Consider the following 142447-nt stretch of genomic DNA (forward strand, 5'->3'; position numbering starts at 1 on the left):
CATTTGGCGATGATAAAATGCGCAAGTGCTTCCTAGTAGTACCCCGACCTACCCCATGCCCTACTTAGTGTCCTAGGCTCGGTTATAACCGGAACAAGGACGTTAAGCCCATCAATCAGGTGGCCGATTAACGTACAAACCAAGTGACACAGGAAGCAACAAGCAGACGCATTTTTCACTAAGGTGCATTCACAATGAATCAATTTTATGGTAAATTAGAACGTATCGTGTTTAAAAGTGACCATTTACTAATATAAGATAATGTATTTGTAATAATCAGCTTAAAATTAAGAACATGCCAAGGAAAATATATTGTTCAACCTATAAATCTTCACTTCACTAGAAAAAACAAGAGTATTTAGGGCCGTTTTGGTCATTTTGATCCATTGCTTGGTAACGTGTTAACTTGTGTCTTCCTCATCACGTGAAAGTGCTCGTATTCTTATGTAAAATAAAGTATTTTCTAAATGTCTGCCCAATTTGAAATTAAAATCAACAATGTATGAAATGTAAAAGAAAGTATATCATTCAACAGATAAAACTTCGCTTCACTGCAATATAATACGTCTCTGATTCAATATCACTTGGTGAACTATGAACAATTACTGATGTTTTTGTTAGTGAATACGATAACTTAAGACTAGAACATTATTTCAAGTTTGTCTTTGTGATAAGGTCAACCTGATGGTGTTGAATAAATGGATAAGATTTGGGGTAGTTTGATTTCTAAGTTCAATTGTGTTGATACATACCTCAGCTGTTACAGGCCTCCGACAGGGACTCTATACTATAAAAGTAACTTATTGCTGCAGCACTGCTACAAACCACAGCTAGGGGCCTCAGACAGGGACACTCAGAGGTAACAGTAATTACAGCTAGGGGCCTCGGACAGGGGCTCAGTGGGAACTGAATAGTTATATACAATGTGAAAGTAACTTATTGCTGTAGCACTGCTTCAAACCACAGCTAGGGGCCTCAGACAGGGACACTCAGAGGTAACAGTAACTACAGCTAGGGGCCTCAGACAGGAAATCTCAGAGGTAACAGTAACTACAGCTAGGGGACTCGGACAGGGACACTCAGAGGTTACAGTAACTACAGCTAGGGGACTCCGAAAGGGACTCTCAGAGGTAACAGTAATTACAGCTAGGGGCCTCAGACAGGGAAATCTCAGAGGTAACAGTAACTACAGCTAGGGGCCTCGAACAGGAACTCTCAGAGGTAACAGTAACTACAGCTAGGGGCCTCAGACAGGGACACTCAGAGGTAACAGTAACTACAGCTAGGGGCCTCCGACAGAGATATTCAGAGGTAACAGTAACTACAGCTAGGGGACTCAGACAGGGACACCCAGAGGTAACAGTAACTACAGCTAGGGACCTCAGACAGGAACTCTCAGAGGTAACAGTAATTACAGCTAGGGGCCTCAGACAGGGACACTCAGAGGTAACAGTAATTACAGCTAGGGGTCTCAGATAGGGACACTCAGAGGTAACAGTAACTACAGCTAGGGGACTCAGACAGGGACACTCAAAGCTAACAGTAATTACAGCTAGGGCCTCAGACAGGAACTCTCAGAGGTAACAGTAACTACAGCTAGGGGCCTCAGACAGGGACACTCAGAGGTAACAGTAACTACAGCTACGGGCCTCCGACAGGGATATTCAGAGGTAACAGTAACTACAGCTAGGGGCCTCATACAGGGACACTCAGAGGTAACAGTAACTACAGCTAGGGGCCTCAGACAGGGACACTCAGAGGTAACAGTAATTACAGCTAGGGGCCTCAGACAGGAACTCTCAGAGGTAACAGTAACTACAGCTAGGGGCCTCATTCAGGGACACTCAAAGGTAACATTAACTACAGCTAGGGGCCTCAGACAGGGATACTCAGAGGTAACAGTAACTACAGCTAGGGGCCTCCGACAGGGATATTCAGAGGTAACAGTAACTACAGCTAGGGGACTCAGACAGGGACACTCAGAGGTAACAGTAACTACAGCTAGGGGCCTCAGACAGGGACACTCTGAGAGTTAACAGTAACTACAGCTAGGGGCCTCAGACAGGAACTCTCAGAGGTAACAGTAACTACAGCTAGGGGCCTCAGACAGGAACTCTCAGAGGTTACAGTAACTACAGCTAGGGGCCTCAGACAGGGACACTCAGATGTAACAGTAACTACAGCTAGGGGCCTCAGACAGGAACTCTCAGAGGTAACAGTAACTACAGCTAGGGGCCTCAGACAGGGACACTCAGAGGTAACAGTAATTACAGCTATGGGTCTCAGATAGGGACACTCAGAGGTAACAGTAACTACAGCTAGGGGCCTCAGACAGGACACTCAGAGGTAACAGTAACTACAGCTAGGGGCCTCAGACAGGGACACTCAGAGGTAACAGTAACTACAGCTAGGGGCCTCAGACAGGAACTCTCAGAGGTAACAGTAATTACAGCTAGGGGCCTCAGACAGGGACACTCAGAGGTAACAGTAATTACAGCTAGGGGTCTCAGATAGGGACACTCAGAGGTAACAGTAACTACAGCTAGGGGACTCAGACAGGGACACTCAAAGCTAACAGTAATTACAGCTAGGGGCCTCAGACAGGAACTCTCAGAGGTAACAGTAACTACAGCTTGGGGCCTCAGACAGGAACTCTCAGAGGTAACAGTAACTACAGCTAGGGGCCTCAGACAGGGACACTCAGAGGTAACAGTAACTACAGCTAGGGGCTTCAGACAGGGACACCCAGAGGTAACAGTAACTACAGCTAGGGGACTCAGACAGGGACACCCAGAGGTAACAGTAACTACAGCTAGGGGACTCAGACAGGGACACTCAGAGGAAACAGTAACTACAGCTAGGGGCCTCAGACAGGAACTCTCAGAGGTAACAGTAATGACAGCTAGGGGCCTCAGACAGGGACACTCAGAGGTAACAGTAATTACAGCTAGTGGTCTCAGATAGGGACACTCAGAGGTAACAGTAATTACAGCTAGGGGCCTCAGACAGGGACACTCAAAGGTAACAGTAACTACAGCTAGGGGCCTCAGACAGGAACTCTCAGAGGTAACAGTAATTACAGCTAGGGGCCTCAGACAGGAACTCTCAGAGGTAACAGTAATGACAGCTAGGGGCCTCAGACAGGGACACTCAGAGGTAACAGTAATTACAGCTAGTGGTCTCAGATAGGGACACTCAGAGGAAACAGTAACTACAGCTAGGGGCCTCAGACAGGGAACTCTCAGAGGTAACAGTAATGACAGCTAGGGGCCTCAGACAGGGACACTCAGAGGTAACAGTAACTACAGCTAGGGGCCTCAGACAGGGACACTCAGAGGTAACAGTAACTACAGCTAGGGGCCTCATACAGGGACACTCAGAGGTAACAGTAACTACAGCTAGGGGCCTCAGACAGGGACACTCAGAGGTAACAGTAATTACAGCTAGGGGCCTCAGACAGGAACTCTGAGAGGTAACAGTAACTACAGCTAGGGGCCTCAGACAGGGACACTCAAAGGTAACATTAACTACAGCTAGGGGCCTCAGACAGGGACACTCAGAGGTAACAGTAACTACAGCTAGGGGGCTCCGACAGGGATATTTAGAGGTAAAAGTAACTACAGCTAGGGGCCTCAGACAGGGACACTCAGAGGTAACAGTAACTACAGCTAGGGACCTCCGACAGGGATATTCAGAGGTAACAGTAACTACAGCTAGTGGCCTCAGACAGGGACACTCAGATGTAACAGTAACTACAGCTAGGGGCCTCAGACAGGAACTCTCAGAGGTAACAGTAACTACAGCTAGGGGCGTCAGACAGGAACTCTCAGAGGTAACAGTAATTACAGCTAGGGGCCTCAGACAGGGACACTCAGAGGTAACAGTAATTACAGCTAGGGACCTCCGACAGGGATATTCAGAGGTAACAGTAATTACAGCTAGGGGCCTCAGACAGGGACTCTCAGAGGTAACAGTAACTACAGCTAGGGGCCTCAGACCGGAACTCTCAGAGGTAACAATAACTACAGCTAGGGGCCTCATACAGGAACTCTCAGAGGTAACAGTAACTACAGCTAGGGGCCTCAGACAGGGACACTCAGAGGTAACAGTAATTATAGCTAGGGGCCTCCGACAGGGATATTCAGAGGTAACAGTAACTACAGCTAGGGGACTCAGACAGGGACACCCAGAGGTAACAGTAACTACAGCTAGGGGACTCAGACAGGGACACTCAGAGGAAACAGTAACTACAGCTAGGGGCCTCAGACAGGAACTCTCAGAGGTAACAGTAATGACAGCTAGGGGCCTCAGACAAGGACACTCAGGGGTAACAGTAATTACAGCTAGTGGTCTCAGATAGGGACACTCAGAGGTAACAGTAATTCCAGCTAGGGGACTCATACAGGGACACTCAGAGGTAACAGTAACTACAGCTAGGGGCCTCAGACAGGGACACTCAGAGGTAACAGTAACTACAGCTAGGGGCCTCATTCAGGGACACTCAAAGGTAACATTAACTACAGCTAAGGGCCTCAGACAGGGACACTCAGAGGTAACAGTAACTACAGCTAGGGGCCTCCGACAGGGATATTTAGAGGTAAAAGTAACTACAGCTAGGGGCCTCAGACAGGGACACCCTGATGTAACAGTAACCACAGCTAGGGGACTCGGACAGGGACACTCAGAGGTAACAGTAACTACACCTAGGGGCCTCAGACAGGGACACTCAGAGGTAACAGTACCTACAGCTAGGGGCCTCAGACAGGGACACTCAGAGGTAACCATAACTACAGCTAGGGGCCTCAAACAGGAACTCTCAGAGGTAACAGTAACTACAGCTAGGGGTCTCAGACAGGGACACTCAAAGGTAACAGTAATTACAGCTAGGGGACTCAGACAGGAACTCTCAGAGGTAACAGTAGCTACAGCTAGGGGCCTCAGACAGGGACTCTCAGAGGTAACAGTAACTACAGCTAGGGACCTCCGACAGGGATATTCAGAGGTAACAGTAACTACAGCTAGGGGCCTCAGACAGGGACTCTCAGAGGTAACAGTAACTACAGCTAGGGGCCTCAGACAGGAACTCTCAGAGGTAACAGTAACTACAGCTAGGGGCCTCAGACAGGAACTCTCAGAGGTAACAGTAACTACAGCTAGGGGCCTCAGACAGGGACACTCAGAGGTAACAGTAATTATAGCTAGGGGCCTCCGACAGGGATATTCAGAGGTAACAGTAACTACAGCTAGGGGACTCAGACAGGGACACCCAGAGGTAACAGTAACTACAGCTAGGGGACTCAGACAGGGACACTCAGAGGTAACAGTAACTACAGCTAGGGGCCTCAGACAGAAAATCTCAGAGGTAACAGTAACTACAGCTAGGGGCCTCAGACAGGGACACTCAGAGGTAACAGTAACTACAGCTACGGGCCTCCGACAGGGATATTCAGAGGTAACAGTAACTACAGCTAGGGGCCTCAGACAGGAACTCTCAGAGGTAACAGTAACTACAGCTAGGGGCCTCAGACAGGAACTCTCAGAGGTAACAGTAACTACAGCTAGGGGCCTCAGACAGGGACACTCAGAGGTAACAGTAATTATAGCTAGGGGCCTCCGACAGGGATATTCAGAGGTAACAGTAATGACAGCTAGGGGCCTCAGACAGGGACACTCAGAGGTAACAGTAACTACAGCTAGGGACCTCAGACAGGGACACTCAGAGGTAACAGTAACTACAGCTAGGGGCCTCAGACAGGGACACTCAGAGGTAACAGTAACTACAGCTAGGGACCTCCGACAGGGATATTCAGAGGTAACAGTAACTACAGCTAGGGGCCTCAGACAGGGACTCTCAGAGGTAACAGTAACTACAGCTAGGGGCCTCAGACAGGAACTCTCAGAGGTAACAGTAACTACAGCTAGGGGCCTCAGACAGGGAACTCTCAGAGGTAACAGTAACTACAGCTAGGGGCCTCAGACAGGGACACTCAGAGGTAACAGTAATTATAGCTAGGGGCCTCCGACAGGGACACTCAGAGGTAACAGTAACTACAGCTAGGGGCCTCAGACAGGGACACTCAGAGGTAACAGTAACTACAGCTAGGGGACTCAGACAGGGACACTCAGAGGTAACAGTAACTACAGCTAGGGGCCTCAGACAGGGACACTCAGAGGTAACAGTAACTACAGCTAGGGGCCTCAGACAGGGACACTCAGAGGTAACAGTAACTACAGCTAGGGACCTCAGACAGGGATATTCAGAGGTAACAGTAACTACAGCTAGGGGCCTCAGACAGGGACTCTCAGAGGTAACAGTAACTACAGCTAGGGGCCTCAGACAGGAACTCTCAGAGGTAACAGTAACTACAGCTAGGGGCCTCAGACAGGAACTCTCAGAGGTAACAGTAACTACAGCTAGGGGCCTCAGACAGGGACACTCAGAGGTAACAGTAATTACAGCTAGGGGCCTCCGACAGGGATATTCAGAGGTAACAGTAACTACAGCTAGGGGACTCAGACAGGGACACCCAGAGGTAACAGTAACCACAGCTAGGGGACTCGGACAGGGACACTCAGAGGTAACAGTAACTACAGCTAGGGGCCTCAGACAGGGACACTCAGAGGTAACAGTAACTACAGCTAGGGGCCTCAGACAGGGACACTCAGAGGTAACAGTAACTACAGCTACGGGCCTCCGACAGGGATATTCAGAGGTAACAGTAACTACAGCTAGGGGCCTCATACAGGGACACTCAGAGGTAACAGTAACTACAGCTAGGGGCCTCAGACAGGGACACTCAGAGGTAACAGTAATTACAGCTAGGGGCCTCAGACAGGAACTCTCAGAGGTAACAGTAACTACAGCTAGGGGACTCATTCAGGGACACTCAAAGGTAACATTAACTACAGCTAGGGGCCTCAGACAGGGACACTCAGAGGTAACAGTAACTACAGCTAGGGGCCTCCGACAGGGATATTTAGAGGTAAAAGTAACTACAGCTAGGGGCCTCAGACAGGGACACTCAGAGGTAACAGTAACTACAGCTAGGGGCCTCAGACAGGGACACTCAGAGGTAACAGTAACTACAACTACGGGCCTCCGACAGGGATATTCAGAGGTAACAGTAACTACAGCTAGGGGCCTCAGACAGGGACACTTAGAGGTAACAGTAACTACAGCTAGGGGCCTCAGGCAGGGACACTGAGAGGTAACAGTAACTACAGGTAGGGGCCTCAGACAGGGACACTCAGAGGTAACAGTAACTACAGCTAGTCTTGTTTTAAATGCAGAACAGAAATTACCAGATCAGGTGAACGTTTCAAAGTAACATCACTGCTTACACCAGCATGCGATAGATTTTAACAGAATCACAAAAACAGATACATACTTGGCAGAGATGGTAAAGATTGTACATGGACAAATGTACGTCAGACAAAAATAAAAAAATCCCCAATATCAATTTGGTATTAGTAAATATCGATGACTGAGCTTAAAACTGTATTAAGTATTTGTTATGTCAGCCTCGTTAGTGAATCTAGGGACATCACAAAACTGTGTTATAAATACTTTATATGTTAGACTCGTCAGTGTTATACAATACTGTATATGTTAGACTCGTCAGTGTTATACAATACTGTATATGTTAGACTCGTCAGTGTTATACAATACCGTATATGTTAGACTCGTCAGTGTTATACAATACTGTATATGTTAGACTCGTCAGTGATGCTAGTGACATCCTACCGCTGTCATGTCAAGTCAGTGATCCTGTGACGTCAGGGTCCGTATCAGTCACTACTGATGATCCATATTATCTAACACCTGATTATAGTATTACTCGAGTCTTCACTGCAAATATATACAAAAATAAACAGCTTGCCTAGCTGTGTCTATGTGATGTATATCAAGTACCAACTATCGATACAGTAAGAATATAACACAATGATTGCTCAGTTTCTCTCAATAATCCTTACTGCAAATATACCTTAACAGAGAACTATATATCAAGAACGAACAAATATCTTATACGAGTAACTGAGCGCTGCATGACCAAACTAAACCTTCCCTATCTGGCGGTAAACCAGGATATCAAATAACATATTAAAACAGGGTTTAACTTATCAGTGATCACTACAAAAGTATTAAGAGTTCAATACGAATTGACCGAGTGAGCACTCACTTCCACTGAGTATCGGTAAGACCCTCAATTCCGTGGGAACTCCAATTCCTTGGTGCTTCCGCTATTGCGGAATTCTCGCATTTTAGAATCTAAGAAATCGGATCGTTGGCAACTTTGTGGTGTTGGAGACTTTTGAAACTTGCTGAACTTCGGAACATTTGGACTCTTAGGCCTTTGTACTGGACTTTTAAACGGAAATGAACTAGGTAATGACCTGGTTAGTAAGATACTTCACAAGGATTTGGTTTGTTTTGTTTTTGTTTAACGTCCTATTAACAGCCAGTGTCATTTAAGGATGTGCCAGGTTTTGGAGGTGGAGGAAAGCCGGAGTACCCGGTGAAAAACCAACGGCCTACATTCAGTACCTGGCAACTGCCCCACGTAGGTTTCGAATTTGCAACCCAGAGGTGGAGGGCTAGTGATACAGTGTCGGGACACCTTAACCACTCGGCCACCGCGGCCCCCTTCACAAGGAGACCGATGTTTACAGTTATGATAATAGATAAAGTTATATGTATATTTTTATTGGATCCTAATGGAAGAGAAAAAGCCTTGTTCATTTGTTTGGTTTTTGTAGACTTTGGTGAAGCTTTGCCTTGAAAACAGACTAGATGTACATGTATATGTAGCTGAAATATTCGGCCTGACAACGAGGAGTGGGATTAAGTAAATAATAACTTGAGTCAAAAAGTAACAAATACATTAAGAATCGTAATAAATGATGTCCAGAAGAGGGATAGGAACCTGAAGAGAATGTATAAACTGGAGTGGGAGTCTACTCTTGACAGAAGATGTACACTCGGTGTCTTCCAGTCTAGTCAACATTTGAGATTTTAGGTGAGAAATAGGAAGAGGAAAATGTTGGCCAAAGTGGAATAGATGTGTTTTATTAAAACAACACAGGTACTTACTATCAAAACACTGAGAGCTCATGCAGGTAGATACAGGTGAACTCAGAAGAGAATTAAGCCTTCGCATTTTGAACATTTTCTAATATGTTCTATTTCATTAACCAGTTACAAATAATTCATAAATAATTTAGTTATCACAGTTATGAAGACTTGGATACATAGCATTTAAAACATATGATAACATCAATCTAAAGTACCACATTTATATTGTATCTATAATATTTATTCATCAATATTATCATTTATGTATTAAATGCATGTAAAAATATGTAGTTCATATTACAAGTTATTTTCAGTCAAACATAATTTAAGACGTCACCATGTTATTTAAAACATTTACCATTATAAAAAAAATTACTTCCTATATCACAATTTGATGAATATCATTTTATGTTTTATACATTTAATAAACATTATTATCAAATCTTGACACAATCTTACACATCCCCAGCACTCTCTATTGGCCCATCTTGTCGTAATGGAATACTTGTAGCCAGCATTTGATAGATATGTCCCCCTTCTTCCGTTCTCCAGAAAATCCACCTGTATATATACATTGGCCATAGCTAACTGTGAATACATTTGAAATTAACTAAATATAGGTAAGTGACGTCTTTTTACCTGAAACTTACTTGGTTGTCACTCAGGTATGACCACGCCTGGCCAAAGTGTGAAAATAGAAATGTTGGCCGGCGTGGGATAGTGTTTAATCAGAATGTTGGCTAGACTGGAATAAACCGTACACTCTTAGGCGGAGTGTTTGATATAATAGACAATAGATATTGCTTCTAATAGCAGAGAAAACGAGGCATTATTTGAGATACAGGCGATCGTTATTTAGAAATTATTGCACATATAGAAACGAAGATGGTGTGTCGACTGAGAAACAAAAGGCCGCTCGGTACTCTGTCACCGATTCTGTCCAAGGAGCTGTCGTAAAAGACTTACTGAACCCCAGTACTAACTTCTGACGCCAGTTATGGTTTCCATCCCCGGAAGGCTATGTTATGGCCAAACCAGTTATTTTACGAATACCGACATTTTTAGCACACAGCGGGCTGCTCTCGCGTAGCCTTGCTATCAAAAGGAGTTTCGATAAGCTGTGCGTGATTAGGACGGGTGTTCAATGTGTGTGTTGTCTGATAGCCCCATCGTCTTAAGCAAGACCCGCTCATTACGACAAAAATCATGCACGCTTGTATGTCTGCATAAAGTTCCGACCAAAAGTACCGCTGTCGTACTTTCGCTATGATTTTGCTAGCACCAAGTTGCGCGCCCGAGCGTTTGTGATGTAGACCTAAAGTGTTTCTTCTCTCCATCACCAGCACAACGATCTTTTTACATACATTTGTACGTACACCACACAATAGGTGTTTTGGCTTAGGTTTGTCCTGTCGGTGTCCAAGTTATACCTGGCAAGTGTTGGTGCATAGATAGCAGTTTCCACTGTTTCCGTAAACACTTTGTAACACAGTAGTTGTCTGCGGCTATATCATGATAGGACTGTTTCTCAACCAGTTCTGTTCACCTCAACACTGGTTCAATGTCTTTGATCTCTTGCTAACACTGCCGCATTGATCGTATATTTCAATATCGCTAGTATCGGATGTGCATTTGAAGGTAGAAGCCACGTTCTTCTAGTTGATCGTCCAGCCACATTGTTTACATGGGTATCTGCTCAACGCACCCGGGTTCCCATTGAGGGCGATGCTCCACTTTAATACCATACTGACTGATCACCTCCATCCCCCCTGGCGGGCTCATTTCTTGGTCTTTAAAGTTGGTCAGTCATCCGAGAGATTTGTGGTCAGTCCTAACTACGAGAGTTCGCCCATATAAGTAATGCCTGTCCTCCTTCTGTCGTTATAGTCCAACTGTGATCATGTTTGTCCTCATCAACGAATTCAGATAGCTGATATGAGTACTCACATTACTCCGGTGTGCTAGAAAATCGGAGCGCGGAGAAGTCAAAAAATATCAGAGAATCAGAAGAGCTGATGCTCGGGTTTCCTGATATTGCCTTGCTTAATGCAACAATAAACTGCGCGTGATCGGGACGGGTGTTCAATTTATGTTAACTAAGATTCTGCTCGACTGTTCTATTGATAATTTGACTGACCTTGGTCCGCTTGACCAAAGGAACACTGCGAACGAGATCACGATACTGTTTTCGTTATATGACGGTCATCTAAACAGTACCTTTTATATTTCTGCCAGATACGCCAATAATTTTAGCTCGCCTGAGTATTCGTCTCAAGTGCACTATTCCTATTTGGCATCATCCGTCGCACGTCTTCCCAGAGACTTATATAACTAGTTATATATAGATCTCTGGTCTTCCGTAAACTTTTCTTAACAGATATTGATGAAAATTGCTAGGAATGACTCGTTACAGGTCCTGACCAAATATTGGTATGCTTCAAGTGAAAAGAACATTAAAGATGGCTACCTTGACCGCCATCTTAAATTTTTTAGAAGACGGTCACCACAGCAATCATCACTCGACGAGCACCGAAAAATACATGTACATACATTTTGGCTTGTGGACAAGTTAGCTAAGGACTGAAGCATTATTTAGAATTGATCATTTTTGTGATAAGGTCCACCTCCTTGATTTCTAATTAATCTAATGTACTTTTGTAAATATGTCAATTAGTATGATTTTGGTATTATAAATTGCTGTTAGGGGCCTCAGACAGGGACTCATTAGGGTAACTGTGATTAACTACACCGTATATGTCACAGCACTGCTAGGGGCCTTAGACAGGGACTCTCAAGTGTAACTGAGTAACTTCACTGTTTATATTGCGGCATGTCTAGGAGCCTCAGACAGGGTCTCTCAAGGGTAAATATGATTAATTACACTCTAGGGGCCTCAGACAGGGACTCACAAGGGTAACGGTGATTAACTACACTCTAGGGGCCTCAGACAGGGACTCACAAGGGTAACTGATTAACTACATTATATATGTTGCAGCACTGCTAGGGGCCTCAGACAGGGACTCACAAGGGCAACTGATTAACTACATTCTATATGTTGCAGCACTGCTAGGGGCCTTAGACAGGGACTCTCAAGTGTAACTGAGTAACTTCACTGTTTATATTGCGGCATGTCTAGGGGCTTCAGACAGGGACTCCCAAGGGTAACTGTGATTAACTACACTCTAGGGCCTCAGACAGGGACTCGCAAGGGTAAATATGATTAACTACACTCTAGGGGCCTTAGACAGGGACTCTCAAGTGTAACTGAGTAACTTCACTGTATATATTGCGGCATGTCTAGGGGCTTCAGACAGGGACTCCCAAGGGTAACTGTGATTAACTACACTCTAGGGGCCTCAGACAGGCACTCGCAAGGGTAAATATGATTAACTACACTCTAGGGGCCTTAAACAGGGACTCTCAAGTGTAACTGAGTAACTTCACTGTATATATTGCGGCATGTCTAGGGGCTTCAGACAGGGACTCCCAAGGATAACTTTGATTAATTACACTCTAGGGGCCTCAGACAGGGACTCGCAACGGTAAATATGATTAAATATACTCTAGGGGCCTCAGCCAGGGACTCTCAAGGGTAACTGTGATTAATTACACTGTATATAATGAAGCGATGTTAGGGGCCTCCGACAGGGACTCTCAAGGGTAACTGTGATCAATTACACTGTATATAATGCAGCGATGTAAGGGGCCTCAGACAGGGAATCTCAGCTGTATGTCTCACATAGGCAAACCTTTAGCAAAAGTGACACAGACATGATAAATTTCAAATTCATAGGCACTATGATATATCAACTAAATTGACTTTCAACCTTAGACAAGAAGTATATCAATTATTATTGCTATACAAATTATGTAATTGAATATAATTCATGCTCTACTCTGACTTGTCACCTTTGTTGACCTTTATGTATATATTGACCTTTAGCGTATTTCAAAGTATTTCAAGATATGGAAATAAAACGTTGTTTGCAAACTGTATGAACCCGCGCAGCGGATTCTTACAAACAGTTTTTATTTAAGCATTGATGTCATTTTTTTTACTTTCATCGGGGTATGAAACAAATTTTGTTTGCAAACTGTATGAATCCGCGTAGCAAATTTTGTTTGCAAACTGTATGAATCCGCGTAGCGGATTCTTACAGAAGTTTGCCATCAAAATTTGTTTCATACCCCGATGAAACTAAAAAAATTGACATCAACGCCTATCATTAATTTTTGAAAATGATTTTCTAATTTAAAACATGTTTTATGTACAATTTTACTGGTTTTAAATGGGATTCTTTTTCTCAAATCAATACGCAACGTCAATTGTCGTATTGTGACGTCACATTTTTCGCGCCATTCTCGGAATTTCTTTAATAGAAGAATGAAAAGAATTTTTCGACCAATCACATTTGAGTATTTACCATGAAAACAAAGAAAAATTAATTATACTCATATGAAACTAAAACAAATATTGTCACTTATGCTTAAAATTTATTCTGAAGCCATATTCTAAATTCAAATTACGTTTTCTGTACAGTTTTAGTTATTTAGTAAGGTATTCTATTGAACAAATCAATACACACATCCAAGGTCGTATTGTGACGTTATGTTTATACATGTTTTTAAAGAGGTATGGAAAGAAAAACTCAACCATTCAGAAAGCTACAAGCATACAATAACAGAACCATGGACATGCACATTTTACTGTCAACACAAACATGGACGAGTACATGTTATTGTCAACACAGACATGGACGAGTACATGTTATTGTCAACACAAACATGGACGAGTACATGTTATTGTCAACACAAACATGGACGAGTACATGTTAATGTCAACACAAACATGGACGAGTACATGTTATTGTCAACACAAACATGGACGAGTACATGTTATTGTCAACACAAACATGGACGAGTACATGTTATTGTCAACACAAACATGGACGAGTACATGTTATTGTCAACACAAACATGGACGAGTACATGTTAATGTCAACACAAACATGGACGAGTACATGTTATTGTCAACACAAACATGGACGAGTACATGTTATTGTCAACACAGACATGGACGAGTTCATGTTATTGTCAACACAAACATGGACGAGTACATTTTACTGTCAACACAAACATGGACGAGTACATGTTAATGTTAACACAAACATGGACGAGTACATGTCATTGTCAACACATACATGGACGAGTTCATGTTATTGTCAACACAGACATGGACGAGTACATTGTACTGTCAACGCAAACATGTCAACGTATGCGAAGGTGTAAATATTTTACTCACGTACCCATTTCACTCATTTCTATATACAACGTGTACTCTATGATAACGATTTGATAAAAAGATAAACCTTGATTTTTACATTTAGTGTTATGGCGATGATTTAATATATATATATATACATAGATATATACATACAATGTACAATAAAACTTAATACCAACGTTCAGTTGGGGCCTATTTCCTCGTGGTTATAATATTAGGGAGGCTCCAAGAGACGCCTGTGTACGAGATGGGCCTACTGATCGATTGTACAGACAGCCAATGAGATGGTTATACAGTACATGGGAGGATTTTGAAATGAAATAGCTATGGTAATATATTCAACGATGATGTAGAATGTTTGTTGTTATCAGAAACAACTTGCCAACATGCAAACTAACTCTTATTTACATTACAGCACGTTCTTTCGCGTGGAGTTTACGAACTTTAAAGGTACAGGGTTTGCATAACATAATTTGCCCCCTGGTAATTCTAACTTAGAAAGCAAACTGGAACATTAGTTAATTGGAGGCAGCACCAATACTTGAGGGAAAGACAACTATTAATCACTAACGACAATAAAGGTCAAAGTGTTTCTAGGGCCGGGAAACCTGATTGGTAGAATATACGGAGGTCTATATTTTGAGGTAACGCAGACAACAGATGGCGCTACAGGCGTGCTTTGGGCGGTACCATGGTGTGTTAACTTTATAGGATATTCTCAATAACATAAGTATCAATATTGAATCAAGTTTTGTGAGGATTCTTTTTAATACACAGTGGAACAGTGATGGCTTTGACATTATAGTGTGAACAGCGATATCACATTAATGACAGTGGTGACATTATAATGTGAACAGTGATGGCTTTGACATTATAGTGTGAACAGCGATATCACATTAATGACAGTGGTGACATTATAATGTGATCAGTGATGGCTTTGACAATATAATGTGAACAGTGATTGTTATGACAATATAATGTGAACAGTGATGGCTATGACAATATAATGTGAACAGTGATTGCTATGACAATATAATGTGAACAGTGATTGCTATGACAATATAATGTGAACAGTGATTGCTATGACAATATAATGTGAACAGTGATTGCTATGACAATATAATGTGAACAGTGATTGCTATGACATTATAATGTGAACAGTGATGGCTATGACATAATGGCGCCAATAATTAACTACTCCGAACGGAATGGATAATATATTATTAAATCACTAATTAATGTATTAACAGACTATTCATATGAACTATATTTCATTTTTTAATGTAATATCGTAATATTTCAGTATTAGGATTCACAGAAATGGAATGGGTATGTTTTATGTCAAGGTACGTGCGTATAACCTTGTAGCTATGGACGACTGAATGAAACATGAACAAATAGAGAGGTATTTTATTATAATGCCTGTTGATATTTGGCAGATTGGTACAGCACTCGGATATGAAACAAAAAGCTCTCATGATTAATTGACGTCGTTTACTACGGTACATTTGGAGAAGATAAACTTTCGACACTAAGGTATACATATGTATCTGGCCGCCAGTATTTGTGCCCTTTATGGTTCCTGTTTTTGTGAATCACTAGCTACATCTCTCTGTAATAGATTGAACATTTCATTGGTGGTAGCATCTCGCTGTTCTTCGGTACATGGCTAGTTCCACTTTTGAATGCCAAAGTCCAGCTTTTCTCTTTGAAGTGTTTGTGAACCCTGATGACGTACGCCCTTCCTCTCGGATTCAGTACTGGAATTCTAGGCCGGCAACTTCCGCTGATGCATCAAAGTGATTACATGCGTCCAGGAAAATTCAGATCAAGTCCAACATTTTATAAAGTCAGGTTTTCTGTGGACGTCATTAAATATAGCTGAGTGGAACGTCAACAAAGATACAGAACGGTGGGAATAATTCTGTTTAAATCATATAATTCAAATTCCGGACAAGTCACCAAGATGAGGTGCATGACGATCATTCGAGCACTTCTCGTGCGAGTGTTATTTGCCGCTCATGGTGTGATTGCAATATGGCGACTGTTCATGGTCATTAGGAAGTCCTGGTGTTGGTACCTAACTGGAGCACTGGGCGGACTGTTGATAGAAACTATCATCACTCTCACAAAGAAAAGAGGCAAAGAGTGGAAATGGTATGTATTATATATTTATATTAGTATAGGTATAATTGGTATGGTATTTTATACGTATACATATACTGTATATCACGTCTTATATGGACAACCCGGTATAAGGACAGGATGATATATTAATGTCGTTTGACCAGAATAACAAATTATAAACATTTAAACATAGTTACGGTTATACAAAAACACAAAAGCATGAAGTTACAGTTGTAAAGATGTACAATAGTATAATGGAAACACCATCGGATCGGCTAGAATGAATGAACCTTAAGGCGTTAAACATAAGTTTATGGTTGTACAGATATTTTAGCGTTAAACATGTTTATGGTTGTACAGATATTTTGGCGTTAAACATGTTTATGGTGTAGTACAGATATTTTGGCGTTAAACATGTTTATGATGTAGTGCAGATATTTTGGCGTTAAACATGTTCATGGTAGTAGAGATATTCTGGCGTTAAACATGTTTATGGCAGTACAGATATTTTGGCGTTAAACGTGTTTATGGTAGTAGATATATTATGGCGTTAAACATAAGTTTATGGCAGTACAGATATTATAGCGTTAAACATGTTCATGTTAGTAGAGATATTATGACGTTAAACATGTTTATGGCAGTACAGATATCATGGCGTTAAACATGTTTATGGTGTAGTACAGATATTTTGGCGTTAAACATGTTCATGTTAGTAGAGATATGGCGTTAAACATGTTTATGGTGTAGTACAGATATTTTGGCGTTAAACATGTTCATGTTAGTAGAGATATGGCGTTAAACATGTTTATGGCAGTACAGATATTTTGGCGTTAAACATGTTCATGGTAGTAGAGATATTATGGCGTTAAACATGTTTATGGCAGTACAGATATTTTTGCTTTAAACATGTTTATGGTAGTAGAGATATTATGGCGTTAAACATGTTCATGGTAGTACAGATATTATTGCGTTTAAACATGTGTATGGTAGTAGAGATATTAAGGCGTTACCCATGTTTATGGTAGTAGAGATATTAAGGCGTTACACATGTTTATGGTAGTAGAGATAGCACTTCACAATGAATAACTGTAAAACATGTTTCTAGATTAACGGCAATTGCAATGTCGGTTACTATGTTAGTTTCAAATGTCATGCCATATTATTCCAATTTGCTTGTAATTAGCATGTTTTCTTTTATTGTTGTTTTTTTTTTTTTTATAATTTACAAATTCCAGTAAGTTGTGTAAAAAATGGCGTCAAATTTTGCGCATGAGTAAAAATCAAACATGGCCGTCTGAGACAAATGAGCGTTAAACTCGGCCAATGTGATATATGCTATAATCTGTAATGAAACGTATATGAGTCTCTACTTGTGATAAATGTCACTTTGTCGACATAGTTTATATCTAACTAAACGGTAGTCATTTTGATGTCGGTATGCTTAGTTAATATCACAATATAATAATTTAGTCGTAAAAATCTCAAGATACAGAAAGTCATCTTAAATGTTATGTTGATAACTAAATTCGATATTTTGCATTATGTAACAACTTATCGTAATACAGTGCAACTTCCAAAAACCGATCACCTCCCGAAAAGGTTCCACAAGAATACAAGCAGAGCTATAAAGCCAAATTTTCGCTGGTAAATTTACATGTGGCCTGAGTCAATGTTATTCCCGGATTCGGAGCGGTCAAAATGGATCACTTCTCCAAACTGAAACCTCTCGGAACCGGCAAAATATTCAAAACCGTGCATGATCGATTTAGAGAAGTTCCACTCTACTATAATCGTATAAATAAAATGTTCCTAATGTTCACTGTACCCAACTATTATCCAACTAAACGTCATTGTTCGTTAAATGATATTTGAATCATGTGACCTCTAATGCATATAAACGTACGCGTGTCCGTATGACTACACCTGTGTTAGGTGTTAAGTCGCATTGTCGCGTTACCATAACATGCCTTTTAGAGATAATTATTACAACAAGTCGTGTCCTTTTGTTTTGTTAAGGCGATTTTTAACACAATGTGTGACGATATGTTGAAATAATGTATGCTTAAACTACCAATCATACTGGATCGTTGGTAATAACTTATCTTGATATGCAGTAAACGTAGGGTTAGTTAAAACTGTATAATTAAAGTCGTGGTACGTTAACGCGACTACATATAACAGACGGTCGAAATATGCCACTCTTTATGTTTCGTATTAGGCCAATGACTACTGGTTTGTCCCTTAGTAACGAAATGATAAGCCTGCTATATAAGATACTATTGGGAAACGATTGCCGTTAGGTTCTTTATACGTTTCGTATGTTTTTTCCATTGTTATCGGTCGATAACCCCCTAATAATTGTTTACCATTGTGTAAATTATTATGATCAATAGGAACACACAATAAGAAGTTACTTCGATATCTAGATCTGTCTTCTTCCATCCATTCTTCTTTTTTTTTCTTTATAAATAAGTATATTGTGTCGCTATCATAATCTTTGTAAAATATATTAGTGGGGAGGGCTTTTACATGTCCAATCCTGTTTAAACGATGAAATGCATTCTATTCAAGTGACATGTGTATCATTTTAGATTTTCACGCATGAGTCAAATGTTGTTGTTATGTAACAGTGCTTCATGTATTCATCGCATGAAAATGTATACTATTTTCTAACGATAAACATACATGAAGCTGAATACATTTTTTCCATATATTGTTTTCTTTTCTTTTTGCTTTAAGGACATATGCAAGTCCATAATTTGAACAATACTGCAAATCTTATATATTGAATACTCACTGTCAGAATACACTAATATCGTGGATACCATCCACATAATCAGGTGTTAACGACACAAAGCCGAGTGCTGCTGTGATTTCTTATAAACAAAATATGTTGTCGGGAATGGGTGCGATATGCCCTGGATCAAACAGTGTTTATGTTTTGGTAGAGCCGTATCTTTGTACAAATACTAGGATTGGTGTTTAATAACCCACCCGATGAGATTCCTTTGAAGACACGAGTTATCGCTATACTCGGCGTCTCCGGGATTTTCATTCAAGTAACAGCCTTCCAAAATATTATAACAGTGGAAAACTCTGAAATAGCCTCTCAACTATCATATAAAGTTAACAATGAGTTAAGGAATTCTACAATGATTGTAGCGATCATCGTCCATCTCATATAAAACCGAAATGAAATGAATCTCCTTTTTTACATACATGTATTAGCATATTTACACTGGATATCTATCTATTTTGGTCACCCCCTCACCCCCTTACCCCCTCACCCCTCACCCCCTAACCCCCTCACCCCTCACCCCCTAACCCCCTCACCCCTCTCTCACCCCCTCACCCCCTCCACCCCTCACCCCTCTCACTCCCCTCTTACGTACACTAACAATAAGATGAACCCATGTCCAAAGTAAGATGAACCGAAATCCTCCCAGGTAAAATGAAGCCATGTCCCAAGTAAGATAAACCATGAACCATGTAACTTTAATCCATGTACGAAGTAAGATGAACCCATACACCAAGTAAGATAGAAATATAAATGTATCCTGAACTTACGATGGCTATGAACGGACATCATTTGAAAAATACTATTGCGTGTCCTTGGTACGAGATATTACAATATACAACAGTGTGCTTACATGTTTTATCAACAAGAACATACTGTGAATGTACAAAGATTTACCAGCAAGAGCATAATGTAGATGTACAAAGGTTTATCAACAAGAGCGTAGTGTATACGTAGGTGTACACCATTCCCAGCCGAGTTATTCCCGTAAATTTCATAGAACTTGTCGTAAGAACTGATTATGAAAAGAGTCATCCAAATTATATGTATAGTCCATGACCTCCAACTTGTAAATTAATGCGGCTTAACGGGTTCATAAGGTAGTTAGATAAAATATAGACAATATATCAAAACAGAATGCACAATCGCAAATCTTAATTATATTGGGTATTGGACATGTCCTTCAAATTAAACGCTGCTTTTTGTCGTTACATTATTACACAGCTATAGTAAATCCTGACTGAACAGACAATCATTCGATTACAGCAGGCATGTTAGATGTAGGGAAATATCGTCAAAATGAAGTGAATAATTATATTTGAGGGTTTGTAATACTAAACAACTTTAAAATCTAACACAAGGTTTATGTATGAACACGGTATTACTGTACGAATATTTAGTTTGCATTCAGTGACAGCAGTATCAAACAAATGAGTATAAATTCCATCGTACACAGAAGTGACGACAGTTCAATTTAGGGATATTTAATCAATAATTAAATGTAACTGTTGTGTGTGTTTGAACTTTCTACTCAGTCCATAATTGTAAGAAATTTTTGCACATCCTCTACTCCGAAACATTGCAGCCATTATTTTGTAGTTTCTCATGCATACAATGATGCGGGTGTAGTTTACCTCAGGTTTTTAATTGAATACGAATAAAGTCTGTTACTTAACGCTATCCGAATAGTTTTTCCTTCTCCAAAAGCGACTTTAAGCAGGTGTCTTTCTGATATCATTATCACATCGACGTCATTTTCCTTCGTTTCAAGTCCATTTTAAATAAGTATCTTACACCATGAACAGTCATCCTGTCAAACGTTCGCAGGCAATAATATTTCGTTCCCACGTAATATTTCGTTCGAACGCAATGTTATTTTGTTCATACGCAATAATATTTCGTTCGAACGCGATGATATTTTTTATATGATGCCACCGTGTGAATCAGAATCGCTATCGGCACAAATACTTTAAACGTTTATTACCAATTTTCGCATTCACTCGTGGATGTTGCCCCAGCAAGTGCAGTATTTCCACGTTATTTAGATGTTTGCATCTTTCAACGATCAATGTATATACAGTAAATGTACCCCAGCTGACACACAGGAGTGCAAGTTATGTCGCAAATGTAACAGTGCATGTAATTCGATAGGCCACGTGTCGGTAATGTGACAAGACTGGCCATTGCTCACAATCTATACTGGACCTTAGACGGGCGCCCCTTGGGTGGACACTGAATAATCGATACAGAATGTCGTGGTTTAATGGTGTCCTGCTGATTATATACAGGGATTGACAGCGTATCATATGGATAACAGCTTTCAAAATCCCCGTCAACGAGGACAACATGCACCCGGTGACGTTCATAACATTATTAATGGAATGCTGTTGTGATAAAGATAGGCTAATAAAACACCGAATTAATATAGATACCATTCAAAGTTAATATATATTTATATGTTGTACGTGTTTATTCGTACATAGTCAATACAGAACTATAGGCACTATATAATACGGCACAGTGGCTCGACACCACGTGGTTTGGTTTATTCTCCTTTCTCACACGTTTGAAATGAAAATACTAAAGTAAAAAAACATACTTAGAATACTTAGCACTAGACATTGACTGATTAACAATTCAATGAGACACACAAATATTTGATAGTAATTATTAGTTCATGGTAGTTGTTTACAAGTCTACAAGGAATATCTAGTACTAGGCAATTGATGATAGATTACTAATGAATTCAAAAAAGCATACGCAGCTAATAAAACCATCGTAATTACAGTTGGTACATGTTCTGGTACTTAATGACATATAACAGTTGTACTGAATGATCTACACAGGGATTACTCCACATGGGGAAGAGTGGATGATATGTCGGAGTACTGGATCATATCAATGGTACCTTCAGTTTGTTAGAGGGCTGTTTTTGCATCGTTTGACTGTTGGTCTGAGTTGCCCTCCGGAAGCGTGTTGGATGATCTCAAGTGACAGCGCTCCACCTTTTCCTACAGTTTGTTGTGCCATCCTTAAGATGGGGTTGGTTGTCCTTGGGCCCCCGGTTTCACAGTTGTTCCAGATGTGTTGGTTGTCCTGGGACCCCGGTTTTATAGTTGCTCCAGAGTTGTTGGTTGTCCTGGGACCCCCAGTCTCATAGTGGTTCCAGAGTTGTTGGTTTACCTGGAACCCCCAGTCTCATAGTGGTTCCAGAGTTGTTGGTTGTATTCTATCCACTGTGTGACGATGTGATCCGTGAAGCCAGCAGTGTCCTGTGGAACATCGGCATCTTCTAGGTCCTCCAGTGTGTTGAACCAGACAACTCCCACGGGGTCCAATGGAACAAGGGGCAGTACAGCGACTCACTCTGCCAGTAACATGACGTCGTCACTGTTAATTAGTATCTAGAGAAATACCAGCGATATCTATGATAATTTAGTAGTTATGATTAATCAAAATCTTCCAAAATAATCGGCTTGTATGATTTTGTTTCACAGTTTAACCATATTTAATCATTTTATTTGAATTTCCTGTCGTAGTTGTAACGTGAAAAAAAAAATATATACTTTTTTGTACCATATAGCTGTCTTCTGATAACCTAGCTGATAAAACTGGTATATGATTTGAAAAAAAAATCAAAATGTGATAAAATGAGACGAATTCAAAGTTTGTGTAAAATATAGGTAAAACTAACCCCCAACAGTTTTAACAATTCAACATAGCCCTTTGAATAACTCTTTAACTAGAGGAGTTAGGTGAGGGAATCACTGTATCGATTGAGGAGTTAGGTGTAGGTTCCCAGAGGGAATCATTGAACATAACTAGAGGAGTTAGGTGTAGGTTCCCCGAGGGAATAACTGTATCGATTGAGGAGTTAGGTGTAGGTTCTGAGGGAATCATTGAACATAACTAGAGGAGTTAGGTGTAGGTTCTGAGGGAATCATTGAACATAACTAGATGAGTTAGGTGTAGGTTCCCCGAGGGAATAACTGTATCGATTGAGGAGTTAGGTGTAGGTTCCCAGGGGAATCATTGAACATAACTAGAGGAGTTAGGTGTAGGTTCCCCGAGGGAATAACTGTATCGATTGAGGAGTTAGGTGTAGGTTCCCAGGGGAATCATTGAACATAACTAGAGGAGTTAGGTGTAGGTTCTGAGGGAATCATTGAACATAACTAGATGAGTTAGGTGTAGGTTCCCCGAGGGAATAACTGTATCGATTGAGGAGTTAGGTGTAGGTTCCCAGGGGAATCATTGAACATAACTAGAGGAGTTAGGTGTAGGTTCCCCGAGGGAATAACTGTATCGATTGAGGAGTTAGGTGTAGGTTCTGAGGGAATCATTGAACATAACTAGAGGAGTTAGGTGTAGGTTCTGAGGGAATCATTGAACATAACTAGAGGAGTTAGGTGTAGGTTCCCCGAGGGAATAACTGTATCGATTGAGGAATTAGGTGTAGGTTCCCCGAGGGAATCACTGTATCGATTGAGGAGTTAGGTGTAGGTTCCCGGAGGGAATCACTGTATCGATTGAGGAGTTAGGTGTAGGTTCTCTGAGGGAATCACTGTATAAAGAGGGGAGTTAGGTGTAGGTTCCCCGAGGGAATAACTGTATCGATTAAGGAGTTAGGTGTAGGTTCCCCGAGGGAATCACTGTATCGATTGAGGAGTTAGGTGTAAGTTCTGAGGGAATCATTGAACATAACTAGAGGAGTTAGGTGTAGGTTTCCCGAGGGAATAACTGTAAATTTAAAAGGAATTAGGTGTTGTGTCCTCGAATGAATCACGGTATCAATTGAGGAGTTAGGTGTAGATTCCCTGAGGGAATCACTGAACACAACTAGAGGAGTTAGGTGTAGGTTCCCCGAGGGAATCACTTTATCAATTGAGGAGTTAGGTGTCGGTTCCCTGAGGGATTCCTTATATAACTACAGGGGTTAGGTATAGGTTCCTTGAGGGAATCGCTATAAATAAGGATAAATGTAAGAACTGTAGGGATTCACTGTTTAAGTTCATTAAGGAAAACCCTTTAAGGTCTATTACTATATTATAGAGATCTTTGTATAATTGGGAGCAAACTGTATTTGATATATATTGCACTTTATAATGCACATGATGTGAACAAGGTAGTGCACTAGACTAGAAATTGTGGTGCTCTGCACTACAATGTGAACTCAAGTGCACTACATTGTTAACTCCAGTGCATTACGATTTGTATGTAATGAAGCGAATCACATTCACAGGTTCAAAGCATTTTTTCTGGTTCAATTTAGAACAAATGTGTTTTTCTAGCCGTTGCCTTAGCGCCAAATATTAGTCATACTTATTTACATGTACAAGATTGATCAATTTTGTCATCTCATTGTTTTGCGCTTTTTCTTGTCGCATAGGCCGACGCGTGTCTCGTTGCAAGTAATCCGGAAGCGAATTACAATTACTAGGTTTCTCGAAGGTTATCATCCAGAGACAATATTATCCTTCTGCGATTGTTGATGTTGATTAAGACAGCAACGTATCAATATATACCTTCTTTATATGTGTGTAGTTCGGGTATAAAGTGATATCACAGACCTCTACCTGATGTTGTTACTATCTTAGAGCTATCCCTATATAACTATCGGGAATCGCAGCAATCATTGTTCTCGTGAACTCGCGCTTCCCCTATTATTGACTTCATATCATTTCCTCTTTTTATGACCAGTAGTTAGACTAAGACCACGTCACCTGTAAAATAGGTCTCTGCTTGAAATGTGTTTTATCTCTCAACATAAATATGCTCGACTTACTGCCACGTCGTATATGGAGAAACATCTCCATTGATAAATATAGACAAGGCTTTGTGAAATTCAGGGTTCCGATAATTTGACAGCGAGCATCATAAATTTTAACAGCAATTGTGTACACCACATTGAGAAGTAATTAAGGCGTTAGTAAAGCGCGCCATTAACCCGTAGTACACAAATCCACACATTTGCCGTAGAATGTTTGACAGGCCTGACGTTTTTACTGTGAGTTATTTGTCTGTTAGAGGAAACGTTTTTCCCCGTGGTGAAATTTACCGCTGGGGATATGTTATATACAGGATACGTACTGAAGTAAGGGTGGGAAATTATCTACAAGATACGTACTGGAGTAAGGGTGGGAAATTATCTACAATATAGTACTGGAGTAAGGGTGGGAAATTATCTACAATATAGTACTGGGGTAAGGGTGGGAAATTATCTACAAGATACGTACTGGAGTAAGGGTGGGAAATTATCTACAAGATACGTACTGGAGTAAGGGTGGGAAATTATCTACTATATACGTACTGGAGTAAGGGTGATAAATTATCTACAAGATACGTACTTGAGTAAGGATGGGAAATTATCTACAAGATACTTACTGGAGTAAGGGTGGGAAATTATCTACAATATACGTACTGGAGTAAGGGTGGGAAATTATCTACAAGATACTTACTGGAGTAAGGGTGGGAAATTATCTACAATATACGTACTGGGGTAAGGGTGGGAAATTATCTACAATATACGTACTGGAGTAAGGGTGGGAAATTATATACAAGATAGTACTGAAGTAAGGGTGGGAAATTATCTACAAGATAGTACTGGAGTAAGGGTGGGAAATTATCTACAATATACGTACTGGAGTAAGGGTGGGAAATTATCTACAAGATAGTACTGGAGTAAGGGTGGGAAATTATCTACAATATACGTACTGGAGTAAGGGTGGGAAATTATCTACAAGATACGTACTGGAGTAAGGGTGGGAAATTATCTACAAGATAGTACTGGAGTAAGGGTGGGAAATTATCTACAATATACGTACTGGAGTAAGGGTGGGAAATTATCTACAAGATAGTACTGGAGTAAGGGTGGGAAATTATCTACAAGATACTTACTGGAGTAAGGGTGGGAAATTATATACAAGATACGTACTGGGGTAAGAGTGGGAAATTATATACAAGATAGTACTGAAGTAAGGGTGGGAAATTATCTACAAGATACTTACTGGAGTAAGGGTGGGAAATTATATACAAGATACGTACTGGGGTAAGAGTGGGAAATTATATACAAGATAGTACTGGAGTAAGGGTGGGAAATTATCTACAAGATAGTACTGGAGTAAGGGTGGGAAATTATCTACAATATACGTACTGGAGTAAGGGTGGGAAATTATCTACAATATACGTACTGGGGTAAGGGTGGGAAATTATATACAAGATACGTACTGGAGTAAGGGTGGGAAATTATCTATAAGATACGTACTGGAGTAAGGGTGGGAAATTATCTGCAATATACGTACTGGAGTAAGGGTGGGAAATTATCTACAATATACGTACTGGAGTAAGGGTTGGAAATTATCTACAATATACGTACTGGAGTAAGGGTGGGAAATTATCTACAAGATACGTACTGGAGTAAGGGTGGGAAATTATCTACAAGATACGTACTGGAGTAAGGGTGGGAAATTATCTACAAGATACGTACTGGAGTAAGGGTGGGAAATTATCTACAAGATACTTACTGGAGTAAGGGTGGGAAATTATATACAAGATACGTACTGGGGTAAGAGTGGGAAATTATATACAAGATAGTACTGAAGTAAGGGTGGGAAATTATCTACAAGATACGTACTGGAGTAAGGGTGGGAAATTATCTACAAGATAGTACTGGAGTAAGGGTGGGAAATTATCTACAATATACGTACTGGAGTAAGGGTGGGAAATTATATACAAGATAGTACTGAAGTAAGGGTGGGAAATTATCTATAAGATACGTACTGGAGTAAGGGTGGGAAATTATCTGCAATATACGTACTGGAGTAAGGGTGGGAAATTATCTACAAGATACTTACTGGAGTAAGGGTGGGAAATTATATACAAGATACGTACTGGGGTAAGAGTGGGAAATTATCTACAAGATACGTACTGGAGTAAGGGTGGGAAATTATCTATAAGATACGTACTGGAGTAAGGGTGGGAAATTATCTGCAATATACGTACTGGAGTAAGGGTGGGAAATTATCTACAAGATACGTACTGGAGTAAGGGTTGGAAATTATCTACAATATACGTACTGGAGTAAGGGTGATAAATTATCTACAAGATACGTACTGGAGTAAGGGTGGGAAATTATCTACAAGATACTTACTGGAGTAAGGGTGGGAAATTATCTACAATATACGTACTGGAGTAAGAGTGGGAAATTATATACAGGATACGTACTGAAGTAAGGGTGGGAAATTATCTACAAGATACGTACTGGAGTAAGGGTGGGAAATTATCTACAAGATAGTACTGGAGTAAGGGTGGGAAATTATCTACAAGATAGTACTGGAGTAAGGGTGGGAAATTATCTACAAGATACGTACTGGAGTAAGGGTGGGAAATTATCTACAATATACGTACTGGAGTAAGGGTGGGAAATTATCTACAAGATACGTACTGGAGTAAGGGTGATAAATTATCTACAAGATACGTACTGGAGTAAGGGTGGGAAATTATCTACAAGATACGTACTGGAGTAAGGGTGATAAATTATCTACAAGATACGTACTGGAGTAAGGGTGGGAAATTATCTACAAGATACGTACTGGAGTAAGGGTGATAAATTATCTACAAGATACGTACTGGGGTAAGGGTGGGAAATTATCTACAAGATATGTACTGGAGTAAGGGTGAGAAATTATCTACAAGATACGTACTGGAGTAAGGGTGGGAAATTATCTACAATATACGTACTGGAGTAAGAGTGGGAAATTATATACAGGATACGTACTGAAGTAAGGGTGGGAAATTATCTACAAGATAGTACTGGAGTAAGGGTGGGAAATTATCTACAATATACGTACTGGAGTAAGAGTGGGAAATTATATACAGGATACGTACTGAAGTAAGGGTGGGAAATTATCTACAAGATACGTACTGGAGTAAGGGTGGGAAATTATCTACAATATACGTACTGGAGTAAGGGTGGGAAATTATCTACAAGATACGTACTGGAGTAAGGGTGGGAAATTATCTACAAGATACTTACTGGAGTAAGGGTGGGAAATTATCTACAATATACGTACTGGAGTAAGAGTGGGAAATTATCTACAAGATACGTACTGGAGTAAGGGTGGGAAATTATCTACAAGATACGTACTGGAGTAAGGGTGGGAAATTATCTACAAGATACGTACTGGAGTAAGGGTGGGAAATTATCTACAAGATAGTACTGGAGTAAGGGTGGGAAATTATCTACAAGATACGTACTGGAGTAAGGGTGGGAAATTATCTACAAGATACGTACTGGAGTAAGGGTGGGAAATTATCTACAAGATAGTACTGGAGTAAGGGTGGGAAATTATCTACAATATACGTACTGGAGTAAGAGTGGGAAATTATCTACAAGATACGTACTGGAGTAAGGGTGGGAAATTATCTACAAGATACGTACTGGAGTAAGGGTGGGAAATTATCTACAAGATAGTACTGGAGTAAGGGTGGGAAATTATCTACAAGATACGTACTGGAGTAAGGGTGGGAAATTATCTACAAGATAGTACTGGAGTAAGGGTGGGAAATTATCTACAAGATACGTACTGGAGTAAGGGTGGGAAATTATCTACAAGATAGTACTGGAGTAAGGGTGGGAAATTATCTACAAGATACGTACTGGAGTAAGGGTGGGAAATTATCTACAAGATAGTACTGGAGTAAGGGTGGGAAATTATCTACAAGATATATGAAAACATAAAGGTTTCCGACACTGTTTGGTGTCGTCAAAAGTTTGGTAGTGACAAAACAAATCTAGCATGACCAATACCTACTCTACATATACGGATGTATGGGATCATTTTTTTTTTATCCCGAAGCACTAATCTAATTCCTTATAGATGTCCTCCTCTGTCCGTATAACCCCTCAAGATCACTGTCCTCAGTAAAAATTACACTGTTGGCCAGCCATTCTGTCATTAATAACATGGACCGAACAGACCAATCACTTTCATTTATTGTTTTCTTCTTCTTTCAAAGTTCAAATAAACAATGTTAAACTTGTTTTTTCCCAAAACCTTTTATAATTATCTAATACAACAAATACTTTTACGCACATTCTGATTGGTTGACTACATATAGAATTATATAAATTGCACTTTCTTCTTTCTCACTCCATCGCGTACCGATAGAGATTAGGCTTACTGTGATCTACGTATTTTTCAAGATGATATCAACTCTAGTAATAAAATCTGGACAGTGGGAGGAGAGGGAATATGCTTTTGGATTGCAACATCAATGTGGGATTTAATTATTGTTTATGTAAGTTAAAGTATCTCATTTATCCGTGAATGTAAGCTACGTATTAAGTCATATCTGACTTATTTTGTCTGCACCAAAAACTTTGCGACACCAAACAGTGTCGGAAACCTCTACGTTTTCAAATAATACTGCACAGGGGCGTAGCTGAAGCGTTATTTAAGCATTGAACTGTTACCTAATGGTAGTATTCAGTACCATTACTACAATTTGGTTTACTAACGACATACAGAATGTTGATACTGATGTGTAAACATGGTGGTAAAAATAAGGCGAGAGCCGTACACAGTAGCGTTCTGTAGTGGGGCCCACGTTCAGTTCATCACCACCGAGAAAACGTTCGAAATTCGTTTAAATAAGTGTTACACGTGTATCCGTGTATTGCAGTGTGGTCGATGCACGTGCGATTTGCAGACACCATTCAGTGCACGCGCCATCATGCTGAGACACGATTCTGGAGATTACCATCGTTTTCTTTAAACGTAGCTTGGCAAATTCTTTCAACAGTATAATCGCCAAAAGATGAGAAGAAAAGATGGGGTTTGTTTTCTTAACCGTTTTTACATCAGCTCCGTACATCGTTCAGATGGTTTAGAGTCGTCAAACCCCTACTACACACTTCCACGTAGCTTCATCTAAACAAAATTGTATACGGAAATCGAAGATCATTTTTCATATTCTGTGAGGAAAACTTTTTAAAACTTTCTCGATACGATAACTATCCTCCTCCTATACTCCATATTTCATTTCGAGATGAGCGAAATATTAAAAATCCATAGTTATTCGGATAGCCTCACAATGTGTATATGATATGAACGTTTTTGATAAACGCTATGTAAGATATACACGTTTTCTAATTGTACATATCACATTACATTGCACCAATTGGTAATTTAAGTCAATTAGGGCCAAAATATCTGACGTAAGATGTGTGATGCTAGATGTACGTGCTGTAAGATGTACGTGATGTAAGATGTACGTGATGTAATATGTATGTGATGTAAGATGTACGTGCTGTAAGATGTACGTGATGTAATTTGTCCGTGATGTAATATGTACGTGATGTAATATGTACGTGCTGTAAGTTGTACGTGATGTAAGTTGTACGTGATGTAAGATGTACGTGATGTAAGACGTGGTGATGTAAGATGTACGTGATGTAATATGTATGTGATGTAAGACGTGGTGCTGTAAGATGTACGTGATGTAATTTGTCCGTGATGTAATATGTACGTGATGTAAGATGTACGCGATGTAAGATGTACGTGATGTAATATGTATGTGATGTAAGACGTGGTGATGTAAGATGTACGTGATGTAAGATGTACGTGATGTAATTTGTCCGTGATGTAATATGTACGTGATGTAATATGTATGTGATGTAAGATGTATGTGATGTAAGACGTGGTGATGTAAGATGTACGTGATGTTATTTGTCTGTGATGTAAGACGTGGTGATGTAAGATGTACGCGATGTTATTTGTCCGTGATGTAATATGTACGTGATGTAAGATGTACGTGATGTAATATGTACGTGATGTAAGATGTACGTGATGTAATATGTACGTGATGTAATATGTACGTGATGTAATATGTACGTGATGTAATATGTACGTGATGTCATATGTACGTGATGTAATATGTATGTGATGTAAGACGTGGTGATGTAAGATGTACGCGATGTAATTTGTCCGTGATGTAATATGTACGTGATGTAAGATGTACGTGATGTAAGATGTACGTGATGTAATATGTACGTGATGTAATATGTACGTGATGTAAGATGTACGTGATGTAAGATGTACGTGATGTAATATGAACGTGCTGTAACATGTACGTGATGTAAGATGTACGTGATGTAATATGTACGTGATGTAAGATGTACGTAATGTAATATGTACGTGATGTAATATGTACGTGATGTAAGATGTACGTGATGTAATATGTACGTGATGTAATATGTACGTGATGTAATATGTACGTAATGTAATATGTACGTGATGTAATATGTACGTGATGTAATATGTACGTGATGTAATATGTACGTGATGTAATATGTACGTGATGTAATATGTACGTGATGTAAGATGTACGTGATGTAATATGTACGTGATGTAATATGTACCTGATGTAAGATGTACGTGATGTAAGATGTACGTGATGTAATATGTACGTGATGTAATATGTACGTGATGTAATATGTACGTGATGTAACATGTACGTGATGTAAGATGTACGTGATGTAATATGTACGTGATGTAAGATGTACGTAATGTAATATGTACGTGATGTAATATGAACGTGATGTAACATGTACGTGATGTAATATGAACGTGATGTAATATGAACGTGATGTAACATGTACGTGATGTAATATGTACGTGATGTAAGATGTACGTGATGTAAGATGTTCATGATATAACATGTACGTGATGTAAGATGTACGTGATGTAACATGTATGTGATGTTACATGCCGTTACGTAAAATGTACGTTAAGTTCAAACACGTGTTCCAAGTTCTCCGCGAGTATACACGCACTATATAATGCATCCTTGCGCTATGTGTTCTCTTTAATCTTATGCGGTTATCTCGTTTGAGAAATTTGAATATCGGTGTTTTATATTTAGAAAAATCTTTAATACACATCCACTTAAGCAAACACATGCTGCATATCAGACAGATTCCTTATCGTTTATGTTACAATTTTTTACCTGAAATATTTACTTAAAATGCTTTATGATTTGCGTTTGAACAATGACCGTCGATAACTCGTGGCGATCGAGAAACAAGTACATATATGTATTTAGACTATAATATTGTTATCGCCCCTATGCTATTTGATCATCGTCGCTTGTCTTGAAATATCAAAATCACACATTAATCTTGTTTTTCAGATTCTAGTCTCGAAAATGACCCACAAAAGAAAGCAAACGTATTGAATGCCCCAGCGGAGCGGACATGCATGTAAATGAAACATTTTGTAATAATCGACGATTTTTAGACCTTGTCCCCCCAAAGCCATTGCACAAAGCAAGATAAAATGTTTCCTCATATTTATCGGTAAGTCTTGTATGTTACATTTGTTATGTCTGAACATTGTACATGTCATCCAACCTTACCTGATAATGAATCATATCAAGTACAATCGGGGAATAGCTTTGATTTTCATGATCGATCTGCACACGAAACACAATGATTTACCGATAGATAAAGGGAAACAGTTTATCCATTTTATGTCTTGATCAGCGGCTTTGTAGGCACAAGGAGGACTTTATCATCGGCAGTTATTACAAAATGTTTCATTTGTCTTTTCTTGGGCCCGTTTAATCACAGGGAAATTTGTTTTCTTTCGCGGGTCATTTTCTCAACTACAATTTGTAGTATCTGAATAAAAAGGTTAATGATGTAGAGCTGTATATCGTATTATTCAGTGTTCATGTAAGGTAAAATCATGTATTCGATATGCATTAATATATATGTACTTTGTATAGCAGTCCGGTACGTTACCGATGTAATTGTACGCGGATACTTACAGCGTGGATATTTATAACTACAACTGTATTTTTATGTAGAAGTATGAATAGTATTTATAAAAAAATTGTGGTTGTAACATGGACAAGTAAAATTAAAAGACGTCATTTCGTCCACGTTAGCAGGAACGCATTCTTGTTTTAATTTAATTGCTGATGTGTATCAACAAAGCAATGGTTTAGTGTTAAGATTGCTATTCACGATGTCATACAAAGTTAAAAACTATGATATAGATGTCACTCTCCTCTGACGCCATTGTTGACTATCGACTGGGAGAACAACAGCCCGACGTTGGAATACTTGCTGGTGACGTTCCATTTACCCATGTGAGCACTGTTATACAGAGGAACTGCTATTTAAGATGTTAAAAAATGACGTTCAAACACCCAAATTAACGTTCCCGGGACACCGTCTGGGGAACACAACCCATGACCATGATTTATCCTCCAGATTTATCAGGGTAACCACCCGACGGCTGGTTGCTAAAGACCCAATATTCGCGGATGATAATTTATGAATTACTTTGCGATGGCATTGTTACTGTGATGAAGTGATCTTATGAAACTCTAAATTATTTCTTATTATCATTTCTTATGATTATGTTTTCGACTGTTCTAATACAGCAAGTAAAACACATGTCTAAAATGTTATGTATGATTTTTTTGATAAATGTGTACGAAAACATAAAAGCTTATGCTGGTGTTGTTAACTTTGCTTTCTTTTTAAATGTTATTAACTGATAAAGTAAGGTAGGATGGATGGTAATAACGTTATGAATCGTAATGGAAACCTTCCTATTTGATAACAAAACTGCCTCCAGTCTGTTTCTGTTTTACATATCCCCCTTTTTAACGTTCCTATAAAAATAAAGACTTCAACATTAAACGACTTAAACTAAAATGATGAGGAGGAGTCGATGCGCTTGACGATGTTACATGTTCCTATTAATGGTGGACTATGCGGGTGCACCTGTTAAGGACGAATTGAAGATAGAACATGCTGATAACACTATGGTGTGGTTAATGCACGATAGTTTCACTGTCTGATAGGAACCCAAACTAATGTAATAATTTGTATAAACAACCCTCCAGCTATTTCACATACCTAGAGCAGGAGCCTCATTCAAATAGCATTGGTTTGATGAATGATGGTGTGGCTTTTTGAAATCCATTTCTTTCTTTGATGATTAAAGAATGAATGTTACTTAAAACTACACTCGAGCTTTATTTGGGAAGGGATTCAAGCAGACATTGGTAAAATCGACAGACATATCATGGGGAGACGAACGACGAACCACACATATGTTACATTAACCATAAACAAGCAACTGTTTATTTACATATTAGGTTACCCTTATACCTTTGGTAGAAGCCAGAAAGACGATTATATGTATCCGGAAATATTAAATGGACATTGTTGACATAAAAATTAAACTGCGACAACCGATATTAAATAAATGTAACCGAGACTTACAAACTTTATTACCCAATTGGAAATTAAACTGATCAACCAAACACTTGTGTGTATACGTGTATGGGGGTAAAATTAGTAATCCGGGGATTTTTTGTACTAGCTTGTAGGCGAACTTTTTTAAGGTCAACGTAAAACAAATCCAATTTTGATAATTTACTCATAAACGGTAAAGGAAGAGGCTAGATTGAACCTTGACTCTCTGACGAACTTTAGTTCAATGAACCGAAACTTTTCATACATTTAGAAATGAAAAATAAACACAATTAATGAAACTCACATAGATTTCGGAAACTGTTTAAGTAGCTTGCTGTGTTCTAAGTAGTAGGTGGCCGTCAACAAGTCACTATCGGTGTCTGACAATTGCAACAGCGTGTGTAAACACAAACTAAGGTATGGCTTTAAAACCTAACAACAGCTTCATCGAATTGTACTTTGTGTCGCAAATGTCAAAGCACTACAGGATCATAAGGTTAGATAGAGATGTACACATTTCCTCCGAGACTCGCGAATACTATGAGATCGGTCATGTTCATGTTACTGATAGTCACGCTACAGTTAGTGTTGATCATGACTATCAAAAGATATCATAACGGATGGGAAAGTGACCACACATGGAGAGTTTGGAGAAGACTTATTGGGCTAAGGGTCCTTGCCGATGGGTTTCCGTAGGTGGCAGATGTGGGCTTCCTCTCAAGGTATCCCCAGCGAGAGATATACTGTCCTACTGTCTGGAATTATAAAGGTATGTAACAGGTAGCCTAGAATTGTTGACAAACTTATTGTGAGCTTTAAATCTCATAACCCAAATACCGGGAAATCTCGTCACACTTTAATGGCTGGGAAAACAGTTTTCATCTATGAAACAGTAAACATATAATATGGATAAATGAACACATGTTACATTGTACTATAGACAAGTATGGCTGTCTTCGTCACACATAGCACTATAAAGCCTCCTATCATATGACTGGCATGTGCATATAGATAGTTTTTGCCTAAATCATGTATGTCAAAAATCTATAGAATCTATATACTCTTCATGTGTAGTCTACCTGTATATCACATTCTTTTATTGGATTTAGATTTCATGTCCAAATACAAACATGTACATGCTGTAAACCTGTCGATAATATCCATACCGAAAAGACACAAAAGAATATGGGACGTCAACTCAAAGCTTGCATCAGGAAATTTCATGTTTAATATTTCTTAATTTTTTAGATACTAGATCTGCCCATAGTACTCGGACTGCCTCATTAGCAGCACATAATAATGTCATATACCTCAAAAAGTATCATTCCATTGAAACAGCAGTCATATTAAATTTGTCACTATGAATTGATAAGTGGTAGTACTTAATGAAGTAATTTATGCGCTCTTTTGTACTTCAGCAATAGTCCATTCTGGCATTGGATATAGACAAGTGAATATTCTTTTGTCAACAATGAATACCCCCTCTCCTCACGAGAAATGTCAGAAAGACGCAGGAGTTGCCTCTGAATGGCTGGCTGAAGACTCTTTATTAGAGGAAATTAAAGTTACTATAGCGTAAGTATTTTGTTAGTTCTTTCATAACAAACCGTAAAAGAAACGCATAAATTCAAACATCAAAATTGTCTTTTATTTATTATTTCGTTTTTCAAAGCAAATTTCTCTTACCTGGGTACAGATGTTTACAATTTTACCGATGCGAGATTTTCTAATCTTACCCTCACGGCTCATCAACATTGTTTTGCATTGATTAACGTTGATATTAGATACATACGAGGGTAAACTAGGTAAGAGAGAAAACAAAACATCCATATCCTTGGAGGTGAGACGAGAGATATGTCGAACCGAGGGGTAAGATTCTTAAGCTGCCAGACATGAGGTTTGCCGAGTATTTGGCAACTCCAGAATATTACCCCTCTGTTTGAGATCCTCCACTGGTACTGACATTCTCAGGTTGTTCTTATTGTTCGATTTTTATATCAAACGCAATGTGTTGTACTGAAGTAGTTTTGTTTTCCCAGATAGATTCTGTAGTGGCCTTTGTGTATAAATGCTAAAGGGTTAGTAAGAGTCGTATGTCTTCGAACAGCCAGTGTAATACCAAGTTATTTGAACTGTTCTTGGGCATCTAAAGTGCTTACCATCCTCTTTGTCAGTATAGTATTTATTTTCTGAAACCCAGGCGTCTCACTTTCTGTCTTGCTGATTTCAGCGCGAACATCGCCTATAATACAAAATGCAGCCCTCTGTGGAAACATATATTGGAGAACATATGTCATACCAAAGATCCGCTACTGCCTCCAATATCGCCGGTATCACCGTTAGAGGACGACGCATGTTTGAAGATGGAAGAGAGGTGTCAGCCCGCAGTAAATCTAGTGCATTGGATGATTTTTAACATAAAACTGCTACCATTGATCCTTATAGGACACAATATCAAAGTATTTTATTGCTTATGGTTGCTTTGATCTGTACATGGAACGTTTCTGCATATATTGATAAAGTTTATGTATGTCTGGACACAAAACTTTTGTTTAAAAAAGGAATGCTCGATATGCCATCATACTCTCAGCAGCAACTATATAAGGCTGTAGAAGGCTCTGATTATGATCCCAATGAAGCGTTGGAAGACATTTGAGCCTTACAGGAACTTGTGTCTAAAAGTCAGCTTGAGTCATCTGTTTTAAGGGAAAGCCCCTTTTATATTAGCTTATGTAGTCTCCTTATACAACCACACTTTACAGGTGAAAAGAACCTGTCATCATTTGATGAATTGATTGTCAGATTGTTAGCAAGGCTATGGCAAGGAAAGCAGCTGGTAGTGGACCTTGTATGTCGGGTCTGAAACGTGCTCACTCTCGAGGTTACAGATGGAATGAAAGGACGGTTCACTGAATCTTTTGGTATTGGTGTCAGAGTATCAAAATCACCAACAATAATCCACTCTGTAGCAGTTTACCATGTCAAAATTCAAGATTTATCTTGATTGTAGTTAAGTATTTATATTACATTATTCTTCATTATGTGTGTCTGTGTTCCGTGTATATCTAAGAGAGACATAGAGTGCATTCATCTTTTGGAAAAGATTATGCTTTTCTGATAAAAGTTTAAATACAAATATGTGATTAAATTGAGTTTATCTGCTGGGTAATTTTATGATACGGATGCAGTTACTTTTCGTGTTGCCGGTGATCAAGTAATAATTCACCTTCAATTTCTGTGAAGAAATCACTAAATGTTATATCATGTACATGTACTATGAATGGGAGATAAATGATGTATGATGATCCGATATTTAGTCACATGTTAGAATATATACACTTAAACTTGATATCGTTGTTCGATATGATCTAACAGAATGATTCACATTTTCTATTTCTGTTTGCAGGAAGTTACAAGGCCAATTGGAAGTTCTCAAATATCATTTTTGTTATTTTTCATTTTCTTACTCTTGACTATTTTTTTTTTTAAAAGTAGGTTTTTTTTGTGTGTGTTAAGGGAGATAAGTCAAAATTTTAAAAAAAAGTTGAACACTGACCCATCATTTTCTTTTCATGATTTTAATCAGCTCCGTATAGTATTAAGTGGAGTTGAGCATAATAAACTTAGTAGAAATATGGAAGACTAAATTTTCAAATAATTTTTTTTTCCATTTCTTTATTTAATTTTTTAAACAATAATTCTGTTTGTAACCTGTGATATTGATCGTAAACAATACAATATCTCATAATGAAAACAGAATTCTGTGATTGTATTTACAAAAACCAATGCCGAATGTTGATAAGGGAGAAATGGGTGATGATGAACACCACGAAATATCACATAATTTTGAAAATATGGTTTTCCAGAGTGACATACATGAAATACATGAAAACTGCAACCAGAGGTCAGTAACGTATAACGAGTGCTCGTTTACTTATCATTTTTTGTTATATCTCTGTCATCTCCCCTTTAATATGGGGTATAACATTAAAAAAATTCGTCATCAGAAAATTTTGACTTTTCACCAGAAAGATTATTAAGCCATATTGTATTCACCATAAACAAACCAAAACGTATATATTGAGTTACACTAAATTTGCAGGAGCCGAAAAGGCGGTTACGATTATCCGGAAATATTAGCTATACATATAGATGGACATTGTGGACAAGGGTGTGGGTGTGAAAAGGTTACAGTATTACAAATAATGATATTAAAGAACTCCCACGTACTTAGCGATAAATTAGATATAATGTTGTTGTTTGGTGACATGGCCCAATGATGGCCACACGTGGTTGCTGCCGTGTCAATGTACACATGTACAATTGTCATGTAATTAATGTGAAGTGATGTAATGGTACATATGTCAGTCGTGGTTCTGTTGTGCTAAACAAATGCGTGCCTGTTCCTCAGCTACCTCATGATATTTATGAATACTAAATATTGGAATATTCGGTATTGATACATTTTGAATACCCATTAACAGTGAAATTGCACTGTGTTCCGGTGTTACTGTTGGCGATATGACGTCGGAAGTTATTTTAGGATTCATACCAGTATGAACTGAAATGAGTGTATAATGGTGTGTAAATACCCGGCAGTTGTCAGAGACATAATGACATGTTGATAATAAACTGTTGGTTATTACGGGACTAATTGGTTTATCATTGGCTGTTAATGGAAGTAAAATTGATTTATAACTGTTCAAGCACCTAATACACTGATAATTACAGAGGAAATAATTAACAAACTCTAGCTGTTAATTACCATTGAATAGGTTGTCCATGTGTAGAGGGTTGGGCGTAGTAATGGCGATTCTAACTTACTTGGTCCATGTGTAGAGTTGGGCGTAGTAATGGCGATTCTAACTTATTTGGTCCATCTGTAGAGTTGGGCGTAGTAATGGCGATTCTAACTTATTTGGTCCATCTGTAGAGTTGGGCGTAGTAATGGCGATTCTAACTTACTTGATCCATGTGTAGAGTTGGGCGTAGTAATGGCGATTCTAACTTTTTTGGTCCATGTGTAGAGGGTTGGGCGTAGTAATGGCGATTCTAACTTACTTGGTCCATCTGTAGAGTTGGGCGTAGTAATGGCGATTCTTACTTATTTGGTCCATCTGTAGAGTTGGGCGTAGTAATGGCGATTCTTACTTATTTGGTCCATCTGTAGAGTTGGGCGTAGTAATGGCGATTCTAACTTATTTGGTCCATCTGTAGAGTCGGGCGTAGCAATGGCGATTCTAACTTACTTGGTCCATGTGTAGAGTTGGGCGTAGCAATGGCGATTCTAACTTATTTGGTCCATCTGTAGAGTTGGGCGTAGTAATGGCGATTCTTAATTATTTGGTCCATGTGTAGAGGGTTGGGCGTAGTAATGGCGATTCTAACTTACTTGGTCCATGTGTAGAGTTGGGCGTAGTAATGGCGATTCTAACTTACTTAGTCCATGTGTAGAGTTGGGCGTAGTAATGGCGATTCTAACTTATTTGGTCCATCTGTAGATTTGGGCGTAGTAATGGCGATTCTAACTTATTTGGTCAATCTGTAGAGTTGGGCGTAGTAATGGCGATTCTAACTTATTTGGTCCATCTGTAGAGTTGGGCGTAGTAATGGCGATTATAACTTATTTGGTCCATGTGTAGAGGGTTGGGCGTAGTAATGGTGATTCTAACTTACTTGGTCCATGTGTAGAGGGTTGGGCGTAGTAATGGCGATTCTAACTTATTTGGTCAATCTGTAGAGTTGGGCGTAGTAATTGCGATTCTAACTTATTTGGTCCATCTGTAGAGTTGGGCGTAGTAATGGCGATTATAACTTATTTGGTCCATGTGTAGAGGGTTGGGCGTAGTAATGGCGATTCTAACTTACTTGGTCCATGTGTAGAGGGTTGGGCGTAGTAATGGCGATTCTTACTTATTTGGTCCATCTGTAGAGTTGGGCGTAGTAATGGCGATTCTAACTTATTTGGTCCATCTGTAGAGTTGGGCGTAGTAATGGCGATTCTTACTTATTTGGTCCATGTGTAGAGTCGGGCGTAGCATACCAAAAAAACAAAAACAAAAACAAAAAACAAAAACAAATACAAAAAAAAAATACTTGAATACTCAGCAAAAATATCATATAATTAAATTGCCAGAAGGGGCGAGTAAGCACTACTACCATGTAAGGGGCGAAATGCACACTACTAGCCAGGTAGAGTCTAAATGCATAATACCAACAAGGGTAGAATCGATCTACTACATACGTACTACAACTACTAAACACCAGGGATCGAGCTATACTACATACTTACCACACAGGGGATCGAATGGGACTACAACTACTCAACTACCAGGAGATCGACTACTAAACTACGACAACACCAGGGGATCGAGCTACACAAACTACTACAACACCAGGTCGAAGTATACAACGTACTAACTACTACAACTACCAGGGGATCGAGCATACAAACTCACTACTAACACCAGGGGATCGAGCTATACAAACGACTATACTACTAAACTATCACAAGGGGATCGAAGCTACTACAACTACTACAATACAAACACCAGGGATCGAGCTACTACAACTACTACAACACCAGGGATCGAGAATGCTACAACTACTACAAATCCAGGATCGACTACTACAACAACTACAACTACTACAACACCAGGGGATCGAGCTACTACAACTACTACAACACCAGGGGATCGAACTACTACAACTACTACAACTACTACAACTACTACAACTACTACAACACCAGGAGATCGAGCTACTACAACTACTACAACTACTACAACTACTACAACACCAGGGGATCGAGCTACTACAACTACTACAACTACTACAACACCAGGGGATCGAGCTACTACAACTACTACAACACCAGGGGATCGAGCTACTACAACTACTACAACACCAGGGGTTCGAGCTACTACAACTACTACAACACCAGGGGTTCGAGCTACTACAACTACTACAACACCAGGGGTTCGAGCTACTACAACTACTACAACACCAGGGGATCGAGCTAATACAACTACTACAACTACTACAACACCAGGAGATCGAGCTACTACAACTACTATAACACAAGGGGATCGAGCTACTACAACTACTACAACACCAGGGGATCGACCTGATAGAACTACTACAACTCCAGGGGATCGAGCTACTAAAACTACTGCAACACCAGGGGATCGAGCTACTACAACTACTACAACTACCACAACAACAGGGGATCGAGCTACTACAACTACTCCAACTACTACAACACCAGGGGATCGAGCTACTACAACTACTACAACACCAGGGGATCGAGCTACTACAACTACTACAATACCAGGGGATCGAACTACTACAACTACTACAATACTAGGGGATCGAGCTAATACAACTACTACAACACCAGGAGATCGAGCTACTACAACTACTACAACTACTACAACACCAGGGGATCGAGCTACTACAACTACTACAACACCAGGAGATCGAGCTACTACAACTACTACAACTACTACAACACCAGGGGATCGAACTACTACAACTACTACAACACCAGGGGATCGAGCTACTACAACTACTACAACTACTACAACACCAGGGGATCGAGCTACTACAACTACTACAACTACTACAACTACTACAACACCAGGGGATCGAGCTACTACAACTACTACAACTACTACAACACCAGGGGATCGAACTACTACAACTACTACAACTACTACAACTACTACAACACCAGGGGATCGAGCTACTACAACTACTACAACTACTACAACACCAGGAGATCGAACTACTACAACTACTACAACTACTACAACTACTACAACTACTACAACACCAGGGGATCGAGCTACTACAACTACTACAACTACTACAACACCAGGGGATCGAGCTACTACAACTACTACAACACCAGGGGATCGAACTACTACAACTACTACAACTACTACAACACCAGTGGATCGAGCTACTACAACTACTACAACTACTACAACACCAGGGGATCGAACTACTACAACTACTACAACACCAGGGGATCGAGCTACTACAACTACTACAACACCAGGGGATCGAACTACTACAACTACTACAACTACTACAACACCAGGGGATCGAGCTACTACAACTACTACAACTACTACAACACCAGGGGATCGAACTACTACAACTACTACAACTACTACAACACCAGGGGATCGAACTACTACAACTGCTACAACTACTATAACTACTACAACACCAGGGGATCGAGCTACTACAACTACTACAACTACTACAGCACCAGGGGATCGAGCTAATACAACTACTACAACTACTACAACTACTACAACACCAGGGGATCGAGCTACTACAACTACTACAACTACTACAACACCAGGGAATCGAGCTAATACAACTACTACAACACCAGGGGATCGAGCTACTACAACTACTACAACTACTACAGCACCAGGGGATCGAGCTACTACAACTACTACAACTACTACAACTACTACAACTACTACAGCACCAGGGGATCGAGCTACTACAACTACTACAACTACTACAACTACTACAGCACCAGGGGATCGAGCTAATACAACTACTACAACTACTACAACTACTACAACTACTACAACTACTACAGCACCAGGGGATCGAGCTACTACAACTACTACAACTACTACAACTACTACAACTACTACAGCACCAGGGGATCGAGCTAATACAACTACTACAACTACTACAACACCAGGGGATCGAGCTACTACAACTACTACAACTACTACAGCACCAGGGGATCGAGCTAATACAACTACTACAACTACTACAACACCAGGAGATCGAGCTACTACAACTACTACAACACCAGGGGATCGAGCTACTACAACTACTACAACACCAGGGGATCGAGCTACTATAACTACTACAACTACTACAACACCAGGGGATCGAGCTACTACAACTACTACAACTACTACAACTACTACAACACCAGGGGATCGAGCTACTACAACTACTACAACACCAGGAGATCGAACTACTACAACTACTACAACACCAGGGGATCGAGCTACTACAACTACTCCAACTACTACAACTACTACAACGTTAACACCAGGGGATCGAACTACTACAACTACTACAACTACTACAACACCAGGGGATCGAACTACTACAACTACTACAACTACTACAACACCAGGGGATCGAGCTAAAACAACTACTACAACTACTACAACACCAGGGGAATCCTCTCCTATATCTTATTGCTATGTGTTCCTCTCGATCTTGAAGTCGACTTCAAAGTGAGTTTTGATGCAAAAGAAGTTAGTTAAAAAACATGGTGAAATAATTACAAGCTATTTCCCTAATATTTTTCTGTAACATCACTCCTAGACCTCTAATAAATGTGTACATCAAATTGAAAGGGTGTGTGGTATACGCATGGACTTAAAAGCTTATCAAAACCTTATCCCATTTTTTGGAGGATGGGATGTCGACGCCAGACAAAGGTATAAGCTCGCGATTACCCGATGAGCTAAAATAGCCCGAAGCACGCTTTGCTGGGTATATAATCTACAGCTAAGTTTATATTCAAATGTTGTATACCTATGTGTCTGTAGAATTAATCACACATTTTAGTAATGATTTAAATAGTTGGATCTCAAAAAACCTGTGGCTGAAGTTAGAATTCAGGAACTAGGAGAAAAATGATATCTGATACTAAAGTTGATCTCTATTGAGTGTGGGTAAAGGGTGTATTAATTATCAGTGTAGTGGGTGAGCCTGGGGTATGTATGTACTCTATGTTAATTCCACTGAAAGTGCAAAATGGGTTGAACATGTATGGACAGTAATTATAAACAGCAGAACGATGTAACGAGGTCTTTTATGTTTAAGGAAAATGTAAGATATAATCTGAGAAAGAGGCCAAGTTGATTGTGTTTTATGAGTTGTTAGGCTCAGTGGGCTGTAAAATTACCTGTATCGTCTAAAATCTTCTGTAAGATTTTAATGTATCTCCAATAAACAGTATGTCGTGTGAACATCAATACACAGTATGCCGTGTGAACATCAATACACAGTATGTCGTGTGAACATCAATACACAGTATGTCGTGTGAACATCAATACACAGTATGTCGTGTGAACATCAATACACAGTATGTCGTGTGAACATCAATACACAGTATGCCGTGTGAACATCAATACACAGTATGTCGTGTGAACATCAATACACAGTATGTCGTGTGAACATCAATACACAGTATGTCGTGTGAACATCAATACACAGTATGTCGTGTGAACATCAATACACAGTATGTCGTGTGAACATCAATACACAGTATGTCGTGTGAACATCAATACACAGTATGTCGTGTGAACATCAATACACAGTATGTCGTGTGAACATCAATACACAGTATGTCGTGTGAACATCAATACACAGTATGTCGTGTGAACATCAATCCACAGCATGTCGTGTGAACATCAATACACAGCATGTCGTGTGAACATCAATACACAGTATGTCGTGTGAACATCAATACACAATGTGTCGTGTGAACATCAATACACAGTGTGTCGTGTGAACATCAATACACATTATGTCGTGTGAACATCAATACACAGTATGTCGTGTGACCATCAATACACAGTGTGTCGTGTGAACATCAATACACAGTGTGTCGTGTGAACATCAATACACAGTATGTCGTGTGAACATCAATACACAGTGTGTCGTGTGAACATCAATACACAGTGTGTCGTGTGAACAACAATACACAGTGTGTCGTGTGAACAACAATACACAGTATGTCGTGTGAACAGCAATACACAGTATGTCGTGTGAACATCATATGAACAACAATATACAGTATGTCATGTGAACAACAATACACAGTGTGTCGTGTGAACAACAATACACAGTATGTCGTGTGAACAACAATACACAGTGTGTCGTGTGAACATCAATACACATTATGTCGTGTGAACAACAATACACAGTGTGTCGTGTGAACAACAATACACAGTATGTCATGTGAACAACAATACACAGTGTGTCGTGTGAACAACAATACACAGTGTGTCGTGTGAACAACAATACACAGTATGTCATGTGAACAACAATACACAGTGTGTCGTGTGAACAACAATACACAGTGTGTCATGTGAACAACAATACACAGTGTGTCGTGTGAACAATAGTCGTGTGAACAATAATATATAGTATGTCGTGTGAACAACAATACACAGTATGTCGTGTGAACATCAATACACAGTATGTCGTGTGATGAAATAAATCAAGGAGGAAAGAATGCTTGAATATTTATTTGACACTATGTCACCATGACAATATTTTTGTCTATAAATGCTAATTAGAATTAAATGACAGATCAGGAAATAAATTGTAAAATTTATATAGCTTTATTAGCAAAATATTATGTTAAATGAATCATATCGTTTGGAAAATCAAATTGATGTTATTGTTTTGTGTTATAGTAGATTTTACCTGCTAAATGTTACGAGTAAGATATGAAAACATATACTCCAATGTTTGTATACTACCTGATTAAAAACAGTTAAAGTTAAGAACTGAAAATACAACATACCAAATTTATGTTATTTCCATCTTTTGTCTAATTTAGTTCTGAATTATTATTTTAATTATTTTTGTTTTGTTTTCATCTTTTTGCTTGTTACTGAGTTCACTGGAGCATTTCGCTATAAGTAACACAGTTGGTAGGATATAATATGCATGCCAATCACAATATCGGTATTCTGTGTATGATCTCATTAACTGTCGAAGCACGTGATGTCCTCTCTTTCCATGTGTTCGAGCTGTCATAGTGACACTGTCGCGAAGGGAATATTTCAGTCAGTATCACTGAAAGAGGACATAGTTAATTTAATGGCTGTACCATAACAATATGGAGAAACGTTAATCAAATTATTTCAAAAAAAATCTTGTGCATCGTTTTCTGTCCCTTATCCAGGCGAAATCATCAAACACACGCAAAAATGACAAATGATATGGAAACCAATAAAAGAATATATAATGATAAAACCCCAATAATGAGTAAATAATGATATAGAAAACAATAAATGAGTAAATAATGATATAGAAACCAATAAATGAGTAAATGGTGATATAGAAATCAATAAATGAGTAAATAGTGATATAGAAAACAATAAATGAGTAAATAGTGATAAAGAAATCAATAAATGAGTAAATAGTGATATAGAAATCAATAAATGAGTAAATAATGATATAGAAATCAATAAATGAGTAAATAATGATATAGAAAACAATAAATGAGTAAATAATGATATAGAAAACAATAAATGAGTAAATAATGATATAGAAAACAATATTTGAGAAGATAATTCCTTAAATATGGTATTCCGTTTTGATATAGAATATATCCGGACATTATATGGTGACCCGAATATAACATGGTGATTCGGACAAAATAGGGTGGTGCGGACATTATACAAATTATTGCCTTTGTGTTTGGTGTACACGCGGCCTCGATAATCTCGTGTACACCGAACACAAAAAGCAATAACTGTTTTGTAATATGGCCATCTATATCAAATAAATAAAAAAATACCAAGGGTTCTGTTCAAATCATATTGACTAAAGTTTTCAAATTCGGCATGCAGGCTGACCTTTGGCACTTCAGTATTGAAGGAATAGTTTTGTTGCACCTGAAGTATTTTTTCGGTGTGTTCTATAAGTCCTTTTTTTGCTTCTAAATATCTTGCAATTCCTCTTCATTTATTGTAGCGAAACGTTGTTGGAGTATCTCGTCTCCCATATTGTAAACAAAGTGATGACGAGCAATCGTTTGTTTCCAGCATTCTGATTGGCTGTTGTCCAAAGTAACATGTTGCGTGATTGGAGGGAAAGATTGCACGAACAAGTCCGCAATGCATGGGAATCTCCCAGCTGAGTTAATTTAGCACGAACATGGCTAGTCACTGATACAAATGTAGGTCCTTGTGAGAGAAACAGGAATGAAAATTAAGCAATCACTCCAGCCACATTACAAAGCATGATGGTCCGCATATATCATAAAAATCCGGAAATATCATGATTACCCAGTCATATCATGATGATGCGGACATTATGTCGTGACCCGGACATTAATAGTGACCCGGACATTATATGGTGACCCGGACATTATATGGTGACCCGGACATTATATGGTGACCCGGACATTGTATGGTGACCCGGGCATTATATCGTGACCCGGACATTTAAGGATTGAATAATGTTATGTTGAGGTGTATGGGGGTATAAACCTCAATAGGTCTTGAGACAAATTTTATGAACTGCGAGCAGTTCATAATAAATTTGTCTCAAGACCTATTGAGGTTTATACCCCCATACACCTCAACATAACTTTATTCAATCCTTATATTTATATTTTTTTGATATTTTGTACGATATTTTGTCTTTGACAAATAGGGACTTGTGCAAGTCTACCACGGAACTTACCGAAATGTACGTCATCACTCTTCGTCTACATATGGTTAATACTTTCAGGATTTCTTTCGTGAACAAACTTAATAGCGAATTAAAACAAATATTAGTTTTAAAGGAATTTATTTCATATAAATATGATCACTTTTGAAAAGGAATTAAAAAAATATAGTCCAAGCTCGACAAATGTATTCCTACGCCGGACTTGATATAGTTCATTGAAAAATGACTCGAGTTAACTGTGGTAGGTTCATTGAGTCTGAATTGAGTGGAAATATAAATATTATATGGTGACCCGGACCACAGGGGCTTGGCACGATTTTCCAAATGATAGTCCATATATATATGTATATAGTATACATATATATATGGACTATCATTTGGAAAATCGTGCCAAGCCCCTGTGACCCGGACATAACGTGATGACTCGAACATAACATGACAATGCATGGTATCTTCTACCGTTCTATAATTAGATAACAGTACTGTCCAACAGGTATATTATGGGTTTCAACATCAGTTACAGCGCAAGTTAAGTTACAGGGTGATCGGTTCTCTGATGGTCACCAAGTGTGTTGTGCCTTGTGTTTAAACAGTGATGTATTAATCTCTGAGACCTGTATGGTTAGAAAATATTTCATGCAGATCAGAAATATTTTCACTATACAAGGGACCTCTCCCAATGGGTTTAAGTGAAGACAAGGTAATAAAAGGGGCACATAGCCTCGAAAATTCGACAATTTACGTGTCTGTACTGTCGTTATTACTACATAACCAATTATATATATGTATAGTTAACATAATAACACAGATGACAAATAATATGATAAAACTTAGACTTCCTTTATTTGGAAAATAAAAGTGTCTACAACTCTGGCTAGAAATAACATGATCGTTCGGTACGTCCAACCGGAATGTATGTGTTCTGTTATATACTATAGATAAGGGAACAACTCCCTTTATCTCCAATGATAACTCAAACACACCTGTGTACCTACCCGACATATACACATACTTACTTTTCCTTTCGCACCACATCATTGTGTTGTACTTTTGCCCCAACACTTTAGAATTAGATTCCATTCCTATCAGTGATCTTGTGCTCTGAGGTCACAGACTAGACACTACCCGCTTTTCACCTTACTTACAGTTCCTTCATCAATACGCCTAAGTCACAGAAAACCTCTAAGCGGACTTGTCTCACTCACTCCTGCCACACCCCATTCGGTTCTCTCGGTACCCGTGTAACATTGTTTACAAGCATCAACTGGGGTAAACATTTTGTTATATACATTGTATATTGTTATATGGTTCATTTCAATGTTCATGAGAGGTCGTTATAGTCACTTTATACAAATTTTACTCTTACAGCATTGTCATTACTAAAATGTGTCATATTCGTGGCCGTCGTCGGGATTTTGTAATACCATCAAACTATGTGAAAACATGAGAGGTAGATATGTTAACAATTTGCCCGACCATAAAATTATCTAGGGGCTCCATCCAGGCTCGATCAATGATTTCTGTAATGTATTCACGTAATATCGTAATGCATTTGTGGCATGATTGTATGTAATCGAATAAAATTGTCAATTTTATCATTAAATAATGGACATTTAATTTCACAAAGTGATGTTTATTTTGTAATTTGAATACTCCCCAATATTGTAATATTGTGGCGGAATGCCTGTGTTTATGAACTGATGGTGTTTACAATGCTTGCGATGAATCGTTTCTGGTATGTTATTACAGAAATAAATCCGTCCCACATCTTAACGTACGTTAGTACATCATAAAATTGAATATCTGTCTATTGCCATAACGTCACTCTTGCTTATAAAATCTCTAAAACTCACCATTTCTGTATTATCACAGCTGAAGTTAAAAAAACACCCCGTCTACGTTATAGATATTACTAATATGAACGGGAAGATCATTTAGCTGATAAGTTACAGAAAGTGATCAAATTCGACTACAGGCTGATTTTTAAGTCAATCGGAAACTAATTACACGTACAATCTTGTGTCAATTTATCAAAACCAAAATACACTAATAACATTGACGTTCACGTTGTAAAAAGTGTGACAGTGTATTCCAGGTTTGGTAGGAATTACAGCGATGTTTTTTTATACTAAAGTCCAGATTCTCAGTATCCCTGATGTCCAGAGTCACTGGACCGTACATTCTGGATGTAAATGTGAAACATTGTATAGAATACCGATATAATAACAAAACCGTAACTCTAACTCAAAATCAACACAGTGTACCGACATAAAAACATAACCGTCACTCTAACTCAAAATCAACACAGTATACCGACACAATAACATAACCGTAACTCTAACTCAAAATCAACACAGTATACCGACATAATAACATAACCGTAACTATAACTCAAAATCAGTACAGTGTATCGACATAAAAACATAACCGTCACTCTAACTCAAAATCAACACAGTGTACCGACATAAAAACATAACCGTAACTCTAACTCAAAATCAACACAGTGTACCGACATAAAAACATAACCGTAACTCTAACTCAAAATCAACACAGTATACCGACATAAAAATATAACCGTAACTCTAATCCAAATTCGATAAAACCAGGGCAAAATATGAACAAAATATACAGAGTTGAAAATGTGCAAGGAAAAGTTGGAGATGTTTCAAAGACACCGGTAATTGAAATTGTGGGTGGTGAAAACGGAACCACTAGGTATATCAACAAGCATCGAACATATCTGACTTCATATCTTACAAGGGAATAGGGATCATGATGTCGACAATACAACTTTTTCATGGTCAGATGTCGTGAAATTGGGAATAAGCACTTGAATATCGTAGGTAAGGGAAGCATCTAAAAAGTATCTAAAAATGGAAAATTAACAAGTTAGATTAAACTCATCAGGCTTATCACACAGCTTAGTAGTCTATAGGTTACGTTGTAATAGAATATCAAGGTAAGCAGCTGATGCTGAAGAATAAGTAGTGAATATGGTTTCAAATTCTACTGGATATATCTGATCGACATTGTCAATAAAGTAATTGCTATTTAGATATGACATATAGTCATGATACCTGTAGGTGAAATCCAAGGGACTTGTTCTGATAAGCCCTTCAATATGATCTATCTCGTATGAAAACAAAAATAAAACAGCCAACAGAGGTGCATCGTTTGTCCCCATGGGTATGTCAGTCAGCCATCGGAGGGACACAGTTTGTTCCCATTGGTATGCCAATAGTCTGATGGTCGATCTTGTCACAGTACTCAACACTTATTTTCAATCATTCTTATGATTTTGTCCTCGGTGTATTTCTGTCGGTTTTACTCGTTTGTTTAACGAAATATGGTCACAAGAGTATGAATACATTAAATTTGGTCATACTTTTTGAGCAACGGTTCTAAACGTAAAAACTTCCAAGTGAAATGTTGACGCCGCCGATAAATTAACACCACAGACTCGCTTCTTTGACTTTTCGACGCAGGTGCGACAAAAACAGCCGCTTCCACCTATATACCCAGTGATAAATAAGTCTGCGATGATATGGTGCAATATTGACATAGTAATAACATCACTTCCACTATTTGTTACAGGTTTTGTCCAAGTGTGTTCTTTTACCTTGGAAGTGTAGTTCCTGCCATCTGGTTTCTCGAGCTGCACGAGATGGAGGAGAGAATTGCTATGCGCGAGAGAAACGAGTTGACTAACAGTAGCAGTCTTAGTCATGTGGCTGTCAATCGTACTAACAAAGAGGACCTCAGCGTCAACATAGAAGGGGTAAGTCAATATCGAGGACGTCAATCATGTGAGAGTGGAACCGTTGTCAATATCGTGGGGGAGAGGTCAAGTGGAGTCAAACAAATGTCAATATCGAGGGGCAAGTTTCTAGGGGAGTAAAACAATGTCAATGTTGTTGTTTTGAGAGGATAAGTCAAACTGAGTAAAACCATTGTCACTATCCTGGGAGCAAGTCAAGTGGAGTCAAACTTTTGTCAGTATCGAGGAGCAAGTCAGTGTAGTCAAACTTATGTCAGTATCGAGATGCAAGATAAGTAGAGTCAAACAGTTGTCAATATCGCAGGCATGAATCAAGGGAAAAGTCAAACCGTTGTCAATATCGAGGGCATGAGTCAAAAGTGATAAAAATCATAAAGTGCATCAGTACAAAACATATAAGCAAAACTCTGAATTCTTTCTGTAAGTTTTTTTTTGCGTAAAAGTATGATTACAGAAATAGTTACTTGAACAAAACATGCTAATGTTTGATCTGTACCAATGATAAATTTGTATGTATTACATAGGAAGCATTATGTGGTAGCAGTAACGAATCGTTAGATGTACAAGAGCAATGGCAAAATATTAGCTTTAACAATAGGCTAACATTGTATACAGATTAATACTATAGACAAGCAACATCAGATTTGATACCCGTAATGATAGCAATACTAATATAGAGTTGGTATATCGCTGTTGTCTGTCATCTCCCTGGGGAGCATACAGCCGGGGCAGCCATTTCGGCGCTAAAAGTATACACACAACATGTTTGTACTCCTCAACCGCGTACTCAAAAACAGTTCAGTCGACTGGAGCACAATTGAGTAAGATATCTTGTTAAAACACACAAGCCCTTACAGGTCACAAACTTGCGACCCTTTGGCCACGTAGACCTGTGTCCTTGGTATCTCCTTATCATTGTTGTATCATATCTATGTTAGACAGGAATTGGAAGGAGTCCTGACGGACTCGCGGTTGACATTAAATCAAACACTAATTGATCAATCAAATTTCGGCTACCGGGGTCCAGAGTGTATTAACTGCATGTTGAAACATTCCCATCAAATATAAACCGAAGTTGCATCCTGAGGTGGACATTTCGCAGAAGTCCTCAGCGAAAATGGTTACTGTTTTGATAACGTGTGTATGATGTCGTATGAATCGACGATCTGCAATTGTCAAGAATGTCAGGATATTTGGCGCCGTTTTGGTTTGAACATTCTTAACGTAAGAGGAAAGAGACAATATGATTGGTCAATAATTATCTATGTTAAAACAGAATAGTGTGTTAAAATGTCAAAAGGTGACTCAAACCGTCAAACATGTAAAATGTAACAGAAAATACTATGCTATGTCTGATTTAGTTATTCTGAGTAGAGTTAGCAGTAATGACAGGTAATGCTATCTGATCAAGTTGTATTTAGTAGTGTTGGCTGTAATGACATGTAATGATGTCTGTTTTAGTTATATTCAGTAGTGTTAGCTGTAATGACAGGTAATGATGTCTGTGTTAGAGATTTCTGATTTAGTTATATTTAGTAGTGTTAGCTGTAAAGCCAGGTAATGATTTCTGATTTAGTTATATTTAGTAGTGTTAGCTGTAATGCCAGGTAATGATTTCTGTTTTAGTTATATTTAGTAGTGTTAGCTGTAAAGCCAGGTAATGATTTCTGATTTAGTTATATTTAGTAGTGTTAGATGTAAAGCCAGGTAATGATGGCTGTTTTAGAGATTTCTGATTTAGTTATATTTAGTAGTGTTAGCTGTAATGACAGGTAATGATGTCTGATTTAGTCATATTTAGTAGTGTTAGCTGTAATGACAGGTAATGATGTCTGTGTTAGAGATTTCTGATTTAGTTATATTTAGTAGTGTTAGCTGTAATGACAGGTAATGATGTCTGATTTAGTTATATTTAGTAGTGTTAGCTGTAATGACAGGTAATGATGTCTGTTTTAGTTATATTTAGTAGTGTTAGCTGTAAAGCCAGTTAATGATGTCTGTTTTAGTTATATTTAGTAGTGTTAGCTGTAAAGCCAGTTAAAGATGGCTGTTTTAGTTATATTTAGTAGTGTTAGCTGTAATGACAGGTAATGATGTCTGTTTTAGCTATATTTAGTAGTGTTAGCTGTAAAGCCAGTTAATGATGGCTGTTTTAGTTATATTTAGTAGTGTTAGCTGTAAAGCCAGTTAAAGATGGCTGTTTTAGTTATATTTAGTAGTGTTAGCTGTAATGACAGGTAATGATGTCTGTTTTAGCTATATTTAGTAGTGTTAGCTGTAATGACAGGTAATGATGGCTGTTTTAGAGATTTCTGATTTAGTTATATTTAGTAGTGTTAGCTGTAATGCCAGGTAATGATGTCTGTTTTAGCTATATTTAGTAGTGTTAGCTGTAAAGCCAGGTAATGATGGCTGTTTTAGAGATTTCTGATTTAGTTATATTTAGTAGTGTTAGCTGTAATGACAGGTAATGATGTCTGTTTTAGTTATATTTAGTAGTGTTAGCTGTAATGCCAGGTAATGATGGCTGTTTTAGTTATATTTAGTAGTGTTAGCTGTAAAGCCAGGTTAATGATGGCTGTTTTAGTTATATTTAGTAGTGTTAGCTGTAAAGCCAGGTAATGATGGCTGTTTTAGTTATATTTAGTAGTGTTAGCTGTAATGACAGGTAATGATGTCTGTTTTAGTTATATTTAGTAGTGTTAGCTATAATGACAGGTAATGGTGTATGTTTTAGTTATATTTAGTAGTGTTAGCTGTAATGACAGGTAATGGTGTATGTTTTAGTTATATTTAGTAGTGTTACCTGTAATGACAGGTAATGATGTCTGTTTTAGATATTTCTGATTTAGTTATATTTAGTAGTGTTAGGTATAATGACAGGTAAATGGGTGTATGTTTTAGTTATATTTAGTAGTGTTAGCTGTAATGACAGGTAATGTGTCTGTTCTTAATATTAGTAGTTGTTAGCTGTAATGACAGGATAATGATGTTCTTTTTTAGTGTATATTTAGTTAGGGTGTTTAGCTGTAATGACAGGTGATGATGTCTGTTTTAGTTATATTTAGTAGTGTTAGCTGTAAAGCCAGGTAATGATGGCTGTTTTAGTTATATTTAGTAGTGTTAGCTGTAATGACAGGTAATAATGTCTGTTTTAGTTATATTTAGTAGTGTTAGCTGTAATGACAGGTGATGATGGCTGTTTTAGTTATATTTAGTAGTGTTAGCTGTAAAGCCAGGTAATGATGGCTGTTTTAGTTATATTTAGTAGTGTTAGCTGTAATGACAGGTAATGATGTCTGTTTCAGAGATTTCTGATTTAGTTATATTTAGTAGTGTTAGCAGTAATGACAGGTAATGATGTCTGTTTTAGTTATATTTAGTAGTGTTAGCTGTAATGACAGGTGATGATGTCTGTTTTAGTTATATTTAGAAGTGTTAGCTGTAAAGCCAGGTAATGATGGCTGTTTTAGTTATATTTAGTAGTGTTAGCTGTAAAGCCAGGTAATGATGTCTGTTTTAGCTATATTTAGTAGTGTTAGCTGTAAAGCCAGTTAATGATGGCTGTTTTAGTTATATTTAGTAGTGTTAGCTGTAAAGCCAGGTAATGATGGCTGTTTTAGTTATATTTAGTAGTGTTAGCTGTAAAGCCAGGTAATGATGGCTGATTTAGTTATATTTAGTAGTGTTAGCTGTAATGCCAGGTAATGATTTCTGTTTTAGTTATATTTAGTAGTGTTAGCTGTAAAGCCAGGTAATGATTTCTGATTTAGTTATATTTAGTAGTGTTAGCTGTAAAGCCAGTTAATGATGTCTGTTTTAGTTATATTTAGTAGTGTTACCTGTAATGACAGGTAATGATGTCTGTTTTAGTTATATTTAGTAGTGTTACCTGTAATGACAGGTAATGATGTCTGTTTTAAATATTTCTGATTAAGCTATATTTAGTAGTGTTAGCTGTAATGACAGGTAATGATGTCTGTTTTAGAGATTCCTGATTTAGTTATATTTAGTAGTGTTAGCTGTAATGACAGGTAATGATGTCTGTTTTAGTTATATTTAGTAGTGTTAGCTGTAATGACAGGTGATGATGTCTGTTTTAGTTATATTTAGTAGTGTTAGCTGTAAAGCCAGGTAATGATGGCTGTTTTAGTTATATTTAGTAGTGTTAGCTGTAATGACAGGTAATGATGGCTGTTTTAGAGATTTCTGATTTAGTTATATTTAGTAGTGTTAGCAGTAATGACAGGTAATGATGTCTGTTTTAGTTATGTTTAGTAGTGTTAGCTGTAATGACAGGTGATGATGTCTGTTTTAGTTATATTTAGTAGTGTTAGCTGTAAAGCCAGGTAATGATGGCTGTTTTAGTTATATTTAGTAGTGTTAGCTGTAATGACAGGTAATGATGGCTGTTTTAGAGATTTCTGATTTAGTTATATTTAGTAGTGTTAGCAGTAATGACAGGTAATGATGTCTGATTTAGTTATATTTAGTAGTGTTAGCTGTAATAACAGGTGATGATGTCTGATCAAGTTAGTAGTGTTAGCTGTAAAGCCAGTTAATGATGGCCGTGTTAGATAGCTTTCATACGTCAACAGACCACTAGATTATGTATTACTACAAATGATGACAGGAAATCAGAATGTTATATATTCATTGATTTTGTTGCAGAAAATTGACCACGATATGATGTACTGACTTTTCCATTTATGACAACATATCTCGAGTTGATGCATTTACCAACTCCGTTGATTATTATAACTGTCTAGAATATATAGTGACTAGCTCCGTCGATGAACAAATCTCTAAATATTATATTGACTAATACCGTTGATAACAATAAATCTCTAGATTATATATTGACTAATACCGTTGATGACAATAAATCTCTAAATTATATATTGACTAATACCGTTGATGACAATAAATCTCTAAATTATATATTGACTAATACCGTTGATAACAATAAATCTCTAGATTATATATTGACTGACCCCGTCGATGACAATAAATCTCTAGAATATATATTGACTGACTTCCTTGATGACAATAAATCTCTAGTTTATACTTACTAACTCCGTTGACGACAATTTATATGTAGTTCATTTTGACTAACTCCGTTGACAAAAATAAATATATAGTTTCCCTATTGACGAACATCATTGACGACAACATACCACGACTTTATTGGGTTTTACCTATATTTGATATTATGCATAATATGTTTGTAGTAAGTTTACATAAAACGTATTCAGAATGATTCAACGTTTGATGTAGCATAACTAATTTCACTCGTGAGATGTCAGCGTGAAAACTAAGATACAATCATAATACAATGATAGCACAACGAATGTATGTTTCTTAGAAAAAAAGCCACAATTAAATATGCAGATATGAGTATATAATAAACAATTAAATCACTCTTTCTGATTGTCATTTGATCCAACTGATGGCATTCACCCGTACGTTTACAGCAGCAGATTTGTTATTCTAGAATACTTAGTTGTTACGTTGGTAGAAACTTTTACTGTTCCGTAGGACCAAATTGTAAACCTCTCCGACCTTGCCTCTTCCCCTTAGTTGTTTATGTCTATGCACAATAGCTTATAACGACTAGAGAAACATCTGTGAGTTAGAAAGTGATCGGCATGAGTGACACGTTAGATTTCTAATTTCACGCCTACTTATTGTGAGATACATATAATAACACATCTTCAGTCTCACACACACACCACATACACATACACATGTTGTGGGTATGGAAAGACAAGAAACTATCATTATTATCATAACTTTAATACCTTGGGTGTTTTTGTTCTGAACTAAATCACATGTACAGTACATTTGCGTTCTACTGTAGAGAGTTAGTTTTGTGAGGGATTATCATAAAGGATGGGTTTGTGAGGGATTACCATAAAGTATTGGTTTGTGAGGGATTGTCATCAGGGCGAGTTTTGTGAGGGATTGTCATAAAAGATGAGTTTTGTGAGGAATTTTCATAAAGGATGAGTTTTGTGAGGGATTATCATAAAGGATGAGTTTTGTGAGGGATTATCATAAAGGGTGAGTTGTGTGAGGGATTGTCATCGGGGCGAGTTTTGTGAGGGATTTTCATAATATATATACAGTGTGTGTATAACAAGGTTATACTGAGAGAGTTTGTATACTTTACAGTGTGTGTATATTATGGTTATACTGAGAGAGTTTGTATACATACTGAGAGAGTTTGTATACATACTGAGAGAGTTTGTATACATACTGAGAGAGTTTGTACACTTTACAGTGTGTGTATATTATGGTTATACTGATATAGTTTGTATACTTTACAGTGTGTGTATATTAAGGTTATACTGAGAGAGTTTGTACACTTTACAGTGTGTGTATATTATGGTTATACTGATATAGTTTGTATACTTTACAGTGTGTATATATCAAGGTTATACTGAGAGAGTTTGTATACTTTACAGTGTGTGTATATTATGGTTATACTGAGAGAGTTTGTATACTTTACAGTGTGTGTATATTATGGTTATACTGAGAGAGTTTGTACACTTTACAGTGTGTGTATATTATGGTTATACTGAAATAGTTTGTATACTTTACAGTGTGTGTATATTATGGTTATACTGAGAGAGTTTGTATACTTTACAGTGTGTGTATATTATGGTTATACTGAGAGAGTTTGTATACTTTAGAGTGTGTGTATATTAAGGTTATACTGAGAGAGTTTGTACACTTTACAGTGTGTGTATATTATGGTTATACTGATATAGTTTGTATACTTTACAGTGTGTGTATAGTAAGGTTATACTGAGAGAGTTTGTACACTTTACAGTGTGTGTATATTATGGTTATACTGATATAGTTTGTATACTTTACAGTGTGTATATATCAAGGTTATACTGAGAGAGTTTGTATACTTTACAGTGTGTGTATATTATGGTTATACTGAGAGAGTTTGTATACTTTACAGTGTGTGTATATTATGGTTATACTGAGAGAGTTTGTATACTTTACAATGTGTGTATATCAAGGTTATACTGAGAGAGTTTGTATACTTTACAGTGTGTGTATATTATGGTTATACTGAGAGAGTTTGTATACTTTACAGTGTGTATATATTATGGTTATACTGATAGAGTTTGTATACTTTACAGTGTGTGTATATTATGGTTATACTGAGAGAGTTTGTATACTTTACAGTGTGTGTATATTATGGTTATACTGAGATAGTTTGTATCCTTTACATTGTGTGTATAGTAAGGTTATTTATTAGGATTTATTAGGATAATTAATGGATGCAGGCTGGAAGCCTCTATATCCATATCAACAATATATGTACATAAAATAAATAAATGATTCATTTCCAGTATATCAATTGCTATGTTTCCTCAATATATCTAAAATGTTAAACTTTAAAATGAATATTTTTCCAGTGTTTATCTAGCATTACTTCAAAGTTGTATACAGTATCTGCATCTATAATATGTTGCGGCAAATTATTCCATATATCTATTTTTATGTTACTGAAGAAATTCTTTCTTAATTCTAGATTACAACGTTTCTTAAAAAATTTCTAAAAGTGACCTCTCGTCCTACTAGAACTGTCCATTTGGAAAAAGTTCTCAGTTACTCTATAATCATAAAGGATTTTAACTATTTCAAAAACATTGATAATGTCCCCTCTAGTTCTCCGATGTTGTAAAGTTGGAAGATTTAGTCTCTCTAGACGTTCCTCATATGTAAGGTTTTTGAGTCCCGGAATAAGTTTTGATGCCCTTCTTTGAACGTTCTCGATCAGGTCGATATCTGCTACTCGATATGGGTTCCATACACTTGCCGCGTATTCCAGGTGTGGTCTGACGAGAGCTTTAAATAATAACTTGAACATTGACTCATCAAGATATACAAACGATCTTCGTATTAGTCCAACTATGCTGTTCGCTTTGTTTACAATGTTATGCAGGTGAGTTTTGAAATTCAGGTCCTCATCGATGGTAACCCCAATGTCCTTTTCGTGTGTGATGTTTTCCAGCTGAATCCTCTCTCCTTCCTGTCCATTCATATAGTAATGTCTTTTCTTGGAAGCTTTTATTGATATTACTTTACATTTGTTGGGGTGGAATTTGAGTAACCATTTGTTCGACCAAATTTGGAGTTTATCCAGGTCCTCCAGGAGGATTCTCACATCTTCCTCGTTCCTAATCCGTCTGTATAACTTTGTGTCATCTGCAAATAGCGGCGACGAAGATGTTGGTATTTCAGGAAGATCGTTTATATATACTACAAATAAGATTGGGCCCAGTACACTGCCTTGCGGGATGCCGCTGATTACGGGGTATGTTTCTGACATCTCACAATTAACAATAACACGCTGACATCTATTACTCAGGAAATCCTCTATCCAATTTACTACTTTTTGGCTTACGCCATATCCTATCAATTTCTTTAAGAAGCGTTTATGCGGGACTTTATCAAATGCCTTCATAAAATCCATATAAAGTACATCTATTTCTCCTCCATTATCTATAATTGCAGTCCAATCTTCTAAAACATTCAGCAACTGAAGTTGGGTTGATCGTCCCGAGATAAATCCAAATTGTTTAGAGCTAAAAAGATTATTCTTATCCATGTGATTAACTATGCTGTTTCTAACTAACTTCTCTAGGGTCTTTACAACAATACTTGTGAAGCTGACAGGTCTATAATTTCCTGGGTCCGACTTCGATCCTTTCTTGTATATGGCAGTGATGTTAGCTTCTTTCCATTAGGTAGTTTTCCATCTTCCAATGACCGATTGAAAATCTCGGCTAAGGGTGTACTGATAAAATGTTTCAATTCCTTAAGAACTTTTGGGTGAATTTTGTCTGGCCCCTGCGATTTATTTTCATTTAAATTTGCTAAGATCTTTTCAACGACTAATGGATTACAAATTATCTCCTCAAAAGGGTGATTTACAGTTCTAGTATTAAATTCCGGTAGGTCTCCAGATGGTTCCTTCGTAAAAACACTGCTGAAAAACTTAGCTAAGACCTCGGATTGATCGCTGTCCTTGACTGCCATTTGTTGATCATCTCCGTTTAGTCCCATGAGGTCGGATATCCCTGTTCTCACTTTTCTCGTTGAGTTAACATAATTCCAAAATCGTTTTGGGTTTGATTTGATATTCTCTGCTATGCTTCGTTCCATTTCCCTCCTAGTCTTTCTTATTTCCCATTTAAATTGATTTCTGATTTTTGCATATTCTTTGTGTTTGCTTTCACCTCTGGTTTCCATAAACCGTTGCCATGCCCGTTGTTTCTTGTTGATTTTCTGAAGAATGGATTTATTCAATGGTACTTTATGTTTCTGATCTCCAGACGATTTACTCTTGGGTATGTAGGAATCTACCTTATCTTTGATGACATCTGTAAAGCTTTTATACATATCTGTAACACTGCCATTCAGAAGTTCACTCCAGTCCCTAGGGATAGTTTCCCTCATCTTTTTTTTTTTTTAATTTTATTTTTAATTTTTAATTTTTAAGACATTTTTAATACATAAATACATGAATAATCACACACACATACATACATTGATTCTAATCAGTATGTTTTTCACACTATCATTTTTACCATCATCACAAACTGTCTTTCATCATCATCATCATTATCATCATCAAACTCTCATCATCATTATCATCATCTCTTCATAATATTATCATATCATCATTACATTATCAAACTAATCATAACCATTATCTTATCATCAAACTAATCTTCATAGCATCATCATCATCATCATCATCACAATCAACATTATAATCATAATATCATAATCATCTCATTATCATAGTATCTTCATCAACATCATATTCTCATCATTATACTAATCATCACAATCTTATCATAATCTTTTCATAATATCATCATCATTTTCATCATCATCATGGTCATCATCATTCAAATCATCATAATTATCATCATTGTAATCATCATCATGCAATCATCATCATCCTGGTCATCATCATTCAAATCATCATAATTATCATCATAGTTATCATCATCATGCAATCATCAAAATCTCATCATAATCTCATCATTTTTTCATCATCATCGTCTTCAACAAAACATCACAATCATCATCACATTATCAAACTAATCATCATAGTATCTTCATCATCGTCCATGAACCATCATCATCATCATCATCATCATCATCAATAATCACAATCATCATATCATTTTCAACAAACATTTTCATCATTGTTTTCAAACAGACATCATCATCATCATACTCAGCAATAACAATCATATATCATCATCCATCAACAGATCATCATCTTCATCATACATACTCATAATCATGAATATAATGACAAACATACAGAACATACACACATCCTCATACACCGACACAGAATATACAAACACACACAAACATATTCAGTTTCCTGGTAGCCTGATCAATCATGTCAAGGGCTAAGTGTCTGTGTTGGTCATATCAACTCTTTCCACATCAACAGAGTCATTGACATGATTGACCAGGCTCCACACTGATTCAGCCGATTACATCTATCATATCCTCTCACAAAAAAAAGTAAATAAAAATAAAAAAGCAAAACAACATACTGTACATCACATTCAAAACAATCTCATTCACGTACACATATGAGAGAGAGAGAGAGAGAGAGAGAGAGAGAGAGAGAGAGAGAGAGAGAGAGAGAGAGCTGGGCTAGTCAATACAATGTTAGGAATAGAGTTAGCAAAGTATCTTTATTAAGGGTTCTAGACAGAAAAAGAAAGAAACAAAAATAACACATGATGGAGATACAAGAAAGAGAAACTTTTATCAGTAATTAAAAGGAATAATTAGATTTAGTGTATATGAAATAATTAACTGGCTGCAATTTCTAAAAGTGGTTTCCATTTTCTCCATTCATTGTCCAATATTGCTTTTGCCTGCTCTCCTTTACTATTAGCTATATATTTCTGTAATATGTAATAATCTTTCAAATAATTAATCAGAGCATCTGGACTTAAAGTTTTATGTAAACATCTTGTCCTATATATATAAAATTTAATGATAATTAATACTTCATTATCAAGTGCGTTACCTATGGCAGACTCATTATTTATAAATAAGCCAAAAAGGAAAGTTTTTTTTATTAAATGAGAACGGAATAAAAAATGCATCTAACAGAGTTTCGATACTTTGTAGAAAACTCTGCACCTCTCGACATTCCCACATGATATGTAGTATTGTTTCTCGTTCTTGATTGCAGAGTGTACAAAATGGGTTGTTCACTAGCCCTACTTTAAACATTAAGGAATTTGTAGTTAAAATATGGTGGACTAATCTGTACTGAAACCATTGCAGTTTTGTATTCTTTGTCGCCCTGAAAATATTTTTATAAATCACTCCCCAGTTTAAATCATTTAATTCCATTATGGCTTCCCATTTGTTCCTACCAGTTGAAGCAATATTATTTTTCACCATAAGATTATATATATCTTTTGTTCCTTTTGTCTTCTTTATGAAACAATCAATATTACTTGGAATTATCGGATAAAGCAATTTATAATTTTCAAAATCAACCCTTGCTAAGTATGTTTTAATAGCAGATATTACACCTTGATATTGGAGAAAGTGTGTATTTATTCGATAAATTTGAATAAATTCCTGGAGTGTGTAGAAAGTATAGGTGTTATTATCTTTAACAAGATCATCTACTATTGTTACCCCTTTATTAAAATACTTCTTTTTCCAATGGTTAAGTCTTTATTATACCATAATGGGGTTTTCCAGATATTTTTCTTCTTAATTTGTTTTACCCTATCACATTCATCAAATCTTATCCAAGCCCGAAAGACATCTTTCCAAAAACTATTTTTACATTTCTTTAGACACTCCCGAATATATTCATTACCACAGGTGGATAGCATATGTAGATCAATAATAGTTTTTAAAATGACTTGCCATTTACCTGACTTCTGAAATAGCCTTCTTACCCATCCTAGCTTCAAAGAATCAATAAAAAGTCTAATATCTACCATTTTGAGTCCTCCATCACAGTAATCCTGTATTAATACATCCCTTTTTATTTTGTCTGTTTTACTATTCCACAAAAAATTAAAAAGTATCTGGTTAAGATTATTCAAAAAGTGATTGTCTGGATTTGGCAATGACATAAATAAATGATTCAATTGAGATAACAACAGAGTTTTGATGAGATGAATTCTACCTATTGGAGTAAGTAATCTCCTACTCCATATCTTAATAATAGATTTAAGTTTGATCAACTTTTTGTCAAAGTTTAATTTGGGAATTTCATGAAGATTAACACTAAATTCTATGCCAAGAAGGGTAAATTTTGCCATTCCCCATTTTAATTTTAACTCCGGCAGAAAAGTATCTTCACTATATATTTTACTCCCTATCCAAATCACCTGTGTTTTGTCTATATTCAATTTCAAACCAGAGATTTTTGCAAAGGTATTCAATTCAAAAATGGACTCCCTTAAAGAATTTTCTGAACCATCTAATATCAGAGAGGTATCATCAGCATACTGTGAGATTAGGATTGGAGTGTTACTAACATTTATGCCTTTAATTCTACTGTTATTTTTTAGTCTAATACTCAAAATTTCTACACAAAGGATAAATATATATGGAGCGATTGGATCCCCTTGCCGACAGCCTCTTTTAATATTAAGGAAAGATGACAAATTGCCCCCTTGATTTACAGTAGCATTTACATTATTATGCAGTACTTTTATCCAGTTTTGTATGTCAGGACCAAAATTGAAAAATTTAAAAACCTTATCAATAAATCTCCAAGAAACAGATTCAAAAGCTTTTTCAAAATCTATCATTAATAACATTCCTGGAATATTGTTTTCCTCAGCATATTGCATAACATCATAAACTAATCTAGTGTTTTCCCCAATAAATCGGCCAGAAAGAAAACCTGTTTGATCATCACTTATGAGTTTATCTAAAACATTTCTAATTCTATTTGCTATAGATCCAGAAGCAATTTTATAGACTATATTTAATAATGTTATGGGTCGCCAATTTTTCAAAAACTGTCTAGGTTTATCCCCCTTAGGAATACACGTAATTATACCTTGTCTTTGTGTAATTGATAACATACCTTTCTTATATCCAAAATTTATAGACCTTATAATAAAAACCCCTAGATATTTCCAAAAGCACTTAAAAAATTCCACAGTGAAGCCATCTGAACCAGGGCTCTTATTATTTTTCATGTTCTTCAAAGTTTTTGCTGCCTCATCAATAGAAATAATGCCTTTTAAGCTTTCAGAATCACCATGGTCTAATTTTCTTACACTAAAAGTATCTAAAAAAATCCATCAAATTTACATCTTCAATTGTTTCATTGTCTGCATATAATTTTTCATAAAATGAACGAATCTCTTCAAGAATATCATCCTGCTTCGAAATAACTACATTATTCTCTTTCTCAATTTTTGGTATTATTTTGGATGTGAAATTCCTATTTTCTAGATTAAAAAATAACTTGTCGGTTTTTCTCCTTCTTCTTGCCATTTTGCCCTAGACCTTACAAAACTGCTCTTAATCCTATTAAGCCTGATATTTTCTAATGCCTTTTTCTTTCTTTCAAGTTCTTCCACATCTACCTGTTCTTACTCTTCAATATCTTGAATGGCTTGTCTTAGGTTATTTTCAGTCTGAGTTTGTTGTTTCTTTCTAGAAGATGAATAAGATATTGTTTTCCCCCTAATTTCCATTAACAAAATTTTGAAGAAAGAGTTGATCATTAATTACATACTGTAAATCTGTATCAGGAATGTTGGCAATACTGTTAAGGTTGTAAACTGGAAGACAATATTGAGTTTTTATATCCAAAATAGTTTTTTTAACTAGTTGTAAATATTCTTCATGGTATAATAAGGATGTGTTAAATTTCCAAAGCCCCCTCCCCCGTCTGAAATCGTTAAATTTTAAATTTACTGTTGGGAATGAATGGTCTGACCTATATCCAGATTCTATACCTGAGCTATTGACACTAGATAACAGATTGTCTGATAAAAGGAAAAAATCCAATCTAGCCTGTTTAATTGGGGTTTTCTTCCTCCACGTATACCTTCTACTATCAGAATGTAACTCCCTATAAATATCAACTAATGAGTAGTTTTCAATAATTTCCAAAACTTTCTCTCTGGCTTTCCGGTTATTGATAGATTTGTAGCTACTGTCATAATCGAACTCTGGGTTTAAGACCAAATTAAAATCTCCACATATTATATAGTTTTCATTCCCAAATTCTTCAATAGTGTCAGTTAATATTTCATAAAATCTTGGAGTATCAGAGTTAGGTCCATAGAGTGTAATTAAAGTAAGTCTAAAACCTTCTAATAAAATATCTAGAGCCAGAAAATTACCTGTTAAGTCCTTTTTTTCTCTTTTTACCTTAATTTCCGAATTATTATTTAATAATATTGCTACACCTCTGGCGTTAGATTTGAAAGAATTAAAATAACAATCGAAACCCCATTCATTTCTGATAAAGTTCTGGTTTTCTTCAGTAAAATGGGTGTCTTGCAAGCAATAGATACTACATTTCTTAGATCTCAAGTAAGAAAACACATCCTTTCTCTTAAAGTTATCCCCAAGACCCTGACAGTTTGCAGAAAGAATAGATATACCCTCCATCATGTAACGTTGAGTTTTCCACTTGTCATTACTAAACATGCATTATCTAACCCAGCAATAGAAAAAGAACAAAGAGAAAGAAACAGAGACAGAAGCAAAAAGTTAAAATTCATAATATTGGTCGAAGACCTATACAACTGCTAACTCACGCAATATTCTCACATCTTTTCGAAAACTTGCTTACCATGCGGCCAGGCGGAAGTAAAGAAAACCGGAAGTAGTATAATAATATTTGAAACCAATCTGAAAAATTCCGGATAAAGTACAAACTAAAATAGGAACGGGAAAAGAAATCTCTTATTATCAATACAGTTTCAAAGAAAAGTTTCCAGTTATTGTAACTAAAATATTAATGAATTGAAACTGAATGGTTTTTTAAAAGGGTAATAATGATAGTAGAGGAAAGTAATACAGATAAAAGGAGAAGAAAAGAAACAATATACTGCAAGGCTGCTATAACAAAGAAAAAAAAAATAAGAACTTAACTTACCAGATTTTGAGAATTTTTCCACTGCATGCATTTCCAAAACGAAAAAAAAAAAAAAAAAAAAAAAAAAACTGACACACAAGAAAACACGTATCACACTCAATAATATAATAACACTAGTTCGATCGGTACACCAGAGCAAGTCCATCTCTGGCGGTACTGAGAAGTACTTAGTCCACTACCGATCACACACATATATATGTCCAGTTAATGAAGTCTATCTTCCATAATTCCCTGTTCTGAAATTGTTGTCATTTAACAGATAATCATCTGTTAGACTAGTATCATATCCGAGTCTGCGTTTTTTATCATTAGTCAGCACTACGAATAAGTTGCCATCCAAACTGTACGAGTGTTTAACACTATTCAGTCTGTATGCTTCCTTCAGTAAGTCCTGGTTTCTCTGAGTCAAGTCCTCGAACACAACTTGCTTCTTTCCCCTCAGTTTCCTCCTGTTCCTCAATATTGCTGCTTTCTTCCTTCTGTGGGTTAACTTGCATATGATTGTCCTTGGTCTGTCCCTATTGAAACGACCGAGTCTGTGCGCAATGTCTATGTCACCGAGTTCAATGTCCACATCCAGGGAATCTCGAACGAAAGAAACAACTTTCCCCACACATTCTTCAACTGTTTCTCTTTCATTTCTGTCCTCTAAACCCACGATGCGTACCGAATTCTTTCTTCCATGCTGGTCTAGGTCATTGAAGCTGTTTTGAAGTCTGGTGTTGATTTTCTCCGACTCACTAATACGGTTTGACAGATGATGCACTTTTTCCTTCAGAATATCATTTTCTTTCTCCAGGTCAAATACTTTCCCCTCTAATTGGTCAACAAGGAGCCGGTTTTCTTCTCTGATATCCTCCCTCAGCCTCTCTAATTTTTTGTCCATTATTCTGTCCATATCCGACTTCGTTACAAGTGCGGATATCATGTCAAAAAGCACATCAACACGATCCTTTTCCGAAGATTCACTAAGAACATCAACTGATCTGGTTTTTGTACCAGACTTCCCCACACTTGGTCTCGATCCCGGCATGATTACAGATACATGTATATAAACATATGATAGTATAGTCCAACTCAGTACAAATAAGTATCTGTACAGGTAAAGCCTACACACAGGTGCGCGTTAGCAGTTGTCACTACCGTGGTCAGTCCATTGTCCTAAATGTTGATGTCTAATTCAACATTTCCTTCACAATTTTTTTACAAAATATCTGCAGGAATATATCACTACTGCCTTTCAGAAGGCCACATACCAAATCTCAGAACTGTGTTTCCGATAAAAAGTTGTCAAAATCGCAGAAATTACAGAGCCCCAAAACAATCCGACTGACCAGGTCCTAATGACCTTGACCTCCCTTTTCTTTTCATAATCCCCTTTGCCGTAATTCAGACGTGGCTCCTTCCTGGTAGTTAGTACCGTCTCGCAGTAGAAATTAAAGTTCAGGACTAAATGGTCACTACTACCGATAGGTTCATTGTAGTTAATTTCTTTTACCATTTCTTCTTCATTAGTTATCAAGAGATCTAGTACATTTGGTTCATTTCCTTTCCTACATCTAGTGAACTTATTCACATGTTGGTATAAATAATTATCCTGAAGACATTCGATGAACATTCCACTTTCTCTATCATTTCCTGTAGACCAAGAATCCCAATCAATTTTCGGCAGGTTAAAATCTCCCATTATAAGTAGATGGCTATACGTTTTATCAGATGATACTGATCTTATCATCTTCCGAAGTTCCTCTGTGTTTTCTATAGTTGAGTTTGGACTTCTATAAATACATCCAACTAATAAACAGTTGTTTCCTGCTAACTTTATCTTAACCCAAATGCTCTCTTTAAAATTATTTTCTATGTTTACTTCTGTGACATTATACTTCGACTTTATGTACAACCCGACTCCTCTGTGTCGGTTTTCATTACCGGGTATGAACAGGCCATATCCTTCAATTATTAATTCAGCTTTACTGGGTATAAACTTACAATTTTTGGGATATATTTCTGTGATACCAATGATATCGCTGTCTGTTTTATCTTTTATTCTCCATTTGATTTCATCAAGTTTATTCGGAAGACTGTCAGTATTTGTATAGGTACATTTAAGGTTTTTGAATGTTTGTTTGGGAACTTTGGGTTTTACTTGTCTTGTTCTTTTCTCATCTTTACTATTCTGCGGTTCCACGGTGGGCCGCGTACTCGGTATATGAATTCCCCCGATGATTGGTTAGTTTTCTGCTTGGCCTCATCTCGAAGTTCCGATTCTTTATCTCTTTCCTGTTTTGTTAAGTCATTACTGATGGAGATATTTTGATACTTAGCGTGGTCTTGAAGTTTTTGTATATTTTTGAAAAAGACTCTTTTGTCTTCAGTTGAGCCAAAGCTGACCAGGATTGGTCTCCCCTTGGTTCCTGTTGCTTTCTCTTTATCATATTTCCCAACCCTCAAGACCTTTTTCACGCCATCCATTAATGTTGGTACTTGGCAGGCAGAGAGGATATCTCTGACCACTTGTTCGTCTGCTCTTTTTCGTTCCTTCGTATCCTCATTTACTTGTTCTTTAAGTCCAAATACCATGATGTTACATTCTCTTCTTTTCCTATCCTCCAATTCTGTGATGACCTCTTGTGTACCTGATTTCTTCTGTGAATTATGACGAGATGATTCCAAGCTTGGCCATTCGCTGTCAGGCAACTTTGAGAGTTCTTCTTTTACAATATCTCTGACCTGCTTTTCCTCACATTTTCTCCCTATTGATTGTTCTAATGCTTTTAACTTATCATCATATTTCTTCATAGCTTCTGCAACTTTTTTCTCTGTCTCAAAAGCTGTCCGAATATTCTTCTGGACGAAGGTTTTGCAAGGGGCGCTGAACCAGAAAGACGTTGTTTTTGACATGAAACTATATTCCTGTTCACCCATGCCTAGACAGTCTGCACAGAAGTGTTCCCGGCATCTGTCACATTCCATAACTTTATCGTTTTCATCGTGGGAATTCTGTTGACATAGCTTGCATGTCCATAGCTCATTGTCCAGTGGTGTTTTGAAAGCGCTCTCGGGTCCCTTTGTCCCCTTAGAGGACCCCATTCTGATTGTTCTTGGCATGTTTTTTTGTCCTTGACAACGGGCTTGTTTACATCCAGGATTGCCGATTTCGTTGATATTTGGTCGATCCCTCGCCGGATTGGCTTGGAATTTTTCCAGTTTGCGACTAGGTCGGTAATTTTTAAGTGCTTAATCTAAAATCCTTCAAGAGGTGAAGTTAACTAATAATATCTTGAAAAATTAGCTCCTGGCCATCGGAGCTGCGACAATCGTGACCGTCGCCATTGACACCGGAACCGGAAGTATACTAAGAGAGTTTGTATACTTTTCAGTGTGTGTATATCAAGGTTATACTGAGATAGTTTGTACACTTTACAGTGTGTGTATAGTAAGGTTATACTGAGAGAGTTTGTATACTTTACAGTGTGTATATTATGGTTATACTGAGAGAGTTTGTATACTTTACAGTGTGTGTATATTATGGTTATACTGAGATAGTTTGTATACTTTACAGTGTGTGTATAGTAAGGTTATACTGAGAGAGTTTGTATACTTTACAGTGTGTATATTATGGTTATACTGAGAGAGTTTGTATACTTTACAGTGTGTGTATATTATGGTTATACTGAGATAGTTTGTATACTTTACAGTGTGTGTATAGTAAGGTTATACTGAGAGAGTTTGTATACTTTACAGTGTGTATATTATGGTTATACTGAGAGAGTTTGTATACGTTACAGTGTGTGTATATTATGGTTATACTGAGATAGTTTGTATACTTTACAGTGTGTGTATAGTAAGGTTATACTGAGAGAGTTTGTATACTTTACAGTGTGTATATTATGGTTATACTGAGAGAGTTTGTATACTTTACAGTGTGTGTATATTATGGTTATACTGAGAGAGTTTGTATACTTTACAGTGTGTGTATATTATGGTTATACTGAAATGCGTGTGAACTTTTGGGTGTCTGCTTATTATTGTTATTTTGATTATACTGAGGAGTGTTATATGTGTGAACAATGTCTGTAAAAAACTGATAAGATGATGTTGAAATACGCCTACATATGTTTTTTTTTTATTATATAGAAAGGATCTGTAGCGATATGTATTAATGAGCAGGTTGCTATGTCTGAAGTAAGGCGGGATGCACTCTACATCTACATACCTAAACTTACAACCCCTGTTTGTCTTTCGCATCTCAATAGTTTGATATCTACGATTAGTATGCGTAATGCTTTGATGTTGATTTTCCACTTATCAGACAGTTATGTGCAGCTGTTTTGTGTCGTGTTCTGTAGGATGATATCGATGTATTTACGCTGTCTGTAAACAGTAAACCATTCCATTAATATAGAGGCATAATCAGTTTGATCATGTGCTATTATGAATCGGAAAATATAAAACAAATTTCATGACACGAGAGCAATGTAATTTTGGAGGTTTTGTTACATGTTGATAAAGGTGGAAATGACAAAAATAAACATAGTCCAAAAGATAACGGTCCGCACTTGCATCTTGTATAATGTTCGTCTTTACTGCATTTAATTACATTCATTTACATTTTACAGATAACCATTCCACACGTCTGTTTCCTTGTAAAGTTAGAGATTACCATTTCACTCGTCAGTTCCCTTGTAAAGTTAGAGATAACCATTCCACGCGTATGTTTCCTTGTAAAGTTAGAGATAACCATTCCACACGTCTGTTTCCTTGTAGAGTTAGAGATTACCATTCCACTTATCTGTTTCCTTGTAAAGTTAGAGATAACCATTCCACACGTCTGTTTCCTTGTAGAGTTAGAGATTACCATTCCACTTATCTGTTTCCTTGTAGAGTTACAGATAACCATTCCACACGTCTGTTTCCTTGTAAAGTTAGAGATAACCATTCCACTTATCTGTTTCCTTGTAAAGTTAGAGATAACCATTTCACTCGTCTGTTCCCTTGTAAAGTTAGAGATAACCATTCCACTTATCTGTTTCCTTGTAAAGTTAGAGATAACCATTCCACACGTCTGTTTCCTTGTAAAGTTAGAGATTACCATTTCACTCGTCTGTTTCCTTGTAAAGTTAGAGATAACCATTCCACACGTCTGTTTCCTTGTAAAGTTAGAGATAACCATTCCACACGTCTGTTTCCTTGTGAAGTTAGAGATAACCATTCCACACGCATGCTTCCTTGTAGAGTTAGAGATTACCATTCCACTTATCTGTTTCCTTGTAAAGTTAGAGATAACCATTCCACTTATCTGTTTCCTTGTAAAGTTAGAGATAACCATTCCACACGTCTGTTTCCTTGTAAAGTTAGAGATAACCATTCCATACGTATGTTTCCTTGTAGAGTTACAGATAACCATTCCACACGTCTGTTTCCTTGTAAAGTTAGAGATAACCATTTCACTCGTCTGTTTCCTTGCAAAGTTAGAGATAACCATTCCACTTATCTGTTTCCTTGTAAAGTTAGAGATAACCATTCCACACGTCTGTTTCCTTGTAAAGTTAGAGATAACCATTCCATACGTATGTTTCCTTGTAGAGTTACAGATAACCATTCCACACGTCTGTTTCCTTGTAAAGTTAGAGATAACCATTCCACACGTCTGTTTCCTTGTAAAGTTAGAGATAACCATTCCACTTATCTGTTTCCTTGTAAAGTTAGAGATTACCATTCCACTTGTATGTTTCCTTGTAAAGTTAGAGATAACCATTCCACACGTCTGTTTCCTTGTAGAGTTAGAGATTACCATTCCACTTATCTGTTTCCTTGTCAAGTTAGAGATAACCATTCCACACGTCTGTTTCCTTGTAAAGTTAGAGATAACCATTCCATGCGTATGTTTCCTTGTAAAGTTACAGATAACCATTCCACACGTCTGTTTCCTTGTAAAGTTACAGATAACCATTCCACACGTCTGTTTCCTTGTGAAGTTAGAGATAACCATTCCACACGCATGCTTCCTTGTAGATTTAGAGATTACCATTCCACTTATCTGTTTCCTTGTAAAGTTAGAGATTACCATTCCACTTATCTGTTTCCTTGTAAAGTTAGAGATAACCATTCCACACGTCTGTTTCCTTGTAAAGTTACAGATAACCATTCCACACGTCTGTTTCCTTGTAAAGTTAGAGATAACCATTCCACACGTCTGTTTCCTTGTAAAGTTAGAGATAACCATTCCACACGTCTGTTTCCTTGTAAAGTTAGAGATTACCATTCCACACGCATGCTTCCTTGTAGAGTTAGAGATTACCATTCCACTTATCTGTTTCCTTGTAAAGTTACAGATAACCATTCCACACGTCTGTTTCCTTGTAAAGTTAGAGATAACCATTCCACACGTCTGTTTCCTTGTAAAGTTAGAGATAACCATTCCACACGTCTGTTTCCTTGTAAAGTTAGAGATAACCATTCCACACGTCTGTTTCCTTATAAAGTAAGAGATAACCATTCCATACGTCTGTTTCCTTGTAAAGTTAGAGATAACCATTCCATACGTATGTTTCCTTGTAGAGTTACAGATAACCATTCCACACGTCTGTTTCCTTGTAAAGTTAGAGATAACCATTCCACACGTCTGTTTCCTTGTAAAGTTAGAGATAACCATTCCACTTATCTGTTTCCTTGTAAAGTTAGAGATTACCATTCCACACGTCTGTTTCCTTGTAAAGTTACAGATAACCATTCCACACGCATGCTTCCTTGTAGAGTTAGAGATTACCATTCCACTTATATGTTTCCTTGTAAAGTTAGAGATAACCATTCCACACGTCTGTTTCCTTGTAGAGTTAGAGATTACCATTCCACTTATCTGTTTCCTTGTAAAGTTAGAGATAACCATTCCACACGTCTGTTTCCTTGTAAAGTTAGAGATAACCATTCCATGCGTATGTTTCCTTGTAAAGTTACAGATAACCATTCCACACGTCTGTTTCCTTGTAAAGTTACAGATAACCATTCCACACGTCTGTTTCCTTGTGAAGTTAGAGATAACCATTCCACACGCATGCTTCCTTGTAGATTTAGAGATTACCATTCCACTTATCTGTTTCCTTGTAAAGTTAGAGATAACCATTCCACACGTCTGTTTCCTTGTAAAGTTACAGATAACCATTCCACATGTCTGTTTCCTTGTAAAGTTAGAGATAACCATTCCACTTATCTGTTTCCTTGTAAAGTTACAGATAACCATTCCACACGTCTGTTTCCTTGTAAAGTTAGAGATAACCATTCCACACGTCTGTTTCCTTGTAAAGTTAGAGATAACCATTCCACACGTCTGTTTCCTTGTAAAGTTAGAGATAACCATTCCACTTATCTGTTTCCTTGTAAAGTTAGAGATAACCATTCCACTTATCTGTTTCCTTGTAAAGTTAGGGATTACCATTCCACTTGTATGTTTCCTTGTGAAGTTAGAGATAACCATTCCACTTGTATGTTTCCTTGTACATTTAGATATAGCCATCCAACACGTATTTTACCTTTTACAGGTAGAAATCACCATTCCACTGGCTATTCCGGCCAATCTCTGGCTTCGAATACTTGAACAGTTTCTACTTTTGATGCTGATAGTAGGTAGATGGTTACTGCCTAAAGGTTCCCTGTCACATGACCAGTTATCCCAGCTCCTATTGGTATATGTGGGGACAGCCGCCGATATAGTGGAGTTCTACGAGGCATTCAGCGAAGAGTTGGTACGTATTTATTGCTTACAGTGAAACCTCCCTCGCATTTCCAAAATTCAATTCTAAATGTAAATAAAGGAAGATGTATGACTAGTAGAGGACATAGATTAAAAAAATATAAATATAGGAACGGGATAATCAGTAGGAATTGATTAATAACATAGATATAAGAAGGAGGTGACCAGTAGGTATAGATTAATAATATAGATTCGGGATGACTGGTGGGTATAGAAAAATAATATAGAAAAGGGTCGACCGTTGGGAATATATAGATAATATAGGGTGTGAATGACCGATGGGTAAAGCTAAATAATATAGGAAAGGGATGACAAGTGGGTAAAGATAAATAATATAGGAAGTGGATGACAAGTGGGTAAAGATAAATAATATAGGAAAGGGGTAACAAGTGGGTAAAGATAAATAATATAGGAAAGGGGTAACAAGTGGGTAAAGATAAATAATATAGGAAAGGGATGACAAGTGGGTAAAGATAAATAATATAGGAAGTGGATGACCGGTGGGTAAAGATAAATATTTAATAAACAGAATGAGAATAACATTAACTGACGGTTTTGAGTATTGTTATTGGTTCCATGTAGGATCCTTCCATTATTAAGAAATAAAGAAGGATTTAAAAAATTTCAAAACATACTACCTTTTTTTGTTTAGACCTATTGCCCGCGGACAGTAAATTGTTGATGGTTTGCCTATCGTGTATCCATCTGCGCATGATTAGAAGCACGTTTCTAGTTCTTTCAATGTTTTCGCAGAAAAGTAGAATTTGTCTTTGGAACAAGACCTTCTTAACAGTATCAAAGAGCAGTAGTACGTATATGATTAGGGGAATAAAGAGAACTGATCGTGTGTATTACGTTAATGAGTACTCCGCAGAAAGCTCAATGGTCCAAACGTTATTTGTTATCCTATCTGAGAGATCTTACACTAATTGAAATAATAAAAAACCAGATTCAGCTGTGTAGCCACTCAGCTAGGATTATCGTAATCAATGTACATTATGATTGTATACACGTCTATTCACAAGGCCAGATTTAGATTTGTGGATTGAAGTTTGTTGGGTTTTGCTGCTAGAAATGTCGATAATTTGAATATAGCATGGAATTTGGTCATATTCTAATTTTAACATTATTAACTTACTTTTGTTAATAATACTTAGTAGGTCTGGCCTACACGATCTTATAGCAATATAACGAAACTGAGCGGTCCGGCATTACACAGTTTCCATTTTTCTAACGGATGCAGTCGATCAATTATATTTTGATTGTAGTATTTATTAATGCATGCTTTTCAGTTGGTTGTATACTGACGAAAATAAGAGTTAGCATACAGCTACAGTTGCAGTAAGGGTAAAGTGTGTTGTACATCAACTGCACTATCATTAAAGCATTTCGAAGAAACAACGCAACAAAACAAAATATAAACATGTAAATAATGCGTTGTTGTGATGAAATTGATTATATTGGACAGTTTAATGAAAGATTTAAATGAAAATAAGGTATTTAAGATGAAATGATATGACAAGAAGATGATAGAGATTACAGTAGTTATTTGCATTGACATCTTCATTATGCCATATTGTAATAAGAGTGATGATTTGGACAACCCGTTGATAGAAAATAAGATAGCGATTGAGATAATGAGTAGGGACATTTTGATGAGGAAGACGTGACTGTCAAGTAGTCCACGCTAAGTCATATACATGTTACATGTCTTTAGACGGACGCTTTTCTGCATTATATTCAATAATAAATTAATATATATGATAAACATAGTAACATAAATGACGTAGGAAGACAACTTTACGAGTCATGACCTAACTGGGCCTCAAACTCTAGGGCACCCCATTGCCTAACAACATAATATAATTATACAGTGTATCATCATTATTGTATTATGACAGTGACGGACAGTGTATCATCATTATTGTATGTATGACAGTGACGGACAGTGTATCATCATTATTGTATGTATGACAGTGACGGACAGTGTATCATCATTATTGTATGTATGACAGTGACGGACAGTGTATCCTCATTATTGTATGTATGACAGTGACGGACAGTGTATCCTCAGTATTGTATTATGACAGTGACGGACAGTGTATCCTCGTTATTGTATGTATGACAGTGACGGACAGTGTATCCTCGTTATTGTATGTATGACAGTGACGGACAGTGTATCCTCATTATTGTATGTATGACAGTGACGGACAGTGTATCATCATTACTGTATTATGACAGTGACGGACAGTGTATCCTCATTACTGTATTATGACAGTGACGGACAGTGTATCCACGTTATTGTATGTATGACAGTGACGGACAGTGTATCCTCATTATTATATTATGACAGTGACGGACAGTGTATCCTCATTATTGTATGTATGACAGTGACGGACAGTGTATCATCATTATTGTATGTATGACAGTGACGGACAGTGTATCGTATGTATGACAGTGACGGACAGTGTATCCTCATTATTGTATGTATGACAGTGACGGACAGTGTATCCTCATTACTGTATTATGACAGTGACGGACAGTGTATCATCAGTATTGTATGTATGACAGTGACGGACAGTGTATCCTCATTATTGTATGTATGACAGTGACGGACAGTGTATCCTCATTATTGTATGTATGACAGTGACGGACAGTGTATCCTCATTACTGTATTATGACAGTGACGGACAGTGTATCCTCATTATTGTATGTATGACAGTGACGGACAGTGTATCCTCATTATTGTATGTATGACAGTGACGGACAGTGTATCCTCATTATTGTATGTATGACAGTGACGGACAGTGTATCCTCAGTATTGTATGTATGACAGTGACGGACAGTGTATCCTCATTACTGTATTATGACAGTGACGGACAGTGTATCCTCATTATTGTATGTATGACAGTGACGGACAGTGTATCCTCAGTATTGCATGTATGACAGTGACGGACAGTGTATCATCATTATTGTATGTATGACAGTGACGGCCAGTGTATCATCATTATTGTATGTATGACAGTGACGGACAGTGTATCATCATTATTGTATGTATGACAGTGACGGACAGTGTATCCTCGGTATTGTATGTATGACAGTGACGGACAGTGTATCCTCATTAGTGTATGTATGACAGTTATGGACAATGTATCCTCATTAGTGTATGTATGACAGTGACGGGCAGTGTATCCTCATTATTGTATGTATGACAGTGACGGACAGTGTATCATCATTATTGTATGTATGACAGTGACGGACAGTGTATCATCATTATTGTATGTATGACAGTGACGGACAGTGTATCATCATTATTGTATGTATGACAGTGACGGACAGTGTATCATCATTATTGTATGTATGACAGTGACGGACAGTGTATCATCATTATTGTATGTATGACAGTGACGGACAGTGTATCCTCATTATTGTATGTATGACAGTGACGGACAGTGTATCCTCATTATTGTATGTATGACAGTGACGGACAGTGTATCCTCATTATTGTATGTATGACAGTGATGGACAGTGTATCATCATTATTGTATGTATGAAAGTGACGGACAGTGTATCGTATGTATGACAGTGACGGACAGTGTATCCTCATTACTGTATTATGACAGTGACGGACAGTGTATCCTCATTACTGTATTATGACAGTGACGGACAGTGTATCCTCATTACTGTATGTATGACAGTGACGGACAGTGTATCCTCATTACTGTATTATGACAGTGACGGACAGTGTATCCTTATCGTATACATTACAGGTGATGTACAATCGTCTGCTGTGTTACATTATTCTGGGGATCTGGACATTGAGTCTGCTCCAGTTTACACTCGTGCTGACCGCGACACGTGCCCGCCGTGACCAGTCCGGGGTTCCATCGTCCGGATACTCAGACACAGATAAAGTGGGTTGTTGTAATCCGGAAATCTACGGCATCGTGACGTCGATTTTCATGCAGGACTGTCCTTTCTTGGTGGTTAGACTTTTGTTGATATTTAAATATGGCGTGATTAGTTATACTAACATGTTCTTCACGTCAAAAAACTCCCTAGTAATAGTTCTTCTGATGTATCGAGTGATTGTCGTACAAGGAGAAACAAGGCGGAAAAAGGGGGAAATGAAGAAATGCGGATCAGCTATCCGCTTGAATTTACCTAATAATGTTACAGGATTCGGGGGAAGAATTGACGGCCAGGTTTATATGAAGCCGAGTTGTAGCGCTCCCAACGTGTACAAGGCGACTCAGTCAGACAGTCTACCCAGATACAAAAATTCAGCGGTGCATGACCGACGCAGCGACCCGATGGACGCCACTAAGTTGAACGCTCAGCAGGCTAGAGGAACCCCTCCAAGGTCTCCATTAAACCAAAGGCCTATCCCTCGCATCATAAGATAAAAATTATTTACCCAAATCTCCCTTCATATCGTCATGTGCCTGCGTATCATCAGACGTTTTACTACTTCACAGAAAAGTTGCATACGTATCATCAGTATTTGAATCATTACGTCATCAGAAAATGTGTCCAAATATCATCAGTTATGTATCATTACGTCATCAGAAAATGTGTCCAAATATCATCAGTTATGTATCATTACGTCATCAGAAATGTGTCCAAATATCATCAGTTATTGATCATTACGTCATCAGAAATGTGTCCAAATATCAGCAGGCATGTAACATTACGTCATCAGAGAATGTGCCCAAATGTTATCAGTTATTTATCATTACTTAACAGAAAATGTGTCAAAATATCATCTGGTATGTATCATTATGTCATCAAAATGTGTTCATGTATCATCAGTTGTGTATCATTACTTGATCAGAAAATGTGCTCACGTATCATCAATTATGTACAATTACGTCATCAGAAAATGTGCTCACGGGTTTTGCATCATTACGTCATCAGATAATGCGCTAACGTATCATCCATTATGTATCATTACAGCATCAGAGAAAGTGCCTACGTATCATCCGAGATATCGTAACGTTATCATAAAATATGCTAACGTATCAACAGTTATGTATAATTAAGACATCGGAAATTTTGCACACGTATCATCAGAAAAATGTGATGATATCGTCAAATAATTTCCCATTCAACTGTATATCGTCGTAAAAGTATCGATTTATCATCGGATATTGTCAAGTTTGAAATTTTTATCAAGATTCATCATATGGCAGTAGTTATAGTTTTACGTGAAACTAATACTTAGTATATAAATGTGTCTCATTGTAATGAATCATCAAGAATGACATTATCATTTCTGTTCTTCACATCATCCTCATCGCCGTCGTCGCCTTATCTGATGAATTCATTGTTAACTACTCTATCATTTAGATAAGAAATGGTGTGGTGATAAAAAAAAAGAAAGAATTTTAGAATGTTGAAATGAAAAAAAAAACAACTTACTACCGATCTGCAGTGAAACCAGCTGTATGGAATCACTAGAGAGGTGGACAAAGTTTCTGGTGATATTGCGGGGATGTCCAGAACCTCCAGTGTGGACTATCGCTTGTACATATATTACCAATGGATTTCCCGAACCTCTAGCGTGGACTATCGCTTAGTACATGTACTGTTAATGAATGTTCTGAACCTCCAGTGTGGACTAGCACTATCGCTTAATACTTGTATTATTAACGGATATCATTCATTCGTGTTCTACCTTGGAAGTTAAATAATTTCTGTAATGAAAGGTTACACAATGAATGGAAAAATAACTAACGAGAGCAAAAGAAATACCAAATTCAACAACCAAGAGTTTTTGTGACCTGTTTCTACCTCAATAGAAAAGCTATGCTGATGATGACCTGTTTGTGTCAATGTGTGTTCCTTTCGTAATACCAGGTGTGGTGTAAGAATATGACCTAAAGTAAAATACCGCTCCTTAATATGCAAAACTGACATTTTCGGTAATGTATGGAAATATTACATTTGATTTCAAAACATTTTCAATCTTATTCACAAGGAAATAAATTGATAGAAATCTAAATATATTTTTGAAAATATGACCAAACCAGTTGCAACTACTTTTTTGCGTTATCATTTCCGGGACATCGTGAAGCGGCCTTCTAGTGTTAGCCAATCCAAACCCATTGAACCAAGTGAATAAAAATAGTTTCTATCAAATGTTACCGTGTCAACCAATCAAAACGTATTTAGAGTTTATACCACGTATGGTATAAACTGAACTTTATTCAACAGCTGTAATGATTGTTTCATGCCTTTGGAGTAACGCCCGTCTATTGTGGTAGAATGATACATGTATGTATCATGTTTCTAAATTCTCTGCCATGGTCATCATATTGGTCGTCTTACCTGCACAATTCCCTCAAATAATGTATATGGCATAAATGTATAGGTAGTGATGTAGTGAGGACATGCTGCTTCTAGGACAATAAACAATAATGTACAGGTAATATACCGAACTCATTAATCTGATAAGAAACATTTAAGAAAGCATTTTCTATTAAATGATAATTAATTAATGTTTTGAACATTGAATGATTAACAAATATACATGTTATTGTCAAGGTGAGTTTTGCATTTCGAGTAATTCATTTAAAACCTGTGTTGAGAAATTGGAGCTTCTCATTGTCATGTTGTCGTCTGTCCTCTTACTCCATAGACATTTAAAATCTGTGTTGAGAGTTTGGAGCTTCTCCTTTACATGTTGTCATCTGTTTTCTTACTCCATAGACATTTAAAATCTGTGATGAGAGTTTGGAGCTTCTCCTTTACATGTTGTCGTCTGTCCTCTTACTCCATAGACATTTAAAATCTGTGATGAGAGTTTGAAGCTTCTCCTTGACATGTGTCGTCTGTCCTCTCACGCTATAGACATACAAATGCAACATCAACTCCAATCGAAATTCAAAGGTTACATTGACTCAAGCAGGTTCAAACGTTACCTTTATCCAAACAGGTTCAAGCGATACATTTACCCAATATGTTCAAACGTTACATTTACCCAAACTGGTTCAAGCGTTACATTTACCCAACATGTTCAAACGTTACATTTACCCAAACTGGTTCAAACGTTACATTTACCCAAACTGGTTCAAACGTTACATTTACCCAAACTGGTTCAAACGTTACATTTACCCAAACTGGTTCAAACGTTACATCTACCCAAACAGGTTCAAACGTTACATAGGCTAAAATCACGTTGAGGTTCAAACATCTCATTAGCTCAAAAAAGTTTAAATGTTACCTGCGCTCAAATCACGAAGAGGTCAAAATGTTACATTAATTCAAAATGTTCAAATGTTAAATAGGCTCAAATCACTAAGAGGTTTAAATATAACATTCAAAGCACAAAAACGGTTCACAGATCTCACTGAAATAACAAAGAGTTTCAAATGACCTATTCGATATAAACAGAGTTTAATGTCCCATTAAAATTACAAAGAGTGGTTCTAAAATACGGATTTTCACAAGATGTCTCGAGCGATGGGAAGATAGCAAGAGGTGCCGAGTCCTAATGCCGCGTAGAAAAAAACTAACTACCATAACAAGAGGTTTTATTTGTGATTAACGATAATGAAAATCGATTTATGGTAAGAGTGATCTCCATTTCGATTTAATGAGATTGAAATGGAAATTCATTCAACAGATCGTAATTGTGTTTGAAGATTCAGATAAATCAGATATAATTGTTGAAGTCCGTAGATTGAGGAGGTCAAAAATCCACTTATAGAAAGTTACATCGACCAATTAACGAGGTCGGTAAAGCAAGGATATCGAAAACCAATTTGTAATAACAATGACCTCAATGTTACACCATGGTCAGTAAAATGTCAACTCGTACAAGATAGGATGAATGTGAGTAGGTGTCAGGATAAAACAGCATTTATTAATGAAATCAGTAGAGCGAGGAGGTCGAAAATCTATTTATAGTTACAATAAACTTATATTTGACCCCAGGTGATTGAAAAGCGACGAGTCTGTACAATAAATGGTGTTTGCTAAAAGCATGAAACTTGTGAGTAAGTGTGTGAAGTTTAAGGACTCGTTTGGATGTATTTCCTCGGCAACTCGTCAGGAGGGGATTAGAAGGAGTTCACACACATCAGGTAGAGGTTTCAATGCCGTAATCGCCTTTCTGTATCATTTTTTCTTCCTTGTCATTTGTAATGTTTTGATTTTAGCATGCCTACATTTCAGGCAAGAACAACAGTAATGAAAATGATTTATTGGGGAAATTTCATTAAATACAATATAGAGTATACATCTACTCGAGTTTTCTTTTAACATACAATGATATTGTTTCTGTAACAATGAATTGTCATTCTTATCGATTTCACCGATTAAATTTTAAATCAATTTGAACCTCGTTTCTATTGTTTTTATTTTAAAAGACGTCACTGATTAAAATTGGTATGATTTTGCTCATTTCCGAGACAATAGAACCGAATTAGTCCTAGACGTGTCAGGTGACATCAGCACCAAACATCTAAAGCTATTGTCACCAGAAACCCGCGTTTGTCGCTGATGGTGACATAACTTCGGTTGTCGATAATCTTCTTTGATTGAAAGTACAATGTGAAGAATACAAGAAAACCGACAGTATATGAAGTTTATATAACGAACGAGGACAAGATAATGCCATGGATAAATTATTTGGTATGCCATAGAAAAGGACAGAATATATCATCACATGGACAAATACTTTACTCATAATAGAACCTTACATAGACAAACACTTCAGTCAAAGTATAACCTAACATAGACAAACCCTTAACTCAAATTATAACCTGCCATAGACAAACACTGAACTCAAAGTATAACCTCACATAGACAAACACTTAACTCAAATTATAACCTCACATAGACACCCACTGAGCTCAAAGTATAACCTGCCATATACAAACACTGAACTCAAAGTATCACCTCACATAGACAACCACTGAACTCAAAGTATAACCTCACATAGACAAACACTGAACTCAAAATATAACCTCACATAGACAAACACTGAACTCAAAGTATAACCTAACATAGACAAACACTGAACTCAAAATATAACCTCACATAGACAAACACTGAACTCAAAGTATAACCTCACATAGACAAACACTGAACTCAAAGTATAACCTAACATAGACAAACACTGAACTCAAAATATAACCTCACATAGACAAACACTGAACTCAAAGTATAACCTCACATAGACAAACACTGAACTCAAAGTATAACCTCACATAGACAAACACTTAACTCAAAGTATAACCTCACATAGACAAACCCTTAACTCAAAGTATAACCTCACATAGACAAACACTTAATCAAAGTATAACCTAACATAGAAAAACCCTTAACTCAAAGTATAACCTCACATAGACAAACCCTTAACTCAAAGTATAACCTCACATAGACAAACACTTAATCAAAGTATAACCTAACATAGACAAACACTTAACTCAAAGTATAACCTAACATAGACAAACACTTAACTCAAAGTATAACCTCACATAGACAACCACTGACCTCAAAGTATAGCCTCACATAGACAAACACTTAATCAAAGTATAACCTAACATAGACAAACACTTAACTCAAAGTATAACCTCACATAGACAAACACTTAATCAAAGTATAACCTAACATAGACAAACACTTAACTCAAAGTATAACCTCACATAGACAAACACTTAACTCAAAGTATAACCTCACATAGACAAACACTTAATCAAAGTATAACCTAACATAGACAAACACTTAACTCAAAGTATAACCTCACATAGACAAACTTTTAACTCAAAGTATAACCTCACATAGACAAACACTTAATCAAAGTATAACCTAACATAGACAAACACTTAATCAAAGTATAACCTCACATAGACAACCACTGAACTCAAAGTATAACCTTACATAGACAAACACTTAACTCAAAGTATAACCTAACATAGACAAACACTTAATCAAAGTATAACCTCACATAGACAACCACTGAACTCAAAGTATAACCTCACATAGACAAACACTTAACTCAAAGTATAGCCTCACATAGACAAACACTTAACTCAAAATATAACCTGCCATAGACAAACACTGAACTCAAAGTATAACCTCACATAGACAAACACTGAACTCAAAGTATAACCTCACATAGACAACCACTGAGCTCAAAGTCTAACCTCACATAGACAACCACTGAGCTCAAAGTCTAACCTCACACAGACAACCACTGAGCTCAAAGTATAACCTCACATAGACAAACACTTAACTCAAAGTATAACCTCACATAGACAAACACTTAATCAAAGTATAACCTCACGTAGACAAACATTTAATCAAAGTATAACCTAACATAGACAAACACTTAACTCAAAGTATAACCTCACATAGACAACCACTGAACTCAAAGTATAGCCTCACATAGACAAACACTGAACTCAAAGTATAGCCTCACATAGACAAACACTTAACTCAAAGTATAGCCTCACATAGACAAACCCTTAACTCAAAGTATAACCTTACATAAACAAACCCTTAACTCAAATTATAACCTGCCATAGACAAACCCTTAACTCAAATTATGACCTAACATAGACAAACCCTTAACTCAAATTATAACCTGCCATAGACAACCACTGAACTCAAAGTATAACCTCACATAGACAAACACTTAACTCAAATAATAACCTCACATAGACAACCACTGAGCTCAAAGTATAACCTGCCATAGACAAACACTGAACTCAAAGTATAATCTCACTTAGACAAATACTTAACTCAAAGTATAACCTCACATAGACAACCACTGAACTCAAAGTATAACCTCACATAGACAACCACTGAGCTCAAAGTATAACCTCACATAGACAAACCCTTAACTCAAAGTATAACCTCACATAGACAAACACTTAATCAAAGTATAGCCTCACATAGACAAACACTAAACTCAAAGTATAGCCTCACATAGACAAACACTTAACTCAAATTATAACCTGCCATAGACAAACACTGAATTCAAAGTATAACCTCACTTAGACAAACCCTTAACTCAAAGTATAACCTCACATAGACAAACACTTAATCAAAGTATAGCCTCACATAGACAAACACTAACTCAAAGTATAGCCTCACATAGACAAACACTTAACTCAAATTATAGCCTCACATAGACAACCACTGAACTCAAAGTATAACATAACATAGACAAACACTTAACTTAAAGTATAACCTCACATAGACAACCACTGAACTCAAAGTATAACCTCACATAGACAAACACTTAACTCAAAGTATAGCCTCACATAGACAAACCCTTAACTCAAAGTATAACCTCACATAGACAAACCCTTAACTCAAAGTATAACCTCACATAGACAAACACTTAACTCAAAGTATAACCTAACATAGACAAACCCTTAACTCAAAGTATAACCTCACATAGACAAACCCTTAACTCAAAGTATAACCTCACATAGACAAACACTTAATCAAAGTATAACCTAACATAGACAAACACTTAACTCAAAGTATAACCTCACATAGACAACCACTGAACTCAAAGTATAGCCTCACATAGACAAACACTTAATCAAAGTATAACCTAACATAGACAAACACTTAACTCAAAGTATAACCTCACATAGACAAACACTTAATCAAAGTAAAACCTAACATAGACAAACACTTAACTCAAAGTATAACCTCACATAGACAAACACTTAACTCAAAGTATAACCTCACATAGACAAACACTTAATCAAAGTATAACCTAACATAGACAAACACTTAACTCAAAGTATAACCTCACATAGACAACCACTGAATTCAAAGTATAGCCTCACATAGACAAACACTTAACTCAAAGTATAACCTCACATAGACAAACACTTAACTCAAAGAATAGCCTCACATAGACAAACACTTAACTCAAAATATAACCTGCCATAGACAAACACTGAACTCAAAGTATAACCTCACTTAGACAAACACTTAACTCAAAATATAACCTGCCATAGACAAACACTGAACTCAAAGTATAACCTCACATAGACAAACACTTAACTCAAAGTATAACCTCACATAGACAACCACTGAGCTCAAAGTCTAACCTCACATAGACAACCACTGAACTCAAAGTATAACCTCACATAAACAACCACTGAACTCAAAGTATAGCCTCAAATAGACAAACCCTTAACTCAAAGTATAACCTCACATAGACAAACACTTAATCAAAGTATAACCTAACATAGACAAACACTTAACTCAAAGTATAACCTCACATAGACAACCACTGAACTCAAAGTATAGCCTCATATAGACAAACCCTTAACTCAAAGTATAACCTAACATAGACAAACCCTTAACTCAAAGTATAACCTAACATAGACAAACACTTCAGTCAAAGTATGACCTCACATAGACAAACCCTTAACTCAAATTATAACCTTACATAAACAAACCCTTAACTCAAATTATAACCTGCCATAGACAAACCCTTAACTCAAATTATGACCTAACATAGACAAACCCTTAACTCAAATTATAACCTGCCATAGACAACCACTGAACTCAAAGTATAACCTCACATAGACAAACACTTAACTCAAATAATAACCTCACATAGACAACCACTGAGCTCAAAGTATAACCTGCCATAGACAAACACTGAACTCAAAGTATAACCTCACTTAGACAAATACTTAACTCAAAGTATAACCTCACAGACAACCACTGAACTCAAAGTATAACCTCACATAGACAACCACTGAGCTCAAAGTATAACCTCACATAGACTAAACCCTTAACTCAAAGTATAACCTCACATAGACAAACACTTAATCAAAGTATAGCCTCACATAGACAAACACTAAACTCAAAGTATAGCCTCACATAGACAAACACTTAACTCAAATTATAACCTGCCATAGACAAACACTGAACTCAAAGTATAACCTCACTTAGACAAACATTTAACTCAAATTATAGCCTCACATAGACAACCACTGAACTCAAAGTATAACCTAACATAGACAAACACTTAATCAAAGTATAACCTCACATAGACAACCACTGAACTCAAAGTATAACCTAACATAGACAAACACTTAATCAAAGTATAACCTAACATAGACAAACACTTAACTTAAAGTATAACCTCACATAGACAACCACTGAACTCAAAGTATAACCTCACATAGACAAACACTTAACTCAAAGTATAGCCTCACATAGACAAAATAGACAAACACGTAACTCAAAATATAACCTGCCATAGACAAACACTGAACTCAAAGTATAACCTCACTTAGACAAACACTTAACTCAAAATATAACCTGCCATAAACAAACACTGAACTCAAAGTATAACCTCACATAGACAAACACTTAACTCAAAGTATAACCTCACATAAACAACCACTGAACTCAAAGTATAACCTCACACAGACAACCACTGAACTCAAAGTATAGCCTCAAATAGACAAACCCTTAACTCAAAGTATAACCTCACATAGACAAACACTTAATCAAAGTATAACCTAACATAGACAAACAATTAACTCAAAGTATAACCTCACATAGACAACCACTGAACTCAAAGTATAGCCTCACATAGACAAACACTGAACTCAAAGTATAGCCTCACATAGACAAACACTTAACTCAAAGTATAGCCTCACATAGACAAACCCTTAACTCAAAGTATAACCTAACATAGACCAACCCTTAACTCAAAGTATAACCTAACATAGACAAACACTTCAGTCAAAGTATGACCTCACATAGACAAACCCTTAACTCAAATTATAACCTTACATAAACAAACCCTTAACTCAAATTATAACATGCCATAGACAAACCCTTAACTCAAATTATGACCTAACATAGACAAACCCTTAACTCAAATTATAACCTGCCATAGACAACCACTGAACTCAAAGTATAACCTCACATAGACAAACACTTAACTCAAATAATAACCTCACATAGACAACCACTGAGCTCAAAGTATAACCTGCCATAGACAAACACTGAACTCAAAGTATAACCTCACTTAGACAAATACTTAACTCAAAGTATAACCTCACATAGACAACCACTGAACTCAAAGTATAACCTCAATTAGACAAACTCTGAGCTCAAAGTATAACCTGCCATAGACAAACACTGAACTCAAAGTATAACCTCACATAGACAAACCCTTAACTCAAAGTATAACCTCACATAGACAAACACTTAATCAAAGTATAGCCTCACATAGACAAACACTAAACTCAAAGTATAGCCTCACATAGACAAACACTTAACTCAAATTATAACCTGCCATAGACAAACACTGAACTCAAAGTATAACCTCACTTAGACAAACATTTAACTCAAATTATAGCCTCACATAGACAACCACTGAACTCAAAGTATAACCTAACATAGACAAACACTTAATCAAAGTATAACCTCACATAGACAACCACTGAACTCAAAGTATAACCTAACATAGACAAACACTTAATCAAAGTATAACCTAACATAGACAAACACTTAACTTAAAGTATAACCTCACATAGACAACCACTGAACTCAAAGTATAACCTCACATAGACAAACACTTAACTCAAAGTATAGCCTCACATAGACAAAATAGACAAACACGTAACTCAAAATATAACCTGCCATAGACAAACACTGAACTCAAAGTATAACCTCACTTAGACAAACACTTAACTCAAAATATAACCTGCCATAGACAAACACTGAACTCAAAGTATAACCTCACATAGACAAACACTTAACTCAAAGTATAACCTCACATAAACAACCACTGAACTCAAAGTATAACCTCACACAGACAACCACTGAACTCAAAGTATAGCCTCAAATAGACAAACCCTTAACTCAAAGTATAACCTCACATAGACAAACACTTAATCAAAGTATAACCTAACATAGACAAACAATTAACTCAAAGTATAACCTCACATAGACAACCACTGAACTCAAAGTATAGCCTCACATAGACAAACACTGAACTCAAAGTATAGCCTCACATAGACAAACACTTAACTCAAAGTATAGCCTCACATAGACAAACCCTTAACTCAAAGTATAACCTAACATAGACAAACCCTTAACTCAAAGTATAACCTAACATAGACAAACACTTCAGTCAAAGTATGACCTCACATAGACAAACCCTTAACTCAAATTATAACCTTACATAAACAAACCTTAACTCAAATTATAACCTGCCATAGACAAACCCTTAACTCAAATTATGACCTAACATAGACAAACCCTTAACTCAAATTATAACCTGCCATAGACAACCACTGAACTCAAAGTATAACCTCACATAGACAAACACTTAACTCAAATAATAACCTCACATAGACAACCACTGAGCTCAAAGTATAACCTGCCATAGACAAACACTGAACTCAAAGTATAACCTCACTTAGACAAATACTTAACTCAAAGTATAACCTCACATAGACAACCACTGAACTCAAAGTATAACCTCAATTAGACAAACTCTGAGCTCAAAGTATAACCTGCCATAGACAAACACTGAACTCAAAGTATAACCTCACATAGACAAACCCTTAACTCAAAGTATAACCTCACATAGACAAACACTTAATATCAAAGTATAGCCTCACATAGACAAACACTCTAAACTCAAAGTATAGCCCTCACATAGACAAACACTTAACTCAAATTATAACCCTGCCATAGACAAACACTGAACTCAAAGTATAACCTCACTTAGACAAACATTTAACTCAAATTATAGCCTCACATAGACAAACCACTGAACTCAAAGTATAACCTAACATAGACAAACACTTAATCAAAGTATAACCTCACATAGACAACCACTGAACTCAAAGTATAACCTAACATAGACAAACACTTAATCAAAGTATAACCTAACATAGACAAACACTTAACTTAAAGTATAACCTCACATAGACAACCACTGAACTCAAAGTATAACCTCACATAGACAAACACTGAACTCAAAGTATAGCCTCACATAGACAAAATAGACAAACACGTAACTCAAAATATAACCTGCCATAGACAAAGACTGAACTCAAAGTATAACCTCACTTAGACAAACACTTAACTCAAAGTATAACCTCACATAGACAAACACTTAATCAAAGTATAACCTAACATAGACAAACACTTAACTCAAAGTATAACCTCACATAGACAACCACTGAACTCAAAGTATAGCCTCACATAGACAAACACTGAACTCAAAGTATAGCCTCACATAGACAAACACTTAACTCAAAGTATAGCCTCACCTAGACAAACCCTTAACTCAAAGTATAACCTAACATAGACAAACCCTTAACTCAAAGTATAACCTAACATAGACAAACACTTCAGTCAAAGAATGACCTCACTTAGACAAACACTTAACTCAAAATATAACCTGCCATAGACAAACACTGAACTCAAAGTATAACCTCACATAGACAAACACTTAATCAAAGTATAACCTCACATAGACAACCACTGAACTCAAAGTATAACCTAACATAGACAAACACTTAATCAAAGTATAACCTAACATAGACAAACACTTAACTTAAAGTATAAACTCACATAGACAACCACTGAACTCAAAGTATAACCTCACATAGACAAACACTTAACTCAAAGTATGACCTCACATAGACAAACACTTAACTCAAAATATAACCTGCCATAGACAAACACTGAACTCAAAGTATAACCTCACATTAGACAAACACTTAACTCAAAGTAATAACCTCACATAGACAACCACTGAGCTCAAAGTATAACCTCACATAGACAACCACTGAACTCAAAGTATAAGCCTCAAATAGACAATACCTTAACTCAAAGTATAACCTCACATAGACAAACACTGAACTCAAAGTATAACCTAACATAGACAAACACTGAGCTCAAAGTATAACCTCACATAGACAACCACTGAACTCAAAGTATAACATAACATAGACAAACACTGAACTCAAAGTATAGCCTCACATAGACAAACACTTAACTCAAAGTATAGCCTCACATAGACAAACCCTTAACTCAAAGTATAACCTAACATAGACAAACCCTTAACTCAAATTATAACCTGCCATAGACAAACACTGAACTCAAAGTATAACCTCACTTAGACAAACATTTAACTCAAATTATAGCCTCACATAGACAACCACTGAACTCAAAGTATAACCTAACATAGACAAACACTTAACTTAAAGTATAACCTCACATAGACAACCACTGAACTCAAAGTATAACCTCACATAGACAAACACTTAACTCAAAGTATAGCCTCACATAGACAAACACGTAACTCAAAATATAACCTGCCATAGACAAACACTTAATCAAAGTATAACCTCACTTAGACAAACACTTAACTCAAAGTATAACCTGCCATAGACAAACACTGAACTCAAAGTATAACCTCACATAGACAAACACTTAACTCAAAGTATAACCTCACATAGACAACCACTGAGCTCAAAGTATAACCTCACATAGACAACCACTGAGCTCAAAGTATAACCTCACATAGACAACCACTGAACTCAAAGTATAACCTCACACAGACAACCACTGAACTCAAAGTATAGCCTCAAATAGACAAACCCTTAACTCAAAGTATAACCTCACATAGACAAACACTTAATCAAAGTATAACCTAACATAGACAAACACTTAACTCAAAGTATAACCTCACATAGACAACCACTGAACTCAAAGTATAGCCTCATATAGACAAACACTGAACTCAAAGTATAGCCTCACATAGACAAACACTTAACTCAAAGTATAGCCTCACATAGACAAACCCTTAACTCAAAGTATAACCCTAACATAGACAAACCCTTAACTCAAAGTATAACCTAACATAGACAAACACTCAGTCAAAGTATGACCCTCACATAGACCAACCCCTTAACTCAAATTATAACCTAACATAAACAAACCCTTAACTCAAATTATAACCTGCCATAGACAAACCCTTAACTCAAATTATGACCTAACATAGACAAACCCTTAACTCAAATTATAACCTCACTTAGACAAACACTTAACTCAAAGTATAACCTCACATAGACAAACACTTAATCAAAGTATAACCTAACATAGACAAACACTTAACTCAAAGTATAACCTCACATAGACAACCACTGAACTCAAAGTATAGCCTCACATAGACAAACACTGAACTCAAAGTATAGCCTCACATAGACAAACACTTAACTCAAAGTATAGCCTCACATAGACAAACCCTTAACTCAAAGTATAACCTAACATAGACAAACCCTTAACTCAAAGTATAACCTAACATAGACAAACACTTCAGTCAAAGAATGACCTCACATAGACAAACCCTTAACTCAAATTATAACCTTACATAACAAACCCTTAACTCAAATTATAACATGCCATAGACAAACCCTTAACTCAAATTATGACCTAACATAGACAAACCCTTAACTCAAATTATAACCTGCCATAGACAACCACTGAACTCAAAGTATAACCTCACATAGACAAACACTTAACTCAAATAATAACCTCACATAGACAACCACTGAGCTCAAAGTATAACCTGCCATAGACAAACACTGAACTCAAAGTATAACCTCACTTAGACAAATACTTAACTCAAAGTATAACCTCACATAGACAACCACCGAGCTCAAAGTATAACCTCAATTAGACAAACTCTGAGCTCAAAGTATAACCTGCCATAGACAAACACTGAACTCAAAGTATAACCTCACATAGACAACCCTTAACTCAAAGTATAACCTCACATAGACAAACACTTAATCAAAGTATAGCCTCACATAGACAAACACTAAACTCAAAGTATAGCCTCACATAGACAAACACTTAACTCAAATTATAACCTGCCATAGACAAACACTGAACTCAAAGTATAACCTCACTTAGACAAAAATTTAACTCAAATTATAGCCTCACATAGACAACCACTGAACTCAAAGTATAACCTAACATAGACAAACACTTAACTTAAAGTATAACCTCACATAGACAACCACTGAACTCAAAGTATAACCTCACATAGACAAACACTTAACTCAAAGTATAGCCTCACATAGACAAACACGTAACTCAAAATATAACCTGCCATAGACAAACACTGAACTCAAAGTATAACCTCACTTAGACAAACACTTAACTTAAAATATAACCTGCCATAGACAAACACTGAACTCAAAGTATAACCTCACATAGACAAACACTTAACTCAAAGTATAACCTCACATAGACAACCACTGAACTCAAAGTATAACCTCACATAGACAACCACTGAGCTCAAAGTATAACCTCACATAGACAAACACTTAACTCAAAGTATAACCTCACATAGACAACCACTGAACTCAAAGTATAACCTCACATAGACAACCACTGAGCTCAAAGTATAACCTCACATAGACAACCACTGAGCTCAAAGTATAACCTCACATAGACAACCACTGAACTCAAAGTATAACCTCACACAGACAACCACTGAACTCAAAGTATAGCCTCAAATAGACAAACCCTTACCTCAAAGTATAACCTCACATAGACAAACACTTAATCAAAGTATAACCTAACATAGACAAACACTTAACTCAAAGTATAACCTCACATAGACAACCACTGAACTCAAAGTATAGCCTCATATAGCCAAACACTGAACTCAAAGTATAGCCTCACATAGACAAACACTTAACTCAAAGTATAGCCTCACATAGACAAACCCTTAACTCAAAGTATAACCTAACATAGACAAACCCTTAACTCAAAGTATAACCTAACATAGACAAACACTTCAGTCAAAGTATGACCTCACATAGACAAACCCTTAACTCAAATTATAACCTAACATAAACAAACCCTTAACTCAAATTATAACCTGCCATAGACAAACCCTTAACTCAAATTATGACCTAACATAGACAAACCCTTAACTCAAATTATAACCTGCCATAGACAACCACTGAACTCAAAGTATAACCTCACATAGACAAACACTTAACTCAAATAATAACCTCACATAGACAACCACTGAGCTCAAAGTATAACCTGCCATAGACAAACACTGAACTCAAAGTATAACCTCACTTAGACAAATACTTAACTCAAAGTATAACCTTACATAGACAACCACTGAACTCAAAGTATAACCTCACATAGACAACCACTGAGCTCAAAGTATAACCTCACATAGACAAACCCTTAACTCAAAGTATAACCTCACATAGACAAACACTTAATCAAAGTATAGCCTCACATAGACAAACACTTAACTTAAAGTATAACCTCACATAGACAAACACTTCATCAAAGTATAACCTAACATAGACAACACTTAACTCAAAGTATAACCTCACATAGACAACCACTGAACTCAAAGTATAGCCTCACATAGACAAACACTGAACTCAAAGTATAGCCTCACATAGACAAACACTTAACTCAAAAGTATAGCCTCACATAGACAAACCCTTAACTCAAAGTATAACTCTGCCATAGACAAACACTGAACTCAAAGTATACCTCACTTAGACAAATACTTAATCAAGTATAACCTAACATAGACAAACACTTAATCAAAGTATAACCTAACATAGACAAACACTTAACTCAAATTATAACCTGCCATAGACAAACACTGAACTCAAAGTACAACCTCACTAGGACAACCACTGAACTCAAAGTATAACCTCACATAGACAACCACTGAGCTCAAAGTATAACCTCACATAGACAAACCCTTAACTCAAAGTATAACCTCACATAGACAAACACTTAATCAAAGTATAACCTAACATAGACAAACACTTAACTCAAAGTATAACCTCATATAGACAAACACTGAACTCAAAGTATAGCCTCACATAGACAAACACTAATCTCAAAGTATAGCCTCACATAGACAAACACTTCAGTCAAAGTATGACCTCACATAGACAAACCCTTAACTCAAATTATAACCTTACATAAACAACCCTTAACTCAAATTATAACATGCCATAGACAAACCCTTAACTCAAATTATAGCCTCACATAGACAAACCCTTAACTCAAATTATAACCTGCCATAGACAACCACTGAACTCAAAGTATAACCTCACATAGACAAACACTTAACTCAAATAATAACCTCACATAGACAACCACTGAGCTCAAAGTATAACCTGCCATAGACAAACACTGAACTCAAAGTATAACCTCACTTAGACAAATACTTAACTCAAAGTATAACCTCACATAGACAACCACTGAACTCAAAGTATAACCTCACATAGACAACCACTGAGCTCAAAGTATAACCTCACATAGACAAACCCTTAACTCAAAGTATAACCTCACATAGACAAACACTTAATCAAAGTATAGCCTCACATAGACAAACACTAAACTCAAAGTATAGCCTCACATAGACAAACACTTAACTCAAATTATAACCTCACATAGACAAACACTGAACTCAAAGTATAACCTCACATAGACAAACATTTAACTCAAAGTATAGCCTCACATAGACAACCACTGAACTCAAAGTATAACCTAACATAGACAAACACTTAACTTCAAAGTATAACCTCACATAGACAACCACTGAACTCAAAGTATAGCCTCACATAGACAAACACTGAACTCAAAGTATAGCCTCACATAGACAAACACTTAACTCAAAGTATAGCCTCACATAGACAAACCCTTAACTCAAAGTATAACCTGCCATAGACAACCACTGAACTCAAAGTATAACCTAACATAGACAAACATTTCAGTCAAAGTATGACCTCACATAGACAAACCCTTAACTCAAATTATAACCTTACATAAACAAACCCTTAACTCAAATTATAACATGCCATAGACAAACCCTTAACTCAAATTATGACCTAACATAGACAAACCCTTAACTCAAATTATAACCTGCCATAGACAACCACTGAACTCAAAGTATAACCTCACATAGACAAACACTTAACTCAAATAATAACCTCACATAGACAAACCACTGAGCTCAAAGTATAACCTGGCCATAGACAAACACTGAACTCAAAGTATAACCTCACTTAGACAAATACTTAACTCAAAGGTTATAACCTCACATAGACAACCACTGAACTCAAAGTATAACTCACATAGACAACCACTGAGCTCAAAGTATAACCTCACATAGACAAACCCTTAACTCAAAGTATAACCTCACATAGACAAACACTTAATCAAAGTATAGCCTCACATAGACAAACACTAAACTCAAAGTATAGCCTCACATAGACAAACACTTAACTCAAAGTATAACCTGCCATAGACAAACACTGAACTCAAAGTATAACCTCACTTAGACAAACATTTAACTCAAATTATAGCCTCACATAGACAACCACTGAACTCAAGGTATAACCTAACATAGACAAACACTTAACTTAAAGTATAACCTCACATAGACAACCACTGAACTCAAAGTATAACCTCACATAGACAAACACTTAACTCAAGTATAACCTCACATAGACAAACCACGTAACTCAAAGTATAACCTCACATAGACAAACACTTAACTCAAAGTATAACCTCACATAGACAAACACTTAACTCAAAATATAACCTGCCATAGACAAACACTGAACTCAAAGTATAACCTCACATAGACAAACACTTAACTCAAAGTATAACCTCACATAGACAAACACTTAACTCAAAGTATAACCTCACATAGACAAACACTTAACTCAAAGTATAACCTCACATAGACAACCACTGAACTCAAAGTATAACCTCACATAGACAAACACTGAACTCAAAGTATAGCCTCACATAGACAAACACTTAACTCAAAGTATAGCCTCACATAGACAAACCACTAACTCAAAGTATAACCTAACATAGACAAACACTAATTCAAAGTATAACCTTCACCATAGACAACCCACTGGGAGCTCAAAGTATAACCTCCACCACTAGACAACACTGAACTCAAAGTATAACCTCACACAGACAACCACTGAACTCAAAGTATAGCCTCAAATAGACAAACCCTTAACTCAAAGTATAACCTCACATAGACAAACACTTAATCAAAGTATAACCTCACTTAGACAAATACTTAACTCAAAGTATAACCTCACATAGACAACCACTGAACTCAAAGTATAACCTCACATAGACAACCACTGAGCTCAAAGTATAACCTCACATAGACAAACCCTTAACTCAAAGTATAACCTCACATAGACAAACACTTAATCAAAGTATAGCCTCACATAGACAAACACTAAACTCAAAGTATAGCCTCACATAGACAAACACTTAACTCAAATTATAACCTGCCATAGACAAACACTGAACTCAAAGTATAACCTCACTTAGACAAACATTTAACTCAAATTATAGCCTCACATAGACAACCACTGAACTCAAAGTATAACCTAACATAGACAAACACTTAACTTAAAGTATAACCTCACATAGACAACTACTGAACTCAAAGTATAGCCTCACATAGACAAACACTGAACTCAAAGTATAGCCTCACATAGACAAACACTTAACTCAAAGTATAGCCTCACATAGACAAACCCTTAACTCAAAGTATAACCTAACATAGACAAACCCTTAACTCAAAGTATAACCTAACATAGACAAACACTTCAGTCAAAGTATGACCTCACATAGACAAACCCTTAACTCAAATTATAACCTTACATAAACAAACCCTTAACTCAAATTATAACATGCCATAGACAAACCCTTAACTCAAATTATGACCTAACATAGACAAACCCTTAACTCAAATAATAACCTGCCATAGACAACCACTGAACTCAAAGTATAACCTCACATAGACAACCACTGAACTCAAAGTATAACCTCACATAGACAACCACTGAACTCAAAGTAATAACCTCACATAGACAACCACTGAGCTCAAAGTATAACCTGCACATAGACAAACACTGAACTCAAAGTATAACCTCACATTAGACAAATCACTTAACTCAAAGTATAACCTTCACATAGACAACCACTGAAGCTCAAAGTATAACCTCACATAGACAACCACTGAGCTCAAAGTATAACCTCACATAGACAAACACTTAACTCAAAGTATAGCCTCACATAGACAAACACTAACTCAAAGTATAGCCTCACATAGACAAACACTTAACTTAAAGTATAACCTCACATAGACAACCACTGAACTCAAAGTATAACCTCACATAGACAAACACTTAACTCAAAGTATAGCCTCACATAGACAAACCACTGTAACTCAAAGTATAACCTACCATAGACAAACACTGAACTCAAAGTATAACCTCACATAGACAACCACTTAACTCAAAGTATAGCCTCACATAGACAAACACTTAACTCAAAGTATAGCCTCACATAGACAAACACGTAACTCAAAATATAACCTGCCATAGACAAACACTGAACTCAAAGTATAACCTCACTTAGACAAACACTTAACTCAAAATATAACCTGCCATAGACAAACACTGAACTCAAAGTATAACCTCACATAGACAAACACTTAACTCAAAATATAACCTCACATAGACAAACACTTAATCAAAGTATAGCCTCACATAGACAAACACTTAACTCAAAATATAACCTGCCATAGACAAACACTGAACTCAAAGTATAACCTCACATAGACAAACACTTAACTCAAAATATAACCTCACATAGACAAACACTTAATCAAAGTATAGCCTCACATAGACAAACACTAAACTCAAAGTATAACCTCACATAGACAACCACTGAGCTCAAAGTATAACCTCACATAGACAACCACTGAGCTCAAAGTATAACCTCACATAGACAACCACTGAACTCAAAGTATAACCTCACACAGACAACCACTGAACTCAAAGTATAGCCTCAAATAGACAAACCCTTAACTCAAAGTATAACCTCACATAGACAAACACTTAATCAAAGTATAACCTAACATAGACAAACACTTAACTCAAAGTATAACCTCACATAGACAACCACTGAACTCAAAGTATAGCCTCACATAGACAAACACTGAACTCAAAGTATAGCCTCACATAGACAAACACTTAACTCAAAGTATAGCCTCACATAGACAAACCCTTAACTCAAAGTATAACCTAACATAGACAAACACTTCAGTCAAAGTATGACCTCACATAGACAAACCCTTAACTCAAATTATAACCTTACATAAACAAACCCTTAACTCAAATTATAACATGCCATAGACAATTCCTTAACTCAAAATATGACCTAACATAGACAAACCCTTAACTCAAATTATAACCTGCAATAGACAACCACTGAACTCAAAGTATAACCTCACATAGACAAACACTTAACTCAAATAATAACCTCACATAGACAACCACTGAGCTCAAAGTATAACCTGCCATAGACAAACACTGAACTCAAAGTATAACCTCACTTAGACAAATACTTAATCAAAGTATAACCTAACATAGACAAACACTTAATCAAAGTATAACCTAACATAGACAAACACTTAACTCAAATTATAACCTGCCATAGACAAACACTGAACTCAAAGTACAACCTCACATAGACAACCACTGAACTCAAAGTATAACCTCACATAGACAACCACTGAGCTCAAAGTATAACCTCACATAGACAAACCCTTAACTCAAAGTATAACCTCACATAGACAAACACTTAATCAAAGTATAACCTAACATAGACAAACACTTAACTCAAAGTATAACCTCATATAGACAAACACTGAACTCAAAGTATAGCCTCACATAGACAAACACTAATCTCAAAGTATAGCCTCACATAGACAAACACTTCAGTCAAAGTATGACCTCACATAGACAAACCCTTAACTCAAATTATAACCTTACATAAACAAACCCTTAACTCAAATTATAACATGCCATAGACAAACCCTTAACTCAAATTATGACCTAACATAGACAAACCCTTAACTCAAATTATAACCTGCCATAGACAACCACTGAACTCAAAGTATAACCTCACATAGACAAACACTTAACTCAAATAATAACCTCACATAGACAACCACTGAGCTCAAAGTATAACCTGCCATAGACAAACACTGAACTCAAAGTATAACCTCACTTAGACAAATACTTAACTCAAAGTATAACCTCACATAGACAACCACTGAACTCAAAGTATAACCTCACATAGACAACCACTGAGCTCAAAGTATAACCTCACATAGACAAACCCTTAACTCAAAGTATAACCTCACATAGACAAACACTTAATCAAAGTATAACCTGCCATAGACAAACACTGAACTCAAAGTATAAGCCTCACATAGACAAACACTTAACTCAAAGTATAACCTGCCATAGACAAACACTGAACTCAAAGTATAACCTCACATAGACAAACACTTAACTCAAATTATAGCCTCACATAGACAACCACTGAACTCAAAGTATAACCTAACATAGACAAACACTGAACTCAAAGTATAACCTCACATAGACAACCACTGAACTCAAAGTATAACCTCACATAGACAAACCACTGAACTCAAAGTATAACCTAACATAGACAAACACTTAACTTAAAGTATAACCTCACATAGACAAACCACTGAACTCAAAGTATAACCTCACATAGACAAACACTTAACTCAAAGTATAGCCTCACATAGACAAACACGTAACTCAAATATAACCTGCCATAGACAAACACTGAACTCAAAGTATAACCTCACTTAGACAAACACTTAACTCAAAATATAACCTGCCATAGACAAACACTGAACTCAAAGTATAGCCTCACATAGACAAACACTTAACTCAAAGTATAACCTCACATAGACAACCACTGAACTCAAAGTATAACCTCACATAGACAACCACTTAACTCAAAGTATAACCTCACATAGACAAACACTTAATCAAAGTATAACCTCACATAGACAAACACTTAACTCAAAGTATAACCTCACATAGACAACCACTGAGCTCAAAGTATAACCTCACATAGACAACCACTGAGCTCAAAGTATAACCTCACATAGACAACCACTGAACTCAAAGTATAACCTCACACAGACAACCACTGAACTCAAAGTATAGCCTCAAATAGACAAACCCTTAACTCAAAGTATAACCTCACATAGACAAACACTTAATCAAAGTATAACCTAACATAGACAAACACTTAACTCAAAGTATAACCTCACATAGACAACCACTGAACTCAAAGTATAGCCTCACATAGACAAACACTTAACTCAAAGTATAGCCTCACATAGACAAACCCTTAACTCAAAGTATAACCTAACATAGACAAACACTTCAGTCAAAGTATGACCTCACATAGACAAACCCTTAACTCAAATTATAACCTTACATAAACAAACCCTTAACTCAAATTATAACATGCCATAGACAATTCCTTAACTCAAAATATGACCTAACATAGACAAACCCTCAACTCAAATTATAACCTGCAATAGACAACCACTGAACTCAAAGTATAACCTCACATAGACAAACACTTAACTCAAATAATAACCTCACATAGACAACCACTGAGCTCAAAGTATAACCTGCCATAGACAAACACTGAACTCAAAGTATAACCTCACTTAGACAAATACTTAATCAAAGTATAACCTAACATAGACAAACACTTAATCAAAGTATAACCTAACATAGACAAACACTTAACTCAAATTATAACCTGCCATAGACAAACACTGAACTCAAAGTACAACCTCACATAGACAACCACGAGCTCAAGTATAACCTCACATAGACAAACCCTTAACTCAAAGTATAACCTCACATAGACAAACACTTAATCAAAGTATAGCCTCACATAGACAAACACTTAACTTAAAGTATAACCTCACATAGACAACCACTGAACTCAAAGTATAACCTCACATAGACAAACACTTAACTCAAAGTATAGCCTCACATAGACAAACACGTAAACTCAAAATATAACCTGCCATAGACAAACACTGAACTCAAAGTATAACCTCACTTAGACAAACACTTAACTCAAATATAACCTGCCATAGACAAACACTGAACTCAAAGTATAACCTCACATAGACAAACACTTAACTCAAAGTATAACCTCACATAGACAACCACTGAACTCAAAGTATAACCTTACACAGACAACCACTGAACTCAAAGTATAGCCTCAAATAGACAAACCCTTAACTCAAAGTATAACCTCACATAGACAAACACTTAATCAAAGTATAACCTAACATAGACAAACACTTAACTCAAAGTATAACCTCACATAGACAACCACTGAACTCAAAGTATAGCCTCACATAGACAAACACTGAACTCAAAGTATAGCCTCACATAGACAAACACTTAACTCAAAGTATAGCCTCACATAGACAAACCCTTAACTCAAAGTATAACCTAACATAGACAAACCCTTAACTCAAAGTATAACCTAACATAGACAAACACTTCAGTCAAAGTATGACCTCACATAGACAAACCCTTAACTCAAATTATAACCTTACATAAACAAACCCTTAACTCAAATTATAACATGCCATAGACAAACCCTTAACTCAAATTATGACCTAACATAGACAAACCCTTAACTCAAATTATAACCTGCCATAGACAACCACTGAACTCAAAGTATAACCTCACATAGACAAACACTTAACTCAAATAATAACCTCACATAGACAACCACTGAGCTCAAAGTATAACCTGCCATAGACAAACACTGAACTCAAAGTATAACCTCACTTAGACAAATACTTAATCAAAGTATAACCTAACATAGACAAACACTTAATCAAAGTATAACCTAACATAGACAAACACTTAACTCAAATTATAACCTGCCATAGACAAACACTGAACTCAAAGTACAACCTCACATAGACAACCACTGAACTCAAAGTATAACCTCACATAGACAACCACTGAGCTCAAAGTATAACCTCACATAGACAAACCCTTAACTCAAAGTATAACCTCACATAGACAAACACTTAATCAAAGTATAACCTAACATAGACAAACACTTAACTCAAAGTATAACCTCATATAGACAAACACTGAACTCAAAGTATAGCCTCACATAGACAAACACTAATCTCAAAGTATAGCCTCACATAGACAAACACTTAACTCAAATTATAACCTGCCATAGACAAACACTGAACTCAAAGTATAACCTCACTTAGCCAAACATTTTACTCAAATTATAGCCTCACATAGACAACCACTGAACTCAAAGTATAACCTAACATAGACAAACACTTAACTTAAAGTATAACATCACATAGACAAACACTTAATCAAAGTATAACCTAACATGGACAAACACTTAATCAAAGTATAACCTAACATAGACAAACACTTAATCAAATTATAACCTAACATAGACAAACCCTTAACTCAAAGTATAACCTAACATAGACAAACACTTAATCAAAGTATAACCTCACATAGACAAACACTTAATCAAAGTATAACCTCACATAGACAAACACTTAACTCAAAGTATAACCTCACATAGACAAACACTTAACTCAAAGTATAACCTCACATAGACAAACACTGAACTCAAAGTATAACCTCACATAGACAAATACTTAACTCAAAATATAACCTCACATAGGCAAACCCTTCACTTAAAGTATAACACATAGACCCGTCACTCTCCTCAATCTCCTATCTATTACCCTATCACTAACATGTCACCCTCATCAATCTCCTGTCCAACTACTATATCCATTTTAATTTTAGACGCTATACTTTTTAAACATGCAATATTTGGGAGAGACCAAACACCATTAAATATGATGATCAATAATCACCGCTGTTCCATCAAGCAGAAACGCCAGGACAGTAGCAAGACATCCCAGCATGCCGAGTCATATAATTGTATGTCCCCATTGACCACTGCAGGAGATCAGCTACGCTTCAATAAGGAACGACATTGGATCAGCCGGCTCCAAACCGGTTACCCACTCGGTATGAATGATCTGCACATCGGCCTGTGTAAAATACCTAATTACTTGTGCCAAGTGCAACATGCAGTATGTGGGGAGACCAAAACAACCACCGTTGTTCAATCGATCCGAAATGCCATGACCTTCCAGTAGCAGGACACTTCAACATGCCGAATCCTACATTGTAGGTGCCACCATTGACCACTTGTGGAGTTAGGATGAACAACATCGCCCCAGTATTGAATGACATTAGATCAACTAATCAAGTTTCTGATGTTTTTTGTCCTTTTATCAATCTGATATGGATCGACTAACGTCAGAGCTCCTGCCATTCTGAAAAAGACCCTGACCGTACAGACATACATAAGCGGATAAGTCCATCCATTGTTTGGTCCAACTCCAAGTTTCTAAACAATGCACGTACATGTTTGTAACGAGCGCCTTCACGTGATCTGACGCGATATCGCATGACACACGGTAACTCCGCATTCTGAAAATAGTTATCGGTGAAACATTCAATCACGTGCTTCACATTACAAACATGTTGAGGTGACAATTGGTGAAATCCATGGTGTCGGAGTACCTTCTTCCTTTTCAATGATATTTTCATCAGTCAGACGCTTGCTGTCTCTCACGACCTTATTTCTTAGATGAAATGATGTTCGTCGGTGTCTCAATGCTACAGGATTCACTGATGTGTCAATGTGGGGCTTTACAGTCTTGTTATTTTAGCTTCCCTACACCGTTGGATAGGTTTGGATGTCTTCCACAAGGATATGTAAACTTGTTGATGTTTTTTGACCAGCTTGAGCTCAGATGCAGATGGAATTCTGATCAATCAATCCATAATCACCTTCGACTAAATGACAACAGTGTAGTCTATACCTGGTAGTTGTCTGTTGTCAATGCGGGTACCTCCTTGATATGTCAGCAACCTTGACCTTTCGTCATGTTTTACAATTGGTGACCACATTCGTTTATACGTGTGGCTTGATCGATGATGTTGATTAGATATCTTCCTTTTTTGGCCTTGGTCTTTTTTTTTTATAACATAAAAGTATTCATCGCTATCAATCTCCTGCTATTCAGACTCATAGTTCACTTTTCTTTCTTTTCTGTTTTGAAAAGTACAATTTTCAAAGTGGTTTTCCTTCCTACAGTGGTTACATCTGCTCCACATAGCATGGCATTTGTGTTTATAGGGTCATTATTTACCACACTTGAAACATGTGCCCTTGTCTTTAACAGGACTGGAGCGGGATCTGATCTTCCTCAGCAACCTATTCGATTTCCCTAGGTTTGAACAAATGTTCCAACACACCCTTCGCTGTATGATTTGTTCCCTTCTTGCGGCTTCGTGTCGGCTTAATTCACCTAAAAAAATCGTAAGCATCTTCTTCGACATATTGTAGCAATAAAACTCTCTTTCTACTATCGACAGTTCATGGCGAGAAAAAGAGTTTTATATCCGCTTGGAATAATTTTTCCAGTGATTGCCGATGTTTGTTTTCTCATTGTCAGGGTCAAATGCTGGAAAGTTTGATAGGCGAGTCACTTTGAGGACTGTTTTAAAATCTGTGCATGAATAGCTAACTTCAAGTTAATATTTTGTCAAAAACTAGTCTGAATATTTTAGAAATACAGCAAAATAACCAAATTATCAATATTCGCTTCGATTGGAAAAATCGGCAAGTTTCAATGAGGTGAATACAAAGGTTTGCTCTGATTGGTCAAAAACGAAAATCTTATATTTTCACTGCGAAACTTATATTTTCAATGCAAAATCTTATATTTGCAATGCAAAATGTTATATTTTCACTCCTCATCGCTGCAGTGAAAATAAAATTTTATTTCACTGGCAAAAATACAATAAATATGTTGTATTGTAGTAGGATATAATAAAGCATGAACAAAACATTTGTCAGTATAACTTAGTTAACAGTGTTCCGCGTGGTGTGTTTGGAGTGCGGTTCTACCTACAGGCGTTGGCTCGTGACGTTTGTCCCGATTATTTTGTGTTCCTTATGACATGTACATCTTAGAGTTCTGATCCCACTCATGACGGTTATCCCATAGAGATGGATATTCTATAGACGATAAAACAAAATGTATATCGTTTTAGTAAGAACAAAGGCAAAATATTCAAAGCATCTTGCAAAGGACAGCTCACTAATGCTCCAAGACATATAGTGTATTTCCAACGAGGTCCTGATGAATTAGACTTCAATGAAGCTATAAGGCAAATTACAAACGATCACAAACAAAGAACTTTAAACAATCATATTAATTCATTAGATAAACTACGAACAATAACGTTTTGGCTGGGTAAATGATTCATTCGCTCGATAATAAGTTCGCAAAAGGCCTATTGTCGTATATTAAAAAACGTCTTAAGTGGTGTTCAGAGGGATTTTAACAAATAACCAAAAAGGAGGTTTTATTAGCGCAAAATATAACATTGTAATTACAGAACGTGCTATGTAGTTGATGTTTTTGTTTATCTCCGAAGTTGGTTTATTTCGTCCAACAAAGCATGACCACATTTATGCACAATGGGTAGCAGTGACAATATCGAGAAGCAGTGACAACATCAGGTATCATTGACAACATCAGGTAGCAGTGGCAACATCGGGTAACGGTGACAACATCAAGTAGCAGTGACAACATCAGGAAGCGTTCCAAATATCTGGTAGCAGTTAAAGTGATTTAAATTCGATATTCCGGTTTACCATAGTAAACATATCATAGATCATTAATGTAATTAATATCTAAGTAAGACAAAGGCATTTATATGTAACAGGAGAGGAGAAAATGTAGCGGCCAGACCGGGGTTCGAACCCGGGACCTCCGAACACTAGCCGGATGCTCTACCATTTGAGCTACCTGGTCACCGATGATCGACCCAGTCCAGTCCCGCTACATATATAACAAAAATCAACTTTTAAAATTGATTGACAGCACCCTAGTGGCTGGAATCCTTGAGGGTATTTTTATTCAAAACTGACACAATGATAATAACCCTAATATATATATATATATATTTGTGTGTAACGATGTGTTTTTTGGCTTTTGAGTCAAGGTCAAGGTGAGTGCTTCTATTTTCAGCGAGGGTCGGTAATGGTCACATAAAACTTATATGTTCTCACAGTCCAACAGTCCTCCTGGCTACATCAACATGTAATAGGTATCAAGGATCACAGGAAGATAACTCTTACAAGCTGTTCTCAAACCTAGGTCTCATGTTCGAATGGATTTTTTCTCCGGGAGATGGAATCTTATTAGTGATTGTCACGAGGTTTGGGAAGGTAATTTGACGTCGTCCTTGTTTTAACAATTGACAAACTCCAAAATAACAAATTATGTACATTTATTTACAAACTAACCACAACAAAACAAACATGAAATGCATAATCGTTAATCTTTCAGGTTTCTCTCACACACACACCTAAAGATACTTACACCTACGTTATGTACTTTAAACTACAGAATTAGCCTAGAGTCCAATTGCAAGTAATTTTAAATGTAACACGCGCGAATGTCTTTAACAGGTACAATTTCATCACTGGTCTGAATTCACTGGTCTTCCCAACGTATCCGATGGGATGTCCCAACAAGGTTGACTCAAGGTCACATAGGTTTCACAAGGTTAAATAGGCTCCTCAAGGTCATTATATAGGTTCCTCTGAGGCCTAGGTATCTTCAGGTGATATACAGGTTCATCATAGACTCCTCAAGGTCGTATATAGACTCCTCAAGGTCGTATATAGACTCTTCAAGGTCGTATATAGAGGTTACTTACAAGGTATAATCAATGACATAAATACCTAACCTGGACCTAACTCTTCTCTACACATTAATGTCATTACCAAGTAGTTTTAATCTCTAACAACATATGTACATATATCATATTCAATTCATACAATTTTTTTGATCAACATGTCCAGGCCATTATGACCGCTACAATACACATACATTTGCTATCCATAACTCACTCTTTCCAAAGATAATATTTACACACTATCAATATCTAAAGAAATACTCAATATAACATTACCATTCTCGCTAACTTTCTCTGTCACTGAACACTTCAAAGTTGTAATACTCACATCAACTCCCCAAGTTACTTCATCCGGAAAACCCTGGACACAGGCTTTACCACAGACTTTTATGGACACACAGTCCTTGGAAAAATAGGCACACAGCCGTTCGGACACACAGTCCTTCAAAATAGGCACACAGCCAACTGGACACACAGTCCTTGACGAAGGGCACACAGCCACATGGACACAGTCCTACAAACACTGTACAAAGGGCACACAGCCACAGACGTCACAGCTTCGAAGCACACAGCTTGAAAATAACATATTTACAGGCACACAGCCATAATTAGCACCCAGCTAATATAATGTCATCTTGACAGGCACCATAGTAGGAGTTTAGGCACCCAGCCCTCCTATATAGCCCTATACTTTACACCCAACCTCTCTGGTCAGAGTCCTGCCTGGTACTGTCCAACTCTACCTTGGGTAGCTCTTCACATGATCCCCAACTTTCCTCAACTTACCTGAGAAGTATCAGTGTTGGCCTACCCAGCCAAACCAGTTTTACTACTCACCTGGGAGCAGCATTACAGGTGTATGAATGAAATGTCACGGTTGAGTAACCTCCATAGTAAACTCATAGTAACATAGTAGGAATATCCTGACAGTGATATTTCATATCACTCCGGGAGATGGAATTTTATTAGTGATATTTCATATCAAATTAAATATTGGCTTTAAAAGATAATGTTTTGTTCCAATCCTTGTCTGCGCAAGATGCACCGTACCATCTTATTCTAGAATATTACACAATATTGTGATGCATTATATACATATACATATACATATAGTAACATAGGGTGACTGTATAGATATAACATTACTATAGTAACATAAGGTGACTGTACAGATATAACATTACTATAGTAACATAGGGTGACTGTACAGATATAACATTACTATGGTATCTTAAGATGACTCTACATATAGAACATTACTATGGTATCTTAAGAGGACTGGACATATCTGGTTTGGATTTAAATGTTGATCCATTTATGTCTTTAGTGTCTATGAGAAAATTAGGAATGACACTTTATAACCCCACCACCCAATAATTTAATGCACACCACCTTCATCATAGCATGAGAGGGTACATTTACATTTGATGACAAGGTGTCACTGATGCTAAAAAGTTAACAAATGGGGGTAAAGGCCTGACCTTAGAAAAGGCTGTTCAAATCGGATGGAGAAACTACGACGCCAGATAGCAACCCATAATGTGTGGGCAAAGAGGCACAACTCGTATAAACGTGGCCAGGAAGACAGTCCCAGAGGTATAATAGAATATTTAGCGAATACACACGTGAAAAGTGGCCGGCTAAAGGGAAACTATGTAATAAATGCCAAACATGAGGCCCATGGGCCTTAATAATCATCAGATTCTGAAATAATTCAGCCATTTGTCCCTTTTTTGCCCAAGCGATCAACCCCTACGGGTCTGTCAATGCCATCAAACTGTCATCAAATACTGATAATTCTAACCAGGAATATATAATTTCAAATTGCATATAAAAAATATTTCTTCAACAGTCAAAGCTTCAAGTACCACCTCCTCGGCAGGAAGTTCTGCGGACTGATCTTCTTACTTTATCTTTGTTTTTCGCGTTTCAAATTACCACCGGGCCAGTTAGATATATGGCTTATCATTTCTCACTTTCCATCAAACTGGACAGGGCGCCTACACAGCAATGCAGATATAAGGTGTCATTTTCTGTTATCATTATAGATACGGTTAGTTGAATAATTTCTTCATTATGATTTCGATTTCGGACAAGAGTTATGCACTCTTCTTATGAGGCTATTTATTTCGGTCATCAGGGAGAACAGCGAACACTCGATCCCATCAAACATTGATAATTTTGAATGGCATGTCTAGCAATTTGTTTCGAGATGTGTGTCGTCTTCTCCTGGCAGCATTTCGAAGTACTTCTCAACCAGCGACTGGGTTAATTCAGAACTTGCTACTGCTAGAGCGTGAAATGCATGCTCCTCATGATCTACTTTTTAAAGAGGCTGAAATTATTGAGTGCGAACAAGATGTTCTAACATATTCGTGGAGACTGAGAGCTTGGCAAGGAAAATATTGAAAACAAGTGCAGTAACAGTTGTACTACAATATGATAATGCTAGAGTTCTAATAGAGTGTGGGCAAATTTGTCTTTCTCCAAAATAAAAGTCGTAGAGTCGGAATGTCTTCAAAAATACAAATCGCCTGGAATTTGTAGTAACACAGAGGTTTGGTTCCGCTGTGTACGAAATGACTGTCCAGCATGACAGTGTTAGGCGCTACCAAATCGGATGTCATTTCAGTCTGGGTACAGAACGTCAACCATAGCCTTGCAACTAGATCCGATTCCCTACCAGATATCTTAAAGGGAGGCTCCGAGGACGAAATTACGTGACGAATATCATCAGGTCATAAAAGACAACAGATATGAAGGAAAAAGACCAGTCCTATCTTTGGGATGAAAAAACAAATGATAAACAAATTAACAACTTGGGCGATAACCTAGTTTTAAGTGACCAGAAACAGCCACTTCCACCTCATTCCAGCTGCAATGATCGACACACCAACGTTTCTAGTTATGAATGTGTACGGTAAAAACATGATCAGCTAGACTTTTGACGGGACTCAAAGGAGATATGAGTGGGATTATGTCATGTTAGAAACAGTTGTGTATATTTGGACCCGGTTTGACATTACTATTACTATTTCCCGGACATTGGGGCCCAGCCTCATCAATCATCGCATCATATTGATGTCACTTCCTTGTTCGATTGAGTTTTTGTCCTAGTAAAATTGTGTCACTGAGCTCAAACATGTATTCATCATTATTTTCCAACTTGGAAGAGAACTATCCGGACCCAAAAATATCAAGAAGTAGAGAGAATGAATATTAATACGCAACGTTCGTCTCATATTGATACAATGACAGCCGGTTTGACCTGTTGTACGTCTTTTATACCAACTAAAATGTATGTACTTCCCAAGAAAGAATGAACAGAATATATTGTTATCATAGAGGGACATGTCAAAGAAGCATACATTGGAACTGTGTTTACTTTTTGCAAAAAGTGACAATATTTTACTTGCATTGTGAACTGCAAATGCTAGCATTAATATGACTGAGGGGAATAAGTATAAACTATCGGATCAAGGTGTTTTAAATATCTGAGCTTTTTATGAAAAAGATGGCGAAGAGACAAAGACGCCAAAAATGTCGTGGAAAATTGAAATAGGAGATATGGTATAAATACCGAGTACGAGGCGTACGTTTCAACGTCATTACGAACAAAAATGGACAAAAGTGTTCACCATCAAAACAAGATGTTCCCGCCAGGGTGTACCCTTTTACGAAATCGTGGACTCCGACGGACATGCGATACAAAGAGCGTTTTATAATGCCCAACTCCGAAGTGTCAACACAGGGAGGGACGACTTATTTAAGGCCTTTATTTATTTAAGGTGTTAAAACGACGACAGACAAACGGAGAAAAGAGTGTACGTGGTACGACTTGGTTATCCTGATAAATGTTACAGTTGGATCAAAGAAAGTGGCGCCGAAAACCTCTAAAATGGACCCGAAAAAGGTGCCTTATTTCCATTCTATCAGCCATGCAGTTCACGTCATGCCAAGAGTGTTCTCGAAGGGATGTCCTTTTAGAACACGTGAATACCTTTCCCGGGGGCAGTCAACTGTATCCACAGAATGGTCATGTTCTCATTGCTTTAAGGTTTTAGATCAATGCCATTCTGTACAGGTTTGGCAAAACTGATTCAAATTTGGTAATGTTTTATCAAAACGCGAAAGCAATGAGGATATTCAGTGATAGGAAAAAGGAGTTTTTCTATCAATGTATTACATCATTTTCTGAAATGTAACATCAGCACATCAGAGAACAAAATCATACTGTCATCGAAACAAGGTTAAACTGTGTATCTTTTAAGTCCAGCATTGAAAAAAAAATCCTGATAACCTCACCCTCTTACATAAAAGGAATAGATAAATGGACCGTGGGCCAGGAATTTGTTCTCTTTAGAACATTTAATATAGCAGAGTTACTCCGTTTGTTTCTTTCTGGTGTTGATATAGTGGTAAGATTTACAGCCAGTGAGGGTCTAAAATGGGGTGTAGATTACCTCGTCATCTTAAAGTCGTGAAGATTACCTCGTCAACTTAACGTCGTGTAGATTACCTCGTCATCTTAAAGTCGTGTAGATGACCTCGTCATCTTAAAGTCGTGTAGATTACCTCGTCATCTTAAAGTCGTGTAGATTACCTCGTCATCTTAAAGTCGTGTAGATTACCTCGTCATCTTAAAGTCGTTTAGATTACCTCGTCATCTTAAAGTCGTGTAGATTACCTCGTCAACTTAAAGTCGTGTAGATTACCTCGTCATCTTAATTAAAGTCGTGTAGATTATCCGTCATCTTAAAGTCGTGTAGATTACCTCGTCATCTTAAAGTCGTGTAGATTACCTCGTCATCTTAATTAAAGTCGTGTAGATTATCCGTCATCTTAAAGTCGTGTAGATTACCTCGTCATCTTAAAGTCGTTTAGATTACCTCGTCATCTTAAAGTCGTGTAGATTACCTCGTCATCTTAAAGTCGTGTAGATTACTTCGTCATCTTAATGTGGTGTAGATTACCTCGTCATCTTAAAGTCGTGTAGATTACCTCGTCATCTTAAAGTCGTGTAGATTACCTCGTCATCTTAATTAAAGTCGTGTAGATGACCTCGTCATCTTAAAGTCGTGTAGATGACCTCGTCATCTTAAAGTCGTTTAGATTACCTCGTCATCTTAAAGTCGTGTAGATTACCTCGTCATCTTAATGTGGTGTAGATTACCTCGTCATCTTAAAGTCGTGTAGATTACCTCGTCATCTTAATTAAAGTCGTGTAGATGACCTCGTCATCTTAAAGTCGTGTAGATTACCTCGTCATCTTAAAGTCGTGTAGATTACCTCGTCATCTTAATTAAAGTCGTGTAGATTACCTCGTCAACTTAAAGTCGTGTAGATTACCTCGTCATCTTAAAGTCGTGTAGATGACCTCGTCATCTTAAAGTCGTGTAGATTACCTCGTCATCTTAATGTGGTGTAGATTATCTCGTCATCTTAATTAAAGTCGTGTAGATTACCTCGTCATCTTAAAGTCGTGTAGATTACCTCGTCATCTTAAAGTCGTGTAGGTGACCTCGTCATCTTAAAGTCGTGTAGATGACCTCGTCATCTTAATTAAAGTCGTGTAGATTACCTCGTCATCTTAAAGTCGTTTAGATTACCTCGTCATCTTAAAGTCGTGTAGATTACCTCGTCATCTTAAAGTCGTGTAGATTACCTCGTCATCTTAATTAAAGTCGTGTAGATGACCTCGTCATCTTAAAGTCGTGTAGATGACCTCGTCATCTTAAAGTCGTTTAGATTACCTTGTCATCTTAAAGTCGTGTAGATTACCTCGTCATCTTAATGTGGTGTAGATTACCTCGTCATCTTAAAGTCGTGTAGATTACCTCGTCATCTTAATTAAAGTCGTGTAGATGACCTCGTCATCTTAAAGTCGTGTAGATGACCTCGTCATCTTAAAGTCGTGTAGATTACCTCGTCATCTTAATTAAAGTCGTGTAGATTACCTCGTCATCTTAATTAAAGTCGTGTAGATTACCTCGTCAACTTAAAGTCGTGTAGATTACCTCGTCATCTTAAAGTCGTGTAGATGACCTCGTCATCTTAAAGTCGTGTAGATTACCTCGTCATCTTAATGTGGTGTAGATTATCTCGTCATCTTAATTAAAGTCGTGTAGATTACCTCGTCATCTTTAAGTCGTGTAGATTACCTCGTCATCTTAAAGTCGTGTAGGTGACCTCGTCATCTTAAAGTCGTGTAGATGACCTCGTCATCTTAATTAAAGTCGTGTAGATTACCTCGTCATCTTAAAGTCGTTTAGATTACCTCGTCATCTTAAAGTCGTGTAGATTACCTCACCATCTTAAAGTCGTGTAGATTACCTCGTCATCTTAAAGTCGTGTAGATTACCTCGTCATCTTAAAGTCGTGTAGGTGACCTCGTCATCTTAAAGTCGTGTAGATGACCTCGTCATCTTAATTAAAGTCGTGTAGATTACCTCGTTATCTTAATTAAAGTCGTGTAGATTACCTCGTCATCTTAAAGTCGTGTAGATTACCTCGTCATCTTAAAGTCGTGTAGGTGACCTCGTCATCTTAAAGTCGTGTAGATGACCTCGTCATCTTAATTAAAGTCGTGTAGATTACCTCGTCATCTTAAAGTCGTGTAGATGACCTCGTCATCTTAATTGATGTCGTTTAGATTACTTCGTCATCTTAAAGTTGTTTAGATTACCTCGTCATCTTAAAGTTGTTTAGATTACCTCGTCATCTTAAAGTCGTGTAGATTACCTCGTTATCTTAATTTAAGTCGTGTAGATTACCTCGTCATCTTCAAGTCGTGTAGATTACCTCGTCATCTTAATTAAAGTCGTGTAGATTACCTCGTCATCTTAAAGTCGTGTAGATTACCTCGTCATCTTAATTAATGTCGTGTAGATTACCTCGTCATCTTAAAGTCGTGTAGATTACCTCGTCATCTTAAAGTCGTGTAGATGACCTCGTCATCTTAAAGTCGTGTAGATTACCTCGTCATCTTAAAGTCGTGTAGATTACCTCGTCATCTTAAAGTCGTGTAGATTACCTCGTCATCTTAAAGTCGTGTAGATTACCTCGTCATCTTAAAGTCGTGTAGATTACCTCGTCATCTTAATTAATGTCGTGTAGATTACCTCGTCATCTTAAAGTCGTGTAGATTACCTCGTCATCTTAAAGTCGTGTAGATTACCTCGTCATCTTAAAGTCGTGTAGATTACCTCGTCATCTTTAAAGTCGTGTAGATTACCTCGTCATCTTAAAGTCGTGTAGATTACTTCGTCATCTTAATTAATGTCGTGTAGATTACCTCGTCATCTTAAAGTCGTGTAGATTACCTCGTCATCTTAAAGTCGTGTAGATTACCTCGTCATCTTAAAGTCGTGTAGATTACCTCGTCATCTTAATTAATGTCGTTTAGATTACCTCGTCATCTTAAAGTTGTTTAGATTACCTCGTCATCTTAAAGTCGTGTAGATTACCTCGTTATCTTAATTTAAGTCGTGTAGATTACCTCGTCATCTTCAAGTCGTGTAGATTACCTCGTCATCTTAAAGTCTTGTAGATTACCTCGTCATCTTAAAGTCGTGTAGATTACCTCGTCATCTTAAAGTCGTGTAGATTACCTCGTCATCTTAAAGTCGTGTAGATTACCTCGTCATCTTAAAGTCGTGTAGATTACCTCGTCATCTTAAAGTTGTTTAGATTACCTCATCATCTTAAAGTCGTGTAGATTACCTCGTTATCTTAATTAAAGTCGTGTAGATTACCTCGTCATCTTAAAGTCGTTTAGATTACCTCGTCATCTTAAAGTCGTGTAGATTACCTCGTCATCTTAAAGTCGTGTAGATTACCTCGTCATCTTAAAGTCGGATTTTATACTTTACGAGGTCGGTCGCTAGCCTATATCCATTGCCCTGACACCTGTTTCACATTCCCCGATAATTGATAAACTTTTATAATTGGATTTGGCTCAAGGTACGCTGTGATTATATAAATTTCAAACTCCCGATGAGTCGATTTCGTGTCTATAATAGGAGACGAATGAGACCTTAGGGTAACTAATGATCCTGATTAGCGGTAAGAATTCCGTCGGTATAGCCGTAACACATTTAACAAGAACCTTGATGCTTCATACCTCATGTTTAAGTTTGAGTATTTAGGCAATGATTTCAGGGCGTAAATGTCAAAGTTATTTTCAGTGTACTAAATTCAACCATTGAAATTGAAGGAAAAAAAATAAACGAAGTTGTTTAGGTCAGTAATATAGCATAACTGTGCTTGGTGATTGTATGTATGTATCATTTTCTGGATGAAGAAAAGAATCTTTCCATATTGAAATGTTAACGTTGAGACGGCCGAAATATTGTTTTCACATTCAAACATCGCAGAAAAGATGGAAAAGTCAATGACAGTATATTGATGTTCTGGAAAATAAAACTTCATTATGATACTGAACGATGGTAACATGAATATGGAACTAAAATAAAATCAAAGAATAAAATTAAGGGAATATAATTATGTACATGGGATAAGTTATATATATCATTTCGGTGTTGTCATTTATTTCAATGAGAAAACAAGATTCGAGATCACTTCAGATCATGACCCCATACAATTATTAGCATTGTTTCTAGGTAATTATGGGGCCAAAACTGTTTTCAGTAGTTTTCTTGAAAGCATTGGATAAAAAAGGTAGCTAAATTAGTGTGACAGAATTTTTCAATTGTCGACATTTTAAGCAGAAGTTTTACAATATAATTGTTCTACTTTTTACCCTCTTACATTTTGACCACTGACATTTTTATGAACCCACAAAACAACTGATGTTTTTATTAGCATATCATATGCTTTTTATCATTCTAATGAATTACCTCAACGGCGGTAATATTGAATGGATTTATGGAAGAAGGATAAGAAAAGCAGATATATGGAAATTGAAAACTAAAATAATCGCTAGAAAGGAGGAATAAAGAGGGCCAGCCGGCGAGTGTTGATGAGATTAGGTCTGGTCAGAGACATACTGTGCCTTAGGTACTACATCTCAGTTTTACGTGGCAATCTGTGTGTTTATGCTGTCTATCTTAATTATCTCGTCACCGCGTCAGAATAAAGCCTCGAAATTGTCGAGAAAGAAGCATAAACAAGGAATCGTATGTGCGGTATCTTTGCGGGTTTGTTGAATTAAGCAATGTCAGAAGCTGGATCTCTGAGATGCTAGAAACCAGAGAAGCCGTACCAAATCTAATTTGACAAAACAGCTTTGTCACCAAGAGTAAAACCTAATCGGATAGACCATCATCAGTGCATCGACGTGACCCCTAGTGGATGATAAATTGTACTTATAAGGGAGACAAAGGGCCACCTTTCTGATAGTGCCGTACACATGTGAATGTACAAATCTAGGAGGATTTTAGTGTGGTTTAAACATGGATGGACATGACTATATTTGTGGCATACCTTACAAGCCGATTTATATAATCATTATCCTTAATTATCTCGCTTGTTTCTAATGTCTATCACGGTCATTTAATGATATGAATGAAGTACTGAGCACACAAATGTTTTGACCAGTTCATTGTGCTTTAGTACCTTACAGGGTCAACAAGCCTCGTATCCATCTGTACTCACCATTTCTGACATGAAGCGTATTAAGTACTAACTGATAATGAAGTGAAGATAATTTGGAAATTCAGAGTTTATATGCGAACGATGTTGTCAACATACATATATTTATATCATTTTAAAAAACATATTATCGAAATATGTAAATCTGAAAGTAAATGTATATGCATTGACAATGTCTATGTTATAATAAGTTCTCTTGAAATTATCCTAGTCTTGATGGAAATAACACATTTTACTCGATTTCATCCGCAATTCCTGAAAACGAATAAAACGACGAGAACAGAAAAAAAATGTGTTTCTATTTGAAATGAGGCAAGGAAAGGTTGTGAAATGTTAACTAGAAATGGCGGGCATACAAATCAGTATTTCTGATGAACGGGAACATGTATTCGATGTTTGCGACAAGATTAAAAGGCCTCTCAGAATCATTTAATTCACCGGCTGGAATGTATAATATCGCGATATGATTAGAGGATATGAGTTGTAGTGAGGGATTTAAGACTTAATGATGCTGATGTTTAGGACCTAAAGTATGAGTGGTAGGTCTGAATACACATCAGTAGCTGGTCTTCTTGAAATCCACTAGTCATATACATTGGAATTTTGTCTTCAGAAAAAATCGAAGTGTAGAAGTAGGTATCAAGTAAGCAGAATCGTTTTGCAAATTGGAAATGTAATGGATTTACACATTGGGATAAAATTGTGTGAAGCCTTATATGCTTCTGTAACCACGTTATCAACAGATCGCTGATGGCAATTCGGCCTTGCTGATAAAGTCGAGGGATTAACCCGCGCAGAAACATACGCGCTATTAAATGTCCTACTGAGACCAACCAACCAATTGTTTTCCCATAGACCTTAGTGTTAACGTTTTGGATTATTTTATTCAAATTATTGAATTGAATATGACGATTATGGTTTATAACAAAAGTTTAGGGTCCGATATAACACCTAATCAAAAAAAAAAGTTGGGTCCTTCAGCTCAAATTTTCCTTAGGGTAGCCATTTTGAAAATAGGTGAATTTCGCAGTAAAAATTCTCAAAAATCTTAAATGTTTACCTGTTTACTATTATTACGTGAACTTTTGGGAAAAAAACCAATCGGACTTAATAGTGTAAGTAAACCAAATTATATTCATGAGAATGCATATTATAATTCACAGTGATTCGGTCAGTGTAGGAAGACAGCTCATGGTATTACAGATTAAAACAATGGCCGTCAGTTACTTACGGCCCAGAGAGATTTCGAATGCTGGCATTTATTAACATAAGCCACCACAAAAAATAAAGCAACTTCACAAGTTATGAAAGTAAAATTTTATGATAATACAAAAGAAATGTAGTCAACACAAAATTATTATAAGCGCCATTCTTGATCTATACGAAATTATCAAATTGTCAATGTCGTCACACTCAAAGGGGCTCGTTTCCTAATTTGTCTGCTACGTTGGCGACACTGATGTGACCGCTTAGACTGAAATCTGTCTCGAACTAATATCCTTGGAATCATTTTCACCTACTGTCAAGACGTCATTAATTTCCTCGTGCTGGCCAGTTAAACTCTTAAATGAGGGTTGAGATATCCTTGTTCGCGGAACAGACCCATGGTCGATTATTTTTCTAACATACTTCGAACCAAACGTAAGTTTTTATGAAAGTTTTTCATCGCGCCATCTCAATGCTCCTTGGAATGTGCGTCAAAATTTATGATGTCATAATTTACGACTTGGTTACCCAACTTAAAATGATGACGTCACGTTATTCTGAGCAGCGATATATAGCGCGTTCCAGCTGTCTTTACTCCCCTGTCCAGGGTACACTCGGAACTCCTCGGATGTAACTACGCAACATCACCGAGGAGTTCCGATTGGTCCAGGGTATTATTCCTTCTGGACATTTCGGCTGTTCCGGTATTTGAACTTGATGACGTCAGGGATAAGCTACAGTAAATGAAAAAAAAATCTGTATGAATGTAAGTATAATCATTGAACTGTTACGACATGGTAGTATACGGTCGATATGAATACAATTTGGGTGACAGATAAATAGAATGTCGCCCGTTAGTATAACAGTTCAATGCTTATGTATACTGTAGTTTAGGTGCGTGTACCGGATTGAGTCCACTGTTTCCGAACACATGTAGAAACGACTATTTTCAATTCATTGGTTTTTGATTGCTTGTAATTAAGCATTTTGTAACTTAAGGACAGTTGATTTTCTCATTTCTTTTCATAATTACAAATTTTTTAAATGATTGAAATGTAGCGGGGGGTGCTATTATTTGTGTTATATTAGGTGGGGGTTGTTATTATTTATGTTATATTAAGCTGACTAAGCGTTATGTTCAATGTTTAGTTATACTGGTTAGCTTTATATAGGTTGTCTTGTGTCAGTGTACTAGGGTTTATTGGAGTTTGTACTCTGTGTACCTGTGACGTATTTGCCTTGTTGTTTGTCTCTGCATACGTGTCCTGTGCGAGGTTTGTGTTTTTCCCGTGCTTCTGTCTTGTGTAACTTGGCTTGTCTGGGTGTTGTCTATTTTCCTCGTTGCCGATTGGTCCACTGTTTCGTATTGTCAATTTTATGTATAAAGGTTGTGTGTTCCTCTATTTCGGGGAGCAGAGCGCTGGATTAGTTTCCTGTGGTGCAAACCTTCTCTGCGGTAGGTACTTAGGGTTAATTGGGGGTTATGTCAGGTTCGTTAGTGTAGACAATATCATTGTGGGATGGGGAGCTATATAGCCGGGAGGGGGGTTAGTTTCGTAGCTTAGCTATTAATAGGTATGGGGGGTTTCCTTAGTTGTTAGGCCTATTATTATTATCGTTCTGTGCTCTGGATATGTGTTCTATGTTGTAAATACTGACATGTTTCTCACAATAAATTGTTAAATGGTATTTCTATAGTTCTTGTCCTCCTTTCCGAAGCTACAGTACAAGTATTTACTCATCGCACCTGGGTTGACTGGTGTACAGGGCGAGACGGGGTGTCAATTCACATTACCCCCCCCCCCCCCCCCCTCTCCCTCCTGTTACAGAAATAAAGTCTGCACAGTAATTGAAATTTGTTTTAAACCTAAAATTCAATGTTGACTGTTTTCACAAGTGAATTAGCACTTAAATATTGAAAGCCTGGAGAAAAAAGCTAAGTGTTTCCAGTATTTTATCATGCAATACTGCTAATGTAAGCAATATTGGTCAAATCACTTGATCAAGCTCATACATGTAGGGATGATATTCCGAAAACATATCTGCCGTTTTTTGTCGTTAAGTATCTTTAGGATTCCATTCAATTCATACCACCATTGCCAGCATCTTACTCGCCTCGATATAGAACTATTAATTGCATTTTTGCCATTAAAATATAGAAATTTATTGCATTTTTGCCATTTAAAAATATATATATAACTTACATTTTCAATGCAGCGATGAGTAAGTGAAAATATAAGATTTTGCAGTGGAAATATAAGTTTTTCGTTTTGGAACAATCAGAGCGAATCTTTGTATTCATCTCATTGAAACTTGTCGATTATTTCCAATCGAAGCGAAGATAGAAGATAGAATATTTCGATATTATTTACTCGTGCTTCGCACTCGTGAAAATATCGATATTTTGTCATACAGTGAGAAGTTTTTCGTTTTTGACCAATCAGAGCGAACATTTGTATCCACCTCATTGAAACTTGCCGATTTTTCAAATCGAAATGAAGATAAATTGATTATTTTGCTATATTCCTGAAATATTCGGACTAGTTTTTGACAAATGTCTCACTTTATGTTAACTATTCATGCACTGATTATGACGGGTGGTAGAACTTCAATATATATATATAAAATCCTTTCTGTTGCAATTAGTTTGAGGTAGAAATCTAGATTGACTGGTCTGTGATCCGATAATAGACTGGCGCCGTCAAGTTTAATAGGTATGGGGGGTTTCCTTAGTTGTTAGGCCTATTATTATTATCGTTCTGTGCTCTGGATATGTGTTCTATGTTGTAAATACTGACATGTTTCTCACAATAAATTGTTAAATGGTATTTCTATAGTTCTTGTCCTCCTTTCCGAAGCTACAGTACAAGTATTTACTCATCGCACCTGGGTTGACTGGTGTACAGGGCGAGACGGGGTGTCAATTCACATTACCCCCCCCCCCCCCCCCCCCCCCCTCTCCCTCCTGTTACAGAAATAAAGTCTGCACAGTAATTGAAATTTGTTTTAAACCTAAAATTCAATGTTGACTGTTTTCACAAGTGAATTAGCACTTAAATATTGAAAGCCTGGAGAAAAAAGCTAAGTGTTTCCAGTATTTTATCATGCAATACTGCTAATGTAAGCAATATTGGTCAAATCACTTGATCAAGCTCATACATGTAGGGATGATATTCCGAAAACATATCTGCCGTTTTTTGTCGTTAAGTATCTTTAGGATTCCATTCAATTCATACCACCATTGCCAGCATCTTACTCGCCTCGATATAGAACTATTAATTGCATTTTTGCCATTGAAATATAGAAATTTATTGCATTTTTGCCATTTAAAAAAATATATATAACTTACATTTTCAATGCAGCGATGAGTAAGTGAAAATATAAGATTTTGCAGTGGAAATATAAGTTTTTCGTTTTGGAACAATCAGAGCGAATCTTTGTATTCATCTCATTGAAACTTGTCGATTATTTCCAATCGAAGCGAAGATAGAAGATAGAATATTTCGATATTATTTACTCGTGCTTCGCACTCGTGAAAATATCGATATTTTGTCATACAGTGAGAAGTTTTTCGTTTTTGACCAATCAGAGCGAACATTTGTATCCACCTCATTGAAACTTGCCGATTTTTCAAATCGAAATGAAGATAAATTGATTATTTTGCTATATTCCTGAAATATTCGGACTAGTTTTTGACAAATGTCTCACTTTATGTTAACTATTCATGCACTGATTATGACGGGTGGTAGAACTTCAATATATATATATATAATCCTTTCTGTTGCAATTAGTTTGAGGTAGAAATCTAGATTGACTGGTCTGTGATCCGATAATAGACTGGCGCCGTCAAGTTCACTTGGAGTAACGTCACAAGGAGATGACGTCATTAATTATGTTACTGATTCCCACACATTTTGACACTATTAATTTTTCGATGTTTTAAATTTTGTTTTTAAGTAAACAGCAATACAAAAATTGAATGTCTTCCCGTTTAATATAACATATTTCACTCGTATGACAGAATATTTCATATTTTTCACTTGTGCTTCGCACTCGTGAAAATATCGATATTCTGTTATACTCGTGAAATATATGTTATATTAAACAATAAACCATTCATTATCCTCTATATATTTTGTCATAGTTTAAAGCTTGTGCAGAAATAGAGAACATGTCATCAGAATAAATTTGGTATGTCGATAAAGACACTCGGACTAAGCACATGTTTTATGTTATCGTTTTTAGACTTGTAAATATTTCTAACGGTGGCTGTTGTTTACACTTAACTTTGATGGGTATCTTTTAACTCAATGCAAGTGACACGTTGTTGACCATATATAGTCATGCAGGTTGTCAATTGTGTAAATTGGGGTTCCTGGGTCGCAGTCTGTTTGTTCAATAACCGATAGGCTAAGATCTTCTTGAAAAGTTTGCTGAATTGCATCTAACGTTAGAACCTAATATTGACAGGAAAACTTAGTTCAGCAAGCGAACGAGAAATTATCAATAATCGGCCCGATTCAAGTCCTGTGAAGAATTGCAATTACGAGTTACCCCCCTTAATACAGTACATTTGACCAGAAAAAAAACAAAGCATTTTTTACAATAAGATCACGATTTTCTATTAATCGCACGCAATGAGTATGCATTCAGTGTCATCACGTGTCACTTATACAGGATTACCTGCCTTAGTATTGTTTCTCTCCGCTAGGCTGCGCTCATGAATACAAAGGCAGGTCGGGCCGCCATTTTTATCAGGGTCTTGACCAAGCGAGCTCTGATTGGTCAATTCGATCAACGAAGCGTTGATTTGATTTGAGGTTAGCGATTCCATTTTCAACACCTTTCAAAGCGAAGCCTAACGGAGTTGTTCTGTAAATAGCCTAAATTCAAATGTGTTAGCTATATAGTATATAACCAAATAACCACTCAAATACCGCTAAGTAGTATTGGCGTGCTAAACCGGAATACTTGCCGTAAATAAATATGTTTTAAATATGTTTCAAAAAATGTCTTAGGTTTGGTGTTGGATTTAAAACATTTCCTGTTTGGAAATTCAGATCTGTCTGTAGACCTAAACTCTCTTGTTTTCCGAGTAGTTTTTAGTTCGCCACCCAGAAGTTTAATAAAATGGCAGACTACATGTGTATTTTGGTGTGTTGTTTTTTTTCCATATATCAACATAGAGGTAAGTGTTATCTTTGTACATTATTAAAAAAAAATTATTTGGCTAAATAAGTTCTAGATGTCAGACTAAATACTCTGAAATGCTTAGACACTGCTGTGTAAAATAAAAATGTAGCAAGCCGCCATATTGTTTACATTTACAACATATTGAGAAAATATCACCATTACTCTAACGGAAAAAGCATGTAACCCAAACGAAATAAACACGAATATATCAACCAAAATGTTTGTTTCGAAAGTTTGACAACCTTTTATTTGTTATTGCATCGGATGATTGTATATGTCGGTTGATGTTTTCAACAAATCTACACTTTAATAACGTCATCGTAGACTATAGTCGACAGTGGGGAAGAGGGAGCACATTTTTATGTCGACTATAGTCGACAACGGGGAAGAGGGAGCACATTTTTATGTCGACTATAGTCGACAACGGGGAAGAGGGAGCACATTTTTTTGTCGACTATAGTCGACAACGGTACTGAAAGAGTTCAGGACGCTCAATTTACAAGAACACTAACATAACACTCGACTATATGACGAATATTCTCAAATTATTAAATAAACATTTAAAAAAAAAAAAAAAAAATCTGTCAGGTATTTCACATTTCACATTTAACATTTCATAGCTTTACATAGCTTACCCCGAGGAATATGTCAGGCCTAAGTAGGGAATATGTCGGGCCTAAGTAGGGAATATGTCGGGACTAAGTAGGGAATACGTCAGGCCTAAGTAGGGAATATGTCAGGCCTAAGTAGGGAATATGTCGGGCCTAAGGAGGGAATATGTCAGGCCTAAGTAGGGAATATGTCAGGCCTAAGTAGGGAATATGTCGGGCCTAAGTAGGGAATATGTTAGGCCTAATTAGGGAATATGTCAGGCCTGAGTAGGGAATATGTCAGGCCTACGTAGGGAATATGTCGGGCCTAAGTAGGGAATATGTCGGGCCTAAGTAGGGAATATGTCAGGCCTAAGTAGGGAATATGTCGGGCCTAAGTAGGGAATACGTCGGGCCTAAGTAGAGAATATGTCAGGCCTAAGTAGAGAATATGTCAGGCCTAAGTAGGGAATATGTCGGGCCTAAGTAGAGAATATGTCGGGCCTAAGTAGGGAATATATCGGGCCTAAGTAGGGAATACGTCGGGCCTAAGTAGAGAATATGTCAGGCCTAAGTAGGGAATATGTCAGGCCTAAGTAGGGAATATGTCAGGCCTAAGTAGGGAATATGTCGGGCCTAAGTAGGGAATATGTCGGTCCTAAGTAGTGAATATGTCGGGCCTAAGTAGGGAATATATCAGGCCTAAGCAGGGAATATGTCAGGCCTAAGTAGGGAATATGTCAGGCCTAAGTAGGGAATATGTCAGGCCTAAGTAGGGAATATGTCGGGCCTAAGTAGGGAATATGTCAGGCCTAAGTAGGGAACATGTCGGTCCTAAGTAGGGAATATGTCGGGCCTAAGCAGGGAATATGTCAGGCCTAAGTAGGGAATATGTCAGGCCTAAGTAGGGAATATGTCAGGCCTAAGTAGGGAATATGTCGGTCCTAAGTAGGGAATATGTCGGGCCTAAGTAGGGAATATGTCAGGCCTAAGTAGGGAATACGTCGGGCCTAAGTAGGGAATATGTTAGGCCTAATTAGGGAATATGTCAGGCCTGAGTAGGGAATATGTCGGGCCTAAGTAGGGAATATATCGGGCCTAAGTAGGGAATACGTCGGGCCTAAGTAGGGAATATGTCGGTCCTAAGTAGGGAATATGTCGGGCCTAAGTAGAGAATATGTCAGGCCTAAGTAGGGAATATGTCAGGCCTAAGTAGGGAATATGTCAGGCCTAAGTAGGGAATATGTCAGGCCTAAGTAGGGAATATGTCAGGCCTAAGTAGGGAATATGTCAGGCCTAAGTAGGGAATATGTCAGGCCTAAGTAGGGAATATGTCGGGCCTAAGTAGGGAATATGTCGGTCCTAAGTAGTGAATATGTCGGGCCTAAGTAGGGAATATATCAGGCCTAAGCAGGGAATATGTCAGGCCTAAGTAGGGAATATGTCAGGCCTAAGTAGGGAATATGTCAGGCCTAAGTAGGGAATATGTCGGGCCTAAGTAGGGAATATGTCAGGCCTAAGTAGGGAACATGTCGGTCCTAAGTAGGGAATATGTCGGGCCTAAGCAGGGAATATGTCAGGCCTAAGTAGGGAATATGTCAGGCCTAAGTAGGGAATATGTCAGGCCTAAGTAGGGAATATGTCGGTCCTAAGTAGGGAATATGTCGGGCCTAAGTAGGGAATATGTCAGGCCTAAGTAGGGAATACGTCGGGCCTAAGTAGGGAATATGTTAGGCCTAATTAGGGAATATGTCAGGCCTGAGTAGGGAATATGTCGGGCCTAAGTAGGGAATATATCGGGCCTAAGTAGGGAATACGTCGGGCCTAAGTAGGGAATATGTCGGTCCTAAGTAGGGAATATGTCAGGCCTAAGCAGGGAATATGTCAGGCCTAAGTAGGGAATATGTCAGGCCTAAGTAGGGAATATGTCAGGCCTAAGTAGGGAATATGTCAGGCCTAAGTAGGGAATATGTCAGGCCTAAGTAGGGAATATGTCGGTCCTAAGTAGGGAATATGTCGGGCCTAAGCAGGGAATATGTCAGGCCTAAGTAGGGAATATGTCAGGCCTAAGTAGGGAATATGTCAGGCCTAAGTAGGGAATATGTCAGGCCTAAGTAGGGAATATGTCGGTCCTAAGTAGGGAATATGTCAGGCCTGAGTAGGGAATATGTCAGGCCTACGTAGGGAATATGTCAGGCCTACGTAGGGAATATGTCGGTCCTAAGTAGGGAATATGTCGGGCCTAAGTAGGGAATATGTCGGGCCTAAGTAGGGAATATGTCGGGCCTAAGTAGGGAATATGTCAGGCCTAAGTAGGGAATATGTCGGGCCTAAGTATAAATGATTAGGAACCTAGTTATAACATAGCTTTACCCCAATGAATATTGTATTAGGGATATGTCAAGTGTACATGTATATACGTTTGTTGACTATGGTCTATAAAACCAACTAGTAAGGAATGCTGTGCACGTTGTTTTCCGAATGAACATACAATCTGAATCATTATGTCACTGTATGCCGGCGGGGAGATCCCACCTCGTGTTGGCCATTTGTTTTCGTACTTTGTTTATTATTTATCACAAAGTATCAACTGCATTATCAATGTTTTTGGTTTCGGCTGATATAAAATTGAAAATAACCAAATTTATTTCTTGATAATGGTTCTGTTTTAAGGGAAATATACTCCTAACTTCATCAATGCCATCAGCTATACTCTCTTAGACCATGCCTTCTTACTAAGACTTTCAGAGTAATTATAATTCACATTACCACTTGTTTTCTGAAGCTCCGGTACATTAAAACGATATGTCGTCAATAGAGAGGTAACCGCTGTGTTATTCAATTACAACTTAATGGAATGAATACAATCAGGGAATTCGGCCGGTCAATTTCACTTGAATTGACTTGTCGCTAAAGTCTTCCATTGATATCAAACGCCCGTCAAATTGGGACGATCTTTTCAGCAATTAATGAGATTGCTCGTGAATATGCATTAGTTGCTATGTATTGAGAGAAAGCATGGCATCAGCTTCGCAACTGATATGCGAGTAATGTTCCGTGCCAAATCCGAAAAAAATGATAAATGTCCGACTATTCTGGGAATCAAAAATTCATTATCAAACTGCAAGTCGTAGTTCCAGGCGATAACACAGTGGAATGGATTTAGCGCTGTCCATCTCAGCGAAACTACAATAAATGACAGACCCCTATCTCAATCAAATAATGATCTTTATAAGAATGTAAGTTATAGTCTTGATACAATATCGCCCAAAGCTTCACGTGTTCATCCGAATGTCATTACAAATCTAGGAGAACCCCTTCAGCATAATCTATATCCATGTTACTTAAATGCATCATTACCGCTGCAGGTTGTGTATACTGCTATCTTAGATCCCATTTTCACCACGCGTACGAGGGACTGGATTATGTTGGAGTACTCAACTATATCATCTTATTTCAGTCTCCGTGATTCAGGTCTATCTCCATCAAAAGTCTGATATTTTGCCCGGCTGTCTCATCAAATAGTTTCGAGAGAATTAGATTTTTGTGATAAAAACATTAGATGCTAATATTCAGATCTCGAAAATACATTATTGTAAGTTATTCTCGCTGTATAGATAGTGTTATAACTTCATTAATTTTACAATAATTAATACCGGTTTAAGTCCGAGCAAGAAACCAGCTCAAACTGTCTCGGTAACGGTTAAACCGACCAATTGTATTTAAATAGAAATTTGAATAAAATAGTGCAATTTAGATTTTTTTTTTCTGGCATTTGAGGCCAACGTTCTGGTTTTGCGTTAGATTCTGTGCAATGCTTACTCGCCCAAAGCTCTCTCCACTACTGAAGAATTGATTGCAGTTTTAATTGCTAGAGTTTTTGTCCAAATTTCACATCTATTTTATAACTAGGCTTTCTGATTTTTGATCTTAAGATATATAAAGGACAAATTTTTGTTGATTTTCTTTTCGATATAATTAAACTTTTATGAACAGTTTACACATACATGGTATATATAATATCATAGATATCGGCAACAATTCAAAAGTGATTCATAGATAAGCACCGGGATGTGTTGTGAAGTTACTGTTGACTCTATTGCACTATCTTGCAGCAAGTACACGTAATTGGTTATCATGCTAAATGAAACATACACGTTTCATTTTGTAAGATAATTATAACTAGCCAACGATTTATGAAAATTATTTTGGGTAAGAGAACATTCACCTTCCCGTGTCCGAGGTTTGCCTTTTTCCAGACATACAGTATATGTGTGCTTTTGGCTGTATATAGTTTATAATGAATAGTGGCATTTTTTTTCACATCTTGAAAACGCAACTGTTATTTTGAAATCAATTCGTTTTAACATAGTAGATGGCTATATGTTTTAGTTCTAGAAGGACGAGCATCATATGGAAGGTCTAGGAGGACAATCATCACAGACAAGGTCTAGGAGGACAATCATTACAGACAAGGTCTAGAAGGTCAAACATCACAGACAAGGTCTAGGAGGACAAGCATTACAGACAAGGTCTAGGAGGACAATCATCACAGACAAGGTCTAGGAGGACAAACATCACAGACAAGGTCTAGGAGAACAAACATCACAAACAAGGTCTAGGAGGACAAGCATCACAGACAATGTCTAGGAGGACAAGCATTACATACAAGGTCTAGGAGGACAAACATTACATACAAGGTCTAGAAGGACAAGCATCACATACAAGGTCTAGGAGGACAAACATTACATACAAGGTCTAGGAGGACAAGCATCACAGACAAGGTCTAGGAGGACAAACATTACATACAAGGTCTAGGAGGACAAACATCACAGGACAAGCATCACATACAAGGTCTAGGAGGACAAACATTACATACAAGGTCTAGGAGGACAAGCATCACAGACAAGGTCTAGGAGGACAAACATTACATACAAGGTCTAGGAGGACAAACATCACAGACAAGGTCTAGGAGGACAAACATCACAGGACAAGCATCACAGACAATGTCTAGGAGGACAAACATTACATACAAGGTCTAGGAGGACAAACATTACATACAAGGTCTAGGAGGACAAACATCACAGACAAGGTCTAGGAGGACAAACATTACATACAATGTCTAGGAGGACAAACATTACATACAAGGTCTAGGAGGACAAACATCACAGACAAGGTCTAGGAGGACAAACATTACATACAATGTCTAGGAGGACAAACATTACATACAAGGTCTAGGAGGACAAACATTACATACAATGTCTAGGAGGACAAACATTACATACAAGGTCTAGGAGGACAAACATCACAAACAAGGTCTAGGAGGACAAACATCACAGGACAAGCATCACAGACAATGTCTAGGAGGACAAACATTACATACAAGGTCTAGGAGGACAAACATTACATACAAGGTCTAGGAGGACAAACATTACATACAATGTCTAGGAGGACAAGCATCACAGACAATGTCTAGGAGGACAAGCATCACAGACAAGGTCTAGGAGGACAAACATCACAAACAAGGTCTAGGAGAACAAACATCACAAACAAGTTCTAGGAGGACAAACATCACAGACAAGGTCTAGGAGGACAAACATCACAGTCAAGGTCTAGGAGAACAAACATCACAAACAAGGTCTAGGAGGACAAACATCACAGGACAAGCATCACAGACAAGGTCTAGGAGGACAAGCATTACAGACAAGGTCTAGGAGGACAATCATCACAGACACTGTCTAGGAGGACAAACATTACATACAAGGTCTAGGAGGACAAACATCACAGACAAGGTCTAGGAGGACAAGTATCACAAACAATGTCTAGGAGGACAAGCATTACAGACAAGGTCTAGGAGGACAATCATCACAGACACTGTCTAGGAGGACAAACATTACATACAAGGTCTAGGAGGACAAACATCACAGACAAGGTCTAGGAGGACAAACATCACAGACAAGGTCTAGGAGGACAAGCATCACAGACAATGTCTAGGAGGACAATCATCACAGACACTGTCTAGGAGGACAAGCATCACAGACACTGTCTAGGAGGACAATCATCACAGACAATGTCTAGAAGGACAAACATTACAGACAAGGTCTAGGAAGACAAACATCACAGACAAGGTCTAGGAGGACAAACATCACAGACAAGGTCTAGGAGGTCAAACATCACAGACAAGGTCTAGGAGGACAAGCATCACAAACAAGGTCTAGGAGGACAAGCATCACAGACAAGGTCTAGGAGGACAAGCATCACAGACAAGGTCTAGGAGGACAAACATCACAGACAAGGTCTAGGAGGACAAACATTACAGACAAGATCTAGGAGGACAAACATTACAGACAAGGTCTAGGAGGACAAACATCACAGACAAGGTCTAGGAGAACAAACATCACAAACAAGGTCTAGGAGGACAAGCATCACAGACAATGTCTAGGAGGACAAGCATTACATACAAGGTCTAGGAGGACAAACATTACATACAAGGTCTAGAAGGACAAGCATCACATACAAGGTCTAGGAGGACAAACATTACATACAAGGTCTAGGAGGACAAGCATCACAGACAAGGTCTAGGAGGACAAACATTACATACAAGGTCTAGGAGGACAAACATCACAGGACAAGCATCACATACAATGTCTAGGAGGACAAACATTACATACAAGGTCTAGGAGGACAAGCATCACAGACAAGGTCTAGGAGGACAAACATTACATACAAGGTCTAGGAGGACAAACATCACAGACAAGGTCTAGGAGGACAAACATCACAGGACAAGCATCACAGACAATGTCTAGGAGGACAAACATTACATACAAGGTCTAGGAGGACAAACATTACATACAAGGTCTAGGAGGACAAACATCACAGACAAGGTCTAGGAGGACAAACATTACATACAATGTCTAGGAGGACAAACATTACATACAAGGTCTAGGAGGACAAACATCACAGACAAGGTCTAGGAGGACAAACATTACATACAATGTCTAGGAGGACAAACATTACATACAAGGTCTAGGAGGACAAACATTACATACAATGTCTAGGAGGACAAACATTACATACAAGGTCTAGGAGGACAAACATCACAAACAAGGTCTAGGAGGACAAACATCACAGGACAAGCATCACAGACAATGTCTAGGAGGACAAACATTACATACAAGGTCTAGGAGGACAAACATTACATACAAGGTCTAGGAGGACAAACATTACATACAAGGTCTAGGAGGACAAACATTACATACAATGTCTAGGAGGACAAGCATCACAGACAATGTCTAGGAGGACAAGCATCACAGACAAGGTCTAGGAGGACAAACATCACAAACAAGGTCTAGGAGAACAAACATCACAAACAAGGTCTAGGAGGACAAACATCACAGACAAGGTCTAGGAGGACAAACATCACAGTCAAGGTCTAGGAGAACAAACATCACAAACAAGGTCTAGGAGGACAAACATCACAGGACAAGCATCACAGACAAGGTCTAGGAGGACAAGCATTACAGACAAGGTCTAGGAGGACAATCATCACAGACACTGTCTAGGAGGACAAACATTACATACAAGGTCTAGGAGGACAAACATCACAGACAAGGTCTAGGAGGACAAGTATCACAAACAATGTCTAGGAGGACAAGCATTACAAACAAGGTCTAGGAGGACAATCATCACAGACACTGTCTAGGAGGACAAACATTACATACAAGGTCTAGGAGGACAAACATCACAGACAAGGTCTAGGAGGACAAACATCACAGACAAGGTCTAGGAGGACAAACATTACATACAAGGTCTAGGAGGACAAACATTACATACAAGGTCTAGGAGGACAAACATTACAGACAAGGTCTAGGAGGACAAACATTACATACAAGGTCTAGGAGGACAAACATCACAGACAAGGTCTAGGAGGACAAACATCACAGACAAGGTCTAGGAGGACAAACATTACATACAAGGTCTAGAAGGTCAAACATCACAGACAAGGTCTAGGAGGACAAGCATCACAAACAAGGTCTAGGAGGACAAGCATCACAGACAAGGTCTAGGAGGACAAGCATCACAGACAAGGTCTAGGAGGACAAACATCACAAACAAGGTCTAGGAGTACAAGCATCACAGACAAGGTCTAGAAGGACAAGCATTACATACAAGGTCTAGGAGGACAAACATCACAGACAAGGTCTAGGAGGACAAGCATCACAGACAAGGTCTAGGAGGACAAGCATCACAGACAAGGTCTAGGAGGACAAACATCACAGACAAGGTCTAGGAGGACAAGCATCACAGACAATGTCTAGGAGGACAATCATCACAGACACTGTCTAGGAGGACAAGCATCACAGACACTGTCTAGGAGGACAATCATCACAGACAATGTCTAGAAGGACAAACATTACAGACAAGGTCTAGGAAGACAAACATTACAGACAAGGTCTAGGAGGACAAACATCACAGACAAGGTCTAGGAGGACAAACATTACAGAGAAGGTCTAGGAGAACAAACATCACAGACAAGGTCTAGGAGGACAAACATTACAGACAAGGTCTAGGAGGACAAGCATTACAGACAATGTCTAGGAGAACAAACATCACAGACAAGGTCTAGGAGGACAAACATTACAGACAAGATCTAGGAGGACAAACATTACAGACAAGGTCTAGGAGGACAAGCATCACAGACAATGTCTAGGAGGACGAACATTACAGACAAGGTCTAGGAGGACGAACATTACAGACAATGTCTAGGAGGACAAACATCACAGACAAGGTCTAGGAGGACAATCATCACAGACAATGTCTAGGAGGACGAACATTACAGACAAGGTCTAGGAGGACGAACCTCACAGACAATGTCTAGGAGGACGAACATCACAGACAAGGTCTAGGAGGACAAACATCACAGACAAGGTCTAGAAGGACAAGCATCACATAAAAGATATAGGAGGACAAACATTACAGACAAGGTCTAGGAGGACGAACATTACAGACAAGGTCAAGGAGGACGAACATCACAGACAAGGTCTAGGAGACGAACATCACAGACAAGGTCTAGGAGGACAAACTTCACAGACAAGGTCTAGGAGGACTATCATCACAGACAAGGTCTAGCAGGACAAGCATCACAGACAAGGTCTAGGAGGACAAACATCACAGACAAGGTCTAGGAGGACAAGCATCACAGACAAGGTCTAGGAGGACAAGCATCACAGACAAGGTCTAGGAGACGAACATCACAGACAAGGTCTAGGAGGACAAACTTCACAGACAAGGTCTAGGAGGACTATCATCACAGACAAGGTCTAGCAGGACAAGCATCACAGACAAGGTCTAGGAGGACAAACATCACAGACAAGGTCTAGGAGGACAAGCATCACAGACAAGGTCTAGGAGGACAAGCATCACAGACAATGTCTAGGAGAACAAGCATCACAGACAATGTCTAGAAGGATGAACATCACAGACAATGTCTAGAAGGACGAACATCACAGACAATGTCTAGAAGGACAAGCATCACATAAAAGATATAGGAGGACAAACATTACAGACAAGGTCTAGGAGGACGAACATTACAGACAAGGTCAAGGAGGACGAACATCACAGACAAGGTCTAGGAGACGAACATCACAGACAAGGTCTAGGAGGACAAACTTCACAGACAAGGTCTAGGAGGACTATCATCACAGACAAGGTCTAGCAGGACAAGCATCACAGACAAGGTCTAGGAGGACAAACATCACAGACAAGGTCTAGGAGGACAAGCATCACAGACAAGGTCTAGGAGGACAAGCATCACAGACAAGGTCAAGGAGGACGAACATCACAGACAAGGTCTAGGAGACGAACATCACAGACAAGGTCTAGGAGGACAAACTTCACAGACAAGGTCTAGGAGGACTATTATCACAGACAAGGTCTAGGAGGACAAACATCACAGACAAGGTCTAGAAGGACAAGCATCACATAAAAGATTTAGGAGGACAAACATTACAGACAAGGTCTAGGAGGACGAACATTACAGACAAGGTCAAGGAGGACGAACATCACAGACAAGGTCTAGGAGACGAACATCACAGACAAGGTCTAGGAGGACAAACTTCACAGACAAGGTCTAGGAGGACTATCATCACAGACAAGGTCTAGCAGGACAAGCATCACAGACAAGGTCTAGGAGGACAAACATCACAGACAAGGTCTAGGAGGACAAGCATCACAGACAAGGTCTAGGAGGACAAGCATCACAGACAATGTCTAGGAGAACAAGCATCACAGACAATGTCTAGAAGGACGAACATCACAGACAATGTCTAGAAGGACGAACATCACAGACAATGTCTAGAAGGACGAACATCACAGACAAGGTCTAGGAGGACAAACATCACAGACAAGGTCTAGAAGGACAAGCATCACGGACAATGTCTAGGAGGACAAGCATCACGGACAATGTCTAGAAGGACAAACATCACAGACAAGGTCTAGAAGGACAAGCATCACGGACAATGTCTAGGAGGACAAACATTACATACAAGGTCTAAGAGGACAAGCATCGCAGACAAGGTCTAAGAGGACAAGCATCACAGACAAGGTCTAAGAGGACAAGCATCACAGACAAGGTCTAGGAGGACAAGCATCACAGACAATGTCTAGGAGGACAAGCATCACAGATAAGGTCTAGGAGGACAAACATCACAAACAAGGTCTAGGAGGACAAGCATTACAGACAAGGTCTAGGAGGACAAGCATTACATACAAGGTCTAGGAGGACAAGCATCACAAACAAGGTCTAGGAGGACAAGCATCACAGACAAGGTCTAGGAGGACAAGCATTACATACAAGGTCTAGGAGGACAAGCATCACAGACAATGTCTAGGAGGACAAGCATCACAGATAAGGTCTAGGAGGACAAGCATCACAGACAAGGTCTAGGAGGACAAACATTACAGACAAGGTCTAGGAGGACAAACATCACAGACAAGGTCTAGGAGGACAAACATCACAAACAAGGTCTAGGAGGACAAGCATTACAGACAAGGTCTAGGAGGACAAGCATTACATACAAGGTCTAGGAGGACAAGCATCACAAACAAGGTCTAGGAGGACAAGCATCACAGACAAGGTCTAGGAGGACAAGCATTACAGACAAGGTCTAGAAGGACAAACATCACAGACAAGGTCTAGGAGGACAAACATCACAGACAAGGTCTAGGAGGACAAACATCACAGTCAAGGTCTAGGAGAACAAACATCACAAACAAGGTCTAGGAGGACAAACATCACAGGACAAGCATCACAGACAATGTCTAGGAGGACAAGCATTACATACAAGGTCTAGGAGGACAAACATTACATACAAGGTCTAGGAGGACAAACATTACATACAAGGTCTAGGAGGACAAGCATTACAGACAAGGTCTAGGAGGACAAGCATCACAAACAAGGTCTAGGAGGACAATCATCACAGACAAGGTCTATGAGGACAAGCATCACAGACAAGGTCTAGGAGGACAAGTATCACAAACAAGGTCTAGGAGGACAAGCATCACAGACAAGGTCTAGGAGGACAAGCATCACAGATAAGGTCTAGGAGGACAAACATCACAAACAAGGTCTAGGAGGACAAGCATCACAGACAAGGTCTAGGAGGACAAGCATTACATACAAGGTCTAGGAGGACAAACATCACAGACAAGGTCTAGGAGGACAAGCATCACAGACAAGGTCTAGGAGGACAAGCATCACAGACAAGGTCTAGGAGGACAAGCATCACAGACAAGGTCTAGGAGGACAAGCATCACAGACAATGTCTAGGAGGACAAGCATTACATACAAGGTCTAGGAGGACAAGCATTACATACAAGGTCTAGGAGGACAAGCATTACATACAAGGTCTAGGAGGACAAGCATTACATACAAGGTCTAGGAGGACAAGCATTACATACAAGGTCTAGGAGGACAAGCATTACATACAAGGTCTAGGAGGACAAGCATTACAGACAAGCTATAGGAGGACGAGCATTACAGACAAGGTCTAGAAGGACGAACATTACAGACAAGGTCTAGGAGGACAAACATCACAGACAAGGTCTAGGAGGACAATCATCACAGACACTGTCTAGGAGGACAAGCATCACAGCCACTGTCTAGGAGGACAATCATCACAGACAATGTCTAGAAGGACAAACATTACAGACAAGGTCTAGGAAGACAAACATTACAGACAAGGTCTAGGAGAACAAACATCACAGACAAGGTCTAGGAGGACAAACATCACAGAGAAGGTCTAGGAGAACAAACATCACAGACAAGGTCTAGGAGGACAAGCATCACAGACAATGTCTAGGAGGACAAACATCACAGACAATGTCTAGGAGGACAAACATTACAGACAAGATCTAGGAGGACAAACATTACAGACAAGGTCTAGGAGAACAAACATCACAGACAAGGTCTAGGAGGTCAAACATTACAGACAAGATCTAGGAGGACAAACATTACAGACAAGGTCTAGGAGAACAAACATCACAAACAATGTCTAGGAGGACAAATATTACAGACAAGATCTAGGAGGACAAACATTACATACAAGGTCTAGGAGGACAAGCATTACATACAAGGTCTAGGAGGACAAGCATCACGGACAATGTCTAGGAGGACGAACATTACAGACAAGGTCTAGGAGGACGAACATTACAGACAATGTCTAGGAGGACAAACATCACAGACAAGGTCTAGGAGGACAATCATCACAGACAATGTCTAGGAGGACGAACATTACAGACAAGGTCTAGGAGGACGAACCTCACAGACAATGTCTAGGAGGACGAACATCACAGACAAGGTCTAGGAGGACAAACATCACAGACAAGGTCTAGAAGGACAAGCATCACATAAAAGATATAGGAGGACAAACATTACAGACAAGGTCTAGGAGGACGAACATTACAGACAAGGTCAAGGAGGACGAACATCACAGACAAGGTCTAGGAGGACAAACTTCACAGACAATGTCTAGGAGAACAAGCATCACAGACAAGGTCTAGGAAGACGAATATCACAGACAATGTCTAGGAGGACAAGCATCACAGACAAGGTCTAGGAGGACAAGCATCACAGACAATGTCTAGGAGGACAAGCATCACAGACACAGTCTAGGAGGGCGAACATCACAGTCAGTATCTAGGAGGACGAGAATCACAAACAATGGTTAAGAGGACGAGCATCACAGACAATGCATAGGAGGACGAAAAGGCAGTCTATCGTTTAATCGGTTAAAGGGAAATAAAGGTACGTTATGTTTAGCATCTTTTTTCGACGGTATGCTGATCAACCGCCAGATTCAAGGAATTATCCGAGAAGAAATCTCTAATGTTGTATACATCGTATTATTGACCTAATGAGTGGGAAAAGTAGATCGATTGTCATCCATGACAACAAGTCACCTTGCGATTTAGAACAGTCGGTATCGCGATTGATACCACACGGAAATAAATGCGCTGCTTTAACACAGTGGAACATAACCTCACGTGTTGGACTGGTTGCACGCAAGTAAATCGTTCATTATGCTCTATTACAAACGACTGAAGCATGTAGGTTTGTGAGTTAATGTTGCTTTTATAATGGAACATAATTGAAATCACTATGCTGTTAAATAAATGCATCATTCAATAATGTCCTTATCAGTTATGTCTGTCTTTACAACAGGATTTCAATGTTTGGTGTCCAGCGTCCCTATCTAGATGTCCTTATTTAACTGCGTGGTCATGTGACCGGCACGAGTGACTACATTAATACTCGGTCGGAAAATATGGCTAGCACACCAAAATTAATAATGTATTATTGTCGTACAAATAAACATAAAACACTTTTACAGCATGCTTTGAAAGTGGAGAAAACTGCATAAGAAACGAGAATTAACTGACAAATTGTCAATTTATTGACTACTTTCTTGAAATACATTGAACGATAATTGACATTTTCGTAGGAAAGTACAACACTTGTTTTTAATCTCGCACAAACAACTTCACCCTCTAATCTGTTTTATAAGTATTGAATTTGGGTAATGTGCTGAACCACGAATGTGTTACATGTACCTATCGTTCCGTTTTCTGTTTTTGTTTACTCTCGTCGTGAAGTAGACGTTTGTATATATATATATATATATATTCTGAAGAGTCGCCATGACGCGACGAAAGCGCTAACGGAGAGTTGGTTTTCGGCATAGCCGTCTAATTTTCTTTTGGCCCCGGATATGACGCGACAGGTGGCGTTCTGGTCAAGATGAAGTATGTGATTGGTCAATGTAGCGGTCAATGCAAAATGCAGATATACACTTAAAAACGAAACAAGTTAAAGGGACCTCACGGTAAACCAATATCTATTTTGTATTTTTTATCATATTATTGGGTATATCTTTAAAAAAATAACCTTCTGAACAATGACCATTCGAATTTGATGATGTATATACATAAAAACATCAATTATTAAAAGGTTATCACTCTGAATATGCAAATGTTGTGACATATACGGAAACAAAAATGGCTTCCAATGTGAATCGACTGCGGTTGAAAACTATAACAGCTTCCGCAATGAAGAGAATAATAGGAAAATGGGTCAAACACAATCCTAGAATTAAACTTGGGAAGCAGTACAATAGATTGTAACAGTTCAAACATGAAAACAGCAGTAATACGGACGCCGCTTGATTGTTTGATAGTAGGTCATGATAATCTCGGTAATATTTACACAAATACAGTCTGTACCAGTACATCGCTACTGTCACTATACTATATGAACAGTGTTTACACTTATTTACACATAAATAATATTTACAGAACGTGTTATTTAACATTTAAACCACTGTGTATAATATCGTTATCCAACTAACCCAGATGGAATATAGATATCGCCTTGTAAACTATCGTGTGTTTGTGTTGCCACGATTTCAAAACAGTCACGTAATGATCTAAAAATTATTTCCGCGCTAAATTAAGAGGGGGATTCCCAACTAAATCGAGTGGTCAAGCTAGACATAGGGATTGACTGTGAACATTGGAACAGCACAGAAACATAACTGGAAAGGAACAAAACGCGTACATTCAGTGAAAATTGCAACGTTTTTACCGTGATGTCCCTTTTAAATTGAATGCAAGCTGAATAAGTGGATGCATCTATTCAAATGACACATTTGTTTTATTTTACTTTTATAATTCGTCCGTAAGGATAAAAACAATTTATTATATATCTATATATATATATATAGGAGTTTTCGAACGCCACTGATGTTATAATACAGAGGCGCTAGTTTTGACCAGATGCTTGGAATATACGCCGGCGGCTGAAGTCAGTTTAGCTTCAAATCTTAAAGAGACACAGCGGTGTAAGCAAGGCTATTAGACAAGGTAAATATAGAGATATAGACGGGTCTGAATAATGCTTTCCTGTATCATACTTTTGTACTATAAATAGATTGGTAACTTACTTAGAGCAAGAAGACAGACGTGCCTGAGGCAAGTCGTCCCTTCTCCGTGGAAATTCTAGCTAGTCTATGTGATTGGTGCATCACATGAATTGTAACATTTGATCTGCTAGTTGTTCACGAGGTAGTTGCTGAACGAACGGTTGCAGTTATTGAGCTATCTGCTAGTGAGTGTTTAGTACAGGGAGTGGTCGGTAGAAGTGAATACTCTGCGAAGTGAACGCTCATTGCTGGGAGTGGTCGAGTTCGGTAAAGGTGATTGTTCAGTAAAAGTTAGTGCTTGGTCAATGTATATTAGATTAACAAAACTGCAACACAACTCGCACAGTTGCGATATGAAACCATTGTATTGGTCAGTGAACACTCAAATTGTACAGATACAGTCTATCTCTCTTTATGATTGTTATAAGGATTATTAAGAGAAATTAATAACTGTTGTGCTATATCTAACTGCATAGAACACTTGGTGCTTGTTAGTACATGGATACAGCTAAGCCATAGTTTTACATCCTATAGTCTGGCTTTATGCCTGAAACTGATAGAACATGACATGTCTGAGATGCATAGCGGTGTGATGGACAATCTCGAAGATCTTTCATCTCCAGATGAGATAGAAATTCTGAGCGTGCAAGATACTAGATGTAGATACAAGATGTCGTCTCCGAGGACAATTAGAGAGCATCCTGAAGTAAGGTTCTCGGAGACGTTCATGATGCATATTTATTGCCAGGCATTGATTATGTACTGAATCACTTGTCAAGGTGTACTTGGTTTTCTACACTCGACATGAATGCGGTAGGTTGAGCTACATATTTTGCGTCGTCTTAAAAAATACGAGCATATTATGAAGACGGTGATAGCCGGACGGGATTTTGTTTGGTTTAATTTGTTTAATGCCCTATTAACAGCCAGTGTCATTTAAGGACGTGCCTGGTTTCGGAGGTGGCGGACAGCCAGAGTACCTTGAGAAAACCCACCGACCTACGGTCAGTACCGAGCAACTGACCCAAGTAGGTTTCGAAATCGCAACCCAGGTTGGAGGGTTAGTAATAAAGTGTCGGGACACCTTAACCACTAGACAACCGTGGTCCATCCGGAAATAACATTGTAGCATGTAGCTGGACGGAAAATGAAGGATTATAAGGCATGCTACATTTTATACAAACTGATTTAGAGATTTTGCTGCAGGATTGAAATTAAAAACCAAGAAAAGCAAACTGTTTGGAAAATATGTTATCTATCTTTGACATGAGATCTCAGAAAAGAGGCAGCTACTGATAATGAAAAAGGGAAAGTCAGAAAATCAGTGGTCTGTGTCGAAGAACAGGACAGATATAATTCCCTGCATTCTGTGAATATCACAGGAGGAGTGGACAATAGCATCAGTTCAGTCATTGATACAGTTCTGTCTCGAAACATTGGTTGAAAGGATATACCTATCACCTATGTAGGACAGATGTTGACTAACGCTTAAAGAAGCTATTGCGTGACAGGAAAAGAGTTGTTGGCAGCTGTGATAAACATTTTAAATACTACCTGTAGATTAGAAGGTTTACGGTGAGATCACAGTTCTCTGTCCAGGCTAGTACCGTAATGCTGATGCATTAAGTCGGATACCGACAATGTGCATTCGATCCCATGCGGGAGAAAGGTACTGTGACGGGAATATGCTATCCTGGCATGTAATCCCTACGCGACGGAGGTGGCGAGAAACCAACAGTCACACACGGAGCAGACCTTGCTTCAACAAACGCAGGAAAGTAATCATTTTCAGAAGTATTCAAATTGGCGAGTGAAGGAGATAACTTTCCAAACAAGAAAACTGGTAAGTGGAGAAGAAACATTTGG

General features: G+C 37.5%; 1 protein-coding gene across 1 annotated transcript; it reads left to right on the forward strand.

The window, feature by feature from the left end:
• Positions 1 to 14745: 14745 nt before the first annotated feature.
• Positions 14746 to 83065, forward strand: LOC117345116 (transmembrane protein 26-like). Its single transcript, XM_033908076.1, has 4 exons — positions 14746 to 16514; positions 51620 to 51803; positions 74511 to 74714; positions 78493 to 83065. The coding sequence occupies exons 1-4, from the start codon at positions 16324 to 16326 to the stop codon at positions 79126 to 79128; spliced, it is 1215 nt and encodes a 404-aa protein (XP_033763967.1). The 5' UTR covers positions 14746 to 16323; the 3' UTR covers positions 79129 to 83065.
• The last annotated feature ends 59382 nt before the right edge of the window (positions 83066 to 142447 follow it).

The sequence above is a fragment of the Pecten maximus genome, chromosome 16 (assembly GCF_902652985.1).
Source record: "Pecten maximus chromosome 16, xPecMax1.1, whole genome shotgun sequence".
Taxonomy (NCBI): domain Eukaryota; kingdom Metazoa; phylum Mollusca; class Bivalvia; order Pectinida; family Pectinidae; genus Pecten; species Pecten maximus.

Coding starts and splice junctions, on each gene's coding strand:
- LOC117345116 (XM_033908076.1), top strand. CDS start 16,324: ATGAGGTGCATGACGATCATTCGAGCACTTCTCGTGCGAGTGTTATTT. Junction 51,804..74,510: donor TCAGCGTCAACATAGAAGGG/GTAAGTCAATAT, acceptor TACCTTTTACAG/GTAGAAATCACCATTCCACT. Junction 74,715..78,492: donor AGGCATTCAGCGAAGAGTTG/GTACGTATTTAT, acceptor TATACATTACAG/GTGATGTACAATCGTCTGCT.